We start from the raw sequence: 144179 nt of genomic DNA, 5'->3' as shown, positions 1-144179 counted from the left end.
TGAGAATTACAAGAATAGATCTTGGAAAAGCAGCGCAGCTTTGGGATGGAGAAAGTGTCGTCTGATGGCCACAGCAGGAAAGTTCATATTAGATTTAATTTCTAACTCACTCAGTGACCACAAGGCTATTTATCCCACCTCTCTATTCCAGCACCCTTAACACGAGGCTACTAAAACTGACCTACAGGTGCTGTGAATCAATCTTTATCACGGGTTTTGATTCAGAAAACTTGACTATCTCATTTCTAAAGAGGACTTAGAATGGACAGATAGCACATAGTATTTGAAAGAGAGCTGTGTAGGATGAGTGGGGTAGACTAGAACCTGTGTCTTCATAGCCCAGTATTCCTGGCTATGGTAATTATCTGACAGATAATTCACATGGAAAATCTGAGAGAGAAACATGGAGGAATCTAAATTTCATGGATGAAATTAAATTCATTCACCCCTTGCCAAAATTTTTGCAGCACTGCAACTGCCTGCATTTCAAAAACAGGATTCCAAAGAGCACAGATTTGGACTTCCATGTGACTTTGATTGTCCACGTTAGACTGTAGTATCAGTTGCAACATGATTGCAAGCCTGCAGGATTGTAAGGAAACAAGAGAAAGCAAACACTGATTTCAACATCAGGAAAATTATATTAACCAAGGATTTCATTTTTTCTTATTACATGTAACTCCTCTTTTCTGAACTGGCTGTACAAATAAAACTTCTGTTGTTGGTCTGTGTTGTCACTGCATCCCTTGCTTCATTTGCAGGTAGCTTTGTGAAACAGAAATATTGCTCAGAGATGTCACGTTCATTGTCATCTTTGTGAATAAAATGAACAAAACAAAGCATCTGTTCTGCTTTGACTTTCTTGTTTCTGCTGAAGCTGGTAGAGGCGGAGTTTAGAGTAGAAGCGGATTGATCCTCTATTTTTGTGTTTCATCTGCTAAATAGAACTTCTTCTGGGGCTACCAATGTCCTTTAATTTCTGGCACTGACCAGGATTTCTTTGGAGTAACTGTGGGAATCCAGTTTCTTCAGTTTTTAAGTTATTTGGTGCCCATTTGACAACACTAGTATTCAACTTAATTTAGATATTCAGAAGAGAAAAGCACTGGACACTCACAGATCCATTAGGCAAGGTTCAACTTTCAAAAGTTGAACTGTCAAAAATTTGGTTAAGGACCCAAATCAGAAAAAAAAAAGTACTGGAGGACTGCTCACTGACTCAGTGCCTCAAAATTAGATGCAAGTCTGAGGAGTGGAATTCATGGTGCAGCGTGGGACATCTAAACTTTCCAGTACAGCCCTCAAACATGATTCATATCAGCCAATATGTTTGGATGGTGGATGTCTAAGCTACACATTTGAAAATGTCAAAGAGAGGGAAGCATCTAAAATTTTGTCTTTCTCCTGAATTTAGGCACTTATCCATAGTCCAAATTAGGTTCTGTGGAACCAAGGCTTGCAACCAAAATGCTTTGCCTGCATTTCTCTATGTAAGTCATATGAAGTGTCAGCAAAGACAACTGTCTCCTGTTTCTTTTTCGGAAGATAGCCAGTGAGAAGGAGGTGGAGGAGGAGGAGGAGGTGATATTACTAAACACATTATGCATAACAGTCTTGCTACGTAAGTACTTGCCGCCTTCTCCTGACCTATTTTCGAATGAAAGTGTCTGTGGGAGCTATGCAATGTGCTGAAGTTGATGCTGTCATTATGCATGAAGTGCGCTCAGAGCACTGATGAACTGGTGGACTTAGCACAAGGACACACTGTTTTGCATCACAGATGGGCTGAGTGGGGAGGATGTGCATTTAGATATTTCATTCATCTGAGAGGGTGACATATTTGGATGTGTGCAGTGACACACTAAGTTAGAAAACTTAGATGCTTATGGTCTCTCAGACATGTGAGTACATGGAGTTTTTTAGATCACTGGATATAAGTATTTAAATTACACTATAATTGTATGGTAGGTGCCTAAGTGCTGTTTTGGATCTCACCTTGGATTGTTTTGGACATTCCCTCTGCATAAGAGTTTTGGTAATTTTACCTTTTTTAGCTTCTAACTGGCATTCAGGTGTAACAGAGAAGCAATAAAAAGCTTGATCTGAGAAAATTATTTTTACTCTGTGTTCTGGAAGCTGATAAAAATTTTAAATAAGCCTAGATTTTGTGCAAAGTAACAAGATATACAGAAAAGGTAGGGGAAAAACCCTATATTTTTTCTCAACCTTGAGCTCTAACGGTCATGCTTTTTTAATTTTGAGATGTTTCTGTACATCTTACTGGTGGGGGTTTTTTTGGTTTGTGGTTTGTTGTTTTTCTTTCAGGTGCTGTACATCATTCTCTTAGTGGGTGTCACTGTCTAAGCAGGTAAACAGTAGAATTGTATTGTTCTGAGATATATCATGAAAACATATTGACAAGAAGGAAGCCTTTAAGAAAGAAAATAATGTATGGAAAAATGTAGAAACATTTCTGGCTTTCCCCATGGCTTAAGAATGGTCTTACATAAGCCAGAGACTCTTATGAATATCTTTATAACTTCAAAAAAGGCTATAAGCACAAAGGGTAAATCTTTAAAGGTTAACAAGGTGGATACCTGGGTAGTAAAAAAGAGGCAGATATACCTGTAAACCTCTTTCCCAGAAAAAGAAATTACTAATTCTCTCCACTGCCAGGTGTCCTCAGTGTAATTGCTTTTGAATAAAGCTGAACATCTTCGTTCAGTGCATAAAGTATCAGTCCATTTTTTAATTTCTTTTTTCTGATTTTCCTGTTTCTATTTTTGAAGACTAAGCTGAAGACATGCAATGTCATTAAATGCAACTAAAGTACCTTGAATTGTTCTCCATGTGGAACTCTTATGTGTTCAGATCTCAAAGACTTCAATCCTTTCAGCTGATACCTTGGCTCATAGGGATGGTGTCCAGAAGAGAGAACACAGCAGATGCTGAGACAAATAAGGGCAAGAATATGTGACTGCAGGCAATTGAGTTATCCCAGTTTAATGAGTTCTCACAAGCAGTAATCACTTATGCCTCCATCGTAAGGGAGCTGAATACTAAGTACACAGAAGCATGAAGATTATAAAAGGCTGCTCACTAGCAGCTCTCTCCTCCTTGATCATAAATTTTTTCATAAGACATGACAAATCAAAAGCACAAGGATCAACCCTGACCCTTTTTAAGGTGTGGCTCTTCTTTGCAGCTCTATTGATGTCTGGTCAAATTTGTGGATTATGGGCAATAATCGATTAATCTACAGAGAAGGGTGGCGTAAATGGACGTCTGATAAAAAAAGAACTTACTTAAACTTCCTCAAACTTGAAATGAAGCCAGTTCCAAATTTTCCTGGCGTTTTTAAGACAGTGTTTAACTGTTAAGAAATTATATGTAGAGAGAGATTTATATGCATATGGATAAATACATATTCATATGTGCTTTTAGTTTTGCATTTTTGAATTCCAACTGGCCTTTCTCTTGGTACATCTTATCCAAATGGAAGAAGGAAGTGTCAAAAAGTTTTCAGAAAAGTCTGCTGCCACTGCATTTCCTGTGCAGCTCCATTGTGATCCTCTGGGTCTCTGGAGTACTGCTTGAGTCACAGAGGGACATTTCTCACAGAGCACTACTCTTTCTGCACAGATTATCAGTAGTATTTATATTGATTCTGGTTTAGCGATCTTTTTAGATATCCAGCAGATTAGAAGATGGGAGTGAACTAATCTTTGTTTTTCTTTGGTACTACATACTCTCCATTTCTGTGGCCTGAAACTGGAAGTCAGTAGCTGAGCTGAGGAAAGCTGAAGGACGCAGTATAAAGTTTGATGTTAGTGAATACGGTGACTCTTCTAAGAGGATTTTATCTTTGCTCTTGTTCTCATATTTCTTCAAAAAATAGTAGACATGATTTTCTATCCACAAAATATTCATTGCCATTAAAAACATACCTTGCTTACACCAGGGCTAAATTTGTTTCTAATTATCTGGCACAACTGCCATAGCAGAGCATGCTGTGTATGCCAGCACTACACAGATAGGGAGTTTGTGAGAAGAGACACATTCTGGATTTAGAATGTGAAAAGCAGCTGAGGAGTTCGCCATGAGGCAAGGGTGTGAAAACTTTACTTACAAGTTGTTTTTTCCCACTGTATCCTCCCTGCAGCTGATGGAGTAATAGAGTTGTAATGGTTTGCTTACAGGCAGTCAATTAGGCACCTACAGTTACTCCACAGGGTGTAGATTTTACATGAGTGGCTTATTCATAAATAAAAAGAATTACTGCAAATTTTGCTCTAATGTTCTCCATTCCTAAACATCACTACATTACTTATTCCAAATCTTGTCATGCTCACACACAAGGTCTTTGTTTCCTTTTCTGCCCTCTTTGCTACCAGGGTAGATTGACACAGACTGATTTGTTATACCCCATTCTCTAGCACACAACACATTTTTTTCCTGACTTAGAGGTACTAGAATTGACATGTTAAAGGGTCAGTTTTGAATGGAGGAACTTAAAGGAATACTCTGAATCTGAAAGAGTTAGTAATGCTGAATTGGTATTAGTAATGCTGTATTGGTATTAGTAATGCTGAATTGGTATTATGAATCCTGAAGCTGGTATTGCACTGTATGGTTTTGAAGGGATGGTCCCACTGGCGATACTTTAAAACAGAGATCAGTCTAAGCTGACAGTTCATGAAAACTGAAAGTCAAATACTATGTCACACCTTTTGCATATGTACAAGGAATGAAATGTACAATGCATATGTACAAATTATTCCAAAACAAGGAATGGCAGTCAGTATCCCTACTTTACCCGAGCAGTTGAACTGAATTTATTTATTTAGATGTAGTGAGAAAGAAGATATATGACTTATGCTGGAAACACAATTTTAACTGTTTTTTGGTCTATGTATGAGTAGATACATACATGTATGTATATGCAAAGAGATAGCAGTATAAAGGATAGATAAAATATTTACAATATTTTAATCATTAAAATGTGAAATAACTAAGAATCATAGGTAAAATCAGGACTGCTCCATAAAACTTGTCTTAACTCCTCTTAAGCACTTCTTCCTGTCTTTGTTTTACTGCTATTTTCTCCTGCTCCTCTAAGAAGAAGCCTTTTCACAGAACAAACATTAATACCCACCCCCACCCCCCGCCGATTTATACATTCCAGTCATTGTACTCTCTTATCAACACTTTACCCTCTTCTCCCCATCCCCACGTCCTTCTCCTCCTTTCTCTCATCCTTCTCCCACTGTGGACTTTAAGTGGAATGTGGGTGGGATTGAGTTTAAGCAGCAGGCAGACACACAGCAGGAAAAGGCTGTATATACAAATGTGTCCCAGGTGTCCTGACATGTCCTTGCCCTGAAAATGGTCACACTTGCTGTTGACAGGATGATGAACTCAGCCCAGAATCAGCTCCCATAATAAGACAATGATGTCACTGGCTCAATCCCACTACAGACTATTGTGGAAAAGGGTACGCAGCTATGATGTGAATACAAACTGTAAGAAGTATTTCGTAGGAAGATCTTTTCACATGAGAGAGCTTTTCTCTGTCTTTTCTCTTTCTTTTTCATTATTTAAATAGCTTCTTTGTACTGTTGATTTATTTACAAACAGTGTCATTCACTTCTATAGCACTAGGTAAATAAATATTGATAGATACAATGCATCTGTTAATAGTCATTGGGGAATCTTTTTAAAGAGTAATAAGTATCTCCAGGTCATAAAAGATTAAATGTCTGGCCAGAAAACTTTGGATGTTGACATTTGGATGTTGACATGTCTATCGTTATTACACCTATGTTTGCCACATTTCATAAAACACTGCCAGTCTCTGCACACTCGCCCTGCAGTCAGCTCTCCCTCCAAGGAGAAGTAGGATTTTATAGCATCCAGTACACAGCGAGGAATACATATGAGAACTTTGATAGACAGATATATATAAATATATATGTTTATACACACACACACAAAATACATCTGTTTCACTCATTTGTTCATGCAAAAAAAATGACTACACAGAAGGAACAATAAAGAAAATATACTTCCTAGACCTGTTTTCACTTTGGGGTACATTATTTAATGGATCTGTTTCTTTCAGAATGGAGCATGTCTACAGAGGTATAGCTGTTATTTAGCTTGAACATTATTTCATACAGTAAAGTTTTTTTAGAGTGATAGCCACTCATTAATTGATTTCCAATGGATGCTGAAACAAGGGAGCTCAGAAAGAGACATGAAAGGTAAAGGCTAATAGTGCCATACTCCAGTCCAGAAAGACTGTGTTGGATGTAGGAGTTAACACGTGCTACACATTATTAATGGCCTCCAGGGTGCTTTTGTCTGAGTAAGCTCAAAGCAGGAGCTACATGTCATAGCTACTGTACAGGGTATATAGCACATACTTCTAAAGCACACCTATGATATAGTGGCCTGGACTGAATGCCCGTCTGCAATAGCGGGATTGCATTTCCACAGACTTAGCTGCCAAGAATATTCTCATTTTGTTACAAACATACTTTAAGGCTTTGATTGCTAAGATAAGTTAGCGCTCCTCTGGTCCCTGGAGAGCGCTGCCAGCCATGTGGCCACCTGATTCAGGCCAGCCTAGGTAAGAACGGAATTGCTGTGGCACTTTAAGCCTTTTCCAAGGAGAGGCTTGGTGTGTGTACTGGTAGCTTAGGATTTAAATAAATGCATATGTAGCTGGAGCCTGGCAGAGTAAACAGTACTAGCAGAAAGAGGGAGCTGTATGGAAAAATAAAGTGATTCACTAATCTACAGAACAACAGCATGTAAGGAGATTGTCTGAGCACAGCTCTAAATGCAGTCACTTATACCTCAGAGTCTCTCAGCTCTCAGAGTGATGGATTTAGAGCTGCTATATGAAGAACTTACATCTTAAAGGTCACCTTCATCTTGAAGGTGAAGAAGATGGTGATTGGAGCATGCTGGATGTATCTATGTCCCAGAAGAAATTAAAAAACTCCACCTTTTTTGCTTCCTGAAAGTGTATGTTCTTTAAATTCATAACCCATGTAGCTTTAATATGTAACAATTTTCTTCTACATCAGCTTCATGACTCTGTACTTGAAGATGACTCCCTGTCTCGACAGCCTTCTGGGCAACCCAGTCCAGCTTGCACAATCCACAAGAACACATCCAGCTACATTAAAGGGCTAAAGTCCTTCTGGTGCATTTAAAATTATCTGCCAAAACTACCTTAGTGTATAAAACTGAGATTATGATCAACTTTGTTAATTGTTTTGAAAAAAGTTTCCATTTTCTACATAATATATTTTAGCCACTTTTAATAAGAATCTTTAGAGTCAAATTATGATATTCAAAATCCCAAAAGTTTTTAGCTGAAAACAGCAACAATAGCTAAAATTTACTGATTTGGATGAGAGGATGGAACAAAGTTTACCAAAGTGTTTAGATTTTAAGTTTTTAACTGAACTAGAAAATATATATGGAAAGCACCACCTAGACCATCTCTGTCTCCCAGAGACATTCTATATTGCCATCCACTGAGGAAATGATAAGGTAACATACTCCCAATCTCAATGGACAACTCTGAATCCAAACTTTTTTCATACTCTTAGGTTTTTCTGTTCAGGGCATAAGAGAAGTAGCTGGACAGCTGTGAATTTTAGATCCAGACATGAGCTTACTTTATCCTCCCGCAAACTGTTTTCCAGTCTATCGTGTTCTGATCTACAGAATCAAAACAGACATCCTTTCTGGACAAAAGCCCAACCAGAACCAGGTTGGCTGACACAATTCACATGTTTCCAATGTACACTAAGTCTGTTACACACCAGTTTCACTAACAACTTGGCATGCATTCAGTGGTGGCATCATTTCAAGGGAGGGAGAGTTGTAGGGAAGTTTTTGTGCTAGATTCTGTCTCCTGAAACTGCTTTGCTTAAGGGATCAGTGCACAGGCTTCCTGGAGTTTCCTATAATTGTTTGTGGAGAGATGTGTTGCAGCTACTGAACAGATCAGGCCTCACTGTGACACAGATAACTTTAGTGGGCTTTGATTTATTTTGACATTTTATTTTATAATTTATATATATAGCCCACCCATTGTATTTAACTCTGCTGTGACTAGGCTGTGGGTAGTGGCTATTCCTAGACCATGACAGACTATCACCATGGACTACTACCAATCAAAGCTAATGGGCAGTTCAGTTAATAGCAGTGGGTACTTCTGAAACTGTGATTGCAGACACTATAGCTGCACTGCAGTTATAGGTGAACTCAGTTTTGTGTGTAGCTTGGGGATAAATTTATTGAGCTGTCTACATTGTAATCTAAATGTACAATATTAATGTCAGCTAGATTAGGTGGGATTGATGTTTAGAAAGAGGTATCATCTTTGGAGAAGCCTAATTTATGTAGTCATTATGCCATCAGAAAGTCTAGAAGACAGCATGACAGGAGATGCTGCTGCTGTATCCTTCTTCAAGGTGTTTAGAAAACCGCTTGCAACAGCTAAATCATACTAAGCAATAGAGTGAAGAGAGCCAGGAAATCTTTCCTCCTTTCTTTTTGCTTAATCCCACTCTTGGAGCAAGGGTCCTTCAGGCCTTGTGCACAGGGGCCAACATCAATGCTAAATAGCAGTGTAGAAGCAAAAAAATGGAGGAAGATTTTGATTTAGCCAGACATAGGGAGAGGTACAATACAAAGATTTATATAACTATTACCCACACATCTCCTCAGATGATCATTTCATTATTCTTCTGCCAAAGCTTTAAGCTGCTGACATTCAGCTAGCTACTTTATTCATTTATTTAAGTGTTTAAATGTTTGGGATTATGTTTCAAACTGCAGCTTCGCAGTCTTTCTGCAGAGTTTTGTCAGCTGGCTTCTCTCAGTGCAATATCATTGGGGCAATAATTATGTCATCCAGCTTTAAAACTGCTTAAAAAGAAAAGACAAAAAAGGCAACACAAAAATGGATAAACTTTTCACCTCTTCAAAGAGCAGGTATTCCTAGGATCATTTCCAGCTCATAACATCATATTCTACTAATAGTACCTCAATTGTTTGAAGAGGGCTTGGCCAACATTCTAAACAATGATAACCTACATTTGCCAGCATCCAGTAGGTCAGATGTGAATTGAAGTACCCACTAGAGATGTAAGGCCCTAATCTTTCTTTTTTCCCTTTGGATGATCCACCATTAAAGCACTTCTGAATGGTTCTTGTCATAGTAACTCACTGGCTTACTCTCAGGAGCCTGTCATCGGCCCTGTGTTTCCAACAAACTTTCCTCTTGAAAGAGAAAAATGGAAGGAAATATTTGCTTGAAGTTTAAACTCAGTCTGAAAGAGATGACAACAATAATTTTTGTTTTAAGCATTGTCGTTTTAAAGAAAAACACAGTGTCTTCATAACATGATTGCTAAATTACACTGACAATAGATTGCTTTAAAACTAGAGAAGGCAGAAAGTGAAATGGTGCTATTTTGGTACTACTAAATTTTTGGTTGTTCATGTGATTATTCATTGTTCAGTCTAATAAGCGGAGCAGAGCTAATGTGGTGTAAAGGTGTGTGGCTGCTAAAGTGCATTAACAAAGTGGTCATCACCTAACTATACAGGGCTGTTTAGACTGCAGAGCAGGAAACCAGAGGAAATTTCCACCTTAGTCCACAGGACTGACCTATCTCTAAAGGATGGCACAAGAGCAAGCCTTAGAAAAGAATGTCTAAGCTGCTATGACTGCTATGGCATACCAGTAACACAAACACATTGTAGCGCTAATTCCTATTTTGGTATAGTATTTATTCTAAGTAATAGGGAGACTACTGTGATGCAGTTTATGCTCCTGTATTGTTTATGTCTTGGTACTCCTTTAGTCTCATTTGCTGTTAATGGTCTGGGTGGGTTTTTTTCATAGTTTGTCCAAATTTTCCAAATCAAAGAAAGAATTATTAAATCTCCCAAAGCAGCAAATCCTTTTCAGTGATGTGTCTATTAATTTTTTTAAATAAGGAAAGCCTCAAGAGCTCCACACCTACGCAGGAAATTCAATACACAGACATAGGTGTTAAGAATATTTCTTCAAAAGCATGTTAGGAATGTTTCTTCCACAGTCTGCTTACCTATTTATGCCCTTTTCAAGAAATCTTCATGTGTCACTCTGTTGTCTTTGAACTCTTTAGCCAGATTCACTGCTATTTTGGCAAAGCACTTTGCCACTTAAGACTCCTCATCGCTCGGATGATATTGTGACGGTTGGGGTCAGTAGGAGGAGATCTTACACTGAGCTGACAACTGAAGCAATCAGGAGTTGGCCAGTCATTCCTGTAACAGATGAAGGGGGGAAGCTCCCCAACCTAATGTGTCACCTTTTATAGTACTGCTTTCTAGTTTTAGTCACCCAGAGAGTTCTGGGTAGCAGGATGGCTTTATTTCTGCTATGGTCTTTGCTAGGAGTTCCTCTTTAAGACAGAATCTAGGGATCAGGCATGGACATTAACCAGAATACGATAGGAAAGGTGACAGTTTGCAACCTCATTCTGTTCTGGGAATATGTGTACATGTGTGTAAATGAAACATGTGGGGAGAACAATTAATGTAGAACATATCTGGCTTATGTAGAACATATCTGGCTTATGGATCACTGTCAATATTTTCGGTTTCATAGGTAAAGTCAAAATGTTTAGTCCTGTGAAAAGGATGAAATATTTACCTTGAGATAGTTTCCACCTTTTGACAACTTTCTTGTCAAGTTTCTTCTCTTTTTTGTTTTCTAGATTTGATTAATGCTGGATGCAGTAGCTGTATGAAAGAAAAAGTTGAGCATCTGAACCACAAAGCGGAACAAGCGACAAATCTGTGCGAATCGTCATTACGTTGTATGTAAATTTGTCTATAATTTGTTCAAAGAGGGCTAGATATAAATATGTGCGTAGACCACACACCTTTACAACTTAGACTTACTGCCTTAATTTGGGAGCAAGCAACACCAATTACAAAGTCAGAGTTTGTGATGCAGGCCCATAGCCATAAAAATCTGCCTGTAAATTGTCAACTCATTTCACTTTAATCTAGATATCATTTGGTGCAGGAGTTCATTAGCAGCCTGGTTTACATTCCAACTCAGATAAGCATTGAAAAGATTCTCTGTTCTGCTTTCAGTCTTGCTGTCTGATCTATGTTTGACATGCTCCCTTGCCTTCATATTTCCACTGGAGATTATAATTTTGTATCATCATTCACCTGGTTCATAACAGATTATAAAATAGCTATTATTGCTTCAAGTTCTACATCTCATTGTCTGTTAAACAGTTTCCTTTTTCTCCTTAAATTTCTTGTTATGCACCTGTTAATATAATGTCTAGTGCTTTGAACTAGGGTCTGCATCCTTAACAGAAAAAAAGTATCTCATGGCAAGTTTTCTTTCATAATTAAATGAATACCAGCATACACATGTATAACTACATATATATGCATCAAAAGTAAACCAAAAATATTCCAGAAGTTTTTTATTGGGATAATATTTTCTAAACTATTTATCTTTTCTATTTGCATTTACTTGCTTTTACATACTTCAGCAAACTACTTGTTTCAAGTCTGTCTTACATCATAAGCATAGAACATTTTCATGAGAAAAGACATGGAATGAAAAGATACCTTGATTGACCAATTAGGTATAGGGCATCTGGGTTTACGCTTGCTTCTAAACAACCAAGGTGCACTATGATTTTAACATGTCAGCCGATCTCTCTGTGCCTCACTTTTCCACTCTCTAAAAGGTAGATGATACTATTTACATACTACATAGCATGTTGATATGAAATTTATTGGTATTTGTACAGATATTTTCGGGTATCACAGAGATATATTAACAGTGTTATTTGCCACATTTTCATGTGTGTGGCACAGTTCTGTTTAAAAAACTAATAGATAAAAAGTGACCTTGAGCCTGAGCAGCAATGTGAATTCCATGTGTGTACAGGATCTCACAACATTCTTCAGTCTTTGCTTCCCTGCCTCTAAGCCAATATAATGCCCATCTCTTTCTTAACACACCCTCTATTTGATACACTACTGTCAGATTTGTTTCTACCAACATGTGCCCCTCCCTTTGATCTGTTCTGTTTCTATTTTTATGTGCCTTATCAGTAGCTGTGGGTTATCTATAGACTTATTTTCAAGGAACAGTTCTTCTAAAAGAGTGTAGGTTATCTGAAGGTGGATTATTCACATGAAAATATGGTAACTATTTCTCCCCTTGCCCCTTGTCTTTCAATACCTCTGTTAAAAGTCCTACCATTATTGTCACCCAACACCCCCTAAGATCACTACAACTGTCTTCCACTTTCCAACATCACTCTGAAATGAGGCGGTAAAAATTTCTGCCTGTTGGTACTGGATTGTCTTTCATTATTTACATAACCTGCTCCAAGATTTGAGCATATTTACTATTGTTATTTACATTCACAATCAGTTCGCGAGCATAATGCTCTCAGGTGAGGGACTGGAGATTATTCCTTTTTAGCAGTTTTAATTATTTTCTCCCATCTTCTAGAAAAACATTTAAATACAATGCTGATTTCATAGAATCGTAGAATCATAGAATGGTTTGGGTTGGAAGGGACCTTAAAGATCATCTAGTTCCAACTCCCCTGCCATGGGCAGGGCCACCTTCCACTAGAGCCGGTTGCTCAAAGCCCCATCCAACCTGGCCTTGAACACTTCCAGGGTTGGGGCATCCGCAGCTTCCCTGGGCAACCTGTTCCAGTGCCTCACCACCCTCATAGTGAAGAATTTCTGCCTTATATCTAATCTAAATCTACCATTTTTCAATTTAAAGCCATTACCCCTTGTCCTATCAATACATGCCCTGGCAAAAAGTCCCTCTCCAGCTTTCTTGTAGAACCCCTTCAGGTACTGGAAGGCTGCTATAAGGTCTCCCCTGAGCTTCTCTTCTCCAGGCTGAACAACCCGAACTTTCTCAGCCTGTCTTCACAGTAGAGGTGCTTTAGCCCTCTGATCATTTTCATGGCCCTCCTCTGGACTCGCTCCAACAGGTCCATGTCCTTCTTATGTTGGGGGCTCCAGAGCTGAACACAGTACTCCAGGTGGGGTCTCACAAGAGCAGAGTAGAGAAGGAGAATCACCTCCCTCAACCTGCTGGTCACACTTCTTTTGATGCAGCCCAGGATACAGTTGGCTTTCTGGGCTGCAAGTGCACATTGCAGGCTCATGTTGATTTCTCCCTTTCTTTTCTCATCTGTTGTGATGGTTGTCCTGGTTTATGCCTATGAACAACGTTGTCATCTTCTTTTAAACTGACTTGGTAAAGATCAACCTGTGCTGGCCAAATATCAATGCCTATGATGTTAAGGAATAATGTCTGTTTCATTGCAGCCTCCTGAAAATATTCATAACTTGTCTTTTCACTGCGTCATAGATTAGAAACTCTCTGGTGACAGAAAATTATTTATTTATTTATTTTTCTTTGCATAGTGCTCCTGTGTTGTCATCATTACAACTTTTAGGAATCCCAGTCTTGGAAATTAATTTCAAATTATTTTCAATTCAAACTGGTAATTTTATGTTTGGAAGAAGATCCAACTTTTTCTTTTTCTCTACCCCCTCAGCTGCAGCTAAAGACGTAAGTTCCCTTTGGTTGTCTCACATATCTTCCCAACTGTTACTTTTGCTGTTGAGATGGATTTGCAATTTCTTTCACATCTATGGTAAGAAGCCATTGCAAAGAACTAGGGCAGTCTCAATACAAGTAAAGAAAGGAAAAGAGAGGTGGCCTCCTTTAGAGCTTTTTCCTCTTTCTAAACAAGTTCCTCATTCAGAGGTAGGTGAGTCTCTGATACTCTTCCCTCACCTCAGGTCAGCCATCTCAAAGCGTGAAAACAGACTGCAAACGTAAGGTGTAAAAGATTCTCTCAGATGAGTATAAATCAGTGCTATTAGGTACAAGTAAAGGCTCTGCTTCTTTGACAGTCAGGGAAAAAATTGGGAAAGCTTCCGCAAACATCTTGAAGATTTTACTTCATGAACTAAATTTGTGTCTTCTAAATTATTTAGCCTTGTGCTAGGGTACAAACCTAAATAATAATTATTATTATTATGGAGAAGTTTCAGAAGAAAGACAAAAAAAAATAAAGCATGTAATTCTTAAAAGGATATTAGGCAAGGGAGATTGGTATAGAAAATGATGAGTCCATGAACAGAAAAAACCCCCTGATTTCTAAAGTAAAGTCTGAACTGAAAGGACAAGTCAGAAGGTGAAGATTCACACATATTCCAGAATGAATCAACCATAGTAATGCACTCTAAATATGACAGCAATCAGCCCCCATGGATTCTTGGACAAGCTTGCATGACTGAGAGTTATTTCTATTTGCATCATGCTCAGCACTATGGCTACTCTGCACTTACCAAAGGAAAAATATATTCAGTGCACAGTATGAAGCCACCTGAATCTGCTGAAACAAGCTACAGTGCTGGTTTGATAGAGAGGGAAATACATAAGGAACATTGATGCTAGTATATCATAATGAAGCATGAGAGTCAGAGCGCTTGAATCCCTACAATGTACACACCAGATTATTCTCTAATGTCTGCAGTGAAAAGTATTAATAAAGTCAGCCTGAGGCAAGCCCAGATTTTTTTTTTTTTTTTCCCTGAAAGGAGATCAGCTGGAGAATTATGTACAAAATTTTAAAACTCTAAATATTAAAGTAGTCCAGATATGCGCAGGGAACCTCTGCAAGAGCTAAATCCTTAGGATCGCCCAGCTGTATTTTGTTACTGCCCACTCAGGATGTCAGAGTGTCAGGCATCTTATTTCCAGAATTCTTTGCATCCATACTCCTATGCCAGCTTCTTCTCTTATCTTGGAAAATACCCACCTTTTTTCACTTTCAATTCTTTTCTATGTAATACTCTTAGGAAAACTCTTCTCACATAATTACCCACTTTTCAATTAATGATCCAAATTCCCTACTGAGCTAATTTTTTTGTCAGAGAGAACAGACATAACATTGGTACTACACAGACCAGAGCATGCTGGGAGACCGTGTCTAATACTTATAAACTACTATGAATGTGAAAAAAATGTTGTTGAAAGCAAAATATGATGAACATGATCCTGTGTCCACTGCATATAAAGGCAAAATTGTCATTTACTTTAATGACACAGGAGTAAGTTCTATTTCTCATTGATCACCACTGATTTAAAGATAAATTCTGCCAAATTCACTAACGTGGAAAGCCAGTGCAGGCAGAGCTCAGTTACTACTGGCTAAGCAAAGCAGAATCCACACTCTATGTTTAAAATAAATTCACTTTTACTGTGATTATGTCCCTTTTTCATTCATTTCCCATGAACATTCTAGTGAACAGGTTTCACTAGAAACAGCATAAATTCAGCACACATTGCAAATTATTTGCAGAAAACAGATCTCTTATTCACACTCTTGATTGTTCACATCATGATTTACGTGCCTGTGACAAATGTGATTACTTTGTTTTAGTCTGCTGGTGGCATGATGACTCAGCCTGCATTACGATGAGCAGGTATTTCCCCACACAGTTTTATAACTAAGAAGAAAGTATGTGTCTAAAAAGAAAAATGTTTACCTAACAAAAGGTTAGATAAAGCAAAATGATACAAGACACTCACAGATGAATTAGGAGGTTGATATAAAGAAGTTTCCAGTAGGCTTATCTCAACTTGCTAACGTGTTAAAAGTGCAATCAACTCTTCTCCAGGATTGTGCTTGATGTTAACTACCTACCGAACATATGGTGAATTCTCAACTTATTTTGTTGGTAACGAAAAAGGAACAGGGGATCGTCTGTGATGTTCCAGCATCAAAGAGATTGTTACACAGTTTTCATTGAAAAATTGCTGACAGCACTGTTTATATTGTTTAGTTTTCAGCATCTAACTTTTGGTATCAATCAGGGGCTGATTCTTATATAGTTAATTTGAACAAAATGAGGTACCTCTTCATAACACATTCCAGAAGTTGAGAATTTGTCTGAAAGGGAGGAATAGTCTATGTCTTTACATTTTCTATACCTAGACATATCAGAGAGGTACCTTAATTAAGAACCTATGTACAGGTGGTATAAGTATTTCTGCACAGAACAAGTCCAAGCACTTCTCTCTAAGTAAGTCTGTTGCTTACCCTCTTGTTCACCTAGACCACACAACTGGATTGACCAGGAATCAGTAATCCCTAAGAAAAGTCAAGCAAGGTTAACATAAGCGCCTAAGAAAGAGCAGGGAGGTAGCTATAAACTCAATACTGCTGTCCATTAGAGGATCCAAAGAAGCTGTCCAGGTTCCTGTCATGGGACAATACTTACTTAGATAATTATGCCTATGTTGCATATTAGAGTATGCCACAAAGATCTCTGAAGTGATGACAACCTGACAACCTGTACATCATTACAGACACGCTTTTGTTAATAATTTATTTCCATCTCTAAACAACTGTACCATCTTTCACCAGGAATACACTTTCTCTGATTCTTTCATATCTAAAGAGAGAAATCCAAGGTTATTAAATCTGCAACTTTGGGTTAGTTCTGTAGCATAATAAATGGCTGACATATATAAAACAGTGTGTCTGATTAAAGAGTGGGAGAAATGCTGAATATCATCCTAGCAAAAACAATATATAGAGAACTAAAGATAGCAAAAATATATATACTTAGGAAGATGAGAAATGGATAAATGTCCAGATGTAAAAATGTAAAATGTAGATGTAAAAATGAAAATACTTAAACAAAATGGCATATATACAAAAGTGGTTCCATAAACTGCTTGCAGACAAGCTACAGACAAACTGCTATTCTCATAAACTAATCTTCAAAATAGTTTAAATAGTAAATATATTTGAAAAATCATTGTATGTTATTAGCTAATTCAAAACCAGAAAAAGAGGAGAAATTTGAAAATGTTTAGTAAAAATGGCCTACTAAGCTGTCATGATTATTAACTAATGTTGTTGGAAGCAAATTTCCAGTTCGCCTTTATGACAGGGAGAAATCTTGTTCTGACTTGCTCAAATATGAAATGACCTGGACTGTCCTTCATTAATATCAATGGGAATGGGTATTTTAAATGAAATTTTACCTATTAAGGAAGACTTACAGCCATACGTTCATTTTTTTGGCTTCATGGTGTTATTACAGTTGTGATGGTTTAAGGGAAAGAGCGTTAATATTTGCAGAAAAAGTCAATTTTTTCTTTTGGTGGACAAACTGATACACTTAGAAAAATTGGACAAGCTTTAATGATCAGTATCTTGCTGAAAGAACATTTCATCAGAAAGACTGTACACTTTTTCCAGCTGTATCAGCATTTTTAAAGGTATTTTCTCTCCCTGTAAGCCATTCCTCCACTATGGTTTTAGATTCTATAAGCAGTCAAATTACCATTAATGTGGAGGAGCAGCCTTTTGCCTTTCCAGACAAAGATTTTTGTAGATTGGTAAGAGTTCTGAAATGGTCATCTTCAGTTCAGCAGTTCAGTGACAGTCTTTTGGTGTTCATCTTTGATATTTCATGACAAGTTAGTATATATGCCTGTCATAATGACCCAAGTGATTGCATTACCATAGACCCATACACAACAGTCCTCTGAACAAGGGCTGAAGAACATTGGAGCTTCCAGAAACAATGTGAATACGAGCCATTTCCTCTGTGCTGAAGACTTTTCTTTTCTCTTCAGTAGACCTGGATGTATCTTCTTAGTGCTCAACATCAAACAAGTTAAAAAGTCCAAATTTATTTTGCCAGTAAACAGTATGAAGCTGAATTTAAGTAGGAGCTGAAATTCCCTTTTGAGTGTCATAAAATAAACAAATAAATAATAAATACAACAATTGTATACACTAGTAAGTTGAGAACAAAAGACAACAAGATCAAAAAGCTCATTTTTAACTTGTGACATGCAGTTAAACATTCTACATTTCAATTTGTTCCACATTCTTTGGAGTTGGCTTCCTTGGACATAAGGTGCCTGGGTTGCTGTCTAGCCACATTGCTTGCTAAAGAGATCCTTACCTTTATGTCTGATTTCTCAGTTATATCATTTGAGGCTTAGATGTTGCTCTTATCACACATCATGGGTATTAAAAATAATTAAAGTATTTCCAAGGAAGTCTTAAAAAACAAATGCCAAACTTATGGACAAGGGGGAGTTCTTTGCAAATGGCAGGGATGCAGTATCAAGCTAATGAGCAAGGGATTAACCACTTTGATGTGCAGTATCCCAGAGAGGGTGAGAAGTGCAAGAGAAAGCAAAAGTCATTGCATGTTAAGTACTGAACTAATGAAAGTTGTCATATCGTATTTTTTGACAGGAATGGGTTTGACTGCTACTTTGCATCTCGTGTATAGTTAAATCTGCATGTTATTGTGCCTTACTCACATAAATCTGAGTGAAAATAAACAAATAAAAATCAGCCAATTCCAAATTCTTTGGAAGACTCATTTCACAGAGTTCTGTTTCTTCCTGAGCTAAAGAAGTCATATTCCATTTATTACCTGTCATTACTGATTACTCCAACTCTTTAGATAACCTTTAAAACCAGGCAGTTTGTAAAATAGAAGTGGCATTAACTTTTACACCGGGTTGGAAAAAACCCTATAATTAAAAAAAAAATAAAAAATTGAGGCATACAATGCTGAGGCAATTATTTTACTCCAAGAAAAAGAAACAAAGTAGAGATAAGTAATTGCTTAGAAATTACTCATATTGAGATTGTTGTATGCCGGGTATTCTCGCAATCCTGAATCACACTTTCCATTCATTTTTGTGTTGGTGCAGCCCTCAAAGAAAAATACTATTTCAATTTTCCATGCTATATTCAAGGTTCATATTGGAAACAAATGTGAACCCTCTTTAGAATAACAACCTTGTGTTACTTTTTCCATAAGCATTTTTTTTCCCTTTTCCCTTTTAAGTCTGTAATTCTTTCTGTCTGGTTTTATTAAGTGTGTGAAAATGTAGGCAGGCTGCCCAGGTTTTGGAAATTAAAGTTCCCTAAGTAGCTCAGGTGGTTGCATGAAATCCAGAAGCTCAATAGCTAAGAAAGAAAGAACATATGACAGGATGATCCCACTTTGTATAGGAAGAAATTGAGGACATGCCCATCTACTGATATCTCTGCAAACTCAATTCTGAGGTCTATTTACCATGGTGGTAAAATGAGGAGGGAAATTCATATTAGAAGTTAGACATTCTACTTGGCATGCGGCAGAGACAGGAAAAATCACACAATCTCATTTTTTCATTGATATGGAAAGCATAACAGAGCTGTGTTTTTAAAAAACACGGTGTGTTTGTATGACGGTGGGATTATGAATTATGTAGACATTTACATCTATGTCTACATAGTTATCATGGTAATTTTCTCTACTGTTCTCAGATACTCTTAAAAACAAAATGGCAGATTAGATGAACATTACACTAAAATCTAAAATGTTGGTGACAAAAATCAAGAGACCAGACAGAAAAAAACACCATAAAACTTCCTGTGCCAGGCAAAAGGCATACAGCATTTTGCAGTAATCAGCCAAACACAGACCTGCAGCCTTTATAGTGTAGTGAGGTGAAAATTACAAAATTATATTGTTTGAAAAACAAACCACAAAAAAATTAAGAAACTCTGTTTAAATAAAACCAACAGCTTGTTCAAAAATAGAACAAGCTTCAAGAAAAATGTTTCTTGTATGTTTTTTTCTGTCTTTTTGTCTTTTAAAAGCATCATTGCATATTTCTCCTCTGTGTGTTTGACCGCTTCCAATCTGTCTACATTTTCATCTTCAGATTGAGTTGTTCTCGCCTGAGACTGCCTAAGTTGGATTGCAACATGCTGTAGACACATACCTACTTTTTTTCCCATTAGACTTGATAAATGAAAGTGATTGAAATAATTCATTTTCAAGTTCTGTGAAACGTTGTCTGATGTTTTACTTGACCTCACAGTGTCCCCTAAAGTACCATATGCCATTTGTTTCCTATTATTGCACTTGAACATACATACAAATATCTAAGACTGATCCAAAATCACCAAATACAGTAAAGAGATCTCAATGCATTTTAGAAGGCCTAGGATCAGGGCCACAGGCCTGTTTTTGCTGGGATTCCACATAGGCTGACACTTTTATCTGGGTGAATCTCCTTTTCATTTAATGGAAAACCCACACTGATATCACAGTTTATGATATCAAGTTCACACATGATCTGGACCATAGACAACAAATCTCTGAAGTATGAATTCTGATTTGGCATTTGTGTGTGTGTATATGTATATATTTCCTTTTGTAAAGCAACTGTGTGTATATACAGAACTAAAACCATCTAGTGATATTGATAGAGGCATAATAATGAAAAATGACCACTTTATCAATGCATATTGCTGGGTTACTCTGGTTATTTCTGTCTGATTTCTCTACTTAAGTGGCTGGGCAATTTACATGTCCATCCCTAGTTTATAGTTTTCAGTCTCAAAGCTCTCATACTGTACATTCTATTGTCATTCTTAATTTTTTAATACTAAATGGTAAAATTTTATGTGCTCCACCACTGAATTGCAGAGCTGTCCTGCATTTTATTACCATTTCTTTCACATACTCAGTTAATGAAAGTGATTAATAGTATTGAGAATTAAGATGATGGCAACATAAAAGAGTAATGCAACTATTTCATATGCCATTGTTCATCATTCATCCCACTAAAGCTTCCACATTTGAGTTATTTGTTTTTCAAAGATACTAAAATCAGTTAGGAGAATTTTAACTACCTTTCCCTGCCCCATCTTCTTTTTTGATTAAAATAAAGGTTAGCACCATCAGATAACTTGCTTTCTCATCTTATTGTGGTACACAGGTTCTGAGCAATAGAGCACCTTGTCTTCATGTAATTTTAGTCCACGATATATGACACTAAGGATGTGGTAGATTCTTAGACAGTATGTAACAACAAGTAATTAATCCATTGGTATCCATTATAGCCTCTTACAAAAACAGAACTAAGTTTTACACATCATCAGAGGAACAGCTGCAGAATTGCCTCAAGGCTTCTCTGAGGCCTGTGAAAAATCCCCTACAAAGCGGTATCTGATTCCAATGCAAAAGAAACATCACCCAAACTTTAAAAATATGGTTCAAAGACAAGTTTTCTACAGAAAGGGCTGAATGGGACTCAATGTGTTTATTCTTATGCATTATATATAGTTCCATAGGGCTTATGCAAAACACATAAAGAAGACATGACTATTCGTATAGATACATACTAGTCTGATTCAAATGAAAGACAATAAAACTGGAAACACAGATGTGTTTAAAAAAACTTATCCAGATGCAGTTACAAAATTATTTTAGAAAAAATAATAAGCAGTATAAGCTCTCCACAAGACTGATACACTCCACAGATTGTGAATTCTTGAGGTATTTAACAAAGGGACATCTTTATGTCTAGATATCTAGAACTAAAATGGAAACTTCATTAACTAGTGATAAGACTAACAATAACAATAAAAGTTTCCATATAAGTAGGGGCTTCATCCATGTTTCTAAAAGAAATTTTACAAAAGCTGTTAAAAACCTGAGAGTCACAAGAGGAAGTGAGCAACCTACCTCTGGCAAATCAGCTGTTTCAGTAAGGCTAGCCATAAATTTGGGTTGAATTTGCAATTACTTTTGGCTGAATCAAAATATTTATGTTATAGAAATGTCAAAACAGTACATTTTGACATTTAGTCAACAAAGTGTATTGGCATTTTTGAGACATTATGTTTTTAAAGTCTTCTGGTATTAATATTTTATTTTCTAGGAATGCATGATATCTTTTGAAGGAAGAGAAAGAGAAAGAGAGAACAGTTTCATGGCATATTTGAGATTTTTGTCTTGATTTAAATTTCCTTTCTGTTAAATTTGTTAAATTCCAATTATTTTCTGTGAGATACCTTATAATTTTTTTTTTTTTCCCACAGTGGCACGTAGAGATATCAAGAAGTTAAGTGAACTGTGCAGGCAGATACAAAGCTAGTGAAAAAAAATCAAAACTAGAATCAAACTCATTCCTATGCATTAAGTAGTTGTCCATGGTTTGACTCAGTTGCAGTGCTTAACATTAATATTCCAGTAGGATAGGAAAGGTGAACATATTGCTACACAAAGCTGATGGCTATGAAATTAAATATTCACAGCAATTGATGAACATAGAGACTTTTTAAGAGTTTTGAGTTTACCAGAATTCTTCTTTAAGGGATGGTGGATAGTGACATGTTTTCAGCATTTTTCAAATATCTCAGTTCATGTAAATGAAATTTACACCAGAATCCACAATGTAATCAGACTGTAAAAATTCTTCATTTTGTTTTTGAAGCTAAAATTGGAGTTACATTTCCTGTCACAGTGCAGAAGCTTCAAACTGTAGTTGTAAGCACTGCAAACTGACTTAAGAGAAATACTAAGTAAGTCTCATGCACGTTTGCCCAAGGGCACTCATTAGAGAAAGATACAAAACAAATGATAGTTTTTTCCTTCACAAGATATTTTTTAAAGATGCTATTAACATTACACAAGACAAAATGTTTGAGTCATCCTTTAAAAACATTTGATGTTTGCCATTATGTCCTCCAATCATAAAAAAAGAAATCATGCTGGCTCAAAACAAAAATTGGTGGCTGTTAGACCTTAAAGCTGAAATTTTCTAAGATAAACTACTGTCACTTAAGCATCTTAAAGGTTGCAAATTAGCGGTCAGAGATTTAGCAACTTTAATATTGACTGGATAATCGCTGACTAATTGATTCTAAAATGACTATTATCATTCATGTATCTGTACCATGGTAGACTCTATACGGACTTAGAGGTTCCATTGAATTAGCTGTTGTATGAAATACAACATTAAAAAAACCCTTTTCTTGATCCATAAAATTTGCTTGCCAAAATGTGCCAATAAGGTGATTACAGAGAGATGGCGCAAGTGAATAACGCTAGTCATCCTGACAGATTATTGTCTTAGCACACCAGCTCCTGAGGCAGTTTTCTGGAGGTAATGAGGTGTCCTGATGCCTTTCTACATGATCCTCTCATCTATAAAGGAACATCAGGAGTAAAAGTCCAAAAATATAGGACGAAAATCTTTACTCCATAATGTCACAAATGAGTGGTTTAGGCTGCTTAAAGAATAACTGTCAAGGGTATTGGTAAAAGCGATTTTAATAGAAGTTTATAAAAATGCAACTTAACAAAATTCAATGGCAAGGTTCACTCTACTGCTTACTAAAACATACAGAGGAAAATCAAATTAAAATCAACCCAGAATGATTTATACATAGAGAGAGAGCAGAGAAACAAAAGGGTAAAGAATAGGGAAGATTCTCCCTTTGAGTCATGAGGTTCAGAATGGACTCCCTTGCTTTCTAAACTTCTCAAAGAAGAGTTTAGGTGCAACTGAATCCAGACTTAGTCTCAGACTTGGTCGATGGTTTATCTCTAAGGGAAAAGAGAGGATACAAGGGATAAAGAAATCCTCCCCTTGAGTCACAAGGTTTGGAACAGACTCCCTTGCTTTCTAAAATCCTTCTCAGAGAGGAGTCTAGGTGTGGCTAGGTCTAACCCTAGTTCTAGACTTGGGCAACAGTTTATGTCTAGTGAAAGGAATACAGAGAGTAGGGAGGCCCTTCTGTTGAGTCACGAGGTTCAGAATAGTCCCCCTTGCTTTCTAAACTCCTTCTCAGAGAGGAGTCTAGGTGAGGCTAGGTCTAATCCTAGTCCCAGACTTGGTCAGCGGGTTTCATCTAAGAATTATGTGCATTTAGCACCAATTTGAGGTTCATTCACAGTTTGAGGTAAATACTTAATCATGGATTAGTTTTAATATTTACAAAGCGAGCTAATCACAATAATAGCTTGATTATAAATTGATTCACACATGCACGCACCCAGACATAAAGCTATAGATATATACAAAGGTACCTCTTAAAAATTCCCCTTGAGTGCTGTGAAAATATTAATTTCAAATGTCTCAGTATTCCTCAGTGGGCCAGGGTTGAGCCTTGGGGAGGAGAGAGTGTTAGCCCAGGTTGCAGTCCTCCAAAATTCCACAAACTGGAGTTTGCTAAAAACTCCGAGAGGCATCCCACTCAGAGGAAGATGCTGGTCACAGCCCGCTGCAGTCCAGGAGATCTCAGAGGGTCTCGCTTGGGACCGCTGTTTATAGGTTCACAAGATGATTGGTTTTAGTCATTAGTAAAATGATGGAGTTTCTGTAACCATGGTGTCGTTCCACTTGGGTTACGATCCTGATAAGGAGTGCTCCAGGGCTGTTAGGGAATGATGGATCATCCCTTTCTTCTTGCTCTCATTACCCGCCTCGGTCAGGTAACAGAAGCGCGTGATACAGTCGGTGTTGTTCACTGCCTTAACCATGTAAGAGTTCCTGGAACATTCAAGGGACACTTAACTGCCCAACTCATTACACAAAGGTCAGGGCCTAGCTGGAGTTTCTGAAATCATAGAGCGGTCCAGGGGAGAGGGGAAAGGAATGCACCACCACAGTCCACCCCGTGACTAAAGTCTATCCATCTGCACCTCACAGAGTGGCGGTGTGGTTGCCCCTTGCCTCTGTGCCTATAAACAGATTAATGCCATATTCCAATTATAATTTGAGGGAAATTTTTGGTTGGTTTGCTTAATTGCTAATGTTTTGTAGTGTTATATATGTGAGGAGGTTTTTGTAACAGTGCTGCCTGTCTAGCTATTCTCCATACTCTAACATATAAACCAATGTTTAGTAACAAGCTTAACACAACAAAAATTCATAAAGTTATGATGGGATGTAACATTTGATTTAATATTCCTGTTGCTCTCAGTGACCATCCAAATAAGCTATCCCACCAGTGATGTTCTCCATCTTTCTTCACTCTTTCCAAGATACAGTGTATCTTCTCTGCATTGTGATGTATGGTAATTAGAGGGTTTTGTTCATTGTTCCAAATTCATTTTAGTAATTTTTTCAGGTTATCATGTTGAAACAGTTTTTTTCACCAATGTAAGAATCATTCCAATGGGGGTAGGCAATAAATCTTGATACAATATATAGTTGTATTGTAACAATTGGTGAGTTGTGACAGGAGTTGAATAGTTAAAGTCATAATCCCATAATTTTGGTAAAATTACAAATACAGATATTTGAGTGTTTATATGTCTGCAAGTATAGAATCACAAAGGGTTCTCATACAAATACATCCATTTCCAACATAGATAAGTACAGTTTCAGTGTTTTCATTGGGATGTATTTCAAAATGACAAATATTTTGTTCAGTGTCAAGACAAATGTCTTGGGCCTTAATGGTGTTACTTTCACAAATGGTTCCCCGTTGTTCCTGTACAACACATGCATCAACATCGATAGTCTGCCATTTGTTCCCATTTCGTTGGGCCCATACTCTATGTTCCAATGGATAGAATATAGTTCCATGGTGATTTAATCCTAGCACAATGATTTGGTATATGGTGTATACCAAAGCATTATGTATTGTCAAAACAAAAAAACTGTGGCTTTACTATCAGTAGGGTCATAGGTGAAATTGATTAGATGTTATTAAGGTTGGAATCCCCTTTCAAATTTAGTTGCATTATCCCAAATCACTTTTTGAATTCCAGTGGGTAAGGTGCCCTCATTGTCTTCCCTTATAATTGCTGTTGCAGTAGATTGCACCCACAACTGAGAAACATGTATGGTGCAGAATGGACTATAGTTACCATATTGATTAGTCTAAATAAAAGTAGTGAGAGTCTCCACCCCATGGGTCAAGCTTGTTGTTGTGTGAATAGAATTTGGTTCATGCTGGCAATGATTACTCCTGTGAGAAGGATAAGCAATCCTTCGACGGTTAACCCAATCTCCATGGGAGGTGTGCTGGTATCATTCGCAGTATTTTTCTTCAAAAGGGAAAACAATACAAGTCTCAGTGGGGTTTTTTGGGTTTTTCCAGATGGGTTACCCCTTAGTGGCTCAACTTGTTTGACTGCTCAGACTAAAGACAAAAGTCCCTTTTCCCACTTGGCTGCCATCCATGGGTATGTGGCTGCTTGTAGTGTGGTTGTTAAAGTTGCAATATTGGATACTGCAACCATTAGCAGAGCTGTGTTGGCGTTTAAGCACCAATAATCGATTGTTAAACGCCATCGTCCATCTGGTTTTCGAACTGGCCAGACTGGTGAGTTATATGGGGAGTGGGTTCTGGAAATAATGTGCCTTTTTTCCAAATCTGCTATTACCTCAGAAATTCCAGTTCATGATGCAGTAGAAATTGGATACTGTGGTACATTAGTAATTTTTGAATCAGGGAGTGCAGGCGCTGTGCGGAGTACATGCACTGTAACCTCCTGATTTTTAGCAGGGTTAGGGTTAATGTTTGAACCGAATGACCACATGCTGCCGTTTGGCAAGACTGTTCAGAACATCACAGCCCAAAATGTTTTCATTATAGTCCTCAATTGCAAAGCGAGTACATGACATGCTCTTCTCACCTGGGAGCCATAAATTAACTTTTGCAGTTTGGCACATAACATTTGCTCTGTTTACTCTAGTAACCTTAACTCTTGGCTGTCTGGGTCATATGCCCAGCTTCTCAGCATCTTGTTGTGTTACAATTGAAATTTATGCTCCTGTATCTATTAGAAATTTTGTTAATTGTTGCCAAGGACTGACTGGAATTAAGATATATGGGCCATTATTGTCAATCCATTGATAGGATTCTACTTGCCAGACAGACAGACCCAACAGTTGTCAGGGCATTATTCATTTTTTGAGTTCGAGTTTTGGAAAGGAAAGGGATCATCACCCCTTCTCAGAGGTGATGATATTTTCTGAATGTTTGAGGTGTTTCCTCTCCGATTACTGTCTTGGTACCTCTGAAATGCATGAATTAGACTCTGGATAAGACTGGCAGATTATCTCTGAATTACAGCTCTTGGAGTGCCTGATGACAGTGCTTCATTATATAGTTCTTTCCACCTTAGAGCCCTGGGTTTGTGCTTGATGGATTCTGGTCCCTGGGAACTATCTTGGGGTGGCTTAATTTGCCTAACATTACAACCTGTGTTTTTGGTTTCACTAAACAGATCGTTCCATCCCATTTCTCACCCATGATTTTTGATGTCACACATTAATGTTGCCCAGGTAGGGAGCTCTCTGTGTATCATTTCTTCTTTTCCATCACCAGCAACGTCCCTTATGGCTAATAGGGCCTTGAAGTCTGTATCCCTTCTAATTTCATATTGTTTTGCAATGAGATATGGCTTGAGTATAGGGGGAGCTCCTTTAATTAATGGTTTTAGCACGTTATGATCCACCATTACTGAGATGGGAACATTAAGAGGGCCACCCTCATGCATGGCCTGGATACAAGCAGTTTTTGTAATAGCTGTGGAGATCTCATTCAAGGATTTAATAGGTATTAACAGAAGCTCTCATCTTTCTAATATATCTATTCCACTAGCCCAGTATGTTACTCTGCTCGTTATTGAATGCGGATCTTCTGGGGGTTCGGGGCCAGCATTTAGAAAGACACGAAGACCCCAAAATCCATTGGCTTCATCGACGTTTATTAAAATTCTATCATCTCCTCCAGTTAGACATACTCACCACAAATATTCAGTTTCAGTTTCACCCGGCTTATGGCCATAGCGCTCTTGTAAATTAGCCATCTGAATTGGATTGAATGGGATAGTTTTTCAGGTATGATCTCCTGCCCCACCTCGAGGTCCAGTGGTTTCTTCTGTTTTTATGATGGGCCTGGCCTCATATTCAGGGAGATTTGGAGGGGGTAAAGAATAATTTTTCTTTGATTCGTTGTTATCAGGGTCACCCCATATGTTCCCATCCCATTCCTCAGCGGATACTATTAATATTCTAATTTACATTATGTCAGGGGGAGGAGGGGCTTACATACGCATCATTTAAATATTTTCCTCCAATTTTTGCCTTTTATCCTTTTCTTCCCATAACTGTTTTTGCAGCTGCTCATTTCTTAAGGACAATATTAATTCAGCTGCCTTCCTGCCTTCTATTTCTTCTTCTAGGTCGTGCTCTCTTTTATCGCTATTCTTTCTAAACTGATAAGCGGCTTCTAGGTAAGTACCTAGCATTTTCCAAATAATTCCTTTTCTTTTTCCATCCTTTGCACGGCCCCTAGCCAATTCTAGCTGTTCCTCCACAGTCTTCCAATCATTTCAATTATCATGAGCCTATTCTTCTGAGAATTTGGGGCTTGGACTAACTGCATGCTTTTGTAAGTAATCAGTGATATCACTTGCCATCCTGCCAACTATGCCAAATTGTCGTGAATCCCGATTTAGGATCTTTCCAACTACTCCAAATTGTCACGATGCTGGAATCCTAATAGAAATGCACAGAAGCAAACAACCTAATACTGAATGGGAGATGATACAGAGGCTGAGAATTGATCATTAATGGTTTTGAAAAGTAAAGAGAAATAGTTTGTGTTTGGTGTGGTAGCAAAATAACGGCCAAGATAGAGAAAAGGTGTGACACAGTTAAAACAAGAAGCAAGGATAATTGTCTTTGCAGCAGCCTTTGGATGGAATAATCATCCATTATATAAGTAGACACACACAACCAAAGATCCAACAGTGAAATAACAGTGATAAGGGGCAACTAATAGAGGTGCATGTTTTCTTATTCAATAGTAGTCTGATATGCGCTGAGGATCTAGGTACCATGCACATGCAACATAATTACATAATGCAGGTCACTATGCTTTCCTTCACTTTCAGTGACAGAACACTTTCTCTTCCTTCCTTCCCAGCTTTTTCACTGCTGGAAAATTCATTTACTCTCTTCTTCGTATGCAAAATTTCAATTTTACTTCCAGTAAAACTGTGTGAAAGTGTTTGGAAAAGAAATGCCAAAACATGAAATATATACTGTGTTTCAGTATCCATTTTCATTAGTACCTGATGCACAATCTGGTTTTAAAATAGCTTAAAATTACAAAATGCTGAGCTGGGTTGAAATTACATTCCTTCCAAGTTTGGGGTATTAGTCATGTGGTTTGAGACATTATGTAAAGCATTAGTGAAATTCAGACACAAGACTTTGTATAAAGTTGATTTCCCACCCTGTATCTATTATTTCCTTTGCTTGAGATCAAGTTAGGTAGAAATTTCTATTTCAGCATCAACAATGAAGTTAACTTGACCAGTTTATGCCATAATAATATAGATCCTCTCCCCCAAAGAAAACCAGCAAGTTTAATATTTTTATTTTTATAGAAGAAAAACTTGATGATTTGCATGGAATTTCACATGCTACTTTTGAATTTGTTTAGAGTTGAGAGCTTGAAGCCAAACTCCAAGATAGGAAATACCACATGAATCAAAACAAAAGGGAATTTTCATCCCTCTAGACTGCAAATGTTGTCTTTTTGGTGGGCTATAATTACAAGGCCTCAGTATTTTTTCATTAGTACTGTGAACTGGGAGTAGATAGAAAGATATAAAAGGGTGACAGCATAAACGTGCTAAATACTGAATCAGCCCAGGGTATGTGCAGGTAGAAGTATTCTTATTCAAATAATAATTTGAAAAGGTAGAATTTGCTGAAAGCATTTTTGCTAACATTTCCCCATAGCAGTACCATGTAATGACGCAATTCTGTAGTTGTAACAAATTTATCACTTCTGTAAATCTTTTTGTTTTAACGTAAAGCAAGTAAAAATAGTAAATTAGCACACAGAGATGATCTACTTTAGTTGAAGTCATGAGTAAAACTCATGCTGATCTCAATAGATGAAAAGAAAAATCTTCCTCTTTATAAGAATCCTCCATTATGAGCACATTTTGTTAAGTCAGTGTCACAATGAAGATTATGAATGGATAATAAAAATACAGCTAAGCACAGAAAAGTAAGCAGAAGTCACTCTTGTATCCAGCAAAACCAACAAATGTCTAGCTATTTAGTAGGTGAAGACTCATCTCCTCAGTAAAAAACCATTATAGACCCCATTAATAATACAACGGATAAAACAGCTGATGGGTTCCCTTGAAACCATATTAGAAGTGGTCAACTCACTCTCCTGAACAAGGCAAGAAAATAGTCACCAGCTGAGTAAAGCCAAGGGATGACATAATGATGGATTGCCAGATGGCTTTACCACAAAAAGAATAATCTGTCCCCAAACAGTAGAACATAGTTCTTAAGCATAAATATATTGACCCAGCCTGCAACAGAAAATGGAGAATAAGCCAGTTTAAATTGAAGGCCCTCACAATTATTATTTTTTTTCATATACTCTTGGTGATTCCCTCCACTGAGGAAAGAGAATGTGAATAAAAATGAGAGACATGTAAGTGCTTTTGCAAACATTGTTTCCTTCTTTTTTTCTTCCCATAGATGTATTAATAAATATTTTTTTATACTTTATATATTTTTTCTTAAATGCAAAAGTTTCATATCAAGTAATGTTCAAAATCTATCTCCTCTTGAAATAAACAGCTTTGTTCCAAATGTAGTTTTGAAGTACCTGTGTTTTCTTATCTCAGGAATACAATCAGTTTGGAGAAAAGAGGTTTTCATTAGAAATATAGAGATTCCTATTTTTTAACTAAATATTCCATTTGTGGGGAAGAGTTCATGTGAAGTTGATTTCTTAAACAAATGTTTTTGCTCATTCCAGAGTCTGTTTTTCCATCTATCAGTCCCACCTTAATAACTTTTGAAACTTTCATTCAGTCCTTAACAAAATGTACAGGAAGGGTTCCAGTCTCATGGATATTCTGTTCCTTTTCAGTATATATGAAAACTTTTAGATGGGTAGGTAAGGTGGACTCTATTATTTGAGAAAAAAAATAGTCTGAGTTCAGAAGTTATGCTTGGAATGCTGGGTCATCAAAAGCAACAACAGCATGACCTACCTCTTTCCCAGATGATGAATTGATGATGTAGAAGGTAACTTTGGGTGTTGTTGGAAGGGTTAATGAAGCTGTAATGGAAAGAATCAAAGAAATTACCGTAGAATAGTTAAAGGCAAAGAAAATGTCAAGTAGACCGTTGAAGTTACTTTAACAGGGAATTATGTTAAGAGACACAAATTCTTAGAAAATAAGATTTAATTTATTCCTCTGCTCATAGCACGTTTTGATCTTCATTTTATTTTTCAAAACTAAAAAAAGAATGAAAAAAACCCACAATTTTTTTTTTATAAACTATTGTACTTTTTTTCATCTTTTTGAGAATTTCATTCTGAAAAAAATCAAAATTTTGAAACAAAAATTTGAAATAAACTTTCAGGTAAAAAAGTCAACATTATATTTTTCTCTCACCTTATTTTTTTTTCTGTCAAAATTCCTTTCTAAATTTAACTCATTCTAGTCATTTGGACAGCATCCAATCTGACCTTGCATTATGAGAACACTAGAACATTACACATATAAAACACTGCAAAGTGACACCTTTAAAGAACATTTGTACTAAAAAGAGTAACAATAGGTCTCAAGTGTTAAATACATGCATACATTCATATGGTATAAGCATGCATACAACAGACAGATAAATGGTTTAAGAAAAATGCATTGAATCATTTTTCATGGCTATATAACTATGTCTACATTATGTGGAAATTTGAACCTTTCTTATGTTGTCTGGAATATATTTGTCATTGGAAGTTTTGCCAGGAGTCATGATAAAAATTCATCAGTTGTCCCACTTGCTTTACTGTATCAGACCACAATCTCTTTTTCCTTCCAGGTTCCTTAAGTTCCTGATCTCTTTCTCACCTCAGTCAAATGCCATTCCCTGTTACTTACTGATTTTTTTTCACCAACAGATTCCATTCAGTTTCTTTGTACTACTTATCTGCTTGACTTCATCTTGTGAGTAGGCTTTCTAACACACTGAAGAGGGATAGAAACTGTGACTAACCTTCATCTCAAAGGCTTCGCTTAAAGCCATCATCAGTATCTTCACGGAACAATGAAAAGAAAGTGAATCAGGGACTGCTAAGCATGTCTGAGAAGAGGAATTGGCAGCCAGAAGGGAGGATGAAGTGACTGAAATAAATTGTTGGGTTTTTTCCTATAAACAAAATCCCTCTGGCAGCCCTGGATGAGAGGAATGTTCATTAACTAGCATAGAAGATGATTGCCTGCTTTAGTGAAGGGCAATTCTACCCCATTCAGATAAGGTTTTTATTCCTCCTCCTAAAGCTACAGCAGGGAATTTGGATTCATCAGTCATAACTGGTGATGAAATGAAGCAAAGCCTGTTTTAAATGTTACAGAAGTGTAAATTAGAACAAGCTTTGTGGTACTTTAAAAATCTGCTGAATGTCTTTTTTTTATTATTTTCTGGGACACAAGGGGAGAGAGTAACTGATTATGATTGTAAATACCAAATACATGGCAGCCTGTCATTGAAACATTTGCAACAATATCTCAGTCACAGACTTGAAGGTGGTTCTCAGGTCTTCTGAGGCCCAGAATGGGTCTTTGCACTATCAGAAACTTGAAACATTGAAGGTTAATTCTCAAAAGCAAGGTAAACCCAGTTTATAGAACTTATTTATTCCTTGTTAAATAGTACTTATTCTCTGTTTGGATGTATGATGAAGATGGTAATCTCCAAACAAATGGATCTAAAAAAAAAACAACCCCCAAAACAACATTTAAACATACAAGTCTGGACTACTTTGAATTTTCTCTAAACATTTTCTAAAACATACTTAATATATAGACATGGTCAGTTGAGATTAGCACACAATGTGGATTTTAATTATATCAACCTGAAGCTTCTATTTATACTATGCACAAAAGATCTTTTGTCTTCTTTCTTGAGCACATTCTGGCCTGAAAAGCTTTCATCTCAGAATTATCTTCAGGTGTCTTAAATTACTGTGGAGGAGTTGAATACACTCAGCAAAATGTAGAACTCATATCCACTGCCCGTGTTTTTAGTATGGTACATATATTAAATCACATTAGTTTAGAAGCCAGAAGATACCTCTGATAGGTTTCTGCTAATGCAAGCTTGATTCCATGCCCATGTTTTTCTTCACTGAAGTAGTAAGCCACTGAACTTCGCTTGAACTCAGATTCACAGAACAGTGCAGTACATATTTGATGCATTCCATCCTGTTCATATTTAATTTGTATTTCTTTTTATTTTAATTTTACAAAGTTTATTATCACTTACTATCCAGCTGAGCAAGAAAGACTGTGACTGGTTCTGTTGTTTGGTCAGGAATCTGAACTCTATTAAGACATATTCCAGGAAAAGCTATCTCACAAAATACTGTTCCACCTTTTAACATTTTTTTCCACAAACTCTGAAAACGAAGAAGACAAAGACCTCTGAAATGGAAATTCTGTATTATGATCAATAATTTATGTTCAAAATGTCATTTCAATAGCAAGATTAATTACATTAGCAAGTGCCAGTAATAGGTGCCTTATTTTCTTGAGTGTATTACATTTGAATGTAACGTCTTCATTTAAAAATGGGATATATTTCTTAAGATCTAGTTTTCCAGAAAATTTGTTTTCAGTTCTGCAGAAATAAAAAAAAAAATAGAAGGGAAATTGTTCTGATAAGTAGCAGCCTTATGGTGGAATTAATTGGTAAACTCATGTTCTAGTAGGATGTGATGAACACAACAAATTTTTTATGCATGTTAAAATCCCATGACCCTCTTCCAAGAATTATAAGTACTTCAGCTCACTGAAATCTGGCTAAATATGTTTCGCAGCTTTAACTGCATGTCATTTCTTTCTTCAGTTCCTCATCTGCATAATTTATACAGTATTTTCAAATACCTGCTGTGTTTAGTTTTGGTGTTAATTTCAGTGAAATGGTATCCAGAATAAGTTTCTACTCAAACACACAAAATAATGCAGTCAAATGGCATCCAGGTTCATCTCAGAAACATACATAGGGCAAAAAGACCAGAATACTTGGTTATTGGTCATCACTTTTGATCATTACTTATGAAAGAAAATTGCTTCCCATTTTCTGTACTAAGGAGATCCAAAGTTCAAAAACAAATACAGTCTAGATTCTCCCAAATGCTTATAAACAGCATGATCTGAAGAGTTAAATCCACAAAGGAAGATATTTGAAAAAAATGTCCTTGTTACTTGATTGATGCACAGGCTTGTGAGGGAAGGGAAGGGAAGGGAAGGGAAGGGAAGGGAAGGGAAGGGAAGGGAAGGGAAGGGAAGGGAAGGGAAGGGAAGGGAAGGGAAGAGAAAGGGGAAAGGAGCTAATCTAGAGCTGGTTGCAGAGTATTAGTCTCAAAGGCAGACAGCTCTGCTGTAAGGATACAGTGTATCTCCTGAAGCAGCTCTGAATAAGGATTTAACAGGCATTTGCAGTCATTTATAATTGTTGAAAAATTATGCTGCTTATCATATTTAACAGGGTAAGAAGTTAGTTTGTTGCCCTCGTGGGACAGAAGGTTTTAGCAGAAAAGCACTATATAGGCAGTTTATTTCTATTCTACAAATACTGAATAGGCCTCAGGAGCCAGTTGTAACAGTGCTGAGCTCTTCTGATGAAGTTGAAAATGCAGCTGCTGTAAAACTTTTTTTTATGGCTTTGTAAGCCAAATCTGAACATAGCTTTAAATAATTGTCTTCCCTTCTACCTTATTTGTAGGTGTCTTAATGATAACTAAAAATAACTCGATATAAAAGATCTTCAGCTTTCATGTATTTTTCACTGTAATTTCAATAGAATTTGGAGTTCTGTGGTTATTTTATTTTATTTGAGATATCTGACATATTTTGACTGATAGGAACTGCAAAGCATATTGTCTACCAAACTGTTCAACAGTGGAGTGTAATCCAAAATAATTAGCTACTTAATATTCGTAGTATCCTTTTTTTCAAATAAATGGAATTCACCACAGTTTTGATACAAAAAAATCCACTAAACTGCTTCTTGCCTGCAATTTTGTTTCACTATTTGTACCTTCTACAATGAAAACTTTAAGCATTCAAAAGCATGAATGAAATTTGAGAATGTGTGCAAACTTTAGGTAAATACTTCTAAATTTTTCATGGAAATAATTATTTCTAGTTCAGTTTTTTTCTGATTCAGTATAACTCATGGGAGATTTTGTAGAGGCTTTTTTAATACTATTAATTTTGGCCTGTAAGATTAGTTGTCATGCTGAAGAAATAAGAAGAGTTTTGACCTAAAGGCAAGATGTGGCAAAAATACACCATTTCATTGTAGTGAAGAAGGCAACACCTATAGCTGCTATACTGTTTTCACTTAAAGAAATGTCATATAGTTACTATTGATTAGGATAAATCCTAGTTGTGTTTAAAAAGAAGTATAAAACTTGCCATTACATCACTTTTTGTGGACTCAGGCATTCCCCCAAATATTTTGATTGCTGGCTTTTATACATAATATCAGTTATTATGATGATGTTGTGAGGTAATAATTGTTACCATAATTTTGGAGGTTATAGTTGTTACCATATTTAGCACAGGTCAAATAAAAGAAAAAAAAAAAGGAAGAAAAAAAAAAAGAAGCTGTTTTCTTTTTGTTATTTATGTTTGATCCTGTCATTTTGATAAACTCATCAGGTTTGACTCTTGTATTTCACCTACAGGTGAGCTGTTTTCACCAGCTACTCTTGGAGGATGGTTTTATGGGTCTCTATGTTCAGTTGCTCCATAATTCTTTTGCAGTGAATGTTGAAAATGGTTGTACAAAAGTTAATTCAGAAGACACTGGAGGACTGCCTGCCTCTGTTCACTCAGAGCTGATAAGCAACTTAAGGCAAAGGATCCACCTGGATTCTAGCTATGCTGCAAGCTGTGTCAGCAATTTTCACCAAAAGAATCATAAGATTTTGGTGAGGATTTCATATGTATAGATTAATATGCATTGGTAAGGTAGAGGATGCTTGGGACAACAGCTTTGTAGGAAACTGAGCTAAATTGAAGTCACATTAACATTTTAAACCACTGAATCATTTGATTCCTCTTTCTAAACTTCCAAAAATCATATTTCAGCTAAGGATAAGAAAATGTGAAACTTAAATAGAGGAAAACTTGGATTTTTCTTTATATGCAACCTTTTCTTCATATGTGTCCTCTAAGGAATTACAGACAACCAAGAACTTGTATTGCTTGCTCAAAACCACTTTGCTCACAGAAACAAACTGTCCTAAAATCAATGGCAAAATTATTGAGCATGAAAAAAACAAAGGTTATGGTAAAGAATGTTGGTTAAGTAGAGATGAGTCCTTTCATCGAAACAGAACACACTACACTCCAGCTGAAAGACGTATAGCATTTCTCAGGAAAAGAATTTGTTGTTTTGAGCATAAAAATAAGACACCATGGGATGACACTATTTTTGCATTTGATACTTTTATTCTGTGGAAATATTTCTAGCAAATTACACTCTTTTGGAAGACAGCAGACAGTTTGAGTTGGAAAACTAATCCATAAAAATACACACAATCTGGCCATTGTCTCATCTTTTTCCTTTATTATTGACAGAAATTGGAAGGTGCTAAGTATTTTCACAGGAGTGAAAGAATACAAGTCAGCTCTTCACCACTTATGATTAGCTCTTAAAGTATTGTCACGGAAATGAAAATCATTCCTTTCAGCCAATTTTGTAGGCAATCAAACTGCATAATTCAGCATTTCTTTGTTATCATAGTAATCTGATGTGAACCTATGAAATACTGTTTAGTGACTCGTATTCATTACTTTTCGCCATACAGTATGTGCTGCAAAGATCAATGAATGGTACATACTTTTATTCATTAGATGTGACTTTTAAATCTACTGAAAAACAATTCAGTCAAAGATGGTAGAAACCTTTTAAAATCATGATTAGTCTGATAAAGAAACTGTTGACACTGTGTCTGAAATGAAATCAGAGATTTTAAAAAGGGTGGGTAAAATCAGCATCTGCCTCCTACCATGTCTTTGCTAGGAAGGAAAAAAAAAATATTTCTAATCTTTCCAAACAGTGTTCAACTTTTAGTCCATATATGAAATACCTAGAAGGGCCTCTACATTTTAAGGCAGAGGTCTGTAGATTTTAAGGTCAAAAAGAGATCATCATGATCATTTTCTCTGACCTACAAAATAACTTAAGCTATTAAGTTTCACCTCTCATTCCTGCAATAGGGTAATTATTCTTTCCTGCTCTGAGAGTGAATGTTATTGAGCCAAATATGAATTGCTTTGTTTGTCCTTGGAAAGACCCTCTAGAAAAGGTGCTACTATCCTGCTATAAGCCAATTCAATTTATTAATCATCTGAGTTACTACAGAGTATGAGCAAAAGGATTGCTTATACAGCCAAGGAGGAAGAAAGCCCATGCAAAGCTGGAAGTTATCTGATTGCATCTATCCTATTTCGTTCAGACTAGTAGCTCAGTTTAGCAGAACCCTGAACCAGGCCTGCAATGCTAGGATTTATCTACACCCATGTTTTGCCACAGTTCAGTGATATTGGTCTAGGAAAAGTACATTTTCTATTACCAGATTGTTACTTCCAGCATTTTTAGAACTCTATAATCCCATCCATACATTACACATGTTTTCAGTCAAATATATGTATAATTAACCATACATTGCCCAAATGTTTTGTTGTTGTTGTTGTTGTTGTTGTTTCTAAATAGCTTTAATGCCGTAAAACTTAAATATATAGAAGAGGGGACAGGAAGCCCTTGTTATTATTACATTTTATCCTTCTGTTTTAAAAAGATGGGTATTCAGGCAATTTTCCATGAGCTTGGTATATTTCTTCCAGCAAAAACAAAACTTTCATGTCGCTTGAACACAGTGTTTATGAAAGTTTCTGGATTTCCTCAAAGGTTGCTGAGCTGGCATGGTGGAATTTGTAATTAGGAAGGGTTTACTTTCTTCCTATGAGGAAGGGTTTACTTTCTTCCTACAGACTTTATATTTAACATTCTTTGGATTATCTTTGAATGCAGTAATTTAATTTCTAATGCCATCTTTTAATAAGTTGCTTGTGCATATGTATAATTTCAAACATACAAAAGCTGTTATTGAAGTCCATTAAAACCTTTGTGCATGTAAAATTACATCTATGCCACACTGCCTTGCAGCACCAGAACTAAACTCTAGATACTTTGGCACAGGATAAGCAGACAAAGGATGATACAGACATTTGACGAGCAACTGATACGAAGGGACATTTTGCATATTTGTATAACATTTATGTAAAACCAGGGACATCCTCTGTTCAGTACACAGACACAGGAATTTCCTACATCTGCTGGTTGGGGTGACCCTGCTAAGATTTCCTAGCAGAGCTTTCTCAGACAGGTCTCTCCAAAGCTGGACATTTGTGCCTTGCCTAACTTGGTCCTGACCCTAAGCAGCCAAACCCCCAGGATGCACTCAGAGCACTGATCTTTGACTTTTTAAATAAATATAAGCAATGTCCCCAGCATGTTATTTTTCTTGATGGTTACTCAGTTGTATTGCAGGCAGGTAGATGAGTAAATATGGTAGCTGCATCCTGCTAATCAAGGTCAAAATGAATGATACTAAAAAATCTGACTCATCCTGACTTATGAACCATCTGTCTCTATCCTGATTATCTATAGTTGTCTTCTTCATCCTGTAGCTGGACCAGCCAACACATTCACCCAATCAGTCCAAGGAAGAACATCCTCAAGAGTTGACTCATACTTGTGTTCAACTGCTTAAATTTTCCAGTTCTGAGAGCGCTAAATAATCCTTATTTGATATCTTTCTTTAGTCCATACCACCTGACTACTGCAGAATGAATGAACGGTATCATATTGTGTTTTGTTCCATTTTTAGCTATCCAAAAAGCAATTAATGAAAAGATTTTAAGTCATAAAGATGTAACACTGACAAATAACAAACCAGTGAACAACCTGCTGCAAAAACAAAGGACTACTACTTCTTTTGGTCTTTTTTGAACACTGATAGTCAAACAATCATTTTGCCTCATCTGGTAAATATCCTTTTTCACACTGAATGACTATCAAACTCGAGGTATGTCAATACCAAAACATTTTAGAATTCTAAGTGTTGGCTGAGGAATTCTAAGTTCTCAGATTAGTGTAATTTGTCCACTTACCGTTTATCATAGCTGAAGAAATAATAAACTAATGATCTTGTCACCAGCCTGTCAGCTTTGCCCTTTTAGCTGGTGAAGGACAAAACAAATCATGCTAGTAGATACCTTGATTATAGTGAAAGCTCAGGAAAATAAAAGAATTTCTGAAATCAGAGGTATTGCTCTCAAAAAATAGTAATTCCATTTTTATTTTATTTATGTGATTTATACTGTTCAGTATGGCTAAAAATGAAATATGAAAAAATGAAGAAACATGTAATTTTGAATAATATGAATAATGCAGATGGCTAATTTGACCACATCTTTTTATTTATGGATAATTTCTGGTTACAAACCCCCCTCATATATTGCTTGTAGTCAGTTATGGAAAGTATTCTCTATTGCAGTATGAATAGTACTAGCTATTGTATTGTACAACATCAAAAAAAAGAAAGGATGCTTTACTAATCTGCAATTAATAAAGATAAGCTCAGTCCTTCAAATGTACTGAAAATGAGGATGACTCTTGCTGTTCACAAAAACTTCAATACACTGTTTTGCCTGTTTTAATTTTCTCACTTTTCTTTGCTTGTGTCTTTGTCTGGAACAGTGATGAAAATTAGCAAAAGTAGAATAAGCTCTCTTATTGCATTTCTCACTAATAAAAACTGAAAAGTGTTTGGAAACATTCTTTAATTTGAGGGTCCAGGCTGATTTCTAAACAAATTTTTGAGTAAGTCAGGGATAAATCCAAACCTGGAGCTTCTGTTACTGGATGCACATCCATCATACAACTCCAGCTGTGAAACTCAGTGAGCTGGAGAACACACTGCTGTAAATTTGCTTGTTCAAATAACCAAAATGGGCGTTACTAGTCTTCTAATCTGCCTTTCAAGGGCTTCTGATAAACTCACAACACTTTGAAACACAAAGAGTTGTCTGCAGGTTGGGCTATTCCTGCAAATCTTTGCTGAGTCTTTTTGAAGCAAAACCCTTAAAAATACCGAAAAATGGAAAGGAAAATTTTTCCTCTAGCTAAAATGCTTCTGCTAACTAAGCATGCCTCTATTTTTGGAGTAGTGTGTGTGTTCTCTGGAAACACTTATAGGACCTTTTTTAGTCATAATTTAGCTAAATAAAATAAATACAAGTGAACAAACATTAGAAAACATTTGAAATATTAATTTTCTGAAAATTTTACCTTGTTACATCAGCTAGGGAAAGCTATATGGGCAGTGGAATTGGAGTGGGTGTGGGTGTGTGCATAAACCAGTTATTTTACTCTTTTTCCTGGACATATCATTTATTGTAAAAAGAAAAAGACCTTCCACTGTAACTCAGGTGATTTCTATTCATTTGTTCCTTAATATAAATTGCCTTTGTGACTTCAAGAAAGGAGTTTGATTTCTTTATGCATCACTTCTTTCTCTGCAAATGAGCATAATAAAATTTTCTTTCCTCTAGTCATGTCTAACTTATTTTTCCTTTCAAACTAGAAAATATTTTGAACAGAGATGCTTACTCACTTTATGAAAAGACACTTTTCACTTTGAGCCTCTATTTACTTCAACAAGAACAATAGTAATAATAATGATTCAAGATCTATTATCTTGATCAGAAGTCAAAGAAGAAGCAGCCCTTTATTCAGTTTGACTGTCTTCAGAAGGATTTCTCTCTGAAATTATTTGTTTAATAAAGGTTCTGGTTTGTTTTTTTTTTAAATAATTTCCCTCAGGGAATTTTTTCCGACGAAAAGCAATCTGTTGGGTTTTTTCCCCTCTATTTTCTCATGTTTTAGAAAAAGCCATGATGACTTTGGTATCCAGGGTCCCATATAAGTGCGGATAGAAGAGATTATTCAGCTTTTAGGATATCATTACTTAAGCAAACAATCATTCAGCCTGAAGTTTTCCACAGTAATTATTGCTCATTGTAATCCCTGTTAGAGAGCTCCTCCTTTTTTAATGATTTAATCTGTTATACCATTGCCCAGGCTGCTGTGTTTAGTGGGAAGGGGGCACCACACAGAGGGGGTGGGTGGGCCTTTAAGGGCCCAGCACAGGAGGTGGCCCTATTCTGTGAGGAAAATTAGGAGCAGGCACTCAGGTTTGGTCCTGGGAAAGGCGAGAGGGTGTGAGGTACGTGTCTCCAGGACAGTAGGTAAGTGTTAGAGCTGACAGAGGACTCTGGGGAAGTGGGATGATGATGTCTTCAGCAGGTGAGGAAGTGGTGGGGAGCGGCTGAACATGGAGTGGGCCTGCCGGGCCCCTCGCCTGTGGCAGGGGCAGAGGCTGGCCCTGGGCCTGGCCCTGGGCCTGGCCCGGCTCTGTGAGTATCTATTGGCAGTCTGGTTACACTTGGGGATGGTTCCCTATATACCTGAGCCACCAGGGCAAAGAAAACCATGCTAACTTTTAATGATTTTCATAATGTATTTACAAGGCTCGTTTGTATGCTTAATATTCACCTCTAATGCCTGTTGATACAGGCACTTGCTTTAACTTCTGAATGTAATTTGATGTTGTGATAAATACAAGGACCAAGTTTTTTCACTGCCATATAATGTGCAATGTTGTGCTGTGTTTCACTTGGTATACTTCGTTTTACTTACTTGTAAGCTAGTTTTCTGGCCTGCTGATTGTTCATGCTCATGCTGATCTGTAGTAATTCCTAAAGTGAAGTCCTGTGGGTGGCTGTAGGTTTACAAAGGTTGAAATATATTTAAACTGTGGTAGAGTATTTCTTTTCCAGTCAGTAAAGCCTGCCAGGGGAAAAAAAAAATCTCAATTTGTATGGCACTGTATTTCTTCTCTATAAATGTTGTGGTTATCCACAGCTCTGGTGTGCCAGTGAGGCTATGGAATAATGATAATGCTATCCTAGTCCTAAGGAAGTACTTAATTTTTCTTTTTCTTTTTTTTTTGATTGTTATTTTTCATTCCTCCTTAGCAGTTGTGTTAAAGTGATCCACGCCTCAGCTACTCTTTCAGATGCTCTCTCTGCTTCCACAGTGTGGATGTACTCCAGGGCTGTTGACGAGAGAGTTTGCAGGGACCTCCTGCTGTTTAGATACTGAAGAAGACTTGTTAACATAGCTGTTTCTCAGGGAAATGCTAAGGATGATTTAAGACCCGTGAAATATTATCTGAACAGTCGTATAACGCAGGAGGATTGTGGTTTTTGACAGATCTGATACTATGCCACTGATGTAATAAGGAATTTTGCTGCTGATTGAGGAGAGGAAGCTTTGCATTTCCACGTGAAACAGAGAAGTTATAATACAACTATTCCCAAAATTTCACATTTATCATTTTTAGCATATCTGTATCATTGCCTCATTGCCCCTTAAAAAAGGGAAATAAAAAAAACCAAAGTGGTTTTCTCATTCCAGGTCTTGATTTAATTCTTAAATAACACTTTCCTTAGGAACAGTACTCTTTTTGAAACACATACTTGAGTTTAATTCCTAATTAACACACAGAAATGCCGCTGTAAGGGAGTCCAAGTATATAAATTAATATATAAATTACATTTATCAGTAAGAATAACTAGTGTAATGCTTATTCAAATAGACTGCAATGTATATGTGTATAAGCATTGTTTATACATGAAGAAAATTTTATCCAGATCCCAGCATGCGGATTAACAGAGATCCACTGAAGACAAGGGAGTTGGCTGTATTTACATAATATGGATATCTACTTCTATGAATATCTGCCTTTATATGCTTACAATACAGCTCTTTTCAGTCAAAAAAACCCTAAAACAAACCCCCACTTTTTCCAGAATAACACATTTCAAAGACTATGAATCCATAAGGCAGTTTGAGAAATAAGAGGTGGAATTTTTTTTGTAGTGTATGAAATTAATTTGTTATTGTCATGCATCTTTCAGCCTGAGGCTCTTTCTTTTTTTTCTCAAGCCAGACCAACAGTATAAACGTTTAAGAAGGGCTATATGTATAGTTAAAATTTAAGCCACAAAGGGTTGCACAAAAATGAAACAAGTGCAGCTGTTTACACATCCTTGCAACAGAAAATTTATTCCAATACAGGTAAAGAAATTAATTAGGGAGTTAGGTGTGGACAACTGTTTTCACTGGAGAGACACATATAATGATGTGCTCTTCTCTCTCTGGATTCAAAGATGCAAGAATTTCAGATTCAGTTGCCTGCTTATTACTTTGGAAGCTGATGATGAATGAGATCTTAAGACTATTTCTAATTACTTGCTGTTGTAAGGCTTTAAATATTCTTTATGGAATCCAGAAGGCAGAATAGCTTAATGAACTTGTGTAGTAACTGGAAGCACAGAAAGGCTATAAAAACACAAGTTGAACTGTTCAGAGGGACCTATCAGAGGAAGTATTGTGCCTGAGCTGGAATCAAAGGCTGTGGAATTGTTTGCAAGCATAATGCTTACATGTCTTAGTATTTTCGGTAGGATCCTCCATGCCGTTATGTGAAAAAGCATGATTCACAGGGGGATGATGCAGTTCTCCTAAAAGATGACAGAACATGAGTTAGCAAGCAGTGGAATTAATGAGAAGGAAATAAAGAAACTAGATTTTCACAGACAACTGGATACTCTTTTTCTTTCTCCTTAAGATAAAGGTCATTGCCAATACAAAGAGAAAAGACCTTAACAAAGCAGGAAGACATGCTTTCAGAGCATAACCTTTTATTATTACTTTGTTTTGTGATATCAGTGAGCTGGTTAGTTATCCTTTGGCATGCAATATCCTGAAAGGCACAGGACAGGTGATCTGTTCTATGGACAGTTCTAACTTTACTTCTAATTTGGGAGTTAGGCATGTCTTCCCGCCTCCCCCCAACCCCTGCTTCTGTTTTGAGTGCTGCCAAATTCAGATGAGGTTTCTTGTCTTCAGGGTAATGAAATTAAGATGGCTGGGTTTGTGCAGAAATACAGGGAGATTTATTTATTGCCTATTCAATGCTTAGTTTCTACAGAAAGAGTAAAAACCAAAGAGGCGAAATAGGCAACCGAAGTTCAAACATAATTTCCACTACCTCTCTCTATTACAGACCATGTCTGTGATGACCTGGTTCCTAGTTACAAAAGAAGAACATTAATAAAAGGAGTTAATAGGACAGTGTGTTCATGTAGGTCCTAAGATTGACTCTTCATGTCAAAAAGTAGAAATAGAATGAAGGCAGGCATAGGCCATTCTTTTATTTTGGCCATATTACCGAAGGTGGAATTCACATCTATTTTAATAAAGATATTTATGCCTGGTAACTTAATAGACAACAGAGAGAAAGAAACATCTTACGGGATGGTTCACTGCAGTTGTGATGCTGATCTATGAAAAAGGATGAATATAACAACCTCGGTTTCAGTAGAAGCAAAAGCAAGCTTTTAAATAGCGGGGAAGCGGGGGGGGGCAGCGGGGGAAGACACAGGTGAACAGAGCTTTCTTTCAGTCAGTAATTGACATGGGCATGCACGAACTCACAAAAAGAACAATGAAAATATAAAGCAAGAAATGTTCCCAGTGTCATAGTATTTTTATTAAAAGAACAAAATGAAAGGCTAAGAGTATTGCCAGTTATCAGAGAAAGGGATTAGATTCAGTGTCAAGAATATTTGAAGTGTCACCTACTTCAGTTCAAGAAGAAAAAAAACCCCAAAATCTTCCATCTGCTCATTGTTTTATGCACTGCTTCTTTCAAACATCAAGGCTATTGCTTTCTTTCCCCCGTATTTGTGGAAAATATATACAGTCCTGGCTGCAAAGCTGTAAAAATCTGAAAACATAAAACAGTCCTGAGTCTACTGCACACATGTGACTGCTAATCTTTTTAAGGTAGATGACATCTTTGGCACTACAGGCTTGACCAAGTGTTGTTGAACAGCAGGGCTTCGCAAGTGTATGCAGAATGGCTACATCACGTGCATTCAGTGAAGTTCAAGGAAGATGACTTTGTCAAAGTGTTTAATGCTGGACAACAACATATTTCATTCACGTGAAGGGGAGTAAGACGTCATTCTGTTAATGCGTAAAAATGCAAAAACTAATAGTTTATGTTAATTAGTTTACACTGGTGGGACATAAACTCAGCTGAAAGAAAAACAGGACCATGGCATCAGCTGTTGTAACAGTACTCAGAAGACAGATGTGAAGGAAATGCAGTAGCTGAAACTTGAATGTGGAGTTGTAGTCCAGGGTACTGGGACTTTCTTTTTGCCACTCTTATTTTCTTCTTAATTTTTCTTAGTGGTAAACTAAAAAATAAAATAGTTTTACTTGAAAAGTATCCTATCAGTAATTCATGGCATGTAGTAAAAAGTCAATTTAAAATAATACTGTTTGAAAAGAAGTTGGAACCACAATAAGAAAAGCATGAAATATATGGAAGCCAGTAAGTATGTGATAATCATACTCTTTTCCCCCCCAAAATATGGCGTATAAATCAAGCAAGATGCAATAAGAATTTACGAGGTTTATTTTAAATCTTCTTTGAACTTAATTTGGTAGTTCTTGATAAGCCAAGTGACCCCTGCTAAATCAGATGATGTCTGGTTAGACGGCATCTGCAAAACCCAGAGCTAGTCCAGGTATGCCAGCACAATGGTCCCATCTGGACCATAGCCAAACCTGTCTGGTCTCCCTACGAGCCTTAGCTCCATGGCATCTTTTAATGAGGATGTAAAACAGTGTTCTGTAACTAGCTTAACCAGGTCCAGTCTTCAGATACCTGTAGAGCTATCTCATCAGATTATTCTGAAAAGAATCCTAACACAGGCAAAGTAATGGCTATGTCACTGAAACTATCCCAGCGTTCCCTTCCAGACAAGGAAAGTCTTCTGAGCAGAAGCGTTATCTGTATCTCAGTCATTTCTTACTGTTCTTTCCTGAGTCAAATTTGAACCGTATTTCCAATCCAGCTTCACATTTCTTATTACATAATGTTTCCTCCCAGTCCTATCTTTATTCCTTACCAGGAGGCTACTGTGAATATAAAACCTTAGTACAGGCTGCTTTGCAGGACCTAGACTCAGCATTAAATCATCAGCTAACCTGAACTCTGACTGTAATGTTAAATCTACCCAGGTAATTTCTGCTGGTTCCAGAAAAAACTTAAAGTATAAACAGTGAACCAAGCCAGTGGTATAACAAAACCCTGGCCTAGGTTTAGAATTATACTTCCATTAGAAAAGGGGTAGGGTTATGGCTAGAATTGGGTTTCATAAACCACTGGTCATAGGAGTATTAAAAAAAAAAAAAAAAAGGTAGTGTTCTTTCTTGTTTACTTACTTGCCATGTCCTCAACTGCTCATACTATATTTTTATCATTGTTCTTTTTTTCGTACCATTTAATGTGTTTTACCTAGATATTTATTTTCCTTACTGAAAAACTGCTGTTTCATGCTGTAGGAAGCTCCAAGTCCATAAAGGCCACATTCTGTGCCAGTTTTGAGAGGGAAAGAGTGAAAAAGAATTTCTCCTGGTAATTTTATCATTATTTTAGTTCTGGTGTATACATTTCATCTTTATTTTTATACAGGTTTATTCAGTCTTCACCTGTATCTTATTCAGGTATCAAAAGACTCTGCCAACAGTTACCCTTTGAGAATTTACTTAGTGCAAGACTTCTTTGCATCATATGTCATGCAGAATCCTGAGTTAATGCTGCTGGCATACTTCAAAACTAACTAGAAACATTTTCATTATAAGAAAAGCTGGCCTGCAGTGCTGTTATGACTTGCCTTCCCTAACACATTGTGTCAAAACCCCAAGACTGTTTGTTTAAAAAAAAAAAAAAACAAAACAAAAAAACCCAAACCCACACCCACCAAAACCAAGCAAAAAAACCTGAGCCCAACAACAAAAAACCAACCCTCCCCCAAAACTTTTTGCTTCCTATTTATATGAAGATACTTCCACACCACACTGACAATTTTATTTTCCTTCTTTGAGTCAGGCAGTCCAAAGGCCCAGACATATCACATGTGATGTGAACTTCAATTATTAGTGTGATGAGAAAAATAGATAGAGTGAATAAGACATAGCTACTGAATAGGCAGAAGAGATAAGTAGTTATTTGACATGGTTTATATAAGTTTTATTGGGTCATTTGGCAAGTGCTTACATAATTTTGATATTTGGATGTTTATTTAGACTAATATATGTGCAATTAATTAAGAAAAAGAGAAATTAAAGTGAAGCACTGCTTTAATGTTGTTGTCCACTGTGTATTTCAACAAATGGCAGGAGGTATTTCAAAGGTCTGGGTGAATGTATCAGACTTTTTGGATTCTAATGAAAACTTATCCAAACTATAAAATAATAAAATCTTACAGAATTGTTTGAAAAATAAACTGAGTGTGTGCTCATCCTCTGGCTGGGGGGAAAAAAAAAAAGGCAAAAGTATGCCATGTAAGACCAAAAACCTGGGAGGAAATAAAGATTTTACCTACACAAACACTCTCTTTTTTTCAACACAAAGACTCTGGATTTGCACAGATATTTAGAACAGTTTAATAAACTCAATGGGAGGCAGAGTTCATGAACAGTAAATCCTACTCTCAATGGCTTTTTGATTCCATTATGTTCATTGGTTTTCTAAAAAATTTATTTCACTCATTAAAATGTTTGAGTGCCAGCTTATTCTCCTACCAATACTCAGCTTTACAAACAAGGGTATTCATATATAAATGATAATGTTAATCACGGTTTAGATGCTGAAGGAATATAAAAAATGATGTATGTTTTATATGCTCAATAATGTGGGTAATAAATACTAACAGACTATCTACCTAAATTTTAAAATTTTATGTGTCAAACTGAAATATGTATAAAAGGTGCATAAACATTTTTACTAAGCAGCTTTGAGTAAACAGTAAATTAGTTTTAAAAAATAATTTTATTAACTATGTTAACAACAAAATTCTACACTAAAGTTTTCTCTTTACCTTATATGTGTAAAAGCTAGTACATATAACTATTTAAAATTATGTAAAGAAAAGGTTAAGGCTGCAAAAATTGATACCTTGTGAGTTTGATCCCTTTCAGTGTGTGCAGTCTTGGTTGCTCTTACTCTCAGAAATTTGTTAATCCTTGGTGACCTGGTATTTTTTTTATCCAGTACTTACTGGAACATAACAGTGATAATCTCTCTGTTCTGTTCAGTGAATTACCTTTTTTTGGGAAATTTCTTCTAACTTTTTAATAGAGATTAGAGTTGAATAGTAACTCTCCATAGTATATATTTAATATCCTCCTCCTTCATGATCTTGGACAGTCTGCCTAAGTCCAGGAAGCAATTTTCTGTATGACTACAGCATTTCTTAACTGTCTGCTGAGAAGTTTCTTTCTGTGAAGTATCTGGTGTTATTAAAGAAAAGGTATGAATCAAAACTGACTGCTTTTCTAAAGGTGCACTACAGTGCTTATAGAGCTGTGTGCTGAAGGGTAGAAGTTTGGATCATGGAGGATCCCTAGGCAGTTCCTCATTGAATATGTCCTAGAATTAGGGTCACAGGTGCCACAAACACCTTGCCTGATGAGCTGACTCAAGGCACAAGCAACATGACTTAGATTCTGAAAAAGGCTGTCAAGTGCAAAATGTTCTTACAGGAAACATTTGGGCTCAAAGAATAGTGCTTTGTTTCACTTGGAAGTTGCCAAGGGGTCCTAACAGATACTGACTTATTAAATTAACTTGGTAAAATGTTGTGGGGCCAAGAACAGAAGAGCAATGCTTCAGATGTTTTGTTTTCTCCACTGTGTAATTAAATGCATAGATAATGGTTTTAAGTAGCTGTTGTGAAGATCAGTGGGGCAGACTCTCTATGACATTTTTTGTGTAATGGACAGATGTGCAGAAGACTTAGCTCCCCACTCTCTAAAAACTATTTAAAAGTGAAAACCCTGATGGAAATGTCACAAGGAAAGACTTCCTTGCTGCATTTTTCTTCAGGTCAAAACTTAAGAGTGCATACCATGGACTAGGTAGTAGACAAGGACTCAAACAGTCTGCACAGAGTGATGGTGTTATCCTGATGATAAGAGAACATATATGTTACAGGTGCAGCTTGCTGTGGCCAGATCAGGCTAAAGTGTGCTCAGCACTATATAATACATAGTGAACCGTAGCACTGGTGTGCAACTCGGTTACCAAGAGTAGTAGTACAGTTTAGGATGCTTTCTGGAGGAACAACAACAAACTTTTTAAACTTTATACAGATGAGCTATATACTTTCAGTCTGCTGTGGTTAAACGTGTGGTAACCTGTAACATCTGAAAGCAGACATGCTTTGCAATTGCTTTAGAAAATAATGAAATGGGTTTCTGGGTCCATTAATACTTGCTCCTTTATTTCCTTTGGAAGTAGCTATTCTTACTTGCATTATTTTGTGTTCCCTCCCTTCACCTGTACTTCAGGAAGTAAAAGACTTCACTTTTCATTGATTTTTAAACTGGATTACTTTTTTCATTAAAAGGTTGGCATATCAGGTACACAGTATTTAGGAATTCATTAATGATGACTCTGCAAGCCATACACACCTTGTGTGTGTTTTGTCTGAGGTCTCATCATGGGACTAAGTCTAATGCTAACAAATTAATACTTGTTAGTATTCTCACCTCTGCCTGTGTATATGATATCCCATTGCACTCAGCAGAGAGCTCTGATTTTGTAAATTCTTTAATGCTGTTCTAGCTTTGATGAAGAAGCATAAATCAAACTGAAAGTTATACTCAGCAAAAGTTTATTGCCATTTGTAAACCAAGTATTTTATTAGTGTCAAAATATTTTATCTTTTTTCTTTATTCTTTTCCTCCTATTTGACTCAACTGGTTATTCCTCAGCAAAGGTGAACATTTCTACCCAGAAGGTAATGGAACTGAAAATCTCCCGTGGTGGTTCTGGGTGTAATAATTTGAAAGATACCTGAGGCACACATTACTGTAAAAGCAAGCAGAAAGAATCCAGTGTGAAGAGATGGAAAAATAAAGTTGAAAAATCTCTGAGATAACATGTTTTCTCATCTTCGCTACCAGTACTGTGCTGTCTGTCAAGTGGAGAAATTTCAAAGCTCTGGCAGTAGCACTAATTTAATCCAGTGGTAATTTATGTGCCACTCAAGAAGGGGTCTTTTCTAACATGAAGGAATTACTCTGATTATATAATTGAATGGCAGAATTCATTACTGGGAAATGCCACCTGTGGAGAAAGATTTGCTCTAAATCCATTTCTACTATGGAATAGCAGATTAGTGCAGCATAAGTCACTCAAGAACCCATCATGGAAATTATAGATGGAATAGACCCAATAAGCTATGTAATCCATCCCCATCAGAGTAAGAGTGTTTCTTATAATGTATTTTGTATGGCCAATGCAATTTGAAATGGCTCAGATGATGAGTATTTAGCTGCTTTCATAGGAAATAAATGAAATGACACTATACTGATCACAGGTGCTGACTGTGGCTGCTAGAAAAGTATTCTTCACACTAGCATTAGCTGGTATGTCTTCAGTGTAGTGAAGCAGAAGATAAGTTTCAAATATTCTGTATAATGCATTCTGAACCAAAAGGACAAAGAAGTATTCACTTCTGAATCTTCTCAGGCCAAGTCCACAATTTGAAGCATCCAATCTAGAGACAGAAAAGCATCTGTTTCTACCTAAAGTGATAATGCATTCTGACTAGAGAAAACAGATGCTTGTATTCTACATAACCCTCTCCTTTTTTACCTAAGTCACTTAAAATTCTGGCTAATATTCATCCCTAGGTGAAATGAGTCAGATGATTGTATACACAACAGTGTGGTGGTTAGAGCACTCACTTAAAAAGTGTAGGGCAATAAATTTTGCTCAGTTTAAGAGTTATTCTTCATATCTGTAGAGCAAAGAAAAATAAGCTAATTACCAAAACATACAGTGTCTTAGGTAAGGGCATTTTCCATACCATTTTGTTGAAATAGAATTCCTTCCACTAGAAATGTACGAGTTGCAGGACAGGTGACAAATAGGAATCTGTTTCTGTCCTGCTGGCTTGTTCTTGTCCCTCACCAGTGAGTATACCAATCATCTAGATCCTTGTCTCTAGGATGTTTGCATCTTTTACACCTTTTAGTACGCAAGGACAGATATGGCTAAATGCCTAAGGAAATAATCATGGTAAATAAAGAGACATTCCAGGACTTTAGATGCCTATGCAGTTAGAAATATGGACTAGTAGATAGGCTGGATAGTTATCTGTCACTAAGATGGGTAGCAGCTGTCTAAACCATAAATTAGATCCAATTTGGTTGAGTAGGATCTCACCTAAAATGTGCAGAGAACGTGTCTACTTAAAATCAAAACAAATATATCAACTCCTTTGTTCCCTGGTGTACTCAGCTGAAAAGAAATGTTCCTTCTGTAAAAGTCAATGTATTGATATTTTCAAGCAATTCAGAGACCCTGAAATATGTTAAAATATTAATACTTGTACAATCTTCAGTCTCTTTCTCTTAGTTTTTAAGATGTATCGGCAGTTTAAGATTCCAGTAATTACGCCCAAATAAAAAGTGGTAGTACTACTGCAGGGCCAGCAAAGAGGAGGAGAAAAGAATAGTTTAGTGTGCCAAGCATTGCAGACACAGAATTTCTTTCTTTTTTTTTTTAAAGAGGAAATTCATTCTGGAGAATATATTGCCTTTTCCAAGAGTACACGATGGCAAGACAGAGTAGGAGTTCTGGCTGTAAAGAATAAAAATAAAATGGTTGGAAAGAAATTCCTCTGTCCCTAAGCTAGAGTTTGTAGTCAATGTGCATGCTATGTATGTTGCAATTGCTGTAGTTTCTACATTTTTTTTTCTCCTATATAACATATGCCTTCATAAAAAAGTAAGGGTATACAAATGTGGGTTTCTAAATGTGTACGTTATAAGTGTTTGTCTTTATCTGGTAGCTAGCTTGGGAACACTCAAACTCTTTCTTCATGACCATCATTTAAAGAAAAAAAAACAAACCCAAAAGTAACAAAAATATTCCATAAAATATAATTCTAGTTTATACAGTTAAAAAATATTTCTCCAAATGTGAGTATTTTCCATTATGTCTTTTAAATCTACAAATTGAAATGTCATCTTTCAGAAACATAAGTTATCCTTTTCCATATGAATAAAAATAAAATAAACCTATCTCACTGTAAAACAGGAGTTTGTTCTGAAAATTAAATGGTAAAAATAGCTCCTGTTACTTTGTACGAAGACTGCCATAAAAACCACCTTATTGGACTAGACTGATGGACAACCTAGTGTAGCATCCTGCCTCTAATTGAGCATGTCTGTGTTAAGATTTTACTTCTGATCAGGAGCGCATTTTTAAATCAACCTACTGACTATGCTTTGGTTCACACCGTACAATGAGTTCAAAGAACTCCCACAGGCTTCCTTAAAGTGAAACTAAACTGGAAGATGGATTTGGGGAGGACACCTAATGCATGCCAACCACTAATGAGCATTCACTTCTTTGAGACCAGACTGAAGCTAGTACACAGTAAAACCTTGGGAATATGTATCATGCAGACATTGGGTCCTCAGCACTAGCTGTTTTACTCTAGCAAGTAGTGTGACCCACGAGAAGCAGACTGAAAATGTTAGGTGTAGCCAATTATCAATATCCTGTTCTAAAAATCAGCTATCAAGAAACAAGGCATATGTAGAACTGTCTCCTAGGTATGCTTTGAATTCATAAGCTTCTCCCACCAAATTTGAGTGTGCTATGTCTGATGAGGTTTGTGATAGTGTTTGTGATGCTCTCTAAGTCTAAGATGAGATTGTTTAACATGATCCTCTCTCTCAAGAAGGAAAACAGATATCTATCTTTACTTATTTTTACCCTTCCTCCCCACTAAAATGCATTTGCAAAAAAGCTGTGTGTTAGAGTATAATTACTGTACTCCTAAAACAGTATAAACTGTTAGTATAGAAATCATTTGATCTTTTCATACTGAGGAATTTAAATATAAAAGTGGTGTCAGGCTTGAGAGGAAAGACCTCATTCTAGAGGCAGTCATTCTTTCACCCGTTACAATGCTTACTTTGGTTTGTGAAGTCTTTCCTCCCTGCCTCATCTGTGATACCTTAATATCTCTACTTTTCAATTATGCTGCATAGCTTCATATATCTTCAAAGTGCTGAAAATATTGTTGCAAGGTACACTACTCATAGGCAAGTACTACACCCATTGCTTTGAGAGGGCATCTGAGATGCAGAAAGCTTTGCAGCTTCGTTAAATACACCGAGAAGGGTAATGACTGGGTTGATAGGCCAACTATGGCATGTGTTTAAAAAAATAAAAAAATCACAAACCTGACATTCCTATTTTTTCTAATCCACCAAGTAATTGCAGCCCCTTTGAAGCACTGAAGCTGCTTTGAGCAAACGCATGTTCATCCTCATGATTGAGGAAAGACCAGTGCTCATGCTGTCAGATCAGTTGTGACCTAGTTAACTAGTTGGCAAGAAAAAGTGCTAAACAATGGCTCTGAACTTAAGGTGATTTCCATGGTAGCCAAGCAGATCACGGAAAACTTGCTGCATGTATTCAGAAATACGGAATATGGAGTGCAGGGTAAGACTCAACTGTCTTATCAAGAATTGAAGAGATAGTAAAAGTAGGATAGTCTGAACCAATATTGCCTCTCTGTTTAGATTTATGCTTTTATTTATCCTGCTGGACTGAGCAAAAGAATGTTTATTAGTGTGTAGTACCTTTCCTAAAAATAATATTTTATAGGGAAAAACATTATTTCAGTGACATTTTGTGAATATTTTCAGTAAGGAAAAAAATGGAGATGTAGAAATATTGTTTTGACAATTTTTAAATGAAGCATTTCAACTTTTTTTACAAAGCTGTACTTTTCATTTCAAATGTGATCCAAATTAAAAAGGAGGCTAAAAAAAGCATTAACTAACCTGGCATTAAACAAAACCCTTCATCTTCAGTTGAGCAAAATGCTTCATTTGCTTCATTCCACCTGAAAACTTTTTTTTTTTTTCATTTGGAATAACATAAAACTTCTGTGACAGATTTGAAATCCTTGTTTGTTAGGTTTTTTCACTTTGCGTAAACCCCAATTATTTCAGTTCAGCACAAAATATGTTGATTGTTTGGTCCGCAGTATTCTTTAAACAGACTGTAAAACCCATTAAGAGCCCAACTGGATAAGTAATTATTTGTTAACTATTTTTATGAAACATGTTAAAGGTTATCTATCTCAAGTCATGTTGCTTGTCTCACTCAGAATTGAGGAAAAATGTTATCTATTGTATTTCTGTAATGCTTTTCCCTAAGTTCCACAACTCTAAAGTACTAAATATTCAAACCTTGCTGTTAGATAAATACCATTTGCACATTTTACAGATTGCAAAACTAAGGCAGAAGGAAGCAGAGACTATAGTCCTGGAGAGATCAATTTATATCTTACCTTTGCATAGTGTCAATATTCCCCTTAATTTCTGCAGTTTCACATTGCACATAGTAAAAAAAAAAAAAGTGTATGTATCTAAAGTTACAAACTAGTACGAAGCAAAGATATTAATAGAGGACAGGTCTCATCAGTTTTATTGCTTTTAAATACTAGCTCAAACTGGAAAATAAACTATTTTAAACTATGTCACAGTGGACAGCTTGATGGTATGAATCATGAATAAAAAGTCAGGGTCACTCTTTACGGTTAACTTTTGAGAGCCTTAAGAAAAAAGTCTTGACAGTTGTATTTTGAATAAATTTGTTTATATTTTTTTATGAAGTATAAGCCTCAAAACTTGAGAAGAACTCATGGAATGAAATAGTAATGAGATCCAGTACCAAAAAAAAGCCTGCAACTTCAAAGGCAATTAGTTTGTCTACCTTTTTCACCTAGGGGGGTAAGAACTATGCAGCTGTCGCTCTTAGAATGGCTTATAATGGTATATACTGGTTTCAAAAACTCAGTTTAATTTTTTTCAATATTCATAACATTTTAAAAGTGAAGGAGAAGGAATAAAGATAATTCAGCTGAATAATTCGCTGAAATATTTAATAATTTTGTTCTTTTGTTTTCTTTTAAAATGGAGGGCTTTACACTGGAAAACACACTTCATTTTACTCATAAATTCTTATTTATTTCTTTTTAGAAGCCAAGTGGAGACTACGAATTCCGAATACTGTCTTCAGCCTCCTGGTGATTTCTTTACTCCTAGAAAAATACTATCATTTATTTTTATTGTGTCTGGTAAAAGTTCATATTGCTACTCACGACTGCTTATGACTGCTCATGACTCATGATGATTTCATCCAGATCACTTAAGTTATCAAGAGTCATTGGTGTAATCTATACTGTCAGCCTAGTGGAAAAATCTATGTATTTATGACCAGGTGTTTCAACTCTTTAAAATAGCACAAAATAATGGCCAAAAATCAACTTCTCTGCCAAATTACAAAAACCCACCCTGACATTACCTGAAAACCTTTTCATCATCTGCAGAGAAAGCCACTAGGCTGTCTCAAAAGCATCGTTAATTAATCTAGAAGAGTCTTTAAATTTGAGAAGTACTGGACCTCCACCCAACTCAATGGGTTGTTAAAATTGAGGGCATTGGCACTCCCCCGAATAAACCAGGCTATTGGAGCGCTCCTTGCTCCCAGAACGTGTTGCTCGATGCAGCAGTGTGCAGCATGCAGCTCAATACAGGGTGGGTACCTGGATTAGGCGTGCTCAGAAACAGCGTAGCCAATAATGAGATGTGGGACCTCTGGTAGTAAGCACTTTAAAAGGGTGCTTGCAGCTTTAGGTTGCTTCACAGTATAGAAATGGTGCCTTTAAAAGAATGGTATTCACATAGAATACACACACAGACACACTCAAAGATACAGCGTGTGGGTGTATATATATATAAAAATAAAAAATCATTGGTGTAAAGTGGGGTCCGCTGGCAAATTTTTCTAGTGTTACATTAGTCTGATAAGACTGTCTTCCTGCAGTAAATAGCACTATGTAAAATAATAATTTTTAAAAAGTGTAAGTCCATTTTAATGCTTCAGACGGTTCCTAGACTTGAAAAGCCTTGGTCTTGTTGAACAGATGAGACACCAGCTCCCGATGCTGGAATCTAGCCATAGCTCTCTGTTCCCTACATTATTTGAAGGGGACAGTGGGAATAAAAGACTGAGACAGAGAGAAACTGTAAGGAAATTTATAATGAATTGAAAAGACTGGCAATTAGCAGTTTTCATGACACTTCGACTTGCTATCATTGGAACTTGTTTTGTTTTGCTTAGGGTTTCTTATTACATATGTTCTGGTAAAGATAAATTAAGAAATAATTGATTGAGGATTCCTTGTAGAATTTTGACTTCCTGTTGTTTAAAAATATGTTGCTGAAATAGCACCCAGATGCTGAAGTTTTTACTGTAGAAACAACTCATCAAAATTGCCTGTGTTTCACCTTTGAGCATAATAATGGAGTACTTAGAGCTATGTTGAGAGCAGCAAAACAGAATCCAGACCTGGAAGGGACAGTTACCTTGTAGAGATGATCTGAACACAGAGGGTAGCCCTTTAGTGGTTTTGAAGGAGCTACTTGCATGCTGAGATTAGAGTAAAAGATGAAGCAGAACAAGAGTGTTCACAGGCTCTAATGGAAAGCTTGTCCATTTGATCTAGTTCTAAACCACTATCTACCACTCACCCTGAATACTGCCTCTCTCAGCAACTGTCAATAAAAGCAGCACTTCCAGATATGACATCACTTTCTCAATTCCGAAGTCCTATTTTTAGTTACTGAATTTGATGTTAATGGAGATAACAGGAGTTGTCTCTGCCTAGCAGATGTCATTGGGAAAAAAAAAAAAAACGAACCCAAAAACAGAAGGGCGAGATCAGTTAAACATATAAAAGGTTACTCCACCCCATCCCCATCCTGCATGTGTTTATTCTTTCTCTATTGTTTATTAAGTATCAGTTTTCTAGCTCCTTAGAAAAGCTTTCCTCTTAAAAAGTAGATGAAAAAATACCCTTTAAAGAAAACCATTTTTTTGTTTATATTTTAAATTTATAAATATCTACATACAAAAATATGTCTGTTGAAGTGAAAATAATTAACAAAAAGTGGCTCAGATGGCTATTCTTGTACTTGATTTGTACTGTTGTACATCAGGATAATTTATATAACTAGAATGATTTTCTAATTACTTCAATTCTGGACCAGGTTTTTTGTTTCAGTATTGCCTCCTGTATAAGCTGCAATCAACTGTTTACTCTTACTTGTTAAGGTTTGCTTGGAGACTATTGTAGTTCTTAAATGTTTTCACTTCTTGGTATTAATCTGTTGTAAGTTACAAGGTTGCTTTTGAACTCTCTGGGAGTCTTCCCCAGATCAAAATGAAAGGGTACCTGGCTGTGACTTACCTAGGTTTGCTGTGGGGGATGAATGGTTTGTCCAGTAGCAAAGGCCAGACATGGGCGGATGCTGGAAAGAGATCAGCAGCCAGTGGTGTCCCGAGAGTGCTCTTCGGTTATCATGCTAACTGGCAGATTTGGATCATCCAGGAGTGGTTCCCTTCATTTTCCCCAGTACCTGTTTCCTCCTCCTCCCAGTCATATTGACAAGTGCCTTTTCATCCACCGCTTCAAAATACGTCATGGTTCAGTTGCTTAAGCTATGTAAGCCTATTTCACTTAATCACTTCCTCAATATTGTAAGGTCCTCGGTTACTCAGTCTCTCCTGCTTTCTGATTTTGGCCTGAAACTATTTAAAATGCTGAGGAAAAAAAAACCCTTTAGTCTGACTTTGGCCTACATATGTTGTGAAGCTTACCTAACAAATATAGTTTGTCAGAGTTAGGTGATCTAATATTACCTCACAGGTATAAACTATATGAAACCTCACTCCATTGCTCTAATGCACAGGAAAAACCACAATCTGTCCTGGAAAGACCAGGCATTTCCTTAATTAATGTATTTGTTAATTAAAGAATTTTCCCTTGATGAGAGAAGAAACGTTAGACTTTTTTTTTTGTTTGTTTGTTTTTTACCAGAGTAACACCAATTAGAGATCCTGCAGTTCCCTGGATCTTGCTTTCCAGTTACATGGGCTTATTCTTTAAAAGTCTTATCTCAGAACATAAACAAGACATAATTGGAGGCAAAGAGACAAAGAGCCTTCAATCAGTGGAGATGTACTGTGGCAACAAAATAAAATAACACCTTCCAAACTACTTTAAAAGTACACAGGAAATATTTTCCGAGACCTTTGCTCTTCTCCTGATTGATATGATGCAATAAGACAGGAGCAGCAGGTCCTGTTAAATATATATTTTCAAATACTTTTAATGGAAACATTTCATTCAATCCACATAATGTTAAGTATGAGCTTTCATGAAAAAGTAATTGGAACTAAAGCTGTTGTCAGCTGTAGGTTAGGGAGCAAGCTCTGATGAACAAGTCTCTGTAGGCTTTCATGAGCAATACAAGCCTAAAGTTCATGTATGTATTATGCTCAGGTGAGGTTTATAGACAGACAACTTGTCAAAGATGCAAAGGTGTACTAAATTGTAGCATAGTTTTAATGATGAAGGATGAGTTCACTGGAAGGTGAAGCACTTGAATGTCCGGAACCTAAGTTACAAAATGTTAATAAGTGTTTGAGTGTTTACTGTTTTCAGCCACAAGTGAATATTTATATACCATCTAAATATTTAGGGACTGATCTGATTTTGTTTGCAATTGAAGGAGAAACTAATTCTGTACAGAGATTAGTAGGTGTGCTTTTTTTGCCCTTTTTTTGAAGTGCGATTCTGACGCTACAATGTTGATACCAAACTCCACAGCACTGAAGTCTATGTGAAGCTCCCTATGCAAAAAAACCAGCACACCTAAGAAAATCATTGGTGCTTTTGTGCCTCAGTTTCCGTTTCTATAAAATATTCTGTCTCTAAGTGATACTGTAGTTTTATTCTCTAGAAGTCAGGCTATATGGGCCACCACTGTATTTTGACTGTTTACTTGAGCACACCTCAAGTTCAGCATTTGGATGAGCAATAGCAAAGTTTTAGCACAAATAGGCAAGGCCCTACAGTGTGCGAGCCACATGGGCTGGCCGAATCCACCATCTTGTCCTGGCCTTGCAAGGATGTGAGGAACTCCAAATAGACAAGATGCTGCTACAGCCTTTTCAGGAAGAATACTGACTTTACATGCTGCCCCGAGGGCAGGTATGAATTGTATCTTACTGAAACTCGGGTGACTGTTTCAAAATGTGTGGCTTTACAGCATTGCACTGAAAGCAATTCACATCCTGGCGTGTGTGTGTGGAATGTAAGAAGAAATGTGTACTTTAGCTTGCTGCTTGGCTTACATTCCTTAGGCAGAATAAATATACAGGTACTGTTGCTTGTGCAGCCTTCATGAGGGACAGAAAGGAACAGTCAAAGGTACCATTCTTTTGTCCACACATAAATGATTAATATATATTTCTTTGCATTTGGTCAAGGACCGGACTTGTTTCTTAGGTGCTGAGCCCGTCTCACAGGATAGCAGACTGTTTTGTCCTCCCTTTACCTGGCAAAGGATGGGTATGCACATGTAAAGTGCTGACCTGCTGACAGTTTGTCTTATGTTGACCACTAGGAAGTGGTGTCAGGTTCATAGGAAATAGTAACTGGGTATGAATTTTTATAAAAGAATCTGTGACATTTTGATGGATGAGGAAATCGTAGGAAGGGACAGGCAGGGAATAGTGGCACTTTGATAAAGGTTTGTATTTAAAAGCACAAAATCGGAATGTTAGCATCAGATAAGCTATTTGCCACATATGCTACCTCATATTGTTTCTCTACAGTAAATATTAAAGTATACTACATTTTAGGATTTTAGGATTTTCGGCTTGGATGCTTAAGCAAGGTAATTTGAAAGCTATTTCTTTTTAGTATTTGATAATTCATGCCAGTAGAACTTGGCTGCTCAAATACCTGTGGAAAATTAAAACAAAAAAGGGGCAAATTATTAATTCAATAATTTATATGCTGAAATATTTGTAGAAGGATCTTTGCACTGTCACCTATTTCAGCTGATTTTGGTGCCTATCCAAGGCACACCTAAAGCCATGGAAAGAACTTTGCTGAATTCATCTGGGATTGCATCAGGGTTTGTAGTTCTTATCCTGCAAGCCCACAAGTAATTTTATTCTCAACATAGAACTTTGAAATCTTTTTTTTTAATGAATTAGAATGTGTATACATTTCTAACAAACCCTACCCTACAAGTCTCTATACAGCAGGATGTGAACTGATTTCCTGTTCAGGTTCAGGTCCTCAAACTGCCAATGTCACAACTAAAATCATGGCTCAACAGCTGCTGACAAGAAGTTCTGAATACCAACTTTAATTAACAACTTTATTTTTAAACACAGTGTCAAGATTATGCACATAATGAAGAATTCTTTGACATCTAGATCAAAAAAAGGTGCATCTGTTTGGTTTTTATATTGAAGTCTTAAGTAAAAGAACCTACAATATTTTTGATGCAACTGACAATGTTAGAACTTTCCAAACTAGTAAATTCAATCAAGACCCCTTCATTTAAGACAATGACCAATACTTTGATTAACTACTTATGGAAGTTATTTCCAAGAGCACCTAAAAATGCATTGCTGTATATCAATGATGATCTAAGCTGAAAAGGTTCAGAGGATTGAGGCTTATCAACAGAATCTACTAAAAGAACTAGAAAGGTCTGGGACTTGTATCACTGCAAGCAGCTTAATTTTTTTTTTTTCCCACATGACTCATTAGTCAAGTACATTGCAGTCAATGGCTGTGCAAAAAGCATGTGGATCTATGAGGCTCAATGCAAGGCTACCCAAACTGAGAGAACACCACTAAGAGCAATGGCAGCTTTTGAGACTTCCCACTGCATATGACATGCATCTGCCTTCAGATGGAGGTCTTGCAGTAAAATAATCCTTAATTCTCACAATCCCACTATTCCTTTTCTCTGCTGTTGAGTGAGAATTATTACAACTGTAGCTAGTGTTTCAGACTTTGTCTCTAGGTTTGAATGTAAACCAGCAGTTAATAACAATAAGGAAAAAAATACAGATTCTGTCTAACATAGGCATAGGCTGGTGAGAAAAGCCAAACTGATTAAAACACAGCCAACCTTACTGTGTGCAGTAAGTAGAGGAAAGGACGGCTCTATGACAGATTGGTGCTGGTCTGTGGGAGCCTGGATGACTTGGAAGTCCACACATCACTTTTTGTGCCTAATTCCTTATTTAAATAATTGCAGGGAACATAAAAGCAAGATTTAAAAATATTCACAAAGTTTCGGGGTTTGGTTTTTTAACCATGCAATAACTGTAGATGTTGGGGCATGATATGACAGCAGAAGTTGAAAGGTAACTGTAGTGGGGTGTGAAGCTGGAGCATAAGAGAACACTGTAACTGAGTTTAAAATACTAGGTAACCACTGATTTTGTGCATGTTACCAATGTTTCTGAATGAACTGATTGGAGCCTTAATGTCAGTGTTCCTAGTGACACTAAGAAGGCAGGAATCTGTCAGTATCAAGTAACCTTTCTACTATGATGGAAAACACAACAAAATCCACCAATAATTAGATCTCTGATTTTAAAACAGGAGTACTTTGATGTAAGCATATCTTCCTCGAAATTCAGTAGAGAGCTGGGATTTGGCTATAAAAACCTATGAAGCTCATACAGCTAAGCTGATGTAGTTGTTTGATTCCCATTGAGAGAAGCAGTCTCATTCGTTTTCCTTCACTCTGCTTTGCCCACCATCTTTTCTCAACCTTGGATGGGCAGTCCCAGACCTGGCACTCATCTGAGCTCTGGCAGGCCAATTCAACTCTGAGAAATTATTAACTTTTCATGCTGGTTTAATTCTCTGCCAAATTAGTGAGTTGTGTCTGCTCAGTGAGAAGCCAGAGGAGTGCTTGAGCTGGTGGGAATCAGTGGCCAGGAGCTGGGGTGGGCTCTGCAGGTGAGAGACTCTTCTGGCAGCAGCTAGGCATTAGGTCAGCTCAGCAATCCTGTCTAAATGAACTTTTAGGTGTAAATTGAGCCATACTGGTTCTTTCTGCACAGTTTATCTTTACAGAAACCTGATTTACTTTGCGTTTTTTTTTTCTTTTTGTTTGTAGCTTGAGAATTTTTTCATTATTTTCTGTCTCCCACATCAAGAGCTCTTAGGCTCTTTGATGTCATTCCAGATCTTGTCAGCATGCACCAATCCACTGCTTGGTACTGCAAGGAATTATATCAAGCTTGAATGTTGGCCAATGTCAAGGAGTGCATGTTTTAATACTTCTTAAAGCTGCAGTCCTTTCTTGTTTTGCTGTAAATGCATCAATGGAGTATCAGAAATGTGTACTCTCCACTAGGACTGAGGCCTCAGTACAGCATCAAGCTGAAATATATTGTTGCGCTGTGACTTCAGGACTGGGCCTGAGAGAGGAGTAAATCAGCAATGTTGGCTTAGTAACAGCTGTAGAAGGTTGGGACTCAAGAATTATGTTCTTCCCTAGGTCATATTCCTTCCTGGACTATGGAAAAAAAAAAAGGCATTTGTTGCTGTTTTATGCTAGCAAATTAGTTCATGGCCAGGTTGCTTTTGCACTCTAAGGAGTGAATCTGGGGACTGGAGTTCAAAACAGTATGCTCTTTTGCTCTGTCTGCTTCTAGTAAATGTACTCCAAACTCCATGCATTTAAGGCAGGTACTTTCTGAAAGATTTCCCTTGCCACAGAAACTAGCACAAGTGACTATTCAATAGAGTGGTGAACAGGATTCTCATGTACCTCACATGTTTGCTGCAGATACACTTGCCTCTCCTCACATCCCAACAGCCTACTTTGGTTAACACCTAATAAATCCTAGAGAAATCTTCCCTTGCACATTTTGTTTATAGTGTAATGCCCATGTCTTTGATAGTAATCTCAGGGCAAACATCTATATTCTCAGTGGCAGACAATAAATTGCTGTTCTAGGAGCGATTACTCTCTTTTCACAGATTTGTGAACGCATCAACACTGTTTCTTTTTTAGTTACCTGCCAAGACTCTTTACCCAACAGTGATCTTCATATTTATTTTTAACTTCCTTTAAAACTAAATACCCTTCACCTGCCAACAGATTTTATACTGTTCTTTTAATTGCATTTCACTTAACTGTGAATAATCTCATAACAGTTTTCAGATGCTGGCTTTTGAATACTTTCCTCCTTTTTGTCAAAACACGAAAAAATATTCTGAATCCTCATTGCCCACTGTATTACTTTCCATATACTCCTCAGTCTGCTGAAAACATTATTATCTTTTGGTATTTATCACCCTGAGAGCAGTGTTATACACAGGTGTTCTGTCTCTAAGCCACAAAAAAACCAAATCAAAACAAAAATCTGTGAGAGAGGGAAAATAGGATATATCTTTGTATAGGAAGAAGTGCAAGCATGCACCTGATTTAGATCAGCAAGATGTGATTCTGGAATTCTGTGATAAGCATCTAGAAAACTCAATCTGTTTTTGATGCATAACTGACTTTTTCAATCTTCTCAAAGACCTTGCTATACAAGCCCAGATAAAACATGAATCTGTTCTCATCCTCCCTAAGAATATATCATTTTTCTGTGTCTATACTTCCTTTGCCTTAACTGCAATATATGAAAGAATTTCAGTTAAAAAGCTGCTGGACCAAGGTTTTCAGTAGCAGGTTTTGTTACTTTCATTCCTCAGGCACCTTGCAGTCAGCAGAGACTGAGATTAGATATTGGGCTGACAAAAACTGGGCTTGCCTCCTGCTAATATCCAGATATATACTTCTGGTTTTTGAGCAAGCAAATTTTATAAAACTGTACCAGACTGTTCAAGGCACTGACTACTTCAGTTGAAGACCACTAGAAGCTCTCTGCTGTTAGAAATGTGTGATCATGAACCTCTGCTTATGAGGGGGAAAATAAGTGTTTTCACAATGAAGAAATACATATGCTGGATCCATAGTACTGAGGTTCTTCACATTTTTTAAAGTTTGGCATGTGATCAAGGAGTCTAATGATTTGTGGCATTATGGTGTCACCCTCTCCCCCTTTTCATCTTGTGCAGATCATGAAATGTCAGCATACTCATCATATCTGTGAATGGAAATATAAGAATGAAAAAGCTGTAAGGGTGGGCCGGACATTCTCAGCACTAACTTAATCTGTGTACTTCACAAACAAAACTCGGAATTGCACATTACCAGTTTTCAGAGACATAATGACATATCTTGTCCTCTCACAGTAGCCTTTATCATACTGTAATTAACATCAGTGGGAATTTTGCTGTAGACCCAAGGTAAAGTGCATCCACAGTGCTCATAGAGCAGAGGCTGTATAGTGACTTCCCTCTGTCATATGGCATGGAGTACATGTCTCATTGTGTGCTCCATGGGCAATAGGAGGGCTGCCTCTCTCTTAGCCACTCCCCCTTTACATGCTTCTCTAAATTCAAACTTACAGTTCACTGTAAAAGTCCCAGTATGAACACTCAGGTAAGTTATTAGTAGGAACAGTAAGGCATCCTTTGATGCAGTGCTGTTCGCATGTTGAAACTGAACAAATAGAAAGTGGAGAGAGAATATAAGAAGAAGGAAAAACAAAAAAAAAAAGAGAAATATTAGAGAAAAACCCTGAAAATTATCTGTTCTGATTTTGGAGAGAATTTTCATTTCTGAGTTTTCATGAACATTTCCTGTTCTAATCTTTATCATTCAAGTGTTTAGAAATAACACACTATAATATATATGAACTTATATTTTTGTGAGAGAAGAGTTTTTTAACTTGAAATTTGATAACATTTTTTCATGATATAGCTGAAATAAGAAACAACATTTTTTCATTTTCTTTTACATTCACTTGACCAGCTGTATCTTTAGCAAAAATGGTAATACACACCCTCAAAAACATCACAGGAATTTGTAAAATTCATTTTGGCAGCTGGCATGTTGTGAATCAGAAATATTACAGTCTAATAAGAATTCATAACTTGAATGTCTCACAAACTAACTTGTGTACTTGTGTTATCAATTCACACTTTAACTATTTATAAGCTCTATACAAATTTGGAATTCATTTCATTACATAAACTATTGGTTTGCAGTAGCCACTACTGAATAGTTCTTCAGGCCACAAATAATTTTGTAAGAAATAAAAAAAATAAAAATCTTAAGTAGCAGATTTTGTCACTTGCTTGGTAAAATTTAGAAAAAGAAAGTGGAGAAGGGAAATATGTTTATTATTTGTGGTAAACAATTAGTTGAACACTCATAATTGTGTCATACCACTTATTTGATCAGTGGATAAACTGGATAGTGGTAACAAACAAAACCAGCATCGGGGTGGATGAAGTTACTGTTTTCAGTTTTTAGAAGAGGGAGGAAAGGTGAGAGCATAGATTATTCCTGAAACGATTTAGTAAGGAAAAAAAGAGGGGATTCAGTAGAATAGAATCTCATCTACACTTGAATCAAAGAACTCTATTAGATTTTACTGGTACCTCCTCATTCATAACACAGCAGAGACTATGAACCTGGCTGTCTGCTTTGTATTCTGGACAGAAACATGAGATGTTCCATATCTTGATTAAGAGCTTGGATAGTCTACCATATGACCATGTCTCCATGAGCTATGGAAATATCCAACTAAAATTGATGTTTTTGCCCTTCTTCAAGGGATTCAATGTCTTGGGAGATAGGCTTTTCCATTTCAAACAGAAAGAAGCCTGTAAACTAATATGTAGATTCACTATCTGAAGAAAAAAAAAAAAGAAAAAGAAAAAAAAAGTAAAAACTCAGTCTCATTAAGCTAATTTGTAATCTCTTTGACCCTTTTTTTTAAAGTCCAAGATCCAAACCCGACCTTTTCCTCGGTATATCTTCACTGAAAGATTGTCTGAAACTACTACTGCAAATTTGATTCTACTCTTGTTAAAATACACCCCAAATCCCTTAACTATTTTTAGTGTTATGTCAAATCAGGTGAGCCGTAAATTAGCATTTAGATGCAGATGTTACTTCATCTTTACAGTTTATAGCAAAGGTGAATTTCTTGAGACTTCCACTGATTTTCCACAAGTTTCTGGTAATTTGCAAAGAGTAGACATAGCCTCTCACAGATTTATTAGCTAAGAATTTTAACATTACAACAAAGACATTTTGGAAGTGCTTATCTTTTCTCTCCAAGTTTCAGTTTGCAGGTCCAGTAAGGATATACATAATTTAGTTACAGTTTTGCAGAGCACTTTTTCTACCCAGAATAATCCGGATGCTTAAACTCAGATATTAATCTCCATAATATTTCTAGCTACACCCAGCTGGAGACAGAGAGTACGTCTATTCTCTGGGACAGTATCCTTTGTCTCTCCATTAGCTACTTGAATAGTATGTTATTTTAGAAAATTTGTATATGCTGATCTTCCCTGAAATTTCTGTAGTACTACACTGCATTCTCAACAATCTTTTACTTATTCTTAGAGCCCAGTTAGCACCAGCATTATTAGGTTTACTTCAGCTAAGCTTAGAGCGTGGAACATATGGCAAAGAAGAAGATGCATTGTAAGGGGAAATGGTGAGTTCTTGGGAAGCTTCTGTTCAACATACAGCCCTACTTTCCATTCCAGTATTGCTTTTCTCCATTCCTTCCTTACTTGGTGGTACTTTCTAAAATTACCTAGATGCTAAAAAGGTAATAATAATTAAAAAAAAAAAAGAGGGTTTATTTTGTGCAAGACCCTAGAAAGGAAATGAATGGTGAAAAATGGGAAACAGACTTCACAGAATCATAGAATTGTTTAGGTTAGAAAAGACCTTTAAGATCATTGAGTCCAACTGTAAACTAGCACTGCCAAGTCCACCTCTAGACCATGTCCCTAAGTGCCATATCTACATGTCTTTTAAATACTTCCAGGGATGGTGGCTCAGTCACTTCCCTGGACAGCTCATTCCAATGCTTGACAACCGTTTCAGTGAAGAAATTTTTCCTAATGTGCAGTCTAAATCTCCCATGATGCAACTTGAGGACATTTTCCTCTTGTCCAGTCACTTGTTACTTAGAAGAGACTGACATCCACCTCGCTACAGCCTCCTTTCAGGTAGTTGTAGAGAGCGATAAGGTCTCCCCTCAGCCTCCTTTTCTCCAGACAAAACAACCCCAGTTCCCTCAGCTGCTCCTCATAAGACTTGTGCTCCAGACCCCTCACCAGCTTCATTGCCGTTCTTTGGATGCACTCCAGCTCCTCAATGTCTTTCTTGTAGTGAGGGGCCCAAAACTGAACACAGTATTCGAGGTGCGGCCTCACCAGTGCCGAGTACAGGGGCATGATCACTTCCCTACTCCTGCTGGCCACACTATTTCTGATACAGGCCAGGATGCCATTAGCCTTTTTGGCCACCTGGGCACACTGCTGGCTCATCTTCAGCTGGCTGTCAATCAATGCCCCCAGGTCCTTTTCTGCGGGGGAACTTTCCAGCCACTCGTCCCCAAGCCTGTAGCATTGCATGGGGTTGTTGTGACCCAAGTGTACGACTCAGCACTTGGCCTTGTTGAACCGCATACAATTGGCCTCGGCCTATCAATCCAACCTGTCCAGATCCTTCTGAAGAGCCTTCCAACCCTCAAGCAGATCAACACTCCTGCCCAAGTTGGTGTTGTCTGCAAACTTACTGAGGATGCACTTAATCCCCTCGTCCAGATCATTGATAAAGATATTAAACAAGATCAGTCCCAATACTACGCCCTGGGGGACATCACTTGTGACTGGCCGCCAACTGGATTTCACTCCATTCACTGCAACACTTTGGGCCCGGCCATCCAGCCAGTTTTTTACCCAATGAAGAGTACACCCATCCAAGCCATCAGCAGCCAGTTTCTCAAGGAGAATGCTGTGCGAACTGGTATCAAAGTGTTTATGAAAGTCTAGGTAAACTACACCCACAGCCTTTCCCTCATCCACTATGTGGGTCACTTTGTCATAGAAGGAGATCAGGTTAGTCAGGCAGGACCTGCTTTTCATAAACCCATGCTGGCTGGGCCTGGTTGCCTAGTTGGCACTCAAGATGATCGGCTTTATAACCTTCCCCGGCACCCAGGTCAGACTTGACAGACCTGTAGTTACCCTGATCCTCCTTCCTGCCCTTCTTGTAGATGGGTGTCACATTTGCTAACCTCCAGTCAATTGGGAACTCCCTAGTTAGCCAGGACTGCTGATAAATGATAGAAAGTGGCTTGGTGAGCACTTCTGCCAGCTCCCTCAGTACTTTTCAGAATTAAAAGAATCTGAAACTGAGAAATGGGGGCAGGAGGTTATGGACTGTAATAGGAGGGGTGAAATACAGCATTAGTCATATTTTTCATTTGTGTAATACTTGCATTGTTTGTGTATGAACGGATGCCCTTGCTCTTCACGACAATGTTTCAAGCATTAATCCCATCAGTTTGGATGGATTCTATCTGGACTTGCAAATTACATTACTGAAGAACATTCTTCTGTTTTTCTTGGTTATTCGCTTCACAGTTTGCTTTCTGAAGGATGCATAGTGTTTCCCATGTGCAATCTTCTAGCTAAAATTGAAGACAGCCCAAAAATAGTGGAAAGATGCAATAAAGCTTTGCTGAACAATTTCTGTTCTCACAATTACAGTGCATTTTCATTAAATGGCTCTCCCGAGACAGCTTCTCCAGGTGTAAGATTGCTGTAGGTTTCTGGCTCTCAAAGGTGCTGAAAGTCTATACCTCTTTATTACCCTCTGCGTCACATTATTCAGTACAGCTGTGCTGATTCTCATCTTCCAAGAAAGCCTGGCTAAGGAAGGAGCTGCCACTTTAACAAGAATGCCAACCACACACAGGAAAACGCATAGCTCACATTCCTGAGGCATTGAAATATTTTTATTATGAATGTTCCAGTATAAAACTGCCATCCTTATAGGGAAAATGACTTTTCCTGAAGAGACAATGAGGCATCGTACCTAGTGTATACTATAAGTTAGGAAGTTCAAGTGGCCTCTGAAGAAAAAAGAAACCTTTCTGAAAATCTAAAGTTTGGAACATTTCACATAGTTGTAACAGTAAATAGGTTTATTCTATAAAGACTTTTAGGAAATGTGCAGAGTTTAATGATACCTAATTAAGAGCAAAAACATTAAGAAGATGTAGACAAGAACGAAGTGTGTGTTGTGTTTCAGAAGAGAAGAAGGGAAGGTTTTCTTATTAGTGGGCAGAAGAACTGTTCAAAGCTAAAACTGAGTAACAATAATTGCTCATAGTTTCATAACGTTGTTATTAGGCAACGCAAAGGATATTAGACTATGACAGCATCCTGGGATATACAGGAGTGGACATATATTTCTTTCTACTCTGTAGAAAAGGAGTTCAACCTGTTTTGTAACTGAATGATTCAGAACATCATTCCAGAACCCATTTTCAGGCATCACCACCTTTGACATGGAATTATTTTTTTTTAATTACCATTCTAATAATGAGTCTTATTTATCTTTTGGGTACTCTAATGTTTCCATATTAGCCACAGTGTTTTTGTGAAAGCTCTGCTCTGGGAAAACTAAAGGCAGAGAGATGCAGAATGAAAGGACATGAAGGTGCTCTAAAAGGAATAGTGTTATCAGCTGCCTTGACTTACCCAGGGGGAAAAAACACACTAAACCACCAAAAAACCTGCTGCTTTTTCTCCCTCATTTCCATATTTTGTGTTTTATCAATTAGCAAGAAATTAAAGGTGATTAATTTACATAATAAATCCTTTGAGATATGGAAGTCATGTAGACTTTGGTTAAATATTGGCTATTTTTAGTCTTAGGACAGTGGTAGCATGGGGTACCTCCACTATAGACAAAGACTCCAGTGTTATAAGTCCTATCCAGGAAAACGAAAGTCCTTTATCTGAAGATGATTAACTCTTCTGGGTTTAGCTACGAACCTAAGAGAGAGGAAATCTTACTGGCTATTCGGTTCAATGTAGATACCAATCAATAGAAATTACTTAAAATCAGATAATTCTCTTAGATTCCTTTCATTGATTATAAATGGGAATCCAAAAATGGGTGCTTTTTCATCATATCTAACTCGGAATAAAACCAGAGTGGCTAAATTTGTATGGTGGTAAGTGGATAAAGCATATTTATTTTTTTCTGGTCTAAAGTCCATTTCTAGCATAAACCAAAGTAACCATAGTATCATACATAAGGATTTGACACTTGTGCAACGAAATGTGTTCTGCTGTAGAATTCTGTTGTTACAGGGGCCTAAACTGGTATGATGGGAATGTTTACCAGAGAAGGGATTTCCTCTTCCAATGGCATAATTTGATTTTCTTGTGGTGGCCTGAGCTTGTGTCCCTTATGAAACTTTTTTCATTCTCAAGAAGTGCATCATGCAATTTTTATATACTGTGTTTCTTGTGGAGGTTAAGCTAAGCTTCATTATTAATGCGGGTTTGAACAACAGTGTAAGGTTGTGACTTTTGTATTTTATTTTATATATTTATTTTATTTTATTTGTTTTATTTTTTCCCAAACAAGAGTATCAGAATTATTTTTCAGCAAATATTAATTCTGTTTGTATGTAAAAGGTTTAAATGGAGTTTGCAAGTACATTTATGTAAAATTTTAGACCTCCCAGCTTTTGCAACGTTTCTTTAAAATAATAATTAGAAGATATTGCAGGTGATTCTTTTCAGTATGGGCTGGTGCTGTTTTATTATATAGGAAGTTTTTAATAGGATAAATACTTATTTCAAAAGTAGCTAATGCATTCTTTTGATAACTCTTCTTTGGATAAATCATTGTATTGTTTTTCCAGAATTTTACATTCATGTATCAATGCCAAAAATACATGAGAAAAAAGGATCTAACTAATCCTTTTTCTTTGTTTCGTTGCTAGACTAACCTTCTGTATTATATCATGCACCTCAGAACAATACAAATATTTGGAGATTGTTTCATGGCTGACCTGAATTTAAGAAATATTCAGGGTCAGACTGTAATCAATAACTATGCAGTTAGCAATATAAAGAAGTTCCCTAATTTCTTTTATGCTTTTTTCTGGATCAAGCATCAAGCTGTCACAGGTCTACTGAATGGAAGACAAAATTATTCATAGCTTCTTTTATGAAGAGGTCTGTGCCCATAGAAGTCTAAAAAAATGGGACACCTGGTCCTAGAGCTAGACAAATGCTGTGTATCAGTAAAGATAAGGTAGTAAAAATGTTTTTGAAATAGCTAATCAAAAATCTTCATTTTTTGAATGAATGGAAAAAGAAAGATGAATTAAAACTGGGACATATGCTTGCAATGGCTATTGCAATTGTAATCTCACTTAGAGAAAATTTATGATCCTGGCTTAGTGCAGTAAAAAGTAGGTTAATCGGGGATGATTCTCCATAAATTATCTTGGGATAAAGAGAGATGTATAGTCCACAAAGGACAATACAAAAGGCATGTTATCTGTTCATCAATATCTTTAGGCAGGATATTAGAAGATACCTATCTATCAGAGCACTGAACGTCTGTAATATTCTCCTACTAGGAATAGTGGGGACAAACAATTCATCCAACTTTAATGCCTATGATACTGTGGGTGAACTTGATGATCTGGTAGGTCCCTGACAATGTTCTGTGTTAAAGAAGGCATGGTTTGGCCAGTACACCAATGAGCTGACCTGCATTTATGAAGAAAAGTATAGTACACCCAAATTATCATGACTGCTGTCAGCAAATGTTTTTGTTAGAATTTCATTAAGAGCACAGTAACAGTATCAGCAGTGAGTTTTCTTCTGGGCAATCTTAAATAACGCCAAACTCTTAAAATGACAAGAACGTGACATCTCTCCCAGCCTGTGATATCCTAAGGACTCTAACTGTTCCTTACAAATGCCCTAGTAACATTGAGTCTTCATAAAAGAACAGAAATCATCCAGAAGGAAGAGGGATCCTGTACTTATTTCAATTATTTGTTGCATGATAGAAGGGAGCAAACAGAAACAGATAGGTTTATGAAGTAGCAGGGCAAAAATGCAATGAACTCTGACCAATCCTATAGGTGTACGAGAGACACCAGGAGCTTTTAAAACAGCTTTGGAAGAGGAATGGTCTGTCTACATGAGGACACAGGGGGAAAATTAATTTAAGTGGTCTAAAAGTGTGAATTTAAATTGCATTAGTTAAACCACATAAACAATTATGTGAATACTCTCCCTCAAAATTAAAGTGTCCTAAATCTGATTTAGCATGATCTACTTCCAAGGTAAATAAAGATAAACGGAAGTAAGATTATTTTAATTCTGAACCAAGCTGTTTACACAGCCATGTAACAAGGTAAAAGTAATCTAGTTAATTGGGATTAATTTTCTGAAATACACTGATGTAAAAAGTCTAAGAACTGAGTGTGTTTTGCAAGATGTGTACAACAGGTTGGATGGGGCTTTGAGCAACCTGATCTAGTTGCAGATGTTCCTGTTCACTGCAGGGGGGTTGGAGTAGGTGACCTTTAAAGGTCCCTTCCAATCCAAACTATTCTATGATTCTATCATTATATAACTAAACTTTTCTTGCTAACAATATCTTTAAGCACGTATAATGTACTCAGCACACAGGACCCAATATCTCAACAAAAACAAGATAGACTAGCACAGCAATATTCTAGCAAAGACATGTTTTGTTTTTTTTTTTCTTAAAACAAAAAAAAAAAGAAAAAAGCCAAAACAGTTACTTCTCTTAATATAGATATTTGAAAACTGAGGTAGAAAATAGAGGGAAAAGGGGACATTAAGTTCCAGGACAGTCACAAAATGAAAACCAGATAGTTACGAGAAAGATTAGAAAAACTATTTGACCAGGTAAGAATTGTCAGTCTTTCTTAGGCAGTTAGTTTTTCCCAACCGTGTATAGAAAGATGGGCGTGAATCTCAAAAAACATGTCCTACAGTGATCAATATGAATAGATACCTTCCATTCATCTTAGCAGCAGCTACAAGAACTCCTGAAGGATAGAAGAAATCCCTTAATCTTTTCTTGGTATTAATAGCCTATTAAGATACAAAAGCTTTTCTAACTGATATCGATGTCAGAAGGAAACTCTAATTATGAATTGTTTTAAAACATTACAGTAGGACTTTGAATCAGTTATGAATTTTATCATGTAAGAGAACTCATTCTGATCTCTTTTAAACCTTCCTCTATCACTAAATACTGTATTAAATCAGTGATACTTGGAGTCTCAAATTATTGCATAATTTAGGCTTGTGAGATTAGTGTTATGTGTTTATATTATACCTCCTCAAGACAGTCCATTATTTCTGATTAATTTTAATTAAGCCAGCAAATGGCCTTTTATCTCTCTATTTCCAGAAGCTGCTCTGTGCTAACATTTGTTTGAGTTTACATTTAATAAATATCTCCTGCTTAACCCTTCAGCAGCAGCTTGAACTGGAGTGCTGGTAATGAAGATGTATGGAAATAAAGACGGGAGAAAGGCATTAGAATGAAATGGATGAAGTTGGCTGAGAAGTCTGAAAGGCTCACATAACAAATGATGCTACAAGCGCATCAAGGTTGAATAAATATCAAATTTATTTAATTGGGCTACTTCTTCAAGATCACACCTAAGAGATTATATTTGTGGCTTTTGCCACACAACTTCTATTTGGATAAGTGAAATGTAAAGCAATGCCCTGAAGGAAAAGAGAAGGTACTGCTAACTTCCACACAATGGCACCAGTTCTGTTGGACAATATGCGGCTGTTACCTTTTCCAAAAATAAGAGATTTTTTTAAATCCCTTGTTAAGTGACTAACTGTTATAATACTCCACAGAAGTTGCGTATCAGCCCCCATTTGTCCCCCAGTTAGCTGACTGGAAAGAAGCTATTAAATAAAACCTGGCTGCTGATGACCCAAGACAGCATTGTCTAGTGGGCTCATTAATTGATCTCATTAATTTATTCGTTTGAAGCTGAATAGTGACTTGAAAGTAGGAGCAGTTTAATAATAAGGGTATCATCTACTGGGATAACTTTCTTAGTTTTGCTTGATATTTTACATTTCCTGCAGTTGAGATGCTAACCCAAGGAGAGCCAATGCAGCTAATTTATATAGGCTTGGTTTATTGGATACTGAAAAATACAATGTTCTGCAGTATTTAATTATTTCTTCAAAACATTTCCAACTGATAAGGAATTTTTTTTAATTACCAAAATTATTTTGATACTCAAGTCATTTAATATAAAATAAGCATCTAAAAGCTTTGTGTAGTTTTGAGTTATAGTTGATTACAATACTTAAACCATGCATAAATTAAGCATACTTGAAGTTTTATGCATGCTTTTGGGTTGACTTCCATGGGGTTTTTTTCTGTTGTCTTTTTGCAGAATGTGTTGTTCACAAATGGACAAAGGTGTTATGAAGCCCTGAAACTCACTGGGAGAGAAAAATTTGAAATCCATTAGCCTTTAACTTCAACTTAAGTACTTTCTCAGACTGCAGAGAGTAAGCAAACAGTATCTTCCTCATGCTCATTTTACTAGCAGGGACCATTTATGATATGAGTTTAGAAAGACACAGAAGTACAGTATTCAGCATCCTTGATCAAATGTCTGCTTAGTATCCCCTTGGTTGCTTGAACCTTGGATAATGTGTTATTTGGAGTTCAGTAAAGATCATCCCTAGGAACATAACAGAGTTTTTTTTAAGATGTAGTATGGATTATCATAAGGCATTTTAATGGATTTTTCACTTAAGAGGTTTAAGGCACCCAGTGGTGTTCTGCTGGCATTATACCAAATTCATGGCTGGCATTGTGAAAGTATTCAAAATCTGTTGTAAGGAAACTTGTACTTGCTGGTTGTATTTTATAGGTGGTGATTTTGTGGTTGGTTTGTATTTCATACTGGGAAATAGAAAGAACGGATACTTGCATAAAACATCTCATTAGAATGAAAAGAGAGATTGGCATACACAACTAAATACTGTGGGCTTTTCTGTGTGAACTACAAGTATATGTTGTTTTCTTTCTGACTGTTTTCACCCATGCAAAGGCATCTACAGATGTCTCATCTGTGAGAGATGGAGAATACAGTGAAGGAATATTTAACAGCATCATATAGTGAGGATTATGCAGCCAGTGCTAAGATAAGGGGCAGGAATTAAGCAACATTCCAGAAAATAGACTGCACTTTTAACTTAATCTTTGAAAAGAATTGATCCTTTGCTGATTACCTAAATACTCTTTTTATTGCACCCATGAAGCTAGCTGGTGTTTCCATGTCCCTTTTTCTTAAAAGGTCAAATGTTTCTTTTCATATTTGATAAGCAAAACAGTATCACAGAATCACAGAATGGTAGGGGTTGGAAGGGATGTCTGGAGATCATCTAGTCCAACCCCCCCACACCAGAGCAGGTTCACCTAGAGCAGATTGCACAGGAATGTGTCCAGGCGAGTATCTGAAATATGAACCATAGGGCAAATTTGCAGTTGAGGTAAATCAGTCTGACTCAGCTGATGCCCCTGGAGTTAAATCAATTGACACACCACACAGGTATGTTGCCAGTGATTCATCTAGCTTATGTTTGCATCAGTGGTTAATAATAAATAGATAAGAACAAGCAGAAACAGAAGGAAAATATTGGCCCACTGTTAAACGGGAGAGGTGAATTATTCACCAACAACACTGAAAAGGCAGAGGTTCTCAATGCTTTCTTCACCTCTGTCTTTACCAGCACTGTTGGGCCACAGCCCTTGGGAACAAAAATCCAGGTTGATGCAAACACAGACCCACCATCACTGAACGAAGAGTTGGTATGTGAACTATTACAGGAGCTTGACCCCTACAAATCAATGGGCCCTGACACCCTCTTACCCAAGGGTGGTAAGAGGGCTGGCTGATGTCATTGTGAGGCTACTCTCCATAATCTTTAAGTCATGGAGACCGAGGGACATCCCAGAAGACTGGAAGAAGGCTAATGTCACCCCCATCCTCAAGAAGAGCTTAAAGGAGGATCCAGGAAATTATAGGCCCATCAGTCTTACTTCAGTCCCTGGGAAAGTTACGTTAACAAATCCTCCTGGAAGCTATCACAAGTCAAATGAAGCATGTGATTGGGAAAAGTCAGTACAGATTCACCAAGGGCAAATCATGCTTGACAAACCTGATCACCTACGACAAAGTAACCTGCTCGGTTGATGTAGGGCGAGTGGTGGACATTGTCTACCTGGATTTCTCCAAGGCTTTCGATATGGTTTCCCACAGCCTCCTCCTAGAGAAACTGGTGCATTACAGTCTAGACAAGTGGTTGGTGCTGTGGGTGGGGAACTAACTGACAGGCTGCACCCTGTGGTGGTAAATAGCTCCTTTTCAAACTGGCAACCTGTCACAGGTGGGGTCCCCCAGGGATCAATACTGGGCCCGATGCTGTTTAATGTCTTCATAACTGATCTGGATGATGGGATCAAGTCTACCCTGATTAAGTTCGCTGATGATTCCAAACTGAGTGGGGAAGTGGACACTTTGGAAGGGAGAGCCACCCTGCAGGAAGACCTGGATAGGCTGGAACAGTGGGCTAACAAGAACCTTATGAAGTTCAACAAAGACAAATGTTTTCCCAGGTGCAAGACCTTACATAATCCAGGAGTGCAGCACAGGCTGGGATCTACCCAGCTGGGGAGCAGGTCTGTGGAAAGGGACCTGTGTGTCCTGGTGGACAAGCAGCTCAATATGAGTGAACGGTGTGCTGCTGCAGCAAAGAAGGCCAACAGGATGCTGGGTTGCATCAACAAGGGCATCACCAGCAGACATAAAGAAGTCATTATCCCACTCCACTCAGCACTTATCGGGCCACACCTGGAATACTGTGTTCAGTTTTGGTCCCCGCTATGCAAAAAAGATGTGGGCAGGCTGGAGAGGGTCCAGAGAAGGGCCACAAAGATGTTCAAAGGACTGGAAAGCCTGACATATGAGGAAAGGCTGAGAGAACTGTGTTTGTTCAGCGTTGAGAAAAGAAGGCTTAGGGGAGACCTTATCACCATGTTTCAGTATTTAAAGGGTGGCTACAAATAAGATGGAGACTCCCTTTTTGCAAGGAGCCACATGGAAAAGATATGGGGTAAAAGGTACAAGTTACTCCCGGGGAGGTTCCGACTGGACACAAGAGGAAATTTTTCACAATGACAACAATCAGCCGTTGGAATAATCTCCCCAGGGAAGTGGTGGATTCCCCAACACTGGACACTTTTAAGATTTGGCTGGACAGGATGCTGGGCCATCTTGTCTAGACCTTGCTTTTGCCAAGAAAGGTTGGACAAGATGATCCCTGAGGTCCCTTCCAAGCTGGTATTCTGTGATTGATTCTATGAAGAATGGCAGTAAGAAATCTGTGTTGGTAATTCAGAATATACTATCACAATATATTAATAATATTTTGAGACTATTAATTTTAATAACTTTTTTACTGATCTTTTTGAGTTGTTGATCTATGCCCCATTTAGGCAGTTGTAAGACTCTCTGTTTATTGTTTTAAGAAGAAAATCCTTCATAATATGTTTGTGTATTTTCTTATTGTATAAATAAACAAACGTTTTCAAGAGTCCCATGTTCTTAGACACAGTTTCGTAATGCGGAAGCACATTCCTCAGACATATTCTGTGATTTCATACAACATATATATAAGTACAGATTTAGTGTGAACAAACCTTAAAAATTCACACAAGTTTTCCAGAATTTCAGACCATTAGTCTGACCTTTCTGGCATAAAGAACATTCAATAATACATTAAAATATTTCCAGCATGTTCTAATTTCTACTCATAGTAGGGGTATTTCTTCAGCACAATTTCTGTTTCTGGATGAAAGCAGAAAGTTAGTTAGGAATCTACATATAAACATTTCTGTGTATCTATAATGTACAGTTATAAAGTTGTATTTTGATATTATAATATACTTGTTCAGCTTTTCTCCTTAGCACTGAACCCTAGAAAAAAGGTTTCACTACCAATATTTGTTAATTTTCAACACATGGGAACTGTTAGGAAGTGGTGGCTAGATGTCAGTGTTGTCGGGTGTGGAATGCTCAAGAACCCAGTGATATCAGAATGCTCCAGCCATCTGTCCTCTGCCAGTCCAGGAAAGCATTCCTGTCCTTCCTGGTCTTTCTGCAACCCAGAATTAAAAGCATCTATTAATATTGGTTCTCTGGATTACTGGAATCAAATAATAATAATAATCGACATTTTCCTTGAACAGATTACAATTATGAACCCTGGACATTTTTGCCTAAAACAAATTGCTGTGCCCAGGTTCTTTAAGATATATCCACCTGTAGGGTCTAAACCTAACTGCAAACTTATAAAACACAAGCAAGTATGACAAAACATAGGATAGAAGGGGAAACAGATGATAAGGTAATGAAAGTAAGTCCATCTGATATATAAATTCAATGAGTAATAGATCATCTAAAGTATGCTTTATTTATAAAGAACGAATTGTTTTTGGTGTTGATAACAAATAAAAAATTTAATTAGAAATCCACAATTCGGTTCACATTTCATACAATACCTTTGTTTTCATGTTACAGAAGCCACTTAACCTCTCCTTACAGTTTTTGCGCTTGAAAGTTTGCTGTGTAGAACATACTAGAGAGACATCACCTATCTATCTATTATGATAGAGCTTAAAACTAAAAGTAGATGCTACTGCAACTGAGTCCATTGATTGCTGTCAACTCAACTATATTCCCCATTAAAATTTTGTAGTTTTGCTGCATCTGCTTTCACCAATTATGAAGGTTCTTTGACTTCACTAGAGTGAAGTCCTAAACTAGAATTCATTTTCAGAAATCTCCATAATGTTCAATTTGTATTTTTTAAAACTTCTGTCACAAAACTACTTGCAGATGTTCTGGGGAACTGCCACAATATTTCCATTTCCTCCTTATCCAGTCCTCTCAAATATACCCCTGCCAATGTTAGTATAGAAATATGTGGTTTAGAGGGAATTATTGTACTTCTTAACAACCTTTAATTGCTCCGTATGCTTACTGTTACCAGAGAGAAAAAAGTATGCCTGGAATGAGTTCTTGGTAGGCAAAGGCAGATCATCATCTCTGTGTGTCTAGAAGGCAAACTTTATTTTTTGTTTGAATTAATGAACTACTGCCACTGTGCTTTCACTCTGGAAAAGAAAAAAATAATACTCTTCACAAGCCTGCAAGGGTTTCTGAACTGCATTTGTTACAGTGCCAAAACAAACAGTGCTTCTGCCAGTTTGCATTGAAAATGTTTCCTTATTTAACTATGTGCCAGTTATAATCAATAAATAGCATTAGTTGCCCTCCAAAGTCTTTATACCTATAAAGCCTTTTATAAAATGATTTAATAAGTAAAATAGATTTTGCCATGTCTTATTTGAAGCAGATAGGCCATAGAGTTTCAATGGTCAAAAACATATATTTCCTCAAAAGTTTCTCATTTCAGTCATGCAAATTATTGTGTGATACAATTCTCTTGGGAATACTGTAAAAAAAGATATTACTTGTATAATCATTCTATAAAGTACATCACTGGATTGTGACTATGGAATTTGTACTTCCTTTATCTCTGCTGGGCTTCTTTAGCACTAACTAGAGCTTTGAATACATCATGGGTCACAAACTGCTTTCATAAATAAATAACCTGTATTAAAATGTGGTTCTATGGTTTTCCATTCACAGTGCAGCAGTATCCAGCTATGTTTACTAAGGCCATCATGTGGATTTTAATTTCTCAGTTTGATTGTGTACACCAAAAAAATTGTATTGTATACGCAGAAGAAAAGATGATCCCTTTCACAACTGTAAAACAGAGAGGCTTCACTGAAAAACCCAAGTGTCAATCGGGCACTGATCCTGCTGATGACTTCAAGCATTTGGAATGCCAGCTTCCAGGCTGTTGGTTAGGATCAGACCTCAAGTTTTTCAAGTATCTGTATTGGTCCTTCAGAAACCATACCCCAAAGATCCCAGAAGAATATGTAAGTTGTAATTATGCCTCTGTTAAAACTCATTTACACTTCCCACAGCAATGAAGTGAGATATAAATAGGATTCATTCCTCTTCTCCACCCAAAACTTTGTTTCTTTTTTTGTGTATTCTTTCACCCTTCGTTCTTCTTTTGTTTTAACAATCACAGCATGAGAAAGTGCATGTTGTAGTAGTCTATGCAGGGTCTCAACTAGAGAAAATCATCCAGGGTCATGTGACCACGCCAACATTGTGCTGGTTCATAGCAGAGTTTATGGCTGTTTTGTGATATTCTGTCTTTTTTGAACCTTAAAGGGGGAAAAAGCAAAAAGCAGCGAGGACACAGAAGTGATTTGGTGTCTTTTATTACCAAAAAGTCTCAGGTAGAAACCTGGCTCACCAAAATTAATTAATATGTGCATCAAGTCCTTTGATCTGAGATTCTGCGCTGCAATGTTTGTGTGATCACACATACCCAAGTTGCATCCAAACTTCATCAGACTTCAGATAAAAAAAAATTATTGTCCTCCTTTTACAAATGAGCGTCTTGTTATGTTAAACCTATCACATGTAGATACTTCATAGAATCATAGAATATCTCAAGTTGGAAGGGATCCATAAGGATCATCAAGTCCAACTCCCAATGCTTCTTGGTCCAACTTCTAAAGCTACTTTGATAGCAGCATTAGAAAACAATCAAAGGAGCCATGACTTTCAGCTGACTTATCAAACATTTTAAAATTTGCTGTTATAAGGAGACTCTTCTCCTTTGTAGTTTGCAAATATCCAGCTATAGCTGCTGTTCCTCTTAATATTACAGAGCAGTTCCTTCTGAATGGTTAATGACAAAAAGCCTCAGCCTTGAAATTATTGCTCAATGACATGAACGTTGGAAGCTCCATTCCGTTTGTGTGAGCACAGGTATTCCCTGGCTTTTCAGGGGTGCTAGGATACTTGGGTTGTCCCTGTGGGCTGGTATATATCACTCAAGACCTAGGGAAGGCCCATACGCTTCTTAAGTGGTAGCCAAGTTCAAGTGGATAATGACATTTGAAGTGCCCAGGACACCCCTGGGCAATTCAAATGACACTTGATATAAAGTCTGTAGAGTCTCTGTAACTGCACTACGTTCTTTGCACAAGTAGTACCTGGGCTGGTTTGCTTTCAGACAACAGAGACAGTTGCCAGAGACCTCAGTGGCCAGAGTTCCTGGCTTGGTGCCTCTGCCAGTCTCAGAGACTGAAATAAAACCCTGAATCCCAAACCCCATTTGTACCCCACTGAAGGCTCTTCTACCATGCAAAGTAACAGCCAGAGCACAGTTCTGTGATTGAGTTACTGCAAAATCCCTGTAGCACAGAATATAATATTGCTGATGCTACTGTGTAGTCCTGAACCCAGTGCCCAGGCCTTTCCAGAATAGTAAATAATTCCACATGTAAAACCAAGCTAGGTCACCACGATTGTTATCACCCTACAATGAATACCAGAAGAATGACCAGCCACTTGATGCAAAGTGTTAGAGAGAGATGTCTTTTATACTTTATATGCAATAAAAGATGTGGCTGGAATGCAAGACAACATTGGTTTGATTCCCTGCATCTGGAGGCTTGGGGCTGTTTGTGTCTTTCTCCTTTTCGTGACAAATGTGGGTGTCCTCATCCAGTTTCTTATTTTTTTACAATGTGTGTTTGTTCATTTTTTATTTAGTCTGTGTAAAGGCGAAAGCATTTAAACCAGTATCTCCTTCCTTTGGTGCTTTATTTACACACATGACACACACTCACACCGTAGCTGTAACTGTCTGGAGAATAAGATTCAGTGCATGAAAACTCTCAATGTATGACATTTCTTTTCATTCTGCATGGGAACTAAACCAAAACAATCCTGAAACTCGAAAAAAAGTGTCAAAACAGATGTTCTAAGAGGGGAAAAAAAACAACAATGTTTTTAGCATTTCTCTTTCTTTCTCTGTGTCAGCAAAAGTAATCAGAGAAATATGTACCTGAAAGATTGCCTACATAAAAGAACACTGAAAGTAAAACACTTCTAGTAAAATATCCTGGCTTTGAGAATGAATAGTTCAATCAAAATATATTATCTCAACGTTCCTATTAGGTATGTCTATAAACACTTCATAATACACCCTCATACCTTTCCCTCACAACAGACATAACACATGTATCTGTTTCAGTATAAACACATTAAACTACTCACAGAAACATAAATATATTTGTGAGAACAAGACAGTGATTAACACTTCAGTATACGTACAAATTTAACACACATACAATAACACGTGTAAAGGAATTCACCAGCTTGCTTCCTTCTTCCTGACAGACACATTCTTTGCACCTTTTCTGACTGGTAATAGGAATAATCTAAAGGATGTAAGGCAGAGATACAATAGCAATATGGAGGTCAGTCAAATCCTGCTGTAAAGAGCAGCAAAATATGGCCCAATGTTTCTTAAGTACTTAATCTGGTCAACATCATAAGTCAGAATCATATAAAAAATATATGCCAAGGTCTCTTATTTGAATAAGTGATAGACTTTGAAGGAAGCCATTTCCTCGTTACTAACCTATATCCAGATCATGTCTTTATGAAACATTATTCATACAATTTCTCTACAGTCTTCACTATCTTATTTGTCCATCTAAGCAGAGTGTTTGTCCTCTGTGGTGGAAACAAGAGGAGTGGGTCAACGTCATAGCTCTTCTACAATGTTTTTGAGGACTCTCTTCTTCCCAGGAGCTCCCTGTTAAAGGGCTTCCCTGCTATAGAAACAGTAGGAAAAAGAATAAAAATCATATCCTGTTTTGGTAGCTTGGGGGAATAAGCAACGCTCCCTCTCATGCACAGCTAAGCTATACAAACAGCAGTCTGAGCAGTTTAAGAAAAATGAAAATAATCACACTGTCTACTGTGTACTAGAGTTCCTGGTTTGAGTAGAAATAGAATACTGCTGTCTTAAAGGAAATTCCATATGAAAATTGTTGCAGTTGGAAGCTAAAGTGTGATCTAAACATAGTTTTTTAACTAATAAAATGCAGTTGGCTAAGATTTTTTTTTCCTTTAAACTGAGATATGTGCAATTATGTGCTTAATTATATCAGTTCTAGTTCCTGGAGAAGAATAAATAAACTGTAGTAGTGAAAGCAATTTCATACCATCATGCCAGCAATCATAGCCACACTTAAGGGATTGCACTACACAAGTTTTTTGATATAGTTATAACAGTACAACTCTTGTGTACAAACAAAGCCTTTTAGAATACGGCAAGTATCCTGCTGATCTGTACTTGTTACTGGGATTACTACTCCCCTCTGACAGAACTTCCACAATATTTGTAATATTTCTGCTTGCATTTTATTACTTCCGATCCCCATCACATCTAAGCAGAGAAGCTGTGAAGAAGAAAGCATTAAAAAGAAATCAATTAATTATTTATGTGTATTATAAACTCATAAAATGTTGATTTACTTTTTGGTGAAGCTTTTTGAGTAGTGAATAGTGAAGGACTTGGTAGTATGAAGAGTAAAGTAGATTTTAGACTTACCAGAACCAGTTTCTTTTTTAGATCGCACTTTACAGAGCATATCTGGCTATTTGCTAAATGTCTAAACAGGCTGTTGCTTATTATGGACAAACAGTCTTGTCTGCATAAAACTTAATTATGACAGAAACACCATTACACCACTTGATTTTTCCATCTGTCTTTTAACTTCTCCCCCTTAAGCAATGGTAAAGGCATCAAATTCAACACTGTTTATAACAGTTGGGTCTTTCTGCCAATCAGTTCAAGAAAAAAAGAAATAGATTGACATTATAAAAAAAACCAGGCCCTTGGTAATGTTAACCAGTACAGGAACCTAAACCCTTGTAATCTGTTTTAGCAATTAATTATGCTGTACTCTCAGGCTGCATATACTCAAAACACAAGCTGGTAAATTGACAAGCTTCCTGGGAATTTTTTTTTTTTTCCATGTTAAAGTGCAGAATCTTTGTTAAGAAGAATTACTTTTTTTTACAAGAGGATCTTTGATTTGTCAATAAAGTTTTTGAATTATCATTCTGACTCCAAGCCTCCCATTTAAAGCCAACAAGCAAGACGCAATTCCACTTGCAATGCAAGAAGTAAGGAAAAAGGCTGCACAATGGAAAATTGAGATGGCATACCTTAAGCATCTCCAGATTGGATACTTCATTTCTGGTGAGGACTAGTTACAAATAACTAAGATCTAGCTAAGTATTTTTTTGGTAATGTCATCAAAGTGAAAAATTTAGTAAAAAATTAAATTTAGTGAAAAAATAGTGTGTAGGTTGTTGAGAATGAACTTTCCCATTTGAACTCTGGAAGTGCTCTTTGCAGGTTCTCATTGCAAGGTACACTTTTAGGTCTTTGTGAATAAAGCCAACGCAACGACTTTCTTGGAAAAAAAATACAATTTACTGTTTGCTGACTTTTAAGATCATTAAATTAGCTTCAGCATTTCAAGAGGCTAGGATTTTTTAGGTGGAGAGATGGAAGATCATAGCAGTCAGACAAAGGATGTAAGCAGTGCATTAAAAATTAACCATGTTGTGCCCAACTGACTACCTACCATTTTGGAAAGTTCAAACAGGAAGTGTTGTTCCATATAGAGACAACAATAAAGGCAAAAATAAGCCTTCTTCTTTGGACAGGAAAGCAGACAAATACAATTTCCTCTCACCTATCATAAAAATAAGAAAGCTTATATTTTCCAGTTCTTATGAAGTAGAAAATTCCCATGAGAAATTAAACTCATGGTTTGGGTGAAATCCTAGAAGTTTCATCACTGACTTATTACAAACAGGATTTCACCTCTGGTAAGAAAAAGTCATTTTCCTATAGTAGCACTAATAAAAAATAGTCATGATTTTTGCAAATTCCATGGTTAGTAAAGACATTGACAAAATATATGAGTATTTTAACCTCTTCTTCAGTGTTTGATGGTGTCCTTAGGTTTTGGGTGTTGCAAGATTAGAAGGTTAGAAGCTTTTTCTTTTGTTGTAAACACAACATTTACAAAAGTTACCTTGTAGAGTGAGAGATTTCTGTTCTGTGCTTTGTACAACATAAAATGATATTCTGATACCTTTATGCTCTTCATCATGGAGTTGGACGGTTTTCACTAAATTTGCATGAAATTTCAAAGGCAAAACAAAACCAGCTATTAGAAAGCAACAGTTTATAAATGGATAAAATAGATAATCAATAGCACTTCACATACTAAGATGTGAATAAAATTCCTAAAAGTAAGCAAGGCTATTAGGTTAAAATACATTGTTCAAGGCCCAAGAAAAAGTACATTTTAAAATATATTAGGTGAAAAAACTAGTAACAGTGTTAGCCAGTAGGAGATGGAAAAGATAAAACATTCTTATTAAAAAATGAAAATGCTAGCTTTTAATAAATCTCTTTCATCTTTATTTTGAAAGAATAAAACTGCTATGCTTATATAAGAGTGATAAACTACTCTACTGTCCGTTAACAGCTGAGTAGACTGTTGGTCTTGTGAACAGATAGCTGACTAAATGTCTAGTCCGTTGATGATAATTATCAATGTGTTTTAAAATACTAAGGACATTCTAGAAATCTAAACTTGTTATCATAATTTTCCAAGTGGGCAGTCAAGATTACCTAAGCAACTATAGGCTGATTAGACAGATGTCAAGCTACACAGGTTTCTACCAATAAATAATTAGGAAATGAGAGAAATAATTAACATTAGTCAATATAAAATATTTAAATACATCTTGCTAAATAAGCATGATTCATTCTATTATAAAAGCATGAATTTGTTTCATATTTTGATGGAAAAAATATACTTAGACATGCTTAGACACACATTTGACATTATATCATGTGAACAGCTTTATTTGCAAGGATAAAGCACATATTCCATAGAATTTGTGCTGTCCAGCTGAGGGATCTTAAAACATAGATGTCATAGAAGAATCAGAATTGAGTGGGGGTGTTTTAACAGGGTGGTAATAGAAGCAGTAATGGTAGGGTTGACACTACTCAGTATTTTTATCAGTGACCTGGGAGTTAAAGTTAAAATAACAGCTGATAAAATTAAAAAAAGATTGAGGAAGCAGTAAATAATTATGGACACTAGAGTAGTTATATGGAACCATCTGGAACCATTGTCTGATAAATTGGAACTATTCAGACAAAATGGATTTTAATGCAGTTTACTGTGCAAATTTTAATCATGAAATTCACAGCATCTACTGGTTGTTGACTAATCTGTTCAAACTAAGCTACTCAAAAGAGGCAACCAGTTTCTCATGTACTCTTATGCAATATCTCTACTAGTGAATTAAGCACGACTAAGGTTGGACTTGGACATACCATTTAATTGTGAATAGATTGTCTAGAATTCTGGGTCACTACTGCCATATCAGGTAAAGCTCAGTCTTGCCTACCTTGCAGAACTTTTTCAGTTGTATTCATAATATCATATGTGACACTCTACTAAATATTTTTTGAAAGTCAGCTAGTGTAGATTTGTTGCATTTTAGTTATGTAATGATCATTCTTGTTAAAGAAACTCCATATACATAGGCAATTTCTTTTTAACAGAACCTCTAATGCTGTGGCTGTTTCTCTTTACATCAGTAAAGTATCTGACTGATAGCATGTGTGAAGCACCATTTAAAAAGAGGTTAAGTAAGGCCTTTCTACATTTTTAAAAGGGGGAGGGAGAATGTGAAATAGTTTGAAAAAGTGTTGGCCTAAAAAATACTGCTACAACATTATAGGCTAAAAGTTTTATATTATTTGAAAGGAGTGGCATGCTATTTCAGCTTTTCCAGTAACTGCTTTGAGTATTTGTACCATTTCCTCTGGGTAATGTTCTGAGCTGCGATCAGTTCCTTAAAGTGCTATTCCTGCTGACTTGTGCAGACGGTCAGTGAAGGCAAATATCACCTTTTAAAAACATATCAGGTTTCATTAGTGCTAGTTCTTTTCTTACTCTTAATTTCTTGGAAGCCTGTTCACTGTGTTTTGAACCATAGAGCTGTAATTTGAAGATGTTCTAATGTAGCATATATCCTTTTAAGAAGACAAAAATTAAGTACCACAAGCATAGGTCATATTTGCAGTTTGTACAAAGTAGTTTAGTGTTATTGACTTACTAGAGACAGTTGACTTCAATTTACATCCAGTAATTTTGTTAAAATTACATTCAAGTACAGTTAGTCAGATTCAGGATTCAGATTTTCACCAAAAAGGGGACTTTTTAGTGATAGTTTTATAATAGCCATCTGTGTACATACAGATAGAAGGGTATACCATTTCTAGACTTTTCTGGATCAAAGCAATTAGTTCTGCAGTGAAATGAACTTCATTGAAAACTATCTTGCAGATGTAGAAAAAACTGAGCCATGGTTTACAGTCAAGCTTACCACTGTCTTGTACAAACAACATCATAAGGAAATCATGGCATGTTTGTATCCCCAAAGATGTTGGATAGACAGGGACCTTTCTTAGGAATCTCTCATTTCTTAAGTGAAATAAGATCTAATCTACCTTCCTATTACTGTCTTCCTTTATCTAATGTTAACAGGTCAGTATTAAATGAAATTAATGCAATTTTAGCACAAGATTTTGTATCATCAAAATAACATTTACTGGAGTATTTTTAGAATTGTTTGCATTTTCTCTTCAGTTGGATTCTTGTTTTTTCTTTAAATCATGAACCCATAGGATCTGTGGTATTTTGATGTACTGGCATAATGATTTACAAATAAATACTCATAGTAAAAACCAAGAAATGCCTATAGAGATATTAATAACTACATGCTTTTACAAATCAACCAAGCTTTTCCAGATTTTGGAGCATTTCTGGATTCAGTTTTTCCCCAGTCACGGATCAAGAATGGTCTAATTTACTGAAATCTGTTATTCTATTCCTACAAAATAACGTGAGCACAAATTAATCCTGGGCATAACACATTTCTCCTTATGCATGTTGTAAATAATGGAAAAGTCTTGGTGAATTTAAAAGCACTGCTGTCCTCACAGGGAGTGATTCTGTGCAGGTCTCTTGATGCTGAATAGCTCAGAGGAGGCTGTTATAATACCTTTCAAGAACAGCCTAGATTTAAGCCCAGGGCTCAAAGACTTGGAGCTATTTAAGCCATCTTTAGCCTATTATCAATGTCTGATCTTAAGATCAGACATCTTTTTTGTCCCAGTATTATATACAGGTACTATATAGTTACACTGATGTAACTTCTAATGTAAACAGCATTCTATTGATTCTAAAGTGTTTTGTAATGTCCTCATACAAAGAAGCTGTATTCCAGCCTGTGTTTTACCACAACAGAGACGTTGTGTTGTTAAAATTGCACAGGCAGAATTAAAATAGTATTAAAATAGTACAATTTTTAATGTACCTGAGTGTAAAAAAAAGTGTCAGAAAACTGCACTCTGAATTATTTTCCACACATCTGAAGGACCCATGGTAAATCATTTCCAATCTAACTGCAATTAGTTTATGTTTTTATAAAGAAAAAAGGAAAAATTATAACAGAGTATTATTTAGCTATCATATTATTTAGCTAAATATATTATTATATATTATTTACCTAAATATATTTAGGAGACATAGCTTTTGATAGGATAAAAATGGCAGATTTTTCTTTTTGACAATGCTCAGAATTCTGAATTAACAGAAACATGAAATATATTAAAGTGCAAAATTATAAAATTAAAAAGTGAAATTTGTATTCAATTCTCTGCTTGGAATGTGTCTGTTCAAAGACTAATATATCTGTTAGTTGAACAGATACTGCAGTAACAAGCATAAGGAATTCCAGGTGGATTTATTGGGACAGACAGAAAGTGAGAACCATCTTAAAATATTTTAGAAATGACAAAGTTATATGAGTAAAAGGTGGGGCGTGAGAGTAAAAAAAGACTGAAATTGGCCCCGGGTAAAGACAGGAAAATGGAATCATAAATCTTGTAAGACAGCTGTGTTCTTTTATCCATGGATCCAGATGTTCCCACTAAATGTGTAACAACTTCAACATTATTTTACAAGGAGGAGAGGGACTGTGAATATTCCATTTCTCTCTTTCTTAAACAACACTTGCTGGGAATGTTTGATGCCAAGTAGAAACTTTGACCTGTGCTTGCAGGAGAGCAGTGTCTGAACAGAGATCTTAAACATAGCTCCTAACCAACTTGGATTATGATATGATTTATACAGCCAGTGCTAAAAGGCTAAAGTTATACTGGAATCTTTTTTGAAAACAGTGACTAGAATCAAATCTCTGGTTGAAGCATCTGGATAATACAAGACCAGATACCATCACTGACGAGGAATTTCTAAATGCTAGCCAGTGTCTTTGGATAATGGAGTCCTGTTAGAATTACAATCAGTTTCATACTGAGTTTGGAAGTAGATGAATATTAGATAGCAAGAAAATGAAATTATAAGTCACTTCAGATATGTTTTGAAATAGCAGCTCTGGACAGACCATGACAAAGCTATTTAAATATCTTCCAAATAGAAATTGATTTTCCTCCCTCCTTTCTGCCTTATCCTTAAAATGTAATAGTTGGTCGTAAACCAGCTTCTTTTTTCAAGTAAAATAGAGAAGGAAAACTTTTCCCACTTTTCTAAATGTTTCTTTATTGCCTAGAAGTAAAAGGTAATCATACTTTTTTCTTTATGTTAGTTTCCTTTCACAACCTAGTTTTGAAACTTAAAGACTAGTACCTAGAGTTATTCTATAGTCATCTGGAAAGATACTTTATGCTGATGATAAAAAGTAGCAAGCTACTGGGTATTATTAGGTTATTTCTGTAATTACAACTCTGTGACTGAAGAGAGCTATTAGGTGATTATCACACCATTGTTTGCTGAAGAGGGGAGAGGAGGATGAGTCTCCATTAAATCGTCAAAGATATGAATGTTCTTAAAAAAAGTGCAGATATTATATTTTCTTTTTAATTTGATCTACAGGGACCTGAGCCACTATTCTCAATTTAGCTCAATGCAAAGAATACAGAGAAAAAGAAAGGCAGATACATCTACCTCTGGATTCAGAAGTTACTAGTGAAGTCACAGAGATAAATAAGTGCATCCCCACTGAAACATAGTGAAGCTGATTCTTTGCATTGAAGAAATGGGATCTTTTGGTTAAAAATTACATGACTTTTCTAGTGCTATATTCCACAGAAACCTGAGACTGTATATACTTAAGGGTACTTCTCTTCAGTTTTTTCTCTGTAGTTCAGGGCGTGATAAAATTGAAAGTGATATGTGGTCTCTACAGAGCCTTTCTGCGTCTTTACATAAATGCAGCCACTTCACAGCAGTAGAGCTCTTTACAAGAATTATCTGGTTGAGATGTGAGCATTTTTAAATATGTTAGAAGACATAGGGTCCATCATGTGTTCTTTGGCAGAGTTTTTTTCTTTTTTTTAATTTTCTTTTCAGTGGAAATAATTGTTTCTCAATTTGACAGGTCTCTGCTATATAAAATATATTCAACTTTGTGCTGTTATATAAATGTATTTAGGAAGATTTCTTTCTTTTGTAAACATTTTTCTTTCTCTTTTATATATCTTCCCTGAAAACTTTTAATGGGGACATGAGCTAGAAAAAAATACTATGACTACCTTTTCAAGATAAATTTTGAATAAATGGCTTAAAAGTCCCACAGACCTCCTGAAGAGTTTGGAAAGACTGTTTTCTTTCTGACAGACCTTTTTAGGTGTATACCAGCTCTGAGAAATAAGTGAAACAAGTGAGCATAACAAATATTTCCAAAAGGTTGAGATAAACATGGTTATTTTCAGACATGCCCAGTTCTAACTACAATAACATCCAACACATGAACAGCTTATAACTTTCCAAAATCTTATTAGATCTAAGGTTATTTCTTTTCCTTTTCTGGGCTACAAAAGCATCAAGACTACATGACTATTGTTAGGAAAACTTTGGCTTGAGGAAGTTGCTGTAACAGTGTTAAATGATTCCATATTTCCTCCTTTGGTTTAGGTGGTGAGTATTTTTTAATTCTCACCTGTTTTTAAAACCCCACCCAGTTTACAAATTCTCCTTCAGTTTATAGATTATATTCCATTATTATACAAAAAGGACTTGAAAATTCATCATTTTCGATAGCTAATCACATTTTTGTTACCTTTTCAAGATATTATCAAAGTGTCAGTGATTACTTGATGTGTCTTGTGAAAAGGCTTTGGATCACTCTTTGAACAAAAAGCCAGTTATGTGGCAATTAGAAAATGTTTGTGAGTTTATTTCCAAAACCTGAGGCAACCTGCTTAGAGTGAGTAGTGGTGTGATAAACACATTTGTTAAAGATGGAAAAATGCATAAGGGAGAGGACAAGAAGAATGTACTGTGGGAGGAGTGAATCAGATGGATAAGGAATTTCCAAGTAGCTCTAGCATTCTGCTCAATATAAGGAAAGGTTTATTTAACCTTTGGGTTCCTTGGGAGATGGTCCTGAAGGGCAAAGGGGTGCAGGAAGGCTGGACCTTCTTCAAGAAGGGAATCTTAAAGGCGCAGGAGCAGGCAGTCCCCATGTGCCATAAGAAGAGCCGGCGGGGAAGACGACCAGCCTGGCTGAACGGGGACCTTTTGCTGGGACTCAGGAAAAAAAGGAGAGTTGATCACCTTTGGAAGAAGGGGCAGGCACCTGAAGAAGAGTACAAGGATGTCGTTAGGTCATGCAGAGAGGGAATTAGAAAGGCAAAAGCCCAGCTAGAGCTCCATCTGGCCACGGTCGTAAGGGATAACAAAAAATGTTTCTATAAATACATTAACAACAAAAAGAGAGCCAAGGAGAATCTCCATCCTTTACTGGATGCGGGAGGGAACATTGTCACCAAGGATGAGGAAAAGGCTGAGGTACTTAATGCCTTCTTTGCCTCAGTCTTTAATAGCCAGACCAGGTATCCTCAGGGTAATCAGCTCCCTGAGCTGGAAGACAAGGATGGAGAGCAAAATAAACTCCCCATGATCCAGGGGGAAGCAGTTAATGACCTGCTATGCCACCTGGACACTCAGAAGTCTATGGGGCCTGATGGCATCCACCCAAGGGTACTGAGGGAGCTGGCAGAGGAGCTTGCCAAGCCACTCTCCATCATTTATCAACAGTCCTGTTTAACAGGGGACATCCTAGATGACTGGAGGCTTGCCAGTGTGACATCCATCTACAAGAAGGGCCTGAAGGAGAATCCGGGGAACTACAGGCCTGTCAGCCTGACTTCGGTGCCGGGTGAGATTATGGAGAGGTTCATCTTGAGGGCGCTCACAGGGCATGTGCAGCACAACCAAGGGATCAGGCCGAGCCAGCACGGGTTCATGAAAGGCAGGTCCTGCTTGACCAACCTGATCTCCTTCTATGACCAGGTGACCCGCCTAGTGGATGGGGAAAAGGCTGTGGATGTTGTCTACCTGGACTTTAGTAAAGCCTTCGACACTGTCTCCCACAGTATTCTCCTGGAGAAGCTGGCGACTCGTGGCTTACACAGGTGCACTCTTCGCTGGGTAAAAAGCTGGTTGGACGGCCGAGCCCAGAGAGTCGTGGTGAATGGAGTGAAATCCAGGTGGTGGCCGGTCACAAGCGGAGTCCCCCAGGGCTCAGTTTTGGGACCGGTCTTGTTTAATATCTTTATCAATGATCTGGATGAGGGGATTGAGTGCTCCCTCAGCAAGCTTGCAGACGACACCAAGTTGGGCGGGAGTGTTGATCTGCTCGAGGGTAGGAAAGCCCTGCAGAGGGATCTGGACAAGCTGGATCAATGCACCAAGGCCAACTGTATGCAGTCCAACAAGGCCAAGTGCCAGGTCCTGCACTTGGGTCACAACACCATGCAACGCTACAGGCTTGGGGATGAGTGGCTGGAAAGCTCCCCCACAGAAAAGGACCTGGGGGTGTTGATTGACAGCTGGCTGAAGATGAGCCAGCAGTGTGCCCAGGTGGCCAAGAAGGCCAATGGCATCCTGGCCTGTATCAGAAATAGTGTGGCCAGCAGGAGTAGGGAGGTGATCGTGCCCCTGTACTCAGCGCTGGTGAGGCCGCACCTCGAATACTGTGTTCAGTTTTGGGCCCCTCACTACAAGAAGGACATTGAAGTGCTGGAGTGTGTCCAGAGAAGGGCAACGAAGCTGGTGAGGTGTCTGGAGTACAAGTCCTATGAGGAGTGGCTGAGGGAACTGGTGTTGTTTTGTCTGGAGAAGAGGAGGCTGAGGGGAGACCTCATCACTCTCTACAACTACCTGAAAGGGGGTTGCAGAGAGGTGGGTGTTGGTCTCTTCTCCCAAGTGACTAGCAACAGGACAAAAGGAAATGCCTCAAGTTGCACCAGGGAGGGGTTAGGCTGGATATTAGGAAAAATTTCTTTACTGAGAGAGTGGTAAAAACATTGGACCAGGCTGCCCAGGGAAGTGGTGGAGTCACCCTCACTGGAGGTGTTCAAGGAACGTGTGGACGAGGCATTGTGGGACATGGTTTAGTGGGCATGGTGGTGTTGGGTTGATGGTTGGACCTGATGATCTTACAGGTCTTTTCCAACTGTAGTGATTCTATGATTCTGTGATTCTGTGAACTTTAAAAGGGATGAAAATAGAAAAATCTAAGACTGATTTTAAAACCTGTGAGCTTTGATATGGCCTGAATATCAAACTTTGCAGTAGAAAAAATGCTAGGTTAATCTAAACTAGTATAACAATCCTACTATAACTATGATCACATAAAAAAGAAACAGATATCAGCCTGGAATATTGCTACATGTAAGTTCTGTTTATCGAAGTATATGAAATACATTAAAAATAAGGTGTGCTTATGCGACTGAGAGGAAGAAGTGGCGCAAAGCAACATATTGGGGGGAGGAGCTACCTCTGTTACTGCCCTTCATCAGTTAGACAATTGGAGAAAACATCCTAACACATGTTCAACCAGGTGCAGGTGAACTAGGTTGAAACACGTCCATATTCCAGCCAGAATCGTACTTCAAGTAGTATCAGCTTAATTAATGTGATGGTATGATGGGAATAAAAAACTGAAGACGTATTAATTATATTAATGAGTTAAACTTGAGATGGTCTCTTTCTCTCATGGAAAACAGACATTTGGGGACAAAAAGTGATTTAATAGCTCTAAGTGTTAATGATGTGAAAAGGGGAGCAATGGGAAAACAAGACTATATAACAAACTCTAAGGGTACATAAGACAGCCTTCAAAATCAGAGGGAAGGAAGATTGGAACTGAAATAATTCTGAAAAGGTAGAGAAAATCTCATTAAGAAGAAACCTATAGCAGGGGAGGCTGATGAAGACAGCAAAGGACTATTGGAAAGAATCTTTATTAGAACAAGGGCCCTGAGATTGAATTGCTCAATGACTTGTGGGGCTCATTTACTGGGCTCAGGGGTTTAGGGCTAAGTGACACACTTTCAGGAACAGATGTTGCTAATAATAAGAGTTCATACACCTCAAAAGTGGTAAGGGTCAAAGGAATAACCCTCATGGGCAGTGACTCATGGTATCACGAGGCTGAATGTACTGAACTAGATCTCAGCTGGTACAAATCAGTATAGTTCCATTAGCCATCTCAGTAGTCTCTTACTGTAAGTAATATTTGCCTATACATGCCATAGTTGAAGCTTACTTTATTTAGTTTTCTCCCTTGAGAAGAACTGTATTTCCCAGTTTTGTTTGTATTCTGATAATTGTTTCAGAACTGGTGGTGACAAAGACCCAGACTGAACAAAAAAATTAGGCAAATAAGCTACCCATTTGGTAGAATTCATGTAACTGTAGCAGGGCAGTTTACAAAAATCCTCCCTTCATCATTTTTTTTAAAAAAGTAAACCATGAAAGAGAAAGTCTAAAAATCTAAATCTTGCTGAAAACTCTAGTTTCATATGGAATCACCCAACTCAAGGGTGCAGGCAGGCAACCAAATTTCAAAGTAAGGGTAGATATCAGCTAGACTTATGTCTACTAAATTTTTTGGCTGGCTTAGATGTTTTCTTCCTTAGTGTTCTGAGTTTCATTCTGAGCATCTGTCTTTCTATATTGAGCATACAGTGACCTTAAGGACCTTGCTAACCATTGCAAATTTCACTATAGCTGCCAGACATTAACTTTACACTCTGAAAGATTCAGCATAAACATGGCTAAAATCTTCAGAAAATCTGGAACAAGCTTTTTGCCCTGTCTCCAACACTTGGCTTTGAATTTGTGTGAAATATGACAAATGTTCACTGTTTCAATACTTTGCTTCCTCATATTGCTGATCAACAAAAGGACAAAGGATTTTGTCCCTTTAGGTGATTCAATTTTTTCTGATGTAAGTTGGCAATGAATCAAATAGCTGTGGATAGCATTCCACATGAATAGAATGATGACTGGCTCCTCCATAGGAAAATGTCACAGTGTTTTCTAAGCAATGAATGGATATTTTAAGTTTTTTTATGCTGATAAAAATTCATGGAACATGGTTGACTAGAATTTAGAAAGATCTTGGCTGAAAACAGGACCACACAGAGACTGATAAAGAATTCTGTTAATGCCAATGCACTCAAAATTTACACTGGGACCTTTTGATAAAGGAATCTGAAAGATCTGGCTTTTCTTCCAGAATTCCTGACAGACTCTTACCTATTATTTGGTGAAAAAAGTGTAGATGCTAATAGGGCAAATACACTTGTTTAGAATATAAATAGTCTTCTTTGGGGAGTAGGCTATCTATTATTTTTGCTGTTTTGGACGTCCCCTGTAATGGGCTTCCATAATGGAATATGCCAGGCTGCAGCTGTGTTGGCGGCTTGGGAGAATTGGGAAAGTAATTGTAATTCTTTGCTGCCTTAAGTATCTTACCTGTCCTTAGGAGGATCAAGGGACTCAGAACCTCTGAGATTCCAGCCTAATTCTACTGCATTCTTCTAATTTTTATTTAAAAAGCAAAACTGTTGGCAAAAATGACAATACTAAACACTAATGCTATATTTTTTTACCCTTGGATTTCATTCAATAAATTTATTTTCCTCAAGCAAGGACCAGGTGTTGAGACCCATTTCATTAGTCCTTTCATGCAAATGCAGGGAACTTCTGACCCTGCTGTATATAATTGGAAAGCTGAGTAATTACATGTTATATAATTATATGTTTAGTTCTTTGGAAATGGACCCAGGCAACAGTTTTCAGCCAGGAAAAAAAACACAAAACAAAACCCAACAAACCAAAAACAACAAAAAAGCCCACTCATACTCAGCAATGATTTTTTTCTGCATTTGAATTTTATGCATGAATGAGTGTCTTTTATCTGCTTTTTTCTGCTTTCTGTATTGTATATAAATATTGTAGAGTAAGGCTTTAAACGATAAACCAAAAGAAATCAAAAGATTTTCTGCTGACCAGGAGAAACACATTTTTTTCCTATCTCTTCTCTCCTTCCAGCCCTTAACTGATTATCTCTGTGCTGCTAACCTGTTGCACTTTTTTGCATGCTTTAGAGTCATCTATTAAAATGTAGAACAGTAGTTTTTAATTAAGGTCTTGGAAAGACATGAAATGAAGGGCTGATGAAGGACAGTATTATCTAAAGAAAAATAGTATGCAAAGACAGGGGAAACATGGAGACAGAAGACATGTGGGCATGTTGAGCTATTTGCGGTACAGCTATGCAAAAATAAGGAGGTCAATTTTTTATTCAACCTAGGAGAACATTTTTTGGTGGATTGTTGGTCCTAAATGCAAATTACTGCAACAACAGGTCTACTATAATTATTCCAGGGTTTCCCAGGGGCTTAGGAAATTCAGGAAATTTCTTTCACATACAATAGTGCCTCCTTCTGTCTCCACATCAACCTCTCCGAGCATGATATGCAAATAGAGGCCAGAAGAAGTTAGTTATCTGGATGACTTTGTGACATGAACCCTTTGGGCTCTCCTTCAGGGAAGATGCAGAGTTGGTTTGGGCCACAATGCCAACTAACAGAAGGGGGAAATAGGGTGCACCCAAGGGGTGAGAAGACATAGCTAGTCAGATCAGTTCTGAATATAAATAGGATGCAACGATAATCTAAAAAGCATTTTTATAAACGAGTATGGAACCCTCTTTTCCACAGAGGAGTGGGTATTCCTTGAGTACGTGTGACTGATAGTATTGCATGACCACTTAACAGACAGTTATCTTCACAGGTATCAGGTGCCAGAACTGATGTTTTTGAACTCTCACTATATTGCTTAACATGAAATGCTGAGTAGAGCATACAATCAAGTACTGGGTGACTATGTAGGGACCAGATTTCTTTCATTGTTACTGCGAAAGTTTAGAAGCAACTGTGAAAAGAATTACATCAATTTGCAAGCTGTTCTTATTATTGCACTTCATCTTTTTCTTTACCGTTACTTCACTGACCTGAGGCAAGCCTCAAGAATTACCATGCTGGGAAAAGGTTAATTGTGTATTTAGACACTGAATAGAAAGAGAATATTTAATTCTACAGTTGCATCATTCATTGTAAATACTCTGGATCAAGGACTTTTTGGATTTCATTTGTTCAGTGCCTAGCACAATAGTTCCCCTGATTGAGCTCCTGAAGTATTACTGAAATAGAATGAATTGATGAATAAATGAATAAATAAATACCTAACCCAACATTTCAGACAGAGGCATGAAATCCTTTTTATACACCTAAAAGTGCTATATAGTATCCTCTATAGAGGGAAAAAAATTCTTCCTAACAGATGACAATCATTTTAAAATAGGAAGACTCATAATCCTTATAGGCTTTATCCTAATGTGTAATTGCAAATGCCACCAAAATACAATAGCATTACATAATTCTTGTATTAAAATAAATTTGACAAGTTCTTTTTAAATTGTATCTCATAAGGCATTGTTTCATAGGTTAATAGAGTGGAGGAAAAAATATAATAAGAAAAAAGGAACAGTTAAACAAAAGCAGGCGAAACAAATTGGAATAAGTGAGAGAAATAATGATTAGTGTACGTAATACCCCTCTGCATTTTTTCCCTGAATTTTCTCAATTATCTCAATATGTTCATAGTGTTTCCAATTCCTGTGGGGTATTTGCTAAATTAGACCTATCTGAGAATCCAGAACTGCATGCAGATGAAGACTGCTGATTTTGCAGTTTTCAAATGTACTTTTGAATAGTCACACGGCTGCACCGCACAGCACCAAAGCAGCGGATGTTACTCCTTTGGCAACAAAAGCTGGTATAGCATGGGAAATTTGGGATGATTTTCTGAAGTTATTCCAAACTCTCTGGTCCAGATTCTTAGCTGGTCTGTGACTGCTTAGGGACATTCTGGCTGTTCAAAGCAACTGTAAAGTCAGCACTTCCATCCTGTTAGGAAGAAGGAAAATTTACGCCTTCAAAACTAAACTGGCAATTTGAAGAGAACAGGTCTTCTGTAAAGTTTTCGACACATCTGTTTATTTCTCCGTAAGGAGACTGGGCCAGGAGATAAGAGAAAATACCCAAACAATATCCAAATGCCCATGCATCTTGGAACATGCCCCATATCCTCTCAGCTGAAAGTATGAGGGAAATGTTGGTAGAGAAATGCTTGGATATATTTAAATCATGTTATACACTGAACAGTCAGCATGTCCGTGTTTACTTCCATGAACACATATGCTGTTTTGAAATCCAAGGGTCCTTGGAAAAGCTTTCCTCAGCAGCTTGACTCTACTTAAACTGTACACATGGTGAAAGTCAGCAGAAATGTCTCATAAATTGCTACTAGGGATTCCCTACTGTGTGGTAGTCCTGAATTTCAGCTTACTCACATGCTGTGACTCTTTTTCCCTAAGTACAGGAGACTACATGGCTGTGGGGAAAGGGAAAGTATGGCACATTTTGCTTCACCTATTCCCAGAGAGTCCTTGCCAATCACTGCTACATAACAAAGTAATTGCCAATTTGCTTAACAATAGGTAGGGACAAATGTATACTTGAGTCACAGTTTCTACTTTTTGCTCTCAACCACCAATGTGCCCTGAGTGACTGGCAAAAGAACACATCTCGTTGTAGCTGTTCATGTTCCCATCGTGCTCAGGCTGGGGTTTCTAAACTTGTAATGGAAGAAAGAAATAAATCCTTTCTTTCTCACAGTGTTAATTCAGTGTGTAGGCTGCAGGCTGAACATCTCTAGTTCAGAACATTAAAGACATAATACCTTCTTCCTATCTGATTCATTTAATCTTATAAGAAGCGTGTTCTGCTGAAAAGAAAGGTAGGGGGTGGTGTTGTAGAGATTCTAAATGTGCAATGTAACAGTCTGCCTTCAGCAAGAAGTGTAGCAAACTGCAGCAGAAAGGAGCCATAGTGCTTGGATATGACCCTGAATGGACCTTTTTCTGCACCTTGTATCTCCCCATTGGATGTATTTATTGTTTTTTTAGTTTCTCTTGAGACTTATATTTAAGTTAGTTATTTTTGACCATATTGCTGTTTAATCCTATGAGGGATGGAAAGTAAAACAGTTTATAAGGTTTGTAGTGACCTTGAAAGCAGAAACAGCTGCCAAGGTCACGTTCAGCCTGTTGACTGAGTTCAGCAGGGATCTTTCAGGTTGACCAGTTTTGCCCCTGCTAAAGGTATCACATCAGTCAATGGAAATCCCAGAGAGAAAATGGGTTAGACATTTCTCCCTTCAAAGACAAAGAAATGTTTATACGTGCATATATTTGAATCTTCATGTGATGTGCATTGCGAATCATCAGGAATATCTGATAAGAAGTCATGCCTACTAAGACTATACAGCTTGCAATTACATTTCTTGAAGTTGCCGTTAAAAGTTAACTTTTAATTCAGCTTTGATTTGCTATGTAGTTCTGGTAGAGGGCAGTAAGCTTACTTCTCTCTCTAATCCAGAGACTGACAGCATGAAAGAATCGGGAAAAATGCTTCATAAAATGGCCCTGTGGGTGTTCTTTCTGTTCCACCCCCACCCCCCATCCCCTTCACACTGTGAGCCTTGAAATTTAATTGAGGTTTTGAAAATTGTCAGTATTCCTTCTGATTGGTCATGAATAATAAAGTAATGACAGCTAGAATGTAAATTATTATTTTGTTGATGATGAAAGAACCATAGCAGAATCCAGTTTACCCTTGTCTTATTGGGTCTGTAATAAAAAATTCTGTGTGTGAGAAAAAGGAAGATGAGGTGTCTATAAGAAAAACACAAAAATTGCTCAAGAAACTTTCTTTTCCAGCTATATTTTTGCATTCATGAATAATTCGAAGCTGTATTTTTTTATCTTGCATGCTTCTCTAATAATTAAGGTGTGGACTGTAAGGGAAGAAAAAGTGAAGTATGCACGTTTGTGCAGAGGGTTTACAAATTTCGTATTTAAAGAAGTAACCAGTTCAGACAGAGCCCTTTATTTTGTAGTGCACAATGACTGGGAACAAAAAGACAAGGTTAGGCAGTGGAAGGGGTAGCAGAAAAAGGCTATTTTCAAGCTTTACACTTTTGTGGCTCTTGGATGATTTGCATCTTTGAGATCTCCTGTGATCTTCTTATCGTTCCTTCACCCCAGTGGTCAGGTCATGACCTAACTGCAGGTATAGAACTGTGATTTAATCATTCTCAGTTCCAGCTGAGACTTTTCCTTATCCAAAATAAAATTGCCTTCTACAATTTAAAGGGAAGTCATGGAAATAACAACTATCTGCTACCCTGATTAGTTGCTTGGCCCTTGGATACAGCGTCATAAGCATATTTAAGGAAATATCTGTGAAGGTTTAAAACTGCTGTTACTGTTAGCCTTGTCAGAGCTCTGGCAGGTGAGCAGTATGAAAGTAGTGACTATTTGCTATGGTTGTGTTTTCTTTAAGGCCCTTTCTTACATGAAGGTGGATTTTGCATCTTTATGTAGCTAAACTGAGTTTTTTCCTTCTTTTCAGAGGAAAACCAATAGTTTCTTATAAGATCCCTTCTTTTTTTCAATAAAATGGAACTGTACTCTAAAAGCATGAAATTCTTTTAAATTTTCATATTTCTTTCATGAAACCTATGTTATAAAAACTGAAACCATTGTAATGCCATTCTGATCACTAGGTCACAGCCCTTTATCTTCTTTGTCTGTTCCTCTATACTTTCAAGGATGGATTACTGTGGGCTTCCGAAATATTCCACACAGCCTAGAACTTTACACAGATTTAACAGCAAAAGTTTCATGAGGCTTATAAATGTAGTTTGGTCCAACGGGAACCACAACATATATTCCTCATTGCGTTGATTTCAAACTCAGGGTGTAGTTAAAGGCTAATATAGGAATATTGGCTTAAATGTTTCAAATTTTTCAATGTTTCAAATATTTCAATGTTTCAAATATTTCAAACACAGAATTTAACAGCCTCACATTGTCCAGCCTGGACGTGCTTTTCTTTTTCCTTTCACTTCATAGCTGGAGATCTCTCCTAGGTTAAATGCTTTGACAAAGCTCAGAAAACCTCTGGTGAATACAGCATCAGTCTTGGACTTGAACAATTCTGCCCAAAGTCTGTGTGAGCTTGGAAAGCCAATTAGTATCTCCGCTTTGGGTCTACAACTATAAAACATAGACGTTAACTTTAGTTCTACAGATGGGAAATGAAGATAAGTACCTTCACGACAGTAATGTTTTCACCTAAAAGAATAAGGAAAAAATAATTTAAGTAGTGAAGACAGATACAATGAATAGATAAGGCCTTCCCATGAAGAAAATGAACCAAACGACAAAAAATTGCCCCTTCTCACCAGAAAGCAATTTAGAGACTCAACAGAGATTTTTCTTTCTCTTAAGCACTCTATTTAAAAATATTTGTAATTTAAAAGACGTTGAAGACTAATGATCACTGAGCAGCAGCAACATGAGAAGGTATTCATTATTATTTTCATGCTCTATCTTGAGATTTTATTCTTCAGAAAATTAAATCAATTATAACTTCTCAAGAAAGAGTTTAATTTCCTTTCACAAAAATTTTGTGGCTTGTATTTTGCTTTAAAAAACTGGATAGAAAAACATTAACATTGTATCCATTTTAACTATGGGTAAAAACTAAAATGAGGAGATTAGGGGAGAAATAGACATGTATTCACTGTTGAGTTCTGAAAGATTCTATGTATTTTTCTGCAAGGTAAAAAATAAATTAATAAAATACAACTTGTTAATTAAAGAGTGAATTTCAGGTTAATTCTCAGTAGTGATATGTTTTGAAGCTGGATGACATGCTTTTCCTGTATAGCCTATGGGGCAGCAACCTTTGGAAGCTGACTGTTATGTTCTTTAACAACGCTTGTACGTTCTGCTCAGAAAATCAAGGTACTTACAACAGTAAATAATTCTTTTGGTAGTAAAACAGTCATGTCCTGCAATTGTTCACCTGAAATATCTGGTGACTACAACTGTCATATTAACTAGCTTAAGAAGTGCATCTCTGTGTTTGTCGGCTACTGGCAAATGTATATTTTAGTTTCTTCCTGTGCCTGAACTGCAAGTAGTATTGCCCAACTTTTGCGATCAGAACAAATCCTACAATTTCTAACACATGGAACTTTTCTACAACCATATTGGTCCCTTTTTGTTACACCTGCAGTCATATGAATATGTGAATATTTGATCTAACAAGCATACCTTCTTCTACTAAATTACTAGAATGAACTCCTTATGTGTTAGAATGGTTGTGTGTATTTTGGCCATGTAGTAACAAACAACTGTATGGTGGGAGAGAGAATTCAGGTTTCCAGAAAAATGTAAACTGAAAAAAAAAATTAAAACAGAGGCCAGAGACTAATTTATCTGTCCTGTGATTTGCTGCATACTTACCATGTCATTTGGAGCTGGCAATGGTTGGAATAATTATAATGATGGAGAAGATCCAACTTGCATGTCCTAGAGTGATGACAAGGTAATTCAGTTACACCCTTATCTCTGCCTAGGCGCTTAAGTCAAGTTACAAGTGTTCTGATGGTCCCTCACGCCCAAGAGAGAAGGCCCGGATAGAAACCACAATCCTTAAATACTCAATGAATCAATCATTTATCAGATCTAGTGAGTATATTATGCCTTGTGAATTATTCTTAACCATAATTTACCCCAGACAGAATTTTCTCAAGACTAGGAAAATAAACACATATGCTGAACAGCTTTGAAAAATGTAGTGAAACTTCTGATGAGTAGTACATCACTATAAGTTCATACTAAACCCACTGCTTTCCTCACATGTATCCCAGTGAAACCAAAGACTACATACTGTTGGCATATGCTTATTTAATACATAATTGCTGTCATTAGCATAAATCTTTGTTTTTTTCTTGTCTAGGCAAAATAATAACATTGTTATTAAAATGTTGCAGTAGCATGGGATATATTTGTCATTTATAGTGAGAGGAAAAAAATTTAAAATTATTGCACCCACATAGACTTGTTTTATTTTAGAATAGTTCATATGCTCTCATGTTCGTTTTCCAAAATTATTCTACAGTGTAAGATCTTTTGAGGTCTTTAGCAATGCAAACTGATTAAACTGATAATGACCTTATGAAAGATTTAAGGAGCAGTCCACTGTGATATAGACTAATTAATCATAGCGCATCTATTGCAAATTTGTTTAAAGATCATTTCAATAAATGAATATTTACAGTATGTGAGAATTTCCTTTTTGCTATTTTTACATATGCAAGGTGGCCTTACAGCTGAATTGTCTTCTTGTAGGGCTGTTTTTCACTATTCAGAAGCGGGCCACAGAATAGTTTGTCATGAATTTGTTAGATACATCCAGCTTTGAGTGAATACCCTGGTGTTCAAAGTATTCACAGAAGCAGTGGCCTTTCTGAAAGCAAACCAAAACTGAAATAAGAGGATATGCTGCAACTTTTGGAAGTGGTAGAGAAATTTTAAGACAGCTTAAATGTACTTTATAAGGGTTTCAGCAATATTTTGAAGGGGATTTGCTAACAAATGCTAGAATGATTTATTTTTATGTGGTCAAGAGGTTGTATCGGCAAAACAAAAGTCAGAAATAGCATAGCTATGCTTCACTACTTAAAACACCACAGCAGTCAATGCAGTGGCGTGGCAGAACAGCATCAGTTATAGTTCATGCTTTCTCAGCTCTGGAGTCACCAGACATCAAATTCTGCAAATTAGAATATCTTAGTAAGTGTCACAGCCAGAATAGTTTAATTTTTTTCAGACACTCTTTTACCCATTGCAAATTAAGAAACTGCACATTTCCCCTCTTTTACATCTTTTGCATAGAAAAAGGAATATGGAGATAAATTACATCTTTAATCTTTCAAAATTTCTTCTCTTCCTTTCCCCATGTATGTTGGAAGGACCAGCTGAGGATGAGGTATATGTTGAATACAACTGAGTTACTGCTTTTAGTAGGATAACAAAAATTAGCTCTTGCCAAGACCAAGATTTGCAATAACTGGATTTGCAAGTATTTACTGCTCATCAGGATCATGCCTCAAAAGATAAATTGTTCTTATTACTCCCAAGCAGTCTTTTCAGCCACCCTTCTAATAGCAGAGAGCTCTTAGCCTACACTTCTTCCTATCCCTTTTTTCCACCCTCAGTCTGAACTCTTGTCAAATTACATCATAAGTACATGTGACATAGTTACTTAAAACATAACATTTGGTAGAAGCTCATGCAGCTTTCAAGTGTAGGTAGATTTAATCACAAATTAGAAGTATAGTTCCATATAAAATACTTCTAAAGTGTGTGAAGTCCTTGTTCAATGGAGTGCAATGAATCAACTTTTAGCAAAGGTGAGATAAGGCAAAACACACTTTTTAGCAAATGTAAAGGTCTCTCCTGTACTTTGGAATCTCTATCTTTTGCAGCAAAGACTTTGTCTGCTTGGAGCCAAAAGCAGTGAACTGTGCAACACTGCTTTTCTCCACTTAAGCTGAACATTTATTACATAAGACCAGACAAAAGTTACAGGCCCTTCACAAGGCTGAATAAAGAACTGACTAGCTACAGGTTATCGTTGCTAGTTCACTCTCAAACCAGCCATCCACTTACTCAGGAAACCAGAACTAAGAGGGAAAAACAATAAGGTGTAGTCCTTGATTTTGCTAAAGTTAGACATTTTTTTGCATCGGGACAAGAGATGTTTGTGTTGGAAATCAGATTTCCAGAGTGACCTCTGGCTGGGAGGATTTCTGGTTTCTCTTTTTTGGCATTGCTTTAACAGCAATTGCCTTTGTGATCATGGCTTTTATCTTTCCAAGCCACGGTTACACATGCTGAGACCCCGCTTTCCAGGAAGTAACTAAACATCTGGCTGCCGAAGGGAGGTAGTGAATAAATTGCTTCTTTTCTTTGTTTGCAGGCACAGCTTTTGCTTCACCTATTAAACTGTCTTTATCTCAATCCACAGTTCTTCCCATCTTCCTTCTATTTTGTCCTTGTTCCGAAGGAGAGGGGAATAAGAGAGAGAGTCTGAGAGTTCAGATGTTGGCTGGAGTCAACCCACAACAGTAGATCATACTGCAATAAAGAAACCCAGTGATGTTTACTAAACATAGTATGATCCTGTAGAAAAGGACACAGGGCATCATTGTTTTTCAACTTTTTTTTTTTTTTTTTTTTTTAATATCTGCTGGACATAATATTACTGCATATCCTCTTTAAAAAGTTGTTCATCTTCTTTGTATCCCAATAAAACCTAGTTTAAATATTCAAAGTTATTTTGAACTTTTTAGCATGCTCACTTAAGGAAAAGATGGAGACAGATCCATTTCAAGTCTATGACCAGACTGCAAGATGTCAGAGCATAAAAACTAGTGGTTTCAGAAAAAATATATAAAACCAAGAGATACAGACCCTTGTATTCTAGGCCAGGAAAATTGGCAGATCTTCTGATGCTTCTGCAGTAGCTGACAACACAGTTCTCTTTCACTGTCTCAGTTCTCACAGGACTAATCCATATCGCATAACTTACCAAGTCTACTCTGAAAAACTAAGAACTGAACAGAGCATGGATCCTGGACCAGATTTTCATCCCAAAGGTGGCTGGTATGAATTGAGATCATTGGTGCCTCAGTATAGAGGATGTGTTATTGTCTCTGTTATTGCTGAAACTACCTTCTGAAAATGTAAAGGGCAGACTATCCTCAGTGTTAAAACACATTAAGCTTGTGAAAATCATTTGGTGAAATGCCTTAATTCCCTAAAACAACATTTACAAGGCCTAAAGCAATTAAAAAAAAATGTGAGAAAGAGGTTCAAAAAAAAGGAGAGAGAAGCCAGTCAGGCACAGTTACAACTGAATCTTGTACCTGTCTAGTGATACCTATTTGTATCTGTTACTCCCTGCTACTGTGGTAAACTTTATTCAGTACTACTATTTTCACAATCAAATACAATATGACAAATTTCAGGAGAATTTAACAGAAAAACAGAAGGAAACAGTGCCTAGTCTGACAGGACAATGTTTATAAATTATGCAGTCATTGTGTGTGGTCTTTTCCAACCTTAGTGATTCTGTGATTCTGTGATTCTGTGACGGAGAGGCTGTTCATGATTTATACTCTTAAAAATATTCTCTATGTGTTTGTCTAGTTGATCAATGCTGTTCTTTCTATACTTCCCTTCACCTTCTCACTCTCTTACTTAGACACTGGTCAAATGGCAGCTCAGTATAGTCTGTTGGGATGGAAAATCAATTGGATCCAATAAAGAGCTATGCTTTTAAAATTTGTGTACATCAGTACACATGTACGAATGCTATAGAAAATGGAACAGAAGATGTGATGGTTTTGCCATCTCTTTGGGGAAAAAGGAATAAGTGAAACCAACTTACTTTCAGCTTACATCTTCATATTATGCTTGACTAAGAATATGTCAGCCTTTTTCTCTCCCATGAAAGGCCCAAACCAAACAGCATAAATTCCAGGAGGGGGCTCAACCACCTGTCGTGGTTTAAGCCCAGCTGGCAACTAAGCACCACACAGCTGCTCACTCACTCCCCCCAGATGGGAGAGAATCGGAAGAGTAGAAGTGAGAAAACTCGTGGGTTGAGATAAAGACAGTTTAATAGGTAAAGCAAAAGCCACGCACACAAGCAAAGCGAAACAAGGAATTCATTCACCACTTCCCATTGGCAGGCAGGTGTTCAGCCATCCCCAGGAAAGCAGGGCTCCATCACACGTAACGGTTACTTGGGAAGACAGACGCCATCACTCCATACTTCCCCCCCTTCCTTCTTCTTCCCCCAGCTTTATATGCTGAGCATGATGTCATACAGTATGGAATATCCCTTTGGTCAGTTGGGGTCAGCTGTCCCGGCTGTGTCCCCTCCCAACTTCCCGTGCACCCCCAGCCTACTCGCTGGTGGGGTGGGGTGAGAAGTAGAAAAGATCTTGACTCTGTGTAAGCCCTGCTCAGCAGTAACTAAAACATCCCTGTGTTACAAACACTGTTTCCAGCACAAATCCAAAACACAGCCCCATACTAGCTACTATGAAGAAAATTAACTCTATCCCAGCCAAAACCAGCACACTGCCTGGGAGCAGGCCTTAAAGGCAGGCATTCATATGTGACAGGATGAGTAGCAAGACAACACTAAGGATCCATGACAGAAGCTACAAGTCAGTGACTGTGTTTATAAGATGTAAATAACATCACCATAATGCAAAAGGTTTTCTACCAGGACTTTGTGATTCTGCAATTTGATTAAACCTTCCTCCCCAAACTACAGCATTTTTCATAGAAAAAAAAGAGTTTATTAATACATAGTATATATATACTATGAGTGTATATATGTGGACAGTATATAATATTGATATATTTGCACGATGAACTGAAAAAATGTTCAAATTTCCACCCTTCTTGGATATATTTGGGAAATTGCATTCAGTAGATTTAGGAGTCAGTTTTAATGCAAGAATGATAAGCTTATAGACAGCTTTCTCAGAATGTCATAATTTCTAGAAACAAGGTTTATCCAAAAGCATCCATCCATTCAGCATGCACACCACAAACCCAGTAAAGACTTCTATTTCTTTTTTCTATCAATGCTTTTGGGTAATAAAAATGACACAGCGAACCTTACATTTCTCTTCATCATATAGTTCTATGCATTTATTCTGGTGATTTATAAAATTTCTGTTCTCCCACAGCATTCCCTCTATGTTAAGTACTGGATTTTACTGCTGTATTGGGGCAAAAATAGTCTTGTCGTTAAGGCACAGAACTGAAAGCCAAGTTTAATCAAACATACAGCTAAAGCATTGTCAATTTGTCTCAGCTTCCAATTACAATAAAAGAGGACTGCACTTCTTTAGTTATGAAAATCTTTGAAAATTTTCTGTTTGAGTGCTAATATTTGTGTTATATTTATTGCTGAAGGCCAGAAAATATTGTTGTTGGAAACAAGATCAAGTATTCAAACATTTAAATACATTTCTTCAGTTTCTTCAAATAATTGCTCAGACTTTCAGAAAAAGTTGTACACAAATTTTAGAGCTAGAAGGAGGAAAAACACAATCTTTTTCCTTTATACCAAACAATGAGCCTCAAAATCAGCCCCTGTGGATAGCAAATGATAGGTCAATAAGACATAAGACATAGTTGGTTTTGTACACATTCTTATACCAAAGCGTTTTCCTGAGGTGGTAAGGTTTTCTTATCTGTTGGGTAATGAATGACTAACCCACTACAACACATTTCTTTCCACAAGGTATTCTGACTCCAGAAGTATAAAAACAAAGTATCTTAATTTATAAGTGCAAGGAGATCCTATTATCTTTTTCTGTAATGATAACTAAGCTTTAACATTTTTTTCTTCCTTTATTTAGGCAGGCCTACAGGAATTTAGAAGTGTTAGACCAAGTCATTCAAGTTCTTAGAGAAGCTATTTGCAGCAGTTTTTGCACCTTCAAGTATTTTATTTTTTTATTGTACATTGGGAACAGTGTTTTATGCCATATTAGATTTTTAAAGGTCCCGTTACTGAGGCTGTTATTGACCTTTTTTGCAAAGGAAAGTAAATGTCCACATCTGCTATAAAGTAGTCATCCAGCACCTCAACAGGATGGTAGGTTAGCTATGCAAATAGATTTATAGTGTAGGCACTCCACAAAATAATCTTTTGGTTGCTGAAAAGTGAGCGTTCAAAATTGGCACCCCCTGAGAACGCTACTCAGTTATTACTGTTTGCAAGATATGTGTTAGACTTTGAGGCAATTTGATTCAGCCGAACGACTGTTGAGATCACAGCTAGTTTTTGAACCTGTGGTTAAAATTGTTCTTAAAATTGTTTCCACCTCTGTGAAAATGGTCTTCCTGACACTTTTTCATCCTCTCTGAAAGCCATACCACCTTTACTGTAGGCTGCAGACGGTACCACCAGCACTCAGTTTGTCAGAAAACTATGCATGTAGGGTGGCCAGTCCCTCCTTACTGTAGAGCCCTAGCCTGCCCACACATTCCTTGGCTTCTGCCCCAAACTAGGCAACAGCAAAAAAGAAACAGCTCTGGCATTTGATATGGTAAAACAAAAATCTTTGTAGGGCAGATTTGGACTTCAGCCAAACTGACACATCACAAAATATCCAAATGCTGTGAAGCAGTTCAAATTCAAAATCCACAATGCTAACATTGAGCTCAGCATCATACCAAAAAAATAAACTTATTTGAAATAAGGTAGACTTTTTCTAAAGTGCCTTACTGAAAAAGTCTAGTGAGGTCACTGATGAAACTTCCATGGCTTTCTTGACTTTAAACCAATCTGTAATTCTGTCTTTCTTCTTACCATAGGAAACAACTATTCTTAGACCTAAGAGATCATTCTTTGTTACTCAGAAAAGCTTCTGTTAGGGCACATTATAATAGACTAGGCATAATCCATGCAAGAAATCCTATTTAAGGCCAACATCACAATAGAACTTACAGCTGTTAAGTGCTCTTCAGCAGAACTAATGCTTGCAGAATCTGATCCTTCCTTAATCTCTTTTGAAAAGTGACTTAGAAGTTCTTTCTTTCATTTCTAACAAGCCACTATCAGGGACATCAGTAAACTAAAGCCACTTACATCCACCAGGCATGTCCTTCGAGTTTTAGGGAAAAGATTAGCCAAGACTGACTACTACTTGTCATACTGGCAACCAGAACTATCTTTTTGCTTTCTGTTCCACCTCCTCCCTAATGCTTTTCTCTGTCTGCTTGAACATCGTATCATATATCATCACACAATTAGCATGCTTAAAATCATAATTAAAATGACTTGATATTGTTTGATTCCACTGCATAAATATTCAGTTACCATTTGCTTGTGTTTGCTTATGTCAAAAATTAATGTTGATACCTGTGTCTTGACTTTGTTCTTACCTTCTCACTTTGTCAAAAGTAAATGAAAGAAAGATATACATGACTAAACATGAAGAGGGCAGTGCTATGTTAGAGTTTACTCATACAAATTCCTTCCCTAGGGTTTCTGCTTCTCAATTCTTGATTATATTAAAACCTTCATCCTGCACTGGTCTAGGCTTTACTTATTTAAATGCATTTTCATTCTCCTGCAGTCTCTCTTGCAATACAGTATTGATGTCTTAACACTCTTTACTGGCAATTAAGTAAACAACTTGAATTATTGAAGAAACTTAGACCTAGCTATATTCAATTAAAGGTATCATTAGCCCACAACGGACATCCTTCACCTGCAAATACTGCCTACTTCTAAAATACCTTGTCAGTTCAAAAACATCAGCAATGTTCCTTCCTGATCCCTAGTACAGGTCTTTTTAGACGCTAAAGTATAAAATTCAGTTACTCCCCCCCCCCTTCCTTTTTTCATTCATTGCAAGCTACAACAACAAATACGATAACAAACAACATTGTGTTCCAATTATTTCTTAAATCCATGCTTTTTGACATTTCAAAGGTATAGTCTGTGATGCCCACAAATATAATTGCTGATATAGCTGCAGACCACTACAACAACTTTTGCTTACCCTCTGTTCAAATTAATGACAAAACAGCAGTTGACTGCAATGACAAACCTGATATACTGAACAGAGTGGAAAACATTTATCACTGGTATAAAATCTTTGGAGACAATCCTTATACATAGGATATATTTGGTTCAGAAAAAATTCTCTGTATTGTATTGAGAAGTGAAGGGTGTAGTTTTATGAACATTAATATACCAAAACATTAAAGTCCGTTATATTAGTAATCAGTGGAATGCAGGTATATTTCAGGAGCCAAAGCCCATGTCTGGAAAACATGTTAAACATTTAGAAACAATTCTTCCTACATTGCTTTCTGTAAATAAACCCTACTGAAGTATAATTTTTCATATAATATTTTTCATTCCCCTTGTCTAAACATTTGTTTAGTGTTGTCATGTGCTGCTAAACAGCTGTCACATTTGATTTTGGACATAGCTCTGTTTCAGTGATGAGTGAAAAGATTCCTGGATGTATATTTTCAATCATTACTATTAACAAAGAGCTTGGGAATGAATGCCTGAGCATTGGAAACTCTTCATTTTGTGTTTCATAAGCCTTTTACTCTGAGATGTTAAAGTTGATAGCAACTTCAATGCAGACTGCTAAAATAAACAGAGTTAATTTGTAATGTTTGTCGTAGTTTTAAGATACTTTTTACAGTTGTTGTTTTTTCCCCTAAGAACAGCTGTTCTTAAGGTGTCTATTATCTTTCAGTCTCAAAGGTCAACTCCAGACCTAAGAGATATCTGATAGCAACCCCACTGTCATGGAGAGGAATGGCACTCTCCTGTGCAATGCTTGTGCTTCATATAATGTCATGTATTGGCCTTGTTCACATTTATAAAAATGCCATTTTCACAACTTATGGAGTAGTCCTGCATAAAAGACCTAAAGGAATGCACATAGAAGAAGAAAACATATAAACAGTGTATGTCAAAATGTGTACTGTCTCTCCCTAAATAAAGTATATATATCACAGCTGCACTAATACTCTAATATAAAACCATGAGATATTTAGTTATTAAGCCCTTATTTTCTTTTAGATTACTTGTCGCTAGGAGTCTTGACTAAGAAAGAAATAGGATACAAAAGGAGAGGATTAAGTCAAAATGTATCTGAAAAAGCCTGTAAAAGTATATGGGAGAACAGTTCTAAGAGGCCCTCAGCTACATCATATCTGTTTTTTTAAACAGTGTGACCTCTTGATAACCACCTTATACTTCACTGTTAGTATGATATTGTGTATTTATATAGGGGATCATTAACAGTACAACTGCAATGTAATTGAATGCAGGATTCAATAACAACATTGAAGTTAAAATACCGTATGAATATAAAATTCCCTTTCAATCTTGCTCAGCCTAATTGAGGGCTTTTCCCTTTTTTTTTAAAGAGTCTACTATTTCAGTTAGCATTATGGCAGAGAAAGCAGGGTAGGAGAGGGACAGCAGAAAAGGTTTATTTTGATAACATTCTTGTTCATGTGGAAGAAGATTGCATTACATGCAGCTTGATCCCCAGATAAGACCATGCCCAAAGAAACAGCAGCAGAAACCAGTTATAATGAGCTTCCAGCCTTCAATCTAAAATGAAGGACTGTTTATTTAAGGTGAAGGCTTTTTTGTAAGTGAGATGTGTTAGGGGAGTGATGCCCAATTAACTAATTGATCTGATAGAAAGCTGAAGCCCCTCATAAAAGAAAAAGGAAAAAAAGGTCACTTTGGAAATTCATGCCTTTTCCTGTTGTGATCACCCTAATTAGCTTCTGATAAAACTGAGAAGTGAGGTGGGGAGTAGAAGGGAAGGATTTGGATCTTGATGAACCCATGTGAGAAATGAAGAAGCACATGATTAGTTGGAATGTGTCAAATGTTTGAACCAAAGGTGTGCCTGCTTTTCATTTCATCTAAGTGCAATGAAATTCAATGGAACAATGAATCGAGTTCCTCTCCAAGGACTGCAGCCTTGGTGATAATTATTTCAAACTAGTTTGCAGAAGTTTATTCTATCATTCATTGTATGTACCCCCAAGATAGTTATTAAGGAAAAAAAATCCAGAATTGCCAGGTGGCTTAATTATTAATTTTAATTGTTTGGGGTTTATGAAAATACCATCTAGAAATATGATTAAGTTCCATATAAATTATGAATTCTTTCAGAACTCTGGCCAATGCAAAGTGTACACATACACACCAGTTTCAGTAGCTTGGAAATATGGCTGGTGAGGGTTAGACAGCCACAAAAACATTTGTTCAGAACGGAAGATAACAGAAAACAGTGAATTGAGAGCTTAGAAGTCTTACCTGGGAGGAAGCAAGAGGATTGAGGTGCTGCATGCTTTTAGCTGTTGAAATGTTCAAGTGTTAGGTGATTATGACACGTCAAAGGAAGCACAAGACTATGGTTGCAAGATTCTGGTGGTTACATTTCACAAGAATAGTATCACTGTTCACAGTGTAATGTGATGATCCTGATGATCAAATACTTGATTGTCCCAACTGAGGTTGGGACCTAAGACTGAAGAGCAAATTAATACAAAGAAAACACATGCAGGTCAATGAGCTGGTCATGCTCGGAAAACTTGCTAACCAGTGTATTCACTTCAACATATTTTCATAAGCTTTAATTTATATTACAAAAATAATTTTCGCACCCCTTTTAAAGCATATCAATGATTTCAAGTGTTGCAGAAAAAAATTAAAATGGACATAAAGTAATAACTTTTCTTTGTGTGGTATCATTTTAAAGTTCAGCCACATTCTGTCTTTTAGTTTGAGTGAATCGCATTAAACAAATGTGGTCAGCAAGATGTGCTCTGAGCATCAGAGAAGATTTTTCTCTGCACCTTCAATTCAGAAATGCCTTGCAATAAAAGACTGAGCCATAATTTCTCACAGGTATGAAAAATTACTTTCCCTTATATTGAAGCTTATCTTTAATGTATGTGGCAGCTTTACTTTGGCAGAACCCCTATGGCTGTAACATTTGCTTTTAGCTTTTATTCTCCAGTGTTAAACTGAAATTATTTCTGTCAGCTTATCAAGGAACAGTTGTTTTCCTTTATAATTTTTTTTAATTATCTGGAAGACTATTTTATACTGCTGTATTTTGAAAACTTATGTTCTTGTGCAAGTGTTTAAGTATGCATTTAAGAACATCCTGAGAATGGTGATATTTATCACAAATCATATTCTCTTTCTCCTTTACTCACTCTATAAAATACTTTCCTCTACAGAGAGGGAGACCTGCACAATATCTTGTGGAATTACCATGGGCTAAGTTGCTACTCAGTGAAAGCAAGGGATTAGATTTGCTTCTCAAAGTATGTTGTGTATAAAGTATACTAGCATATGTTTGATTTTGAGTTAGAGATGAAAGAGATCTTGAACTTCAATAAACAATAATTTGCTTTGGTCTGGAGTTGAAGAAGCTTGCAGTATAAAGACTTAATGCATTTGATTCTCACCTTAGACCAAACTGAAAAGGTCTCTGTCCATTTCCCAGCCTCTTACTCTTAACCAGCTTTGGAAAGCCAACATAGCATACTTAACAGATAATAAGGGGCCTTGACCTGAAATAAGACAACAGAAGCAAGTCATACCAATACCAGTGTCTTACTTTTTCACCAATTAGTTGACTTAGCTATCACAAATGGAAAACAGAAAACAGAACAAAGAATTTTAAACACTTGTACATATGCCCTGTATTAAAATGTAATTATTAGAGCTATAAAAAACCCCTCAGCTCTATCTTTCAAACAAGTTGGCAGCAGTTTTAATCTGATTTGTAGATATACTAAACTTTCTCAAACTTTTGAGTCACAGGTATGAACAGATATAGTTTCTCAAAGAAAAAACCTTCAAAAAATTTACAAACTTGCATAGCAACAGCCACAGTGCATCTGATGAACAGTCTGTCTTAACTCCAAGTAGAAGTGTGACTTTTTCAGGATTTTAATGAAAAAACTACTGGGTTCACTTTAATCCCTTAGTCTAGAACTGATTTATAGACTTCAGTTTTCATTATTACACACTATTCCTCTAGAACGGAATTACAGAAACTGAAAAGTCTTTTCAGAGGAATTAAAATAAAAAACCCGCAACAACAGAACCAAAGGTATTATGTTTCTTCTGCCCACTCAATGCTAATCAGTGTCAAAATTGTTAATCTGCATCAAAGGAAGATGCTATCTAACTTTGTGAAGAAGAAGGAAGTGAAAACTTCTTACACAGAACCAAGTGTAAGATTTGTTTTTCAGAAAGTTGAGTGTTTTCAAAGTGTCAGTTTATCTACAGTATTTACAGGTCCTTAGAGTTGGTGGGAAGCCTATAGCAATTCTGTAAGGCACAGACAGGAGCAGACAGGCCCTATATGGGGCAGTTTTTCCCTATTGGAAAATAATAGATTTATGTAGATTTATCATTCTTTAATCAATGAGGGATATTAGACACTTGCACAAGGGCTAATAAGATAACTGACATGGAACATTCAATGCAACATTAAATGCTAAGCACAAGCATTGTAAACCTTCTATGCCTTTTAAAAAAATTATAATTATTACATGCTGACTAATGTGTCTGGTTATTCATTGCCCAAAAGTGTGTTGTAAATTCCTGTTGTTAATGTCTAGAATGGTACAACTTTAATTCAAATGTCAGAGATATGTCCATGTCTCTGGAATAAAAGACCATCTTGCAAAAGAATGTACAATACAGAAACAAAAGTCTGCAGAAACAAAACTGATGAAGTAAAATAGCAAATTGTTGGCAATGGTAAATAAAAATACATTTCCTGTATGATTGGAAGTTTTTCATTGCAGTTAAGTTAGGCCCCAAAAAAGAAAAAGAATCATCAAGGTGGCCTAATTCTTGTATTTTCTAATGAATTTCAAATGCTTAATTTTACACTTCAAATGTTATTTCAAAAACTATGTGGTTGTTACTTAGCTCTATATTTATTTATACCTATAAAAATAAAGCAAATACAATACCCTTTGCACTGCATATAAATTCTGCTTCATAAACTGTCAGTATATATTTCCTGATTCATACAGTAGATTAGTTTTTTCTTCTGAATCTGTCAAGGAACCACTTCAGAAAGTTTCTAGATTCCTGTCAATAGCACAAATTACTCAAAGTATAAACATATCACAGAATCACAGAATATACATATGTGCATTCTGAGTGTAAAAGAGAACATGTATAAAACAGTGAACAAATTTCATTGAGTGATTCCATATTGAATGTGTCCTTCATTTAGGAGTTTATTCTTTGCTCTAATCCAGTTTTTGACAGATACTTGGAGTTGTCAGCTGGAAATGGCAGAGGAAATAACTGCTTTGCTTCTAAAAGATTATTGGTTATTTTAAATTCCAGATTCAGTCATACATCTTCATCACTTATGTTCACTTTCAAATGCTGCTGCTAATAATAAAAAAAATTGTCTGAATCTATAGTTCAGCTATACTGAAATCTGAAGAAGACCAGAGTAGGTTTTCAATTTTTTTCACACATGGGAAATTATGGATATTTAATTATATTTGGATTATATTTGAAGTTGTAATCTGACAGTGTGTTTCCTTTGTCACAAAGCTTAGTGATGAAAATTTTACTAATATATTAGAATACATAGCTGGGAATAAAAGAGAAGCTGCCAGAGTTGGTACTTGGCTCGTTAGCTGTATACAATGCTCTAAATAGAATAGTACAGGTCAATATCTCTGGTTGCCAATTGCCCCTTCTTACGGTTGATTTCCAGATTGAGGTGGCAGTCAAATGTTAAACTCTTGTTAGTTTTCTATTCTTAAAAGGTAAATGAACCCTAACTGAAAATTTTATTGTTTTCATGTCCGCTTCCTACAAGCATTAGCTCAGGAAGTGATAAAGCTGGCACAATTACCTATGGCCTTTCCAGTGACTAATGCCAAGTGATTTCCTGGCTAGTTATAGACAAAGGAAATAAGCCTCGTGACCAGGAAACTCTAATTATTTTTATAGTTTTTTCTTAAAGCTAACTGGCCTAAAACAATAGATGCAATAAAGTCCCTTTCAGTTCATGATTACAATGCCTGTAACTAGTGATGGACAAGTAGTTAAATGTCTGAAGTATCCTTTCAACTCGAAGTTTCTCTTCCGATATTGATACTACTGGTCTCAATTTTTTTTCATCATTCCTGCTTACACAAAAACTTCCTTTTTTGTTCAAAGTACACTAATATGTTTGAATGCCATACAAAATTTACCACACTGTAATCATATGCAGAAAAATATACATAAACATCTGTATGTCCCACAAAACCAGTTTTCATAACTAATTAAAAAATTTCAAGCAAAAGGTGCTTTTTTATTTGTTCTTGCAGACGAATGTTTGTTTCTTCCTTCACTTCAGCTTGGAAGCATCAAAGTTGAATAATGTCTTCATCAAAAATTTAAGAAAGCTCCCATTTACTTCAGTGGGGTTTGATGACAATGAGACCAGAATCTCAGTCCATGTCTCTTAAGCCTCAAATGATCTTTTAGCTACTTCTATTCTTAACAGAAGTGAGGAAAACAGACCTTGGAGAAATATTTAGAAATATTTTTGTAAACACATGTCATGATTTAGCAGTAAGGATTTGCTTTAAATGTAGTTTTACATAATTTGTACCTTTCTTGATTGTATAATATGCTTTACTATTTAAACTTCTGAGTTGTGTACATTGACAGATAGAGAAGATACTTCATAAATATATATAAGATTTCCTAGCCAATGAATATATTCTGCTGACTAGAATGGCAAGACAAATTTGGTGGAGTTTATTCTGTGAAAATGTAAGATATAGGAAGAACTGGTAAAATTTGAGGTCTGGATCCCACAGGACTTAAAGAATAAATTATAACTGAAAACAGACAGCAAAACAATCTTGCAGTAAAATGAAGAAACAGGAAGAAACTCTATTTCCTTTACATGGAATGAAAGGCTGAATACTGAGAAACTGTGGTTAGGCTCCCTTGCCTCAGTTTCCCTAAGAAAGGTTTTTGTGACATAGAGTGAGCTTGATTTTGTTGTTTGAAAAGTACTTTGAAGTATTTTTGTTGAATGATTCTGTAGAAAGGCAAAATGGTGTATCTTTTGGGCAGCTGCATTGTCTGCACAACAGGGGGCAGAGAAGAATTATTTTTCTGAACTGACTAGGCTGGGGTTTTTGTGTAATATTGTGTTCAACCTAACTCTGAGAGTGTTGCTGCTGGCTCACTGATTGGTCTTTGTTGGAGTTTTTGGCGATCTGATGGAGGAGGAAATGGCAGAAACCAGGATGTATAAACACACACACACACACACCCCCCAACAAAAGGAAAAGTTGTGATGACATCACTACAGTAATTATAGTTTTCCTAGGGTTAGACCTTGCAAAAAGAAAAAAAGGCATGAGTGGCCCTTTATCTAACCTTTCTCCTTCATTCCTTGAGGCCATCAGTCCTAAAAACCACGGCAAAACAAGAAACAGAGAGTCGTCCAGAGCTAAAATTGAGACCTCAAACCAAATTAGAGAAGAAGAAAAAATGCCATTTTATTCACAGAGAACTTGGCCCTCAGGTCAAGATGTGATTTATTTTTTTTCTTTTCCCTTCAGTGAACAGATATCTAGCTATGCAGCTGTTTGTTTGTACTGTTAATTTTGGAACTTGACACATGGGATTTCTGTACATTTAAATATATTCTATTGTCCTAGAGAACACATATTTTTATATATATTACATATATGCACACAGTATTATTTTTCTTGAAGCCATAATGTGTATGCTTGCATATATTACAGCTTGAAGACAAATAGCCTTGTAAAGGACCAGATTTATGTCACTAAGATTTAACAAATCTCTCATGCACTAAATTTACAGCCCTTCTTGTGTATTTGTGTTTAATATTAATATTTGTTATTTGCTGAGAGCCTTGTGGGCTTGAGAATGTATAAAAAGAGGATGGGCCATGTCCTGGAAATTTTTCAGTCTTAAATAAAGATTGAAGAAAACTGAATGGTTAAGAAAGGACAAACTTTCAAAAGTTATGGTCCAGTTGTTGACACCACAGAGAAATGAAGGAGACATTTGAAACAGCAGTGTGTGTCTAGAATTTTTTCATCTATAGCATATTTAATTAACACTCAGAGAAAGAAGGGGCAAGGGGTGGCTCAAGAAAACTGTCAAGCAAACTTTGAGGGCTAGGATAGAATACCTGGTACAGAAGAAAGGACTTTGTAGAGAAGACTGTACAGCAGTAGAAGAGAATACTTCATCTCACTTTCCCAATAGTGGACAAGAAGTTTAAATGAAAAAGAATATGAAGTCGTAGAAAGGTGTTTCCTACCTCTGTCGTAACAAGAAATACAATAACTAGACCCATAAACAGCAGAATTGTTGAAGTCTGGTATCTTGTACGTAGATTGTATCGGTAGCTGATAGAGCACAAGATCCACTTAAAGCTTATTCCATGCTTAGAAAGTTCCAGGTGATGTTTCCTTGTTTAAGTTCTGTACTTTTTTATTGAGCTGATCACAAAGAAAATCAAGGCAGTCTGCCTTTACCATGTTTTTTTATTTTCACAATAATTTCTGTGAAATAAATATTTGAAGCCCCTCTACCTATGTCAAAGTAGTCCATTTGGCCAATAGATTTAAACATTGTTATACAGAGGTGGGAGTTGACAGACAGATACGGAGGAGCAGAAGGAGACAAACCATGATCTCATTTCCTTCAGAGACCAGACCAGAAATGACAAAAGCTTTTATAAACACTATCTCAGCTTGCCTGAACCAAAAGAAAGGTTCAGATCAAAATCTAGGCAAAGCTCTTGGCTGGGTGCAATTTATTTTGAATTACTCCACTCATTTTTAATATTGTTTGGAAACAAAAATTACTATGAGAAAACCTGTGCAGCAATTCCCATGACTAATCTTCCCAGGGGTTAAAGTTTCCACAATCTTGAGCAAAACATTTAAATGTTCAGCATTGCTGTCAGCACAATACATCAATTAAAGGTCCAAGCAGTGTCAGTTTCACTTGTTTATTTCATATATTATATTTATCTTTTCCTGGATTTCAAGTGCCTTCTGATCAGCTTTCTTATCCCAGGAAAACATCTGTACAGAATTGTTTCAAATGAACAGAAATTTACTGCAATATCTGTTCAGATGTCAGACGATCAAGGTCATACAAGGTGCAAAAATGCTTATCTATATGAGAACAGGCTGAAATCACCCCTTATGTAACCCCAGTGACTCCAATTACAGCTTTGTTTTCAGTGGGGAAAAGACTTGGAACTTGCAGTGGATTTTTCAAAGTCATCTTTTCCAAGACCCTTGGCCATTGTGCAGACAGGAATGCACAATTTAGAAGAAACCACAGAAGAGCTACAATTCCTTAGCTTGGTGTTTTACATGAGGTTTGGTACTTCACTATGGCGGCCCAAAGACTGGATCCAGTTGTATCTATCAGCTTTACTGTAAAATGTATAATCAGTTCTGGGACCACAAATCAGAACCAGAGAATCAACCCTTCACTCCCTCCCCTTCCAAAGGCTCACAAACTAAATATTGTTTAGATCTGAGTTCTGCTCAGATCTAAAGGATACAGCATATCATATACAGTATAAACATTGCAATGTTTGATGGCTTCTAGCTTCTTCACAGCATTTAGCATTAGGTGGATTTTAACATCCAAATTGATTGGGTACATTCTAAAATAGTACTTGAAGTGAATACTTCTGTTTTGTCTCCAGATTATGAATATAAACAGAATTATAAACTAATAAAGATCAATATAAATGCTATTAGACAACAGGTAAATCCATACTGTGGGACACGTGCATCCTGAGGTGCCCTTGCAATTATAATTCCTCAGCTATTCACACCGTGGGAGTATCCTATGTCTCCCTTGAGATTACATTGAGGACTTTCTTCAGGAGCAATATGGATACACAGGACAACATGTACCCAATTTAATATGTACTCAGAACCTGGACAGAGTATGAACCTGAAGCTTGGAGCTGGTGTTTACCATACGTCATACGAACTTTAAAAACCTCCGTTTAGATTCAGTTGGCTTACTAAAACAAACAGAAATTTTCTTTATAACTAGTGGCAGCAAATTGGAAATTAAGAGTGTTTGGAATCAAGAACAAAGATCAGAAAGGGAAAAGGCATGTAAAACTATGGAGATTAGTTCAGATTGCATTAGATTAGCTAATGCTTTCACTTCAAACACCTCCAAAACATACAGGTTTGAATGTATGCTTCAATGCCAGCTAATACGGAAATTTGAAGTTTGCTTGTCATACATGTGGGACATCTTCCTGTAATAAAAAGGAAGTTTTATCAGAAAACTGATTTGAATTAATCTAATTACGTTATATGTTCACATCTGTAGCCACTCCAGCATGCATAAGTGCATGTGAAAAAGCTGCACAGACAAACCTACCAAAAATAGAGGAATACTTGGAAAATTAAGAAAGCTTTTCACATAATGTGATAGAACTTAAATTGTGAATTTTTAAGACACACAAATGATGAACCCCAATCATTAATTTTTTTTTCCCTTACATTTTTACTAGCAACCTACTTCTATCTTAAACAATCTTGATTACCCCATCTATAGAACAGGAATATAAAAGTTCAGTCACAATTAGAGAGTAATGGAATTGTGTCTGCCAGAAAAGTACTTTAAAAAAAATCCCAAACCAAAACAGTGACAAAATCTAAACACAAGATACAAATACCCATAAATAATAGCATGAAATCTTAACTCTATTTAGATACTCCTACTGAATTGCATGGCCTCAAGCCACTAAAAAATAAAAAGCATCTTACATACCAAAAAAAAAAAAAACCAACCCAAACCTGACTTTTTTCAGCTTTCCTGAAGTGTGAGAGTTTAGAAAGTCATACACAGATTAAAAGATGTTGTTCTGGAACAATTTAGAAGAGGCCCTTTCTGTCCTGGGAGTCTTTCCAATTCTCTTCACCCTTGTAAATTCAGACTCCTATTATCCAATTTCTCACACAAAATGCTTGTTCTCAGATTTGCAATCCATCTTTTTATATGACTTCCTGGTCATTTAAACAGTTTTTCAATTGCAGACCTAATCCAGAGTCCCCCAAACTATTCCTACTGAATTTATTTTATAACTACTGAATTATCTGCCAACTTCCATAATTTACTTTACTTATACATCACTGCTTATGCAGCTTTTTAGTCTCACTCAACACTATTGACATGAGGAACTAACTCTCTGCAAGCTGCATGTATCATTCCAGATTTTGTTTACTTGCCCCTTTTAAAAAAAGGCATCAAAACCAGCAGCCAAATTAAAAGGATATTCAGTCACAGATACAACAAATTGTCTAAAATCTCTTACTTCCCTTTTCAATTATGCAGGGCCTTGCATTCATCTAACTCATGTTCAAGCCATTCATTCTTTCCATTTTTTTTTTCCATAGTAAAGATCTCTTTAGAATCTGATATTTTAATAAATAAGTACTACTAAGGTAGTTATAGACCACAATACAACCACGTCTCAGTCTTCTTTTAGATACGATAAATAAAGTGCTTCAAGTCTCTAACTCACAGGCAATTTTTACAGGTCTCAGACAAGGGTGTGTTTACTTTCTACACTTTGGACAGTGTTTAAATTCAGTCCCAAGTCTTTCAAAATATCAGTGACAGTTTACCCATGAAATTCAGAATTGTGATGAAACTCCATAATTAAGCTCCAGCTGCCCACCTGGGGATTCATTACAAAAGATTCGCTTTGTTCTAGCCATAATTCTTACAGAAACTCCAAATGATGCAACAACTTGAGAGAACATGTATTCCTATCCTGTAACTTGCATTTACTGCCCACCTTGCCTGCATGAGTGCAAGGTAAAACACACTACATCATAGCTTAGCTCCCTGTTCTAGGCAGTTTTCTCACCACAGCTTCTTCACTTTAGCCGTTTTTTCTCCTTATAACAGCTTCAGATACTTGATCTCATTTAAGGCCTTCTACTCTTCCAATGGGAGAAACATCTCTAAGTCCAGCATGTATTAAATTCTAGCTTCTTGGCTTGAATTCATAAAGAACCTGAGGACTCATTAGACTTGCCAGAAATAGATTTAGATATATTGAGAAAAAGGATAAAGAGAGAAGCTATAAAAAGAAGTATTGTTCTTGGTTAAGTTTTTGTACATTCAGCATTCATAATAATTCAATACAGTAAAATATGTGACTATGATCTGTTTCTTAGGTTATTCTACTTTGCATGAGAATTTAGTGAGCCAGTTTGAAAAGTGCACAGGATATAAACATTGCAAAAACTTCAAACTTGGCTGAATGATTTTGTGAGAATTGTTATTGTTCTATGATAAAAACATCAGTTCTCCATGACTTTCAAAATACAGAGTAGTAGTGCAATGGAAGGGGAAAACAGCTATCAGAAACAGGCTGTAGCTGCAATACTGCAAACTATTCCATGGTCTTAAGGTGAGTTCCATGATTTAAGGGGGTTCAAAACCTAACTTTGGCCTATTTTAAACCTACCCATTCTGCCCTTACTGCATAGAGAGAATAGAATAGATAATTGTGGGTAAAAATCATGGGTAGAAATAGGAGACTTTCTTTTATTATAGGTCTGAGAAGACTTGCTAAGAAAGTTATTTTGCTGAAGACAGGAGAACTATGCTGGAGTGTCTGCACTTTGAAACAGAAAAAAAAAGACATGATAAAAATCATGGGACTTTATGTGAAAGCTTCTGCAGGGGAAAGGTTATTCCATGTCTAAAATTAAGCAGAGAAATAATTAAATTTTTTTAGATAATTAAATCTCTTATTTAAACTTGCCAAAGATAAAAAAAGACCTTTTTTTTAACTTTAAAAGTTGTATAGTTATACTGACAGAGTAAAACAAGGCACCAAATACCTGACTGCAAGAGAAATAAGTCACAGTTTCACATGCTTTCCATTGTATTGTGGTTTTCACCTTTATAGACTTTTTGCATGTAAGCAGAGTTTCTCTTCATCATGATTGTCTGCTTATTCACACTGAAAATAATAAAAAAAAATTAGCACAGAAACAAACCATTTATAAACACTTGTGCTGTACGTAGCCATTAAACAGGCATGCTTCTTTTTTTCCCGAAATAATTTTTTTCCCAGAGTAATCTAAGACAATAACTGTTCTGTTAAGCAGTATCTTAAATTAGTTAGGGAAACATATGGTGTACCCTCCTATGGAGACTATACTTTGCCTATTGCTTTCTGATCTATGTTTTGGCATGAAATATCTGCCCAAGGACTTACAAGGTCTTCAAATGAAATATAACTTATATGTTATCAATAATGATTTCCAGCTATGGATGATTAGATAGTAAGTTTATCAGGGTTGGTGGTTTTTTTTATGATTTGGAAAAATGTTTTTTCTTATAGAAAACTCAAAGAAGTATAACATCTGCTTTAGGGGAAAGATACATTTTTCTGAGGCAGTGTTGGTGGAATATGAAGTACATAGGTGAGGTAAGTGGGAGTGGAGGGAACCCAAGGCATTCTGAAACATATTCACACTTCATATAATATATCTTTTCATGTGAGCATGTTTAATTGTATTTCCATACAGCTGTAAGGTGGTTGCAGTGGCTTTCTCTAGCAAAACTGATGCAATTGGGGCAGCATATGTGCAGTTACTTAAGCAGAGATGTTCATTCATGCTTCATTTCTTGCAAAAAACCCCAATGCTTTATTTCCAGTTTACCGTGTTATAGTGTCCAACCTTTTCTTTCTTTAAAAGAAATCCCAATGCCTGTACATCTTCCCTGCTATGCTATAGCAATTAAGTATCATGAGTGATTTATATGTAACTTGTTCTACCTATTCTTTATTAAGACGAATGCAGCAGCAGTAAACCATTTTCTGCTCAACTTCCAATCAGCCAGAGTGAGAACGTAACTCCTGCTGATTGCTATAGAAAGTATCTAGGAACTGGAACACGTGCCTCAGAGTCTGTACGGCTTGCTTCTATTGCTAACTTTGTCAATGCCTCACTGTGAAGCTTGATTTAAAAAAATCATCTTCAGTGCATCTACCAGGAAAGGATATGGCAGAATATGTATATTGCACAATAGGGTTGTGAAGCTTAATATTAGTGTATAAAGTGCTCAACATCTTTATAATGGCAGTGATGCAGATGCTAAATTGTTTCCATAAGGTGGTTCTTGACCTACTGTGTAACAACTTATAATCATGGTAGAGGCTGCATCCATAGCCAGATCATTTCTTCAGCAGTGCTTAAAAAGCAGCCATGTCAAAAGCATTTGAGAAATTGGAGAGAGAAAAAGCAAGATTTCACTTGGAAGTACTCATCTGACATCTTCATGAGTTTCCTGAAGGGAGAGGAACTTGACTTGCCTTTTCTAGAAAGACAGAGAAGAAAGTCTCAAGTGCCAGTAGCAGTCAAATATTCTGAGCTAAGCAAACAGCTTTAACTATGAGAAAAAGTGATAACATCTGCTTACATGGCTGCTTGGATGCTCTTGTTTAATGCTTCAGTACTATCTTAGTTTGTCAGTGCTTGTGTACTCTGTCCATTAACTCCTGTCAGAATGAGCAAAAATATTATCCATTAGCTAAATTAAAAGGGAAGCTTATATTTGCTGCTGCTGAATTTGTACAGTGTATAAGCATATAATTATGCATACAGACACACCTATACTTGCATTTTGCTGTTTGCATTTGTTTGCTATTTTTTCTGCACTGAAATTTGTGTGCAGTTTACTGTAGGACCTTGAGATAACTTAGTCTGGTGAGACACCTCATACACTGAAATTGCTGTTTGGTTTATGTACTTTGCAGTCCTGTAATGCAATAATGCATCCCTTGAATCTCTTCAGCATTCCACCTTGGGGCTTAATCCACTTGAATTGCATGCAGAGCACTAATTGACATTGTCTGGTTTCATGACCCAGGCAAATGTTTTACAATAATTACAGCAAACAGCATGAACTTGCTGCATAAGCATAATCTGTGTCAGTGTCATGAAGAGTGGCTGTTGCATTTTAGAGTCTTCTAGGACAATAGTGACAGATATTTTTGTTCAGTAACTGATATTTTTCACTTGCAGCTGACCATCCTGTGGTGGTGTTCAAACACTTTGCCCCTGCTAAATTTTATTTTCAGTGCACTGTCACTAATGACATTTCTACATTAATTTAATGTATGCAAATGTATGAATGTCTCAAAGTTTTGTCTAGCTACTGCTGCTACATGGATATTTTTTGAACATAATTGATATGTTTTAGTGTACACCCGTAGTATTCAGGCCAGAATTACTTAGCAGTGGGCACTGAACAAGATTTTCTTTCAAATGGCAATTTCTTAAACAGTAGCTTTAAATATTACGGTCTTAAGTAGACTTAAGTTTAAAGTTCAAAAAGACAGTTTGATAACTGAAGTCATTTAATCAGGTTGCTGCAGAAAGAGTAAAGATACCTCCTTCCACTACCTCAAACTGCTTCTCAAGGCATTTTCTTTAGGTGTAATAACAGAAATCCAACCATGCCTATTAGTTCCTGACCATCAGGAACCAACCAGGTAGAAAGGACAGCAAAGTGGATCCATGTTTAGTTCGAAAATCTACCAGACTGGCTTCTCCTGGTATGTTTTATTAGTATTTTGACTTTAGATATAAAATTAGTAGCAAAAATGTTTCAGAATTTCTCAAAAATGAGAATTTTGAAGTCTTGTACTGATCTAATTCATTAGATATTGCATCAATAATTCAAAGTTATTCAAAACATTATCCAGCTAATTGTCCTGAGACAAAATAAAGTAAATATTAAAGAGCTTCAGCATTTCAAAAGAAAAATTTTGTGGTATTTCAGGAGTGAATGCATTAGTCTTGTAAAAATATTCTGGTTTACAATCGTCTTTTCTGTCCATAATCAAAAAGTTAAGCATAAGCTCTATATAGGACTGAAGAAATCCTGTTGTCAGTTGTTACAGTCTTTGTAACTATACTTCAACTAACAGAATGTACACTGTACAGAAAAATTGACTTATTTTCATGCAAGTTCTGCATTAAACTAATGCAGTTCTGCAGTACTGTAGTGTTGCAGTTCTTAGAAGATAGGCCTGACCTACCTTATAATGTGCTTGGACAAAAGTTAGAACATAATAAATGAATGGTTTCTCAGCTTACCACTTCAAATTGCGGGTGAAAATAAGTGTTCTCTCTGGCCTTGGGCAGGTACAGTGCTGGCAGCCTGTCTCTGTCAGCTTGATGTTGCTATTGTGGAGCATGTGCAGCGGAAACAGCAATTAGATCATGAACCAGCTCTGAAGTAATCTGAAGGACACATTTCAGCAGCTGGTTTCCTGCTTTATTATAATACGTTTAACTCTTCCTTAGCAGGAATTTGGTGAAGTCTGAAGGGACTGGGGCATAACTAGCCATCAGATATTACTAGAAAAACTGATGCCAATGCAGTGGGCCAAAGCAAGGCCTTATTTCTTATCAACTCTTTGTAGCAGGAAAATTCCAGAAGAAAAAATTGCATAATGGTCCACGTAAAATTGCATAATGATCCAAGTATCCAGTGAATAAAAGGCTAGTGTGGTTGTTCATAAGCCTTAAGAAGAGTTTCTACTCTCAGACATTTCACCCATAAGCATGATTACGGAGCATAAAGTAATTCACTCTGCAGTAACGCTACAGTCAATTGCAGAGTATCTTATCACAGTGTAATACATTAGAAATTGTTTCTGGGTGCTGATAACTTCATGAAGATCATGTATAGACACATACTATGGATCACTATACAAATAGTTTATCTAATTACTCTAGCAGTCAGACAAACCAAAAAGCAACAAGAAGTTTTACTGTAACTAGAAAGAGTACAGAGTAAGTAATTACCAGAAGAGTAGTGGCTATACTCTCCCTTCTCACTGTCTGTTTCCTTCTGCCTAATGTTCTTCCCTCAGCACACACCACTCCTAGGCTGATATTTCTTTCATTAACTGCAGTAACATTTTTACAGAAGCATGAGAATTATTTGCTAAACATGTGAATTTTCCCTAACATGCACACATTTATGGATAAAGAATGTTCCTCTTCAGGTAGGATAACTAGAACTCAGGCAAAGCTACCACATGGGAAGTAGCGTGCAGTCTTGAAGTCTACAGATGGGATGAGAGGAACCAACCTAGGAGCACCTGACCAGAATGATATAGGCACTAAGGCAAGTTGATATGGGTAGGAATAAAGGATTAAAAATGGCTTTACAGGTGCATGAAATTTGTCATAGGAGAAAAGACAAACTATTTTCCTTATCTTGTATTTACAGTGTGACAGACACTGAACAAGCTTGCAAGACGGTATATGGCTAGATTACCCTTATTTGCCCTAGACAATATACAAACTAAAAACAGGCAGACACAGTCACCAGACGAAGTTTAATAAAAGGAAGAAAAGAAGTACAAACAAGATTTAGCCATATCTTGCTAATTCCCATAGATGATAAACTGACCCCTATGACTCTGAAGTGTTAAGTTAGGTAAGAAACCATTATCTCTACCTTGTTCTTAAACTCCAGTATTTTTATTTTAAGTCCAGCTTCACACCTCATCTTTCTGCCACTGACCCATTAGCAGGATAACTTTGGTCTGGGGTGCTGCACTGCTGTCAATGCACCTCTATTTATTATTCAAGAAGAAACCAAGAACAACAGTCACACCCAGTGCATTGACGGATTCAGTACTGCTTTTGCTTTCCAAAACACGCTTGGCCTGTTTCTCATCTGAGGCACTCAAATGGTGATCAACTTCACAGTTCATGTTTCAGTCAGTAAATACACCTCAGAGCAAATTAGTTGCACTTTGATATTCATTTGGAAAGTGTAATTTAATAACAATGAAATTAAGCAAGCCACAGCTATGGTTTTTTTCTCTCTACTGTGCAACAGTGCAATATATTCTGTATTCCCTCAATAGTACAATTTGTACGTTAGGCTTAGTTATAGGTTTCTTTACAGTGTTCCATTTTCCCTTAAAAGGAAAGTAGCCATTCTAAGACAGAGTAAATACTGCTTTTTTTTTTTTTTTTTTAAATCTAATTAACGCCAGAAATGCTCCTACCTAATAGTGTAAAAGAAGTATATCAAACACCACTTGCAGGTTACTTGAGTACATGTCAGTTTAATACCTGCTGTGCAAAAAGGCCCATTTTAAAATAGAATTGAAAGGTATGTGCAGAAGAAACCTACAAGGAGTTTGTGGGTGTACCTTATTTTTTACAGCATTGCTACCCTAGAAAGATCCTGGTTTAATCCTGGCATGAAGAAGTATCAAAAGTAGCGGGAATGGACTGCTCAGCAAGAGAAGGCAGCCCAGGAACTAATAAAATCAAGGCAGCAGAGGGATGAATACAATGGTTCCAGTCTCACCGTATCTGAACAAGATGAGATGAACAAGTCCAGTGACAGCAGACAGGTTCAGTCAACTAGTCAGCAAGCACTAGGCACATCCACACATACCAGACATTAAGGCACAGGCAGCAAAGCAAAGCACATGTACCTACAACATAGCTCAGGCAAGGAAAAGAGCCTGAACTTAAATGCAGCTCTTGGGCCAGTGGACAAACTATGCATGGGTGGAGATGCCAAATGTGGCTAGTCAGGGCAATTAGGGCCTGCTGGGGTACTCAGTGTCTTGACAAGTATGTAAATTGAATAATAGATGTTGTAAGTAGGTAGGAAATTTATTTAAGGGGTACTTACTGCACAGATCTTACATAATCTACTACACATCTGAGTGGAAAGATGTAAAGAAAAACAGATACAGGCTTCTGTAGATGTAATCTGTCAGATAAACAGTCAACCCACCTACATAATTGCTATGTAGTTATTTTTATGGTTTCCAGTAAACAGAATTCACAGTGCCATATACATTGAAAAATGTTACAGATCATCGGCAGCACAAGTTTAGTAAGTTACACCTGTTTTTTGAAATATAGTTTACAAATGGAATTATTGCCCAAATATGCATATGGTCTAATCCAATTTATTAAATGTCAAAACAGTATGGTTCTCATGTCCCCAGAGAACATATTTCTTCAAGTATTGATCTATACCAACCAATATTCTTTGAGTACATCATGTCAATTCATAAAACACCAGTTTATTACAGAAGCAAATATCCAAAGCACAAATCGATAAACTTTATGCAATAACCTATAGAATGTGTATATACATACACAAAACTCAGTAAAGTTATTGTACAAGACTTTTTTTTTTTTTTTTATAACATGTGCAGCAATCTAATATTGGCAGAATTTATGCTAATTATCCGGGGGGGGTTATTGATGCAGTTTGCAGAACATTGACAGTGCTGTAGGGCACCCTTCACGCTTAGCAACTGCTGGCTCAAATCCGGCTAATGTCATCATACATACTCTATTGATTTTCATGACAATTTGGTTGTGGACCTACACGGGAGACTTAGATTCACTGTGTTGCTCTAGCTCATTAAACTTTGGTGAGTTATTTAATCATCTGTTCTCATTTTCTTATTGGTAAGTCTTTCATCTACCAATCACTACTTGTTCGATATTGTAGGCTGTTTAGGCCAGAAGGTGTTTGGGACATAATGAGATGGTACCATGACATCAGGGTGTAGTTACTGGCTCAACTCACTAGTCAGTTTAATTACCTAATAAAATTATAGTGCAGCCTCCCAATCTAAAAAACCAAAACTATACCAAACAATGCAGTCACTGTAACCTGTGATCTAATCATCACTTTATTTGACTAGTTTTGGAAAAGCCAAGGATCAAGCATGTGATGCAAAATGAATCCATGACCAGCAAACAAAATAATCCTTCCACATGAAGAATGGTAATTACTGACCAATATTGTGTAAATTATATTTTCCTGCTGTACCAGTATGATATTGCTGAATTTGTATAGTTATCAATCCAAAATTTTCACTGAGGTAAATTCATTGATCATGATCTATAAGGAACCTCTGTGATATATACGATACAAAACAGATTTTTTTCCCCTATACTAGCACACGTGCGCGTGTGCACACACACATGCGCACGGAGTATACTAAATGTGTGTTTTCCTTCTTTTGTAATGTATTTTTACAGAAAAAAAAAAATCCTGTAAAGGTTAGTCCTGAGCTTAGAAATTATACTACAGTTCAATTTTGTGTTTTACTCACTCCTGTGTGTGGTTTTCTGCTACCATCCTTGTTTTATCAATGCTAACTTGAAAGCAGAATTGCTGATTTCACTGCTTCTGTAACAAGCACTTGTAATTCCTCCTCACAAGATGATAAGCTCAGCTTTGACAGCTGTATTTGGCACTCCCTGATGATCCTCAGTCTAATAAATACTTCAGGCTTCAGAGGCTACCTTCCCTTTTGTCTTTTTAAAGAACTAGTCAACCATAAAAAATGACATTAACCTTTATTTTAATTTCCCCCTGATGGTACTGCACGAGGCTTTCAGGAGTTTACTGGCACGAGCTGGAGTCAGCATAACACTGCTGTGAGCTGATGTGGGAACAGCAATGGCATGACAGATGTGGTCAGTCTCTAGTGACAGGAAGCAAAGGTGAATGGAATTACTTCTAGTGCAAATTACACAATACATGCCTGCTTAAATGAAATATGATGTTATATTATAGCATGTCTAACTGTTAATAACTTACATTAATTAGGGTGACTGTGTCACTGGACAGATATCCTTGAGGTAGCTCTGAAGAGGCAGGCATAGCACCAATAATGCTATCCAGAAATATTAGTACATTGCTTGAACAGTATAGCTATTTTAGCATAATACTACACCTATACAGTATTACGTGGCATAAATGAGCTGAAGGGTCTGTAATCCTTTACTTTAGTAAAGGCAGCCCTTGCTGTACCCTGACAGATGATAAATATCGTATTTCAGACTTTTACTGTTCTTCACTGGGAAGATGAGAAACAACAGAGGAAATAACTGAATTGAAAAAAAAAAAGGAAAAAAGAAACCTTATGATAGAAGCTGAGACTGTAGTGATGTGTAGAGGAAACCTTAGAAGACAAGGGTCTGTCATCTGAAATGACTCTGCAGTTCACACTTCTACCCTACTACCTTTCTTCCACTTTATTTAGACAGGTATCTTTTATATAGTTGTCAAAGACTTGAAGCCCTGAACCTGACACTCGCACAATACAAGCAAAACTCTGTAGTTTATATTAAAATTTATTTTTAAAATAGAATGAAATGCCAAAAAAAGGTAGAATTACAATAGAATCTGTTTGTTTGTTGCTTTGAATATGTGACAATCAAATACTAACGCAAATTCCTTACAAAAATATCAATATATCAAAAAGCCCTTAAGAATTCCAGAAATGAAACTTTTGTGTAAAATGTGAACAAATACAACAAATAGTTATGATGGCAGAGGTAAGAATTACCGCTAAAATTTGTGGACTTAAAAACTATTTAAGTCAGAGTAAAAAACAGGTCCTCTCTAAGGTTTTCTTTGAAATCCTTATCACTTTCACAGGATAAAACATACAAATAAAAAGGAATAAACCCACAAAAATAATAGTAACAGTATCTAAGCCTTTAGATACCAGTGCTTTACTTTGAGCTTCATGCTGTAGTTCTTTTTTTTCCTTTCTCTAGTCCTGTTGCTCAGATTTCTTCCTCTGCGTTTAGGCTGTTCTGTTCTTTTTTCTTTTCCTGCTGCATTTTTCTACTTTGCCTACAGACATACAGCACCCCCAGCCAATGCTGAGGCCCTGCATTTGCTCTATCATCTGCCGCTTGGGAAACTGCCTTAAGCCTGGTTGTTCAACTGCTGTTTAAGGCTTGCCTTGTGCCTGCACTTTTGATGATTACTTCTACTGCTTCACCTACACTATTTCTGAATAAAGGGCAGTGGCTAGGCCTGCAAAATTCACAGTGGCTGTGTGTAATTAGGTAGGTGAATTCAGACTGGTAGATTAACAAAATCCCTCAGCAACTACCAAATTACTAAAAGGGAAAGTAACAGTAGGGAACTTAAGAGAAAATTCCCCCACAATAATACTCTCATTAAATTATAATTATTTGAAAATTTCAGGTAATAAAGCAATATAATAAAACACTATTATAATTGACACTGTGGTCCATTTATGTTTCTCATTATCTAGTGAGAAGGAAATGAAGGGTTCAAACTAGTACTGTGTCTCTTTAAATCATAGTAACTCAGCTTGCCTTTGAAAGATTAAGGACAATGATAAAAGAAGTTCCCAGTTCAGCCTTGACAGACAACCTTACACAGATTTATTAGGTTTTCAATAAGCATTTCCAAAGAGGTGTAAATCCTATCATATCCAGTTGTTCTCAACCTTTTCAATGAAATCTTTCCAACTTTCCAGAACTCAGCTCCCCAGATTTAATGAGATTGTCTAGGACAGAAGAAAATCAACATAGCCACCTGTGCTTTATACTCAGTGAAAAAAAGGATCAAGTACCTTAGCTTTTCAATTCATCTTACTCCCTTTCCTATCCCCAAATCAAAGCAAACTTGTTTGAAAGTTGGGGCATGGCACTCCTATATAGAATATGATTTGAGGCATGAATTAGTCACAACAGCTTTACGAGTCTTAATCAGACATTGAAACATTGACATTGATATACTAAAAATAGCTCTTCCCAGAGCTCCCTGAATAGATCTTGCTGGATTTTTCCAGCAAATCATAAGCCATTCCTTTAGAATATCATATCATTACAGACTATCTTAAATGCATATTGTCTCAATAACACCTGCTAAATGGATAATTCAATTTATCATGTCTGGTATAACAGACTCAGTAGCTGTTGTTATGCCATTCTTAAAAGGGCGGTCATGGGAGCAGCAGAGCACTGATATGCTTCCAGCTCTTCTCACTTCTTAACTACACAGGCCGTTTTAGGCAATCTGCATATTGATTGCAGAAATACCAGCAGGTGGTTTGCCTGATTAGGCTGAGAGGTGTCATAACCTTCATAAAAGGCTGCCAGACACTTGAAACAGAAATATCTTCAGAGTTGAGATTGGCAAAGATAACAAATCTTATATGATCTGAATTAAAGCTGAAGTTTAGCACTAGATATTAAATTTGGAAAGTAGCAACATGATTATTTAGGGTACAGCACTGCTGTAACACAGTCCCTTACAGAAAGTGACCATGTTTGTGATTTAACAGCCTCCCATGTCATGTTGCTTTTCAGAAGCTGTGTTAGAGGTCTTGAGCAATCTACTAAAGTCACGCAGTTGTCACAGATGACCATTAACTAACCTGATGCAGCCTTCCAGCTGAATTTAATGCACACTTTGATCTTATTACCTGCTGGTTCCAAAGAGTTTTCTGTCAATGTATAGGGGCGTTTTGAACTTTTATATTGAATTTAACATTAATATTTTTTTTAATACATACAACTCCTGAAAAGACATCCAGTAGGTGAAAGTAGCAACTGATAAGGGAACAAGTTCTCTTTTGTTCAGGTGAGACTTTAAGAGTGCTTTTAAATTAAATCTCAACATCATGATTCATCCTTTTTGCAACAGGTGAGTGAGAATGATGAGGATCAGCATGAAAAGATTATTTCACAAGATTTTACAGGCAATGATGCAGAGAGCTGGAGGTAATTTTATAACCTTTATAAGAATGGATAGAAAAAGAAAAAGTTAACTTCAACTATTTCAGACCATACAAAACCTTCTAACGTAGGTCCGCTCTTCTTCAAACTAAACCTCATTTGCTCTATCAAATTGTTAAAATGGCATTGACTTTCTAGTTCTTACTTTTAGAAAACCTAATTCATAATTAAGAGATGTTAAATCTGAAAGATTTAAATAGGTTATATATAGTATATAGTTTATAAAGACTCATAAAATCTGAGGTCAATTTTGAGTTAAATATTTTCTTAGAAGAGGCTGTTGTATTATATTCTAATTTGCTTTCTTTTGAAATGGAATCTGTACTTCCACAATAAACAGACATTTCACATTTCCTCCTTGTTTTTATTGTTGTTATTATTAGTTTCTTAGAGAAACAGTTTGATGTTATTTTATATTTGAATCCCCTTCAGTGTTTGTTAACTGCCTCTGTTACGGCATTCTTAGGTTGAGTAGCTGATGCATCTAATTGGTTCAAAATTTGTAATGCTCCCAAGAATGCCATAGTTACAGAGACAATTACATTCACTACCAAACCTGCCAAACAAGAATTAAACAGTGTAAAGTAATTCCAAGTTTTTTTAGCAGTTAATCTTGTGTTTGTGTGTGTGTGTGAGCAAGATCCAGTAGTTATCAAGTTACTTCCAGGTTTAAGCATTCACCCCTAACACATCTCCTTCCTTACAGGTTGGATTTATTTTTGCTATTTTAATGATGAAGTTTGACACTAATAGAAAGTGTTCAAATCTTTCTAAAATTCCTGAAAACTGTAATAGCGCACTACTTCCTGCATTATTTTTTCTGCCAAGTTTCTTCTGAACCAGGATGGATGGGAAAATACGATCCTTGGCAGTAGACAAAAAGATATGAAGTTGCTGTGAAGCTATCTGAATGAGAGGCCAAACTCTGTTAAAATGCATTGTAGAATCAAGTGAAATCAATCTGTTCATTTGAATTGCATCAATGTGACCATGGACAATATTGAAACAAAAGAAAATGGTGTAACTTCACTTACCAACGTGAAGTTAAACTGAAAGTTAACAAAAGTTCAGAAAAATGACTGACAAATTCATAGAAGAAAAAATCCTGAAGTATTTTTAAATATAGTGGTATGACTTCTGTTTTAGGAAGTCCATAGAACAAGTTGGTGGACAGTAGAACAGCATATTGAGGAATAAATATATAAAGAATAGATATATCCTTTTTTGTACATACTCTTCTCTATATATTCCCAAATTGCCACACAGCACTCAGTTACATGGACCTGTGGTGTGGCCACGTTTGTTGTGTACAGGACAAGACCAGGAATGTGTTTTAAAATGTAGTCTTTCTCCTTACAAGTAACAGACTACTATAGAAAACCCATATTTATTTTGTTGGCAGTTGACATAAGTCTGAGAAATAGTGCTATAACTGTGCTAACAGAAAGCTTGATATTTAGACATGTCAGTAGTAAACATGATCCTATATTCACTTTGGATAACTTTTGAGGGGAGAAAGCATAAAGAATAAAGAAGCAGACAGTATCTGATTATCTGTGAGACTTGTGTAATTTTGAGATTGCATTTGTGTATGTGTATTGCATATCTATGTGGTTATACAATATATAACATCAAGATGTATCTGTAGTCAAAACTTTTTCATTTTGAAAATAAATGAAAATGGTAAAATCTTTTGGAAATGCTTCCTGTTTGTGCTAAAAACTGCATGGTGCAACAAGGTGGAGAGACACTTGCTGCAAAAGTTATGTTTAGATTTATCTGCTGATGCAGGAGGGAAACTGCATGCTGAGGGCCTGGATGGTGTAGATTAGGACTCTGTTAGAAAGCACAATGGCTTTGCTCTCTTTCTTTTCTGAGGTAGTAAGTGTCTGAATCCTACGTATCTGCCATGTTAAGCCAAAAGTATAAAGCACTCTCCAGTCCATGCATCTGATTTCAGGCAAGCTTTTATCTATTATTTTAACAGCTGCTTCAGAAACTCTCAGGGAACTTGAGACTGTGGTTTAAACTCTGTTTTGTAAATCTGGACTAAACATCCCAAAGCAGACAACATATGTTCTCAATATTCTGGATGTTCTGTGTTGCTGTCTGCTTTGCTTGGTGTATACAGCTCTTTGAAAAAAAAATATGACAAGTTGACCATATGAGGGTTTTGCAGGCTGGCAAAGTAACACAGCCCAAATCTATTCTGTGGATTTATATAATTAGTGAATTAAGTCTATTTATAAAGGTGTTCCTGACATGACGTTTTTCCACATTACTCTACTTCAATAAATTCCTATTAAAAATTCTTGTGCTACACCTGAACTGGTACGTTTATTATCAAAAGACTTCTGTTTGGCTGTATTCTGTACTCTGTTTGCCATTTACATTGAACTCCAGTTTCATTACAGCCTATTATAAATATTTCTCCTGGTTACAAACACTTTGCTTGGCTCTTTGATGGCTCTTATAAAAAGCAGGATAACATTTTAGAACAGACAGCCAATTCATAGTGTAGAATGCTGTCACAGCTTTGTGGTGGATTGGGGAGGGAATGGTAAGCCACATAATGCAAGTGAGTAGCATTCAGTTTAGCTTTTTCCATGACAAAATCTTTATTTTATCTGAATGAGAATCAGGAATTCATGAAAATATAGGTTAGATACTGATCTTGATTGGACTGTTATAAATCCATACTGTGTAGGCTGACTTTTTCAAATGTGTATCTGGTGTCCTAGAAATCTATATTCTTGTTTTCAAAAAAGCCACAGAGGACTCATTAAACTAGTTAATATTATCAGGAAAAGTCGTCTTCTCCTAGTGATGGTTAGGAGAGATGGATTAGGATTATGTCAATGGACTGGAGAAAAGCGAGTGCCTTCTTACAGCTTCAAAGTAGTTGCATTTTGTAGAATGGTAAAAATGACCATGGGCCAGGGGTGGGGGGGGGTAGAACCAGGAACAGTCCATAGTTTCTTCTTTTTCCTGCATGTAAGGGAAGTGATCCCCTTTTGTTTCATCATGCCTAAATATAACCTAAGAGTGCATTCAGAGCACTTGCAGCATCCTGGTATGATCTATCACAATATTCTTATTTGTTCCTTCATCTGTACAACTTGAGGTTTAAGAAGAGGACACAAGTGACAGATTCTTCAGCAATGCAAAAGGTGCCATTTCCAAAATGCATCCATCAGGCAGTGGGGAAGAGATAGGTTTGTAATGCCTGGTTTGTCTGCATTGTTTACATATCCCGACAATGTGCAGGGCAGCTGGGGGCAGCAGGAAACTGAGGGGGTTGAGAGTGCACTGCTCACATTGCTTCCTTCAGCACATTCCACTGGAGAGGAACAATGCAAGCCTTTCGGAAGATTTAGTAACTAACTTGCAGAAGAAAAATATCAAAACATACTAGAGACATGAGCAGACAACCATCCAAGAGGAAAGAGCAAAGATTCCTTTTATGTGTTGTCTTGCTGGACAGTGAAGGCTCAGCACACTCTGTTGTGTTCATGAAGGGACCTGATTATTTCTCTTACGAGACCAAATGATTAAGATAACTGCAAAATGTTTCATTCCCAACTTAAAGCAAGTTACTCCTTTGCCAGGTCTAGTTGTATTTCACGTAATGTATTCATCAATCTGGTATGCATTCTTTAAATGAATGTTTAAATAAAGAAAATGGGCCTGATCCTGCCATGGTTTTTAATAGTAGTAATTCCATCAGCTTCAGAGGAGCCTCCTCTGGTAACCATGCTGGTAGTCAAGGCAGAAGAACCACGTCCTTTGACTTAAGTATAGAACAAACAGAAGATGGTTGTTTAAAAACAATGCTTTTTAACATAATTCTTCTTGTAACAACATACAGTTGGACAATTTGACACATGACTTGGGTTGTTTTCTTTTTCCTTTCTTTTTTTTCTTTTTTTTTTCCCCCCGTCTAGTGACTACGGGCACTTAAGGAATCCTTCTTTCAAAGCACATATTTGTCTGAACCTACTCTGATTAAGAGTTTGGCATGGTAATTTTGTGCTAGCAGGGGCCAACTATTTTATGTATTGTTACAAGTATATATTAAGGATAAAAAAGGATTTTTCTGGTTTTAAAAATAGAAAAGAAGTGCTGCAATATGTAGAACTATGTAGAGTTCTGAGCTTTGATAAAATCAGAGTGACCTGTGAAGTCCGAATATAAATCTACACCTCTAAGCTGAAGGCAATCAGCATCTGGAGATTTGGATTAGGCCTGCTTACTTAAAAATGCTTCTTCCTCTGGTTTTGGGTATACTTACTGTTTAATATGTACATTCACAATACATAGTTATTTGTACACTGACATATGTATACACCGTGGCATTGCTTAAGAGACTCAAACCTGAGAAGGAACAGTGCAAGCTGACATAGTTTGTATATATATACACTAGGGCTCCTCTCTATTGTTACTTGTCTCTGTTTTCCTCTTGGAGCAGCTAATTGACACCTGCTGCTGACCTTTATCAATACTTTCTACCATCCTACACAGGGCTGTGTATTTCTCATTCACTTCCTAGTTACTTACATTTTGTGGAAATAGGAAGAAATCGTTCTTAGATTCAATAACTAACATGAGTACTGAATCTGGCTACTCCACTGCCATTTGGAAATTCTGACTATATGGTAGGCACTTTAGCTGTCTGTACAAGGTACACTGAAATGAGATTCAAACCAGTGTGGAATTGTCTAAACTCTATGTATTCACCAAGAATCTGAAATGCCCTGAGACACAGGATGCCAGGCTTCAGAAGTCTCCTCATTTCTCTTGGGAGCCACAGCCTGGAAAACTCTCCCAAATAAATGAGAAAGGCTAATGATGTTTCTGAAGTATTTATTGACATAGGTGAGAAGTAGTGCCTCAGCCTGGTTGTTGAGGCACCTCATGATAGGACCACTCAGACTGTGATTCTAAAGACTGGTTCATTCCTTCCTCATCCAAATTTTCTAAGACTTACGTCAGGCAGAAGGAAACTTATTAAATCATTGGTTATTCTTTCTAGCCAAGTTCTTCTCCCTTCCTGAAGAAATCAGGATTGATCAGGCTATAGTAATACTACAGCAAACATGACTGACTTGGTAGGGAAAGTGCTCTCTTGCTTTTGAGCATTTCTGCTGCCAAGATTCTTTTTTTTTTTTTTTTTTTTTTGTAACATAGCAATTGCTGGTAGCATGATCAAAACATTCTTGGATTCAGGACTCCATGGATCTCTTGGAATAAGTATTGACTGTGTGCCTGGATAGGGAAGGCATATTGGATGTAGGAATAATCATGATTTTTTGAGTTGCCAATGACAATTTTTAGAGCTAATGAGGAAAGGAAGAGCATGATTAGGTATCCTCTTAAGGTATCTATTGGTTAGTCATTGCTAGAGCTGAATCTGGACTATAGCTCCTCCGAAGTATGTTGAATTTCATTTAACTGTTTGCTTGACAAAAAAAAACGAAACAAAAAACCCACAAAAACCCAACTCACTAACATCTGTGCCTTGGCTTGGAGCATGCGCAGAAGTGTGGAAGAACTATAGACAGTTTATGTATTATTGTGAGTCATCAAATGATGCTAGCAGATAGCAGATCAAAAGAAAATGAAAAGAAGTGGGCCTTTCATGAAAAGGGTAGTTAATTTGTGGAATTCCTTCTAGGACATTGTAGACAGTAAAAGGCTATATAAGTTGAAGATAAAACTGGGCAAGTTAATGGGAGAAAAATCCATCCTGAGCCCTAAGTCATTGGAAACCGGGAGAAAACTCAGGTGAAATGTCATATTTTCATGCCCTTTCCTTTTGCTGTTTCCTAGGCATCACTTTTGATGGTTGTCAGAAACAAAATGCTGGTCTGTATAGAACACTAATACACTGTGTCTGCTTTTACATTCTTAATTTGTAATTTTGTAAATTTGTAAATTAGATAACATATTTTTCCTACCCCTTATTTTTCCACTCTACATGTGTAGCCACCCAAATTTCTCAACATATAAGTTCACTATTCCCTCAAAAATACTATTTTAGAATGACTTTTGATTAATTTGATTTTTTCCCCAATATAAAAAAAATGTTCCCTTCATTTTAACACCACCTTACACAGTCTTTCTGTTACTCTTTGACTATGTATAACTATGTTATTATTTAATGTAGCTGATTCTCTCTCTTTCATTTACACCAGTGGCATCCAAAACTGAGAAGACTACAAACTTAATCTCTTTATGCCTTTTGGTTATTTCAGGCTTATTGATGTGTAGTTTACTTGAGTTTCTACTGTAATCTATCTAATGATACATATGAACAGCTCATGCCATTTGCGAAAAAATTTGCATAGTTTCCTTTGAAAAACTTCTTTATTTTTCCAGTTTACAGCACAGTTCATGTGCCCAAGGCTATGTGCTGTCTTTACAGTAAGGTATCAAATTGTGGCATGCAAGAGGATCAAGCTGGCACATCTGCGGTTAAGCACTACGAACAGTAATACATTCATGTCTGGCTGCTACTACCTGCCAGACCAAGGAATCGAATGTAGTACCCATCCCACTCTGGATCTCCACTCCAGTTTCCCTTTTCCCTCTTTTGAAAACTCTTCCCATTGTGAAATACATAAATTGCTGTTGATTTAAGTGTAGTATAAAGCAATGTAAAATGTTCAGCTCAGCAGCTCTAGTCTTCTTTCTGCTCAGTGTGATACATATGATGTCCTGAGTTTCACTGAACAACCAACTCTAAGCCTCAAAGGAAAACGCCGTTGTAATCAATACATACCATGGATAAACCATGCTAAACATTCTTAATTTGAGCATGAAAACGCAGACTGCGTTTAGTGCCTTTGAAATAGGGGTACAAGTTTCCTTCTAATGAAGTTAGACTGTCTTTGACTTACAATAAAACTCCAATCCAGAAGGAAAAAATGTTGGCCTTTTTAGAAGTAATAGTTAAATTAATTTGGATTTGTCTGTTCAGGTTTTTAGCCTGTAAAAGTTCAAACAAATTCAGACACCATTTTCATTTCTTACAAATATTTAACACCACTTTAGAGCAGAACCTCTCCTTCTTCAACATAGCAGTCCCTTTATTTGGCTTCTATGTTAAAGAAGCCATGGCATAAAGCTTACAGACCCTCATTCTGTTTGATTTGACTCTCATCATTAAGATGTTTTTACACTCTCTTTCTTGCTCTCTTCCCCCTTCTTCAGCAATCCACTTACATCCAGCCACTTAGATTCCTACAGTACATTGCTGGCTAGAGATCTTGTGGAGACAGATGTGCAATGCAGGGCATTTATTTTCCTTTTGAAATAGGTAAACCATGTCATATGATCTGCATATTACAAGACATTGGTCCTTCTACATTCATAAAACTACTAAATGTTTTTCCCTTCTGGTCAAATTTGCACATGAAAATTATAACAGTTGATGAGTAGCCCACTACTATTTAAAACAGCAAATAGTTTGGTTTCTGTGAAAATAAAACCCTAACCTTTCTAGACTACCTCAAATCAGTACACCTGGAGGTGCACAGAAAGCTCTGGAAGGAAGAATTGCATTTTTCACACACGATTACCTGAAGAGAAATTGATAGTTTTGTGCTGTTTAAATACTCTAAATAACTATTTTTTTTTTTTTACTGTTTTCGCACAGGATCATGCTTAATTTATCTTCAGTATGAGTAACTGGGCTTTGTGATATGGACATCATGTCATGATCAGAGAAGGTTATATATTGTTCCGTGAGAGATAGAAAAATGCCATTTTCCTGTATTTTAGCACTCTCACCTATGAAAAGGAATGTTGTTAAGCAAGGCATTTCAAAATTAAAATCTAGATCTTTCTTTCAAACACCCTACTGTGCAATTTGGATTTTGAATACTGTATTTCCTCATTATACAGTGTGGATAGACAGCAAAGGAAGTGCAACAGAAAGCAGTCTGTACCTGTTGTATATTTAAAAAACTTTTATGTGTGTGTTTATAATACAGAGTTTTTGTTGAATTTCCTGTGATTCCTTTGCACTAATTGGTGACAAATGAGAATCATGATTCAGTTTCAACAGTGCTTTAAAGTACTTTCCCTTTCGCAAGAGCATTTGGAGATTTTAAGGATTGTTATGGAATGTGAAATCCCCATTGCTTCTGCAAAGCCACGATACTTGCTTTGTTTTTTTCTTCTAATGCTTTTTTGTTGTTATTTCTAGCCTCTTACTTATAGTCCCTAGTATAGTTTTTTTAATGGAAGAGTTCTTCCTAAACTATGACTAACAAGACCAATCATTCACCAATGATGAATTCTAAATAACTAAAATAAAGTCAAAACTGAGGTATAATCACACTCTTTATACATCAATATATGTATCATTAATATTCTGTGTAAGAATACAAAATAAAAATCTCAAAACGCAACTTTTGTCTTCTACATTTTTTGTTGCTGTTTAATACAGCATGAGCTGTGATTTCCAAACTGTTGGAAAGTTGAGGCCTACCATATTTAAGTTATTCATCCTATTCTTTTTTATCTTGATATAGATATGTACTACTTATACAGAATATATATATATGTTTAGAATAGATGTGCATATTTTAACTGATATTGTTAATACAAACAGTGCACAGCAAGTGCTTGGCTGCATTTATGAATCCTTGGAACAATTCATATGACTTAAAAGACTCACCAGGTCTGACATTTAAGTAATTCAATCTAACCACCTATAGCCGTATAGTTTTGACTAAACAGTTGCTAAGATTTTTTTTTCATGCATAATGTGATAAGTATCTCTAATATTCACAAAAATGGGACATTTAAATATAATTTGGTACCGTTGAGCAGCTTTTGCTCTTGAATGACTGGATGACATTAAAAATAGGGGAAAGAGAGGAAATCAAACTCAAAGCATTATGAACTTTTAATAACATACTTATTATTGTCCCCTTTGAACAAATTTGTCATGCTTGTGGATATGTGGTAGGTGAATGGAGTCTCAGCATGCTCTTTCCCCCTTGTTTTAGTTCTTAAGAGGCATCTTTGTTTTAAATTCTTCATTTGCCTATGATACAAAATCTGAGGTGTACCACGACAACAACTTATCTTTGAGAAAATGTTAGACTTTTTGCCAAATCCAGTCCAAAATATTTCTTAACTTGTCATACATCATCTCACCTTTTTAAATCAGGAAATAATAACGATCATAATCATCCTCATCCAAAAAAACAAGCATAACCAAGTAAAACATGTTAAAGAATGAATATTTGTTCTTCCTTTTGA

This window comes from Gavia stellata, chromosome 7 (assembly GCF_030936135.1).
Source record: "Gavia stellata isolate bGavSte3 chromosome 7, bGavSte3.hap2, whole genome shotgun sequence".
NCBI lineage: Eukaryota > Metazoa > Chordata > Aves > Gaviiformes > Gaviidae > Gavia > Gavia stellata.
The sequence above is the reverse complement of the archived record's forward strand: the minus strand, read 5'-3'. Positions refer to the sequence as shown.